The sequence below is a fragment of the Perca flavescens genome, chromosome 2, assembly GCF_004354835.1.
Source record: "Perca flavescens isolate YP-PL-M2 chromosome 2, PFLA_1.0, whole genome shotgun sequence".
NCBI classification, from domain to species: Eukaryota; Metazoa; Chordata; class Actinopteri; order Perciformes; family Percidae; genus Perca; species Perca flavescens.
This window is the reverse complement of record NC_041332.1, coordinates 17,086,749-17,215,544: the sequence shown is the minus strand read 5'-3', so window position 1 is coordinate 17,215,544 and position 128,796 is coordinate 17,086,749. Positions and strand designations below refer to the sequence as shown.

Below are 128,796 nucleotides of genomic sequence, written 5' to 3'. Positions count from 1 at the left end.
CACTGTTTAGTGGATTAATAATTTTTAATAAATCAGTTACTTAGCAGCCACAGTACTGTTTTGAATAAACTAACTGAAAACAGTGGAATTGACAAGACTATCCAGCCACAGCAATATAGCCACTAGCAGCCAGTTGTTAATCTCACTTAGTAGTTCCCACACTTTTGTCCTCATGAACATGCAGTTTGGACCAGCATGTAGTAGTGGGATTTAAGTAGTGGAAATTCAAACAAAATCCATAAATCATCTGTTTGGCAACCCGGGCCTCTGCATAGGCCAATATAGGAGCATTATTAGGGGCCCAGGTGTCTGTATCTGTAATGGGGCCTTTACATTGTCCACAGAAGATCCCTGGTGTTCCGTCAAACTCTCCGACTGTCTGGTTCAGAGAGAGTCTCTTTCCATCCTCCATGCTATCGGTGGAGAGTGTTGATTTAGCGTACTTTTTATGATCCCGTTTTGTCCAGAGCAACAAGATCTTCCATCTCCCTCAAGAAGGGGTTAGGATTAGGTGCATTTGGGTTGCTTTTCAGGTCAGACATGGTCATGGTAACGTCCCTTCAGTCTCAGCTCTGGCCCAGTATGTCCCTGTAGAGCTCTGGTACTCTATCTGGGTCTACAGGCCTTGGTAGGAAGTGAGTGAACTTCTGATGTCGCCTCGACCTCGTTCCATCACGGGATGTCCCATCTTTGTTCAGAGCAACAAAGTAATATGCACCTCTTTCTCCATGCCGGTAGATGTTGGATGAGTAGGTGTTGTACCAGTTTTCTTCAAATTGCTCCCTAAAAACGGATTCTGCCGACAGCTTCTCCTGCAGAAAGAAAGACAAGCATAGGAAAATATTATTTTAATGATGCAAAATGTTCCACTTGCTGGCAGGTTACTAATCAAATATGTTGAGAATTGGTAGGTTTACATACAGTATATCTGTGTGCAGATGGATGTGTGTGTTCAGTGTGTACTCTAATGTAATAATTTGCACACTCACCGATCCGTACAATTCTCCCTTGCTGTTCATGGCGAGGTAGAGGCCACTGTCCACCCCTCTGATGCTAACCAGTCCCACAGCTAGACTGATGAACTCCAAAATACCTGCACACACACATTACATTCACTTGTCAGACACTTTTGTTCAAAATGACTTGCAATAAGCGCATTCATTCTCATTAACACATCTGATAACACACATAAACATAAAGATTTTAAACATATTGTAATGAAATCAATATGACATTAGTCCTGCTAAGGTTTGTTCCACTGCTGCTTCAACGTTGATTGTACAATATCCGACAAGATCATGTATTTGTGAGATAATTTAGATACATAATTCAAATGGAAAATATCTGAAAAAGGGTCGACTGTGCAAATAAAATTGACCTGCACCAAAATGTACAGTAAATAACTCTATGTCCACATCAGCTGACTCTGACAAGCAAGGCTGGGTGTCTGGAATGGCCTTTGGCATGAGGTTACACCCAAGTCTCAAATGGAATAAATCAAGTGCCAGAAGTGCTACAGCCTGCAGCAGTAAAAGAAATCTCTTAGAGGTCTACTTTTGATCTGCCCTAAGCTGCAGCTGTTTATCTTGATAAGTGAAGATAAGCTGGTAAACGTAAAGAAAAGCTTTCAATCTAATCTTAAAAAGGAAATTGACGTAAAAATGTGCAAACATGAAATATTTTAATTTTAAAGCAATGCCCCATCTAAGCTTAGTTCAGTGTAGCAGCAGCTGCCCTCACAGTGGGCTACTTCATGCAGGCCACTATAGCATTTGGTAACCTGGAGTAGTGTGATTATTATCATGTCATATTAATAGTTTTCATTTAACAATCATTAACAATTAACTTTCTCCTGTTATCAACCTATCTCTCCCTCTGAGTGTGTGTGTGTGTGTGTGTGTGTGTGTGTATGTGTGTGTGTGCGTGTGTGTGCGTGTGTGTGTGTGTGTGTGTGTGTGTGTGTGTGTGTGTGTGTGTGTGTGTGTGTGTGTGTGTGTGTGTGTGTGTGCGTGTTCCAGTGCCTCCACCATAAAGGTACATGTCATTCTACTGTATACAATAGAGCCTAAAGCAGAAATTCCACATTATACTAGTAGCCTACTACTACTATAATGAATATAGGTTTATTTGTGAAGGGGTGTGTACCGAATCTGCTGTGGTCCTTCCTGGTGCCCTGCACGGTGCCGTCGGAACGGATCTCCAGGTGGAAGCCGGTCCTGCAGTAGAGCTGTCGCCGCCTCAGAATCCCCTTCAGATGGCTGAGGTCCGCCAGGCTCCGGGACAGCCTCTCCGCGGACACCAGGTGCTCCTGCTGCTGCCCCTGTCCCCCCATCATCAGTCCGGTCACCGAGTTGTAGTCCACCGCCCCGGCTGGGGTGAGAACGAAATGAGAGCCAAAGGTAGCCGGAGCAGCACCCGCGGTGCCAAAGCTGTCCAGAAATCCGTTGACGAAGCTCCCAACCTCCGTCGCTGCCCCCATCACAGATAAAACAGCCGATCCGGTTTACAGCACAGGAGATTCAAGTGATGAGCACAGTGCCTCGGTACTACGAACCAGCGAGCGAGGGTCAGTGCATGAAGCGGAGAAAAAGAAAAGTTGGACGTACGAGAGGAGAAAATCCCCAAATGAGTGCGCGTTTTGGCGCAGTCACCATGCAGCACCGTTAATTAGATTGTCATCTAATTGAGATTAAACTCCCGCGTTATCTTGATGTGTGCAGGTATCCTCGGTTGCAGAAGCCCGTGTCCCTTCTTCTCCTCCCTTCTTCTGCTATTTATCCCTCTCTCCAGTCCAGTCCGCTCCCTCTCTCTCTCCTCCTCACCTCGGGATACTCCCCTTTGCTCCGGTGCACTTCAGGGTTTCTCTCTCTCTCTCTCTCTCTCTCTCTCTCTCTCTCTCTCTCTCTCTCTCTCTCTCTCTGTCTTTCCTCAATTCACTTCAGCCTTTTACAGTATTTTTGCTGTAGCCTCCGTTCTCTCAGCTACTCCAGCATGTTGCGCAGTGAGACCAGTAGGTACACTGCACACAACATCTAGGCTATATAACACAACACTCCCTGGAGATTCACCACGAGTTGCCTTATAATGCAAATGCACCCCGATCTCCTCCCTTTATGGCTCATATCTGCTCCCCTTCATCCCTCTGCTCACCGTTCTCCTGTCTCACCTTTGATGTTCAGTTTCAGTCGAGCGCAGGGATTTTGAGAGCAAATATAAACTAATACAACATTAGCATGCCAGGCTTTCCACCCTCGCTTCCCCTTGCAGCACCACAACGGCTTCATTCAAGCTCATGTACGCAATGTCATATCATTCAGTGTTGCAGATTTAACTGTGTTAGTGTATGTTTTTAGAGGGGAGTGCGCCTCTCAGCAGCAACCTGTGCGTGAGCCATAGAGAGAGTGTGTGTATAGCCTATGTCAAACAGCATGAAAGTGATATTGCCATTAGCCTACCCTAAACGCTTTACAACCCCACGCCCCCGTTCCGAAATGACTCAGGTGCGGCGGGAGAGAGAGGAAAGCCCCCATTTGCGTAATTTTCGCACTCGACTGTTGATTTATTGCCCCCGTTTTATGTAAGCCAGCCGCACGTTTACAGCGCCCGCACAGACACAAATACACACACACACACACACACACACACAAGTACACGCACCCACACACACCTGTGCAAACGACATCACTTGAGTGTCAATCCCTTCATTGATCTTTCCACTGTGCTTTGAACAGGGTAGGAGCCCATATATCCTTAATTGTGGTCTTAAAAGACGAATCAAAGACAGAGGCTTCAAAGTGCAGGGATCTTGTAAGGGGATCAGGCAATAACAACCACAAGAGGGGAATATACCTGTTTGAACTGCAAGCTTAGATAATACCCCGACACTTGACACTTGAAGGGCTTCAAAAGCTGTTGATTATTTATGCAAATGAACTAAGTGTGTTATGCACATATTTGTATTGATCATAACTTTGGACATATTTCATTGGCCACATTTGTGTAACAACTGCAATAGTGTATTTTTCACCTTCTGTATGCAAGAACACCCTTGAATTTATTGCAGACTAAATTATTTTGTTTTCTTTATTTTATTATTTGCAGAAAAAAACATGATATTGATTAGATTGGGGGTTATTTTGTATCAGAGCAATGTAAAATGTGATCAAATGGAATGGTTATCAAATATGGGATTTTGACTTTTAGCTCCAACAAAATATTACATTTGTACCACTCTTCTTCATTCATGCGATATCATGTGTTCAGATCTGCTTCGCTTGTGGTCAAACACGTTTGATTTAGATTGTCGTTTCGTCTGAGCAGTGGTACAGGGGAACATGTTCCATCCTATATGGCATTGATTTTGGTGCAGACACGCGGTCGCGCACACAAACGTACAAGCGCACGCAGCTGCCCCCTCCCTTGGGAGTTGCGTTGATAAATGAGTTGAAGGTGCAGAGGTGTTTGTGTGGTCGCTATACGCAGGTCATTTTATACTCGTGTCGATTTCTCCAGCTTGACAGGAAGACATGTGGGCATATGTGGTTTTCAAAAAAGCTGGTGTCTATTTATATAGGCAATGTTATGTGTGGATATATGCACTGGTTGTGTGCATGGGTTTGTAAGACAGACACACTTAGTGGTGGCATGCGTCCTTCTCCCTCTTTCCCTCGCTTCATTAGTATTTATGACCAGTAAAAAAAATAATCCCTTCTTTTTAAAGGGGACAAGATCGATCGGAATCGCCGCAGGCTGATCAGATAATGACGCATTGGATATCGATCAGGCCACATGAAGATGTCAACTACAATGCCACATTTTCACGCAAGGTGCAAGTTCCCAGGGTCACATGGTTTGCTTTAAAATATATTTCTGTTGGTTTAGAGTGAAGCCAACCATAGCCACCATAGCAGTCACCGAGGAGGAGGAGGATGAGGCCCCCAGGGTCATACCCCCCCCCACACACACACACACACACAAATTACAACCTAATCGAATGCCTGGATAATGGAATAACTGAATAGGCCTAAATAGCCTAGAGGTTATTAATGTAAGTGGGTTCCAAACAAGGGTCTCGTGAACTCTTATAGGGTCCTTGAAAGCAGGATTCAGAGGCCCTTATCAAAATGTACACTGGTTTAACTTAATCTTTATTTAATCTGTATTAGAAAATGCATAACAATCGGATTTTGCTCTTACTACTTGTCCCCAGATAGGTCTGGGATTCAAAAATCAACCAAACCAAAGGTTTTTGTCCCTTATTGGACAAACTGTTATCAAATGGGGGTGTGCAGGACCTAATGTGCTTCTGCTTGGAGGAAATGCAGTACTTTTTACGCCATTACATTTATCTGACAGCCGTTATTATTATTATTATTATTATTTTGATTTGATTTTTTTACTTAGGCTATAACAGAGTAGACTTTAGGCTATTTTAAAACTGTTAGTCTATTGATATTGTTTTATAAAACAAAAGATCTGGTTACTTCTTCCACCACTGTTGATAATATGATGGTAAAATATGTCCAGTTGATTAATTACACTTTAGATATTAAGATTAAGATTTATTTATTTTGATTAGGACAATGCACATTAAACAACATTTCTGTAAATGCACCAGTGTTAGCCAGTCAGCTAATTTTCAACTGTAGTTCTAGTTGCATGCATGTCTTTATGGTGGGAAGAAACCAGAGCACCTGGAAGAAACCCACACAACATGCAAACTCCACACAGAAAGGCCTGGGATGACCTGGGCTTGAACCCAGAACCTTCTTCCTGTGAGGCAGAAGTGCTAACCACTGTGCTGCCAAATAATGTGATGAATGTATGTGTAGCCTCATGTCAGTTTATTGGTTAAATTCTACTCATGTAAACTAGGTGAATAGAGGCCACTGTTTATCTTCGACTACATTGTTGTTTATAATTGTCCGCTGTTGAAATGAATCACTCACTCTCACTCAGTGAAGCATCAATTCCTCACCACTGGCACTTTGCTCCCTTATTGGACAAACTGTTATCAAATGAGGGTGTGCAGGGCTTAATGTGTTTCTGCTTGGAGCTCTGTAGCCTAAATAGGCTACTTGAAATCAGAGTTGTAGTCAAGAACTTAATCAACTCCAAGTCAAGTCCTAAGACCAGGTCCAGTCAGGTCTGAGTCCAGACTAAGCCAAGACAGAGTCCTGTTCAACACCATAATAGGCAACAGTGTCCAATTCTAATATGGGAATTAAGGAGTCACAGGGATGGACAGAAATATTTGATTTATAAACAAGATTGTTCTATCGTTTAACAACAAACTAATCAATGCTTAGAATTAAGGTTTGAGGTTTCTACAGGTACGTTAACTGAAATCGCTCAAAAGTATGCAACTTTTCTGCATTAAAATATCTAAAAACAGCTAGACCTATGTTTTTGATGAGTTTTGTACATTACATTATCCCAACAACGTTCCAACTAGCTTGCATGATAGGAAAATCTGCAATAATATTGTTCAATACTGTGATGATGATATGACTTGCGACAAATAACCAAATATTGAAGTGTGCATGTTTACTATTTCCTATCTCAGCCTGGTTGTATTTAAATTTAGAACCTGATTATAATTGAATGATTTAAATATAGCTAGGCATCGCCATCAGTCAAACAATTAGGGAGCCTATTGTTTTAATAGGCTGATAATCTTGTTTGGACTGTGACCAAATTAAAAATCAAAGGAACAAATGAAGGGCTTAATAGCTATATTCAACCATTTAAAGGGTTTATGTGTACCAAGAGGGTTTGATAGTCATTGTTTGATCTGTTTTCAACTTTTGGCTAAATGGGACTCATATGGTTATAGTGATCCACCGTGCTTCATGTGTGAACAGGTGACAGGCCCATCTATAAGACTTCTCCCCTTTATTCTCTCAGCATCAAAGTCATAAGAAAAGCCCCATCAGGTTAACATTAGTCTACATGTAAAAACTTAAATGAAGAGTTCATCTTTGATATTCGTTTGATATCTGCTCTCCATTGGCTCCTTTGATCCTGAACTTCCCACTGGAAATTTGATACCACACTGACCATCAATGGAAAGTGAAGATTGACTAATGTTGACATTATTAGTCACTTATAATTTCCCCAATGCAAACCGAGATGGTTGATAATAGATTTACTTAGGCTAAATGGAAATGCAGCACTTTTATTCCATTACATTTCTGACAGCCGTTATTATATTATTATTATTATTATTATTATTATTATTATTATTATCTTTTACTTAGGCTATAACAGAGTAGGCTATAGGCTATTTTAAAACTGTGAGTCTATTGATATTGTTTTATAAAACAAAAGGTCTGGTTACTTCTTCCACCACTGTTGATAATATTACGGTAAAATAAACTAAAAAAGTAAACTGGGTGAATAGAGGCCGCTGTTTATCTTCGACTACATTCTTGTTTATAATTGTCCGCGGTTGAAATTAATCACTCAGTGAAGCATCAATTCCTCACCACTGGCACTTTGCTCTCAGCCTCAGCATCAACAGTGCCCGCACATCTCGCGATAATTTTGTGCTGCCCGCAAAGTTATAATCACGGCAGCACAGCTCAGCAGCAGCGGCAGCAGCAGCAGCTACAACAGCAGTAATGGCCGCTTTCCGCAGAGTGGCAGCGCTGGCCGGTAAGCTAAACCTCTTGTCGTCGGCGAGAAACGAGCTCGTCGGTGGTCAAACGGCCAGTGGAGGAAGAACACGGAGGTGTCTCGCTGTCGGGATGTGTCTTGCAACGGGAGGCGCCGTGGCGCTTTACTTCTACAACGATATGACGAGCGGCAGAGGCAGGAAGAGGATGGGGAGTCACAGCATCAACGGTTTGCTACCGTCCATCCCGACTGTTGAAGCCAAGGAGAAGGTATGGAGGCTGACTTCAACTGGCGCTGCGGTTTGTGACGGTAACAAGGCTTTAAGTGACACGTAGCGACACTGTTCTCACTGTTGACATAGGGGCCTCGGTGTGCAGGACTGTGGAGTTGATTAAAAACGACAGTCCACTAGAGAAAAGTAATCTCCTTCCACTAAAATTAAACCACATCGGCCCAGTTAGACGGGTCTACTTGTGTTTTGTAGCCATGGTGTGGGAGGCAGTTTATATGATTTCCTCTCGGGCGGATAAACTGTGTCATTCATTCCCAGCACGCCCAGTGGAAACTGTTTGCTCACTGTCTGGCTGCAGGACCGTGTGCGCGCGCAGATGCAGGAATGGCGCTCTCCGCTCGAGCTGGTGCTGAAATGACAGCCCGTTGAGGATGTTACTGTCAGTCAGGCAGCTGTTTCAACTGCTCAACAGCAACATTTGAAATTCAAGAGTAGGCTAACACGTTGTTAACACTTAACATACAGCTAGATACTATTTAAATTAACCAGTTTCCAGTGGTGGAGAAGTACTCAGATCCTTCAGATCCTTTAAAGGTTAAGTAATTTCCTCTGAAATGTAGAGGGGTAGATATGTAAAGTAGCATAAAGTGGTTTACGTAGGTGGTATAGTCTACTCAAGTAATGAGTATAAGAGTACAGTGCTTAAACATTGTGTTTAAGGACAGTACTTGAGTACATTTACTGTACCTAGTTTGAATACTGCCATTATCTAATGGCAGTAGATGGCATTAGTTCCTAGTGGAGCTGAAACAATTAGTTTATTGACAAAAAAATAATTGGCAACATTTTGATAATTGATCGTAGATAATTGATTTCAAGCAAAAACGCTAAATTTTTGCTCTTTGGACTGTTGGTTGGACAAAAAAATATATTTGAAGATGTAACCTTAGGCCTAAGAAATATGCTCATTTTATAGGCAAAACGAATTGTTAGGCCTATAAAATGTAAAAAAAAAAAAAAAAAAAAAAAAGTTCCCAGATATCTGTAAATCTGCATACTACTTTTATGCATGTATGCATAATGTGCCATGTGTCCATGCATATATTTCTGTTGAGTGTGCATATGCACTAGGGTTGGGTATTGTTACCGGTGCTAAAAGAATACTTTTAAAACGGTGCCGGTGCCTAAACGGTGCCTGCTCCGGTGCCTGCTCCGGTGCCTGCTCCGGTGCCTGAACCGGTGCCTGAACCGGTGCCTGAACCGGTGCCTGAACCGGTGCCTGAAAAAAAATATATATAATATATTTATAATGTATGTAATATAAAATATAAAAAAAGGAGCACAAAACGACAGTTGGCAGCATTAAAGAACGGCTTGTTTATTGCTAAGGCCATATGGTCAAAATGAAATGATTAATTAATAATGTAATAACAATAACTTATAACAATGACTTATTTCACCAGTAAATTGCTGGTAAACGACAAAAACAAGCACCAGATGGGAAAAGGGTATTTTACAATAACTTTAAATGCACCACGAGCTACCTGTTTTAAGTGAACGTCTGTGTTGTTTTTCCGACAACGGCAGCTGCGGAGCAGACTGTTACGTCCCGGTGTTGGAATCCTCTACAGGGAAATACAGTCACACTTTACACCGTTTAACGTTAGCTGTCAGCATTTTAACCATTGTGTTTAATCCAGTTACTAGCTAACAGTAACTTGCAGCGATGTTTCTAAAAAAAAAGAAAAGAAAGTCAGGCACCAAAATAAGGCACCAAAATTTTCGTTCTCATTCAGTCTTGTTACTACCGTTTACGTCGGAACCGCGTTTCTGTACCCAACCCTAATATGCACACCTAACTTTTACTTATTTTCTGGATAAGTAGAGTCATTTAAAGTTGTAGTTGTTACTAGGAATGCGCCATTGCTGATTACATAACGCCGTTTTGTGGTCCCTCAATTAAAGTACTGTAGAGCATCACACCACTGACATGACAAGTACCTTCTAAAATGTACCACGGATCCTCTAGTAGTTTATAAATGACACAAGCCAGAGACAACAGAATATCCATCATATTCAGAAAAATATAAGATCACTAACTTAACAGCGACACTGGATATTAGGCATCTAACTTATATTTAACATGCATATCAGCTGCTTTATGATCAGTAGGTATGTCCTGATCAAGTTATTTTGAGTCTGGTCTGATGCTTGTATGACGGAAATGAGCTCATTTAAGCTACAACTTGAAAATGAGAGAAAAATATAGAACTTAATTTCCGAAGATATGCAATCCTGATTAAATAATTATGTATCTGGCACATTGAAATAACAGCAGTTTTTGTAGGCCTACTGAAATGAACTGATACCAGTGGTTTGTTGGAGGATAGTAAATCAATCTAAAATGTGCTAAAAATGACCATCGATCATGTAAAGTATGCAGGTTGTAAGTGTAAGGTTAGATCTTTTAAACAGCCAGGGATAAAAGAGTTGTCTGTTGGGACACTGGGATGAAGGAGGGGTAGCTGGTTTAGAAGCAGGATAACTTATGAAAAGACATGCAGGAGACCTGACTGAGGAACAATTTGGCTAGATAGCCTAACTTACACACGATACCTCCAGTGGGAAATGGGAAACACAACCATCTGCAACACTTCTGGAGAAAGGAGAGTGAAGCAGAAGAAAAAGAGAGTGAGACACTGCTGGCAAAACTTGTAGCATTAATCTTAAAATATTTTAGAGGAAAGTTCAGCAGAGTTGTTGTATCACAACGGAGAAAACTGCTGCTTCCATTTTGTATTTGTATGATGCCTAGCAAATAAAAAAAATAAAAATAGATCACAGTGTTATCAATTTCTGACACCACAGACTCAAGAGCTGGTTGATATCTGCTGGGACCTTTGCTCGATTGTACTTTAATTTCACTAAACTGAATAATTAAACTTGATCTCAGGAGGGAACACGGGAGGGTTAGCACAGTTTAACTCTGAGAAAACTGAGGAAAAGATGGACTTAAAGCTGCAGCTGTGAATGGAGAACACTGGGTTGCCTGAGGGGAAAACACCGGAAGCATCTGCTATGCAGTCAGGAGAACAAGACTGGGCAACAGGAACGGGTTTAGTAGTGGCTACATGACAGTATAACTACACAGTGTACCACAGTGAACGTCATTTCAAATCACTGCCATTTAATTATATTGTTTCCAAGGAGCTGACATTGCTTTTTACATCATGTTGTGCAGCATGGCATGTGAACCTAGCTGCCTTTGCAAAACTTTATAAACTTCATTCATTAGTGAGAGTCAAAGCCATGGGCGTCTGTGCTCTTACACTTGATTACAGTGCATTCCCATGAAGCCGAGCACTCATCTCCTATTCATGCCTTCAAAAGCCCCCTTGGGGAAAACAGCATCAAAGCTTTATGAATGAATATGCGTGCTCATTAGCATGTTAGCTGAGCTGAGCAGGAACCTCAGTGCGCTGGGGCCTCCGGCCAAACAGGTTTAAATTTGGAAACCTCTCCGCTAATTACACAGCTTCATGCAGCACAATCTGTTGGCGTAGCAGCTCTCCTACACTGCAGCTAATCAAGTTGAATCCCTGGCCTCTTACAGAGAGAGAGATGCTAATCAAGTAGAAAGTAGTGACAGCGTAGTTGTGTGTGTGTGTGTGTGTGTGTGTGTGTGTGTGTGTGTGTGTGTGTGTGTGTGTGTGTGTGTGTGTGTGTGTGTGTGTGTGTGTGTGTGCCCCTGTTCTCCTTTTATTGTACTGCGCCAGAGGTGCTGACTGTTTATAATCACAGAGCGCTAAATGGAGAGAGTTGATGCCAGGAATAGATGGAACTCCTCGTTATATACGCTCAAAAGCAGTTTAGATTTGGGTGTCTTTGTGAGAAGCCAGAGAGTTTTCTCTTCACAGATGGGGAAGTCACATTCAAACTATAATCATTGCAGCACATTAAACACCTATGGGGATTATTTAAATTTGCTGGTTAAATTGTAGAAGTACATTTTTACATGTACCTTTTATTATAGCCTGCACTTTTCACATAATATGACATTATGACCACCACACACATATAATTAACTTAATTTGATGTTAATATTGTCAGTAATGTAATATTAATAAAATAACTGAAGTGTACTCCTTTGATTGCATTGTCTCCTGCTCCCCAGCCTTGCTAATAACTGTTTTGTTGCTGTAATTTTGTAATCTCTTTTGAGATGCCCACCGCCTTAAAATCTTTTGATTAGAAGGAATATCTTAAAACTAACACAGTTATACTTTTGTTTTGTTGTTTTTATGTCCGCAGGCACGTCTGTTTGACTTTGAGGATGGAGACGTGTACATGTCGTCCCATGAGCATCGCTTCCGCATGTTTAGCTCTGTAGAGTATGATGGGCAGCTGTACATGACTCCACAGAACTTCATCGAGTCGGTCACCATGAACGAACCTAGAAGTATGTTTCACTGACTCACAATTGAGCTTTTACACTTAGGTTCAAAACTCTTGGTCTGGGACAGAATATAATGAAATGAATGGGGTTCGTATCCAGACTTGAGGCCTGTTTGTATATTGTGTAGAGACCATGCTTTCCTTCCTGGCCCAAAGTATCTCTGAACTTCAGTTAAAAAAAGTCTCAAGAGTGCTAGAAAGGCATTTCTGCCTTTATTGGATAGGAAAGCAGAGAGATATGAAAGGGGATAGAGAGGGGGGAAGAAATTCACAGGTCAGGTTCAAACCCTGGACGTTCTGCATCGAGGAATAAACCTCTGCATATCTGCACCCGCTCTACCAACTGAGCTAACCGGCTACTCGAGATTGTTACTTTGAGAGAAATTACATATTCTATTTGCATCCAAGCCATTTTAATTTGATGAAGCTATACAGTTATTTTTATGACTGTGTCCCATTTGCACCTGGCATTAACATGTGGATTATATATGGACTGTATCCAGATTTTGATGGATTACATTTATGTGACATCATGCATTAAATGTATCTTTCCCAAACAGTACAGTTCCATCCTGCTATTTTAGCATCTTACAATATACATGTATGTGCTGGTCAGATCCAAATATTAAAGTTAAGTTATAATTCTGTAGTTTCCATATTTGTAGCCTTACTATTTTATTATAAATGTTTCTATATGTGCTTTTTGATAACGAACTGAATTTGAATGTGTTTTTTTGTTTTTGGATGATCATTTCTGATCTAAAATTGATGTCCCAAAATGGTTGTCAGTGCCAGGTGTAAAAATATCCTTTTTAATATTTTTTTACTGAAACCAAGTTTTAAAACACTTTCAACACATCTGCGCTGTTTCTGTCAGCCTGCTGCCAGTTGTAACAGATTAGCCCTGGCCAGCCAGCCTCAAAGCAGATGGCTTTACAGCTATTGTTTAGTCTGAGGTTAATGTTAGTCAGACACACACACACACACACACACACACACACACACACACACACACACACACACACACACACACACACTTCACTTGTCCACATTCCAGTTGCTCACATATACCCTTCCTCTTAACCAGTTAAATATCTAAACCAGACGCTTAACTTGTGTTTTACTTTGTGACAACTGGTTTAAAAATGCCCTTCAAAGACGAGGTTATCACAAACACCCGTCCAAAAGAACCATTCCTTTCTTCAGCGGGCATGTGATTGTATTGCGTGCAAACTGTGCACCTGTATGTGTGTGTTTATATCTACGCTGGCTCACTGACATACGATACAGCCACACATACCCTCTTAGCCGCCAACATCCTCTAATGCCTCCTTTGATGTTGAATTAGATGAACTTTGTTGTATAAAACAGAACAAAAGTAGCATGTGCTTTTACGGGGACATTCCACATACTACAAAGACAAGCACGGGGCACTTTAGACGGTACAAATGGGCCTGTGATGATGACAGTGTATATACAATGAGTGTGTGTGTGTGTGTGTGCGTGTGTGTGTGTGTGTGTGTGTGTGTGTGTGTGTGTGTGTGTGTGTGTGTGTGTGTGTGTGTGTGTGTGTGTGTGTGTGTGTCTGTGTGTGTGTTGTGACTGTACCCAGCACATTAAGACCCATTTCTAGATCATACAGATGCTATCTAACCAAGCCCACCCAAACTTTCTTCTCCTCTTTCCTTCTTCTTCTCTCCTCTTTTGTCTCGTTCTCTGGCAGACAAGAGGCCCTGGAGGTCCCTGGCCAAACAGGTGGGAGACACACTCTTAATGCGTCTTTCTTTTGCTGTTGCAGGCATCTGTTGCATGTTACATCTGTTGCAGACTCTGCCAAGTTAAAATCCTGATTTTACCGGGATTGTTGAAGAGATTATTTGTGTAAACGTAAAGGTTCTACATGTATAGTAGCATTCGTGCATGATAACACATCATTATTGATTTCATTGTCACTACATGTAAAGAAAAAAACAGGTGAATGAAGCCTTTAGTGACCTAAACTGCATGTTACACTGGATGCTGTGCCAGCCTGAAAAAAAAACAAAAAAACAGAACAAATATATATAATGTGCAGCCTCTGATCCATTCATTCAACACAAATCAGGTGCTTTGCTTCCCTGCCTTCCCTGCGCATTACCTCCACCAGTTGTTTATTAGTTGAAAGCGTGGCTTACGTGCAGTAAACATTTGCATTACTGCTCTGTACAGGAAGGTGTATTGTGTCATTCACATGGTCATTCTAGTACAGCACGGGATACAAGCAAAAAGGAAACCTGCTAATTATACATTCCTCCATAGTGCCAACAGAGGTCAAAAACTCCACAGGTTACTTATTTACAGCCAATGGACACTTGTTTTCAAATGGTTCTTTGCTTCCTTTTTACTTGATTTCAAGAAAATAGCATTTTAGATACAATACTAGAATAACATGTCAAGATGGATAGTTTTGTTGTGAATCCTTTCCCTCTTTCCGTGGCATGATACCTTCCCTCTCTGTTTCTGTCTATGTTAATGTCATAGTTTGAATTTTAAAGGTTAAGGTTTGTAGTTATATGGTGTATGTCAGGCAACTCACTTGTAAATTGTGTGTTTTTGTGCGCTTGTCAGGAGCTGGAAAAGGTTTTGTCAGAAACTCCCCCAGTATGGAGAGGATCCTCCAAACTGTTCCGCAACCTGAGAGAACGAGGTCGGAGAAGATACACGCACACGCACACACACACGCACGCACGCACGCACGCACGCACGCACGCACGCACGCACGCACGCACACACACACACACACACACACACACTACTAAATAACACAATTCAATTGTTATCAAATAAGATAATAACAAGGTCAGAGGATGTCATTGGATTAGGATTTGGAGTTTTGTTTCACCATTACAGTTTCATTTGCTTTATAGATATACTCAATATACAAATTTCACTGTAAGTTATGTACAGCCAAAATTTTCTGTTGATATGAGGAGTCAGTGATAAACAGTTTTTTTTACATTTTACAGCATTTTTGCAGCTCTTTAGTGCACTTGCTTGTCTGTATGAATACCAGGTTTACCTGCTGATGTGTGACTAAATAGGACTTGTGAGCTTGTGTGTGTGTGTGTGTGTGTGTGTGTGTGTGTGTGTGTGTGTGTGTGTGTGTCAGTCAGTCACTGTAGGTGTCTCTAATCCGGGGTCGAAGCCATGCTGTCCTTCCTCAAACAACCTGCTGAAAAAAACTAAAAATAACCCCCCCGCTCCTTCTCCTCCTATCCTCCCCCTGTCCTCTCCACTTCACTGTTCCTTTCCTACACACACACACACACACACACACACACACACACACACACACACACACACACACACACACACACACACACACACACACACACATTCAGAGTTGCTAAATATAACATACACTCTCTTTCTCTGTCATGATAATGTTTTACACCTTGTAACTAATGTGTTATGGTTACGCTCTAGGGACCAGTATCCAGGATCATTGGCCTCATCCTTTTTTGAATCAGAGAGATAGAGAGAGAAAAAGCAAATACCAAAAAACGAAATGAAAAAGGACATAGAGAGAGAGAGAGAGAGAGAGAGAGAGAGAGAGAGAGAGAGAGAGAGAGAGAGAGAGAGAGAGAGAGAGAGAGAGGGATAGGGAGAGGGAGAGAGAGTGTGGGGAGACGTAGAGAAATCGAAGAAGTAGCTGGAGTGTAAAGGAACAAATATTACAGAAAAACAGACTAGTAGAGTGACGAATGAAAGAGCACGAGAGGAAAGAGACATTGTAGTTATATACAGTGCATGTCTATTCAAATTGCTGGTGGCATATTACACACACACACACACACACACACACACACACACAGTATACCTCCCTACTTATTTGTTTTTATTACCTCTAAACCACTGATTTGTTTATCAGTGTGTGTGTGTGTGTGCGTGCGTGTGAGCTGATGTCAGAACATGCTCTCCTCTTCATGCCATGATGAGCAAGACAGCGAGACAGTTAAAATCCTTGGGATGGCTTTGGATTTCTGAGAATGACATAGCTATGTGTCAGACAAAGGAATGCATAGTGTTGCCTGAACATTGTTGAGTGTGTTTTTTTTGGGGGGAGGGGGGGCTATACAACGTGTCAGTATTGGTTGGCCTTGTGTTACACAATAACCTGGCACAGTACTTTGGTTTAGAAACATCCAATGTGTTGAGTTCACGGTTAGGTGATTATTTGTATACCATAGCATTCTGGGCATTTACATGACAGAATACAGCTCATAGTAAATGTAAATCCATTTTGTCAGCCATCAATCATATCAGTTGTATGAATGTACCTATAATGAGTTTATGTTTTACTGGTGTTAAAAGCATTATCTATAACTAGATCAGCCCCATATATTTTCTTCTTAAGAAAACTTTATCTTAGTCAGAAACAGTTATGGATATAGGGCCATAAAGCCATTGAGAAATTGTGATATTGGCTTATACAAATAAACCTGACTTTTTATTTTTGACATACTATCATCTTATAATTATATCCATTTCTAGATAAACATAACATTTTAAAATGTAGCGACACAAGCAAATATAAATAAATTGCTATAATAGATACATATGTAAAAAGCAAACATAGTAGTATGAAACTAAATTAAATTTTGTTTAGACTGATCATTGACTTTGTTGGAAAGTTTTTTCTCCTGATGATAATTACTACCTGGGAATTAATGTTTACCCACCCTTTTAATCAGTAGCATATCACAAAGGGTGTGAGTATAAACATGCAGAATGCCTTTTAGAAACTTGAGTAGTTTCAGAGTATATCTCCTGGTTTTTACACAGCTCAGGCTACATGGGGGAAAAGATAATTCAGTTCCAAACCAGCTCCTCTACACAAAGCAGTCAGGCATCAGGAAAACACAAGGCTTACACTGGTTTTAGCTGGTGTCATGTTCACCTACACACACGTACACACACATACATGGGAAAGCAGTCTCCCGTAACACTCAAGCGAGTCACCCTGAACTATCTGGGCGATCAGACAGAAAGCAAAAAAGACGGAGAGAGAGAGAGAGAGAGAGAGAGAGAAGAGAGAGAGAGAGAGAGACAAGACGGAGCTACAAAGATTTCTAAATGGGCCTGAGGCAAGAAAGGATCACCTCCTAAAACATTTTTCACTTGCTTATCCAAACACAGACTTTATACACATGCACACACCCCTACCAGCCAGTGTCTTTACTTTGGACACTTGGGGTGTAGAAAAAGAAATGGTGTGTGGCCCAATGGCTTTTGGCAGCTAAAGCTCCAGAAGACACATTTTAAGATGCTATCTTCATCAAAGGAAGGATTATGTGTGTGTGTGTGTGTGTGTGTGTGTGTGTGAGTGTGTGTGTGTGTGTGTGTGTGTGTGTGTGTGTGTGTGTGTGTGTGTGTGTGTGTGTTGAATGTGACCTTTTCTTTAACTCTCTGTCTTGGTCTCTTTACTAGGCATCATCTCATACACAGAGTACCTGTTCCTGCTCTGCATCCTGACAAGTGAGTCAATTGAGTCTCTCTACACATTCTCCTTCATCTCATTTTCTCCTTATTTATTAAATCTTTCTCTCACTTTACTGTAGCAGTATGCTGTGCTTGTTTTTGGGAGAAGGTTAGCTAAGGTACATGCTATGAATTATACTCAGGCCCACCCGGAATTTAACAAGAGGCTATTATAACACAAATCTGGTGGTTTTCCCCTTTCCCTTGGGGTAAGACAAGAAATTGAGAAAGAGACAGAGAAAAGAAGAAAAATACCTCTACTTATAACCTTTCAAAACTTAAATATAGACAGGAATGTGAGGCTTATTCCTTGAAAAAAGAAACTGCACTTGTTACTCTCTGAGAATAGCAATTTACTGCACTATATACTGCCCATTAAACCTTCCAAATTGTTAAATATGTATGCTGTTCTTCCCCTCAAAGTCAGGAATTAAAGGCTTTTTCTCTTCTGTAAATGATCAATCACCAAACCAGTGTCAATGTTTAATGTTCTTATCTAATTGAATAAAATAAAAATTGCAGCAACATTTCTTCCTAGAGAAAGTTCCAGGGATTGCCTAGTGTAGCTTAGTGTGTAATGAGAGAGCTGCCATTAATCATGACCACATTAATCAGGAAAGGGTTTGTGTCATTGCTGTTTGATTGCATTTAATCAATGTTAATTGGAACTTCAGATGGGAAGATACAGTAAGGGTTCATTTGTAGTAACTGAAATTACTTTACATTGTTACTTTTATCCAAAGTGACTTACAATTGCTATATATCAGAAGTGTCATCACACACATTTAGAAGTTAGTGGGAATTGAACCCAGGTCTCTCACACCAAAGGTATGTGCCATATTCACTGCGCCATCACCACCTACTTGGGTTGAAGGACCAGCAAAGGCTAAAGTAGAAAACAATTCTTGGTTTGTTCAAAAATGTCTTCAGATTTTTTTCTGGTTAATCTGTAGCAAACATATGCATGCTGGTATTTCTAGAATAAAGACATAAAGTGACCTAAACTTTATCTGATTTGGTAGACTTGATCTCTAAGAAACGGCAAGAGTGAAAAAGTCAGATGTTAACTGTAACTCATAGTCCTTATAGATTTATCCACCTGCCCCATCTCCCTCCTGTCTAGCATATATGCCACTTGCTAATTGTATATGCTATTCCTGGATTTAGAATTGCCTTTAACACACACACACACGCACACACACTCACCCTATGTGCTCTCCTCTCTGTTCTCCAGAGCCCCATGCTGGCTTCAAGATTGCTTTCAATATGTTTGATGCAGACGGCAACCAGATGGTGGACAAGAGGGAGTTCTTGGTGGTGAGTCTCTGATACTGAGAGAAAATCCATCCCATGACCGTTATTATTAACATCACGTAGGGCTGGGTGATAGAGAGAAAATCAGATATCACAATATTCTTGACCAAATACCTCGATACTGATATTGCGGCGATATTCTAGGGTTGACAATTGGTGCTTTAACAAAATATCTTCACACTTAGATTTTAGATAAATAATCATCAGTAATGTGGACATAATGTCTTAAGAGGGGGAAAAGGCAAATAATAAAACAGCTAAAACAGTCTGGTAAGTTCAGAAAAGTGCATCACTTTAATGTAATGCAGCCTTTAAAACCAGTAAAAGACAACACTTATGTCATATCACAATATTACGATATCCAAAATCTAAGACGATATCTAATCTCATATCACGATATTGATATGATATCGATATATTGCCCAGCCCTAACATCATGTTTTTCTCCCATCGCAAAAGGTCAAGGCTAGGATATTAAAGGTGTTGACAGTCAGAGTGAAGTGACTATCAGTGAAACAGGGATGGACGATTAGAAAGTTGTGTTTAATGTACCTTAAATCCCACTGCCTTAAGCTGAAGCTGCTTTTTTGTTACATTTAAAAGCTGATTTTCTGTTTACTTTTTCTAAAGACAGCATATGAAACATATGAGTAGCCTAACTGTAATAGCATTTCTTTAGATTAAAAAGCTATAAGGGCTACATGTGTCTTGCTTCCCTTGTGGGATGGGACCAACAGATTTTTAATTGAAAACACTGTTGCAGGCAGGAAGTGATCAGAATCCCTGTGGAGACTGATGGGAGTGGGATGGTGTACCAGCGGGAGGAGGTGGTAATGGTTGAAGATCCTGTGGGAGGGAGTGGGCAGGTGCGGGACTGAAAAAAAAAAAACATTCACACATTAAAATTCCAGCAATAGGCTCTGATTTTCAGACTTTGCCTAAAAATTACATCTGTAATCAAATGAAGGGAATATTAATTCAAATAAACCCATAAAGGACGACATCAGGCCCTTTTGTGATCACCACTTGTGAAATATTCCTGGAGATATCCCTTTATAATTGATACTGCAGTGTTTGATGTAATGTTGTAGGTAACACTTTTCATTATTAATTCAAATTAATAATACAAATTGATTCGTTAAAAATAGTTTAGTGAATAGACTAAAAGTTGCTGTTAATGATGTTTTCCTGGGCCAGTAGATGGAAAGCAAAATACAAAGCTATGACCACTTACTCTCCCAATTAAGAAAAAATATCCATACTTATACAGCTGCAGTTTTCTGCCCAATGTGATTCAGCTTTGACTTACCTTATTATTTGTGTGACCACAAGTCCCTCCAGAAGCCAAACTAGAAAACCAAGACTCTCTTAATCGTGTTGTCAAAAGGCCAATTCTTGAATCACATCATAGGCCAGCATGAAAAAGTGTGCGACTTTTGTGAACTCAGTGAATGTTACATACATATGAACATTTAAGCTTCAGAGTTTTAAATCTGGCTTTGAACCAGATCCTCCCTCCTTCTCTCATTACAGCTTCAGGAGATCTTCCGGAAGAAAAATGAGAAGAAAGGGAGAAAAGGAGATGCTGAGAAGTCGGCACAGTTGGTAAGAAAGTTGGTAACGTGGGACGAGGGTGTGTTTGTCTGTGGGAAGAGAGGCACATTTGTAATGATAATAAGATTCTTTCACTAATCACCCTTACTACAGCCAACAGTGAAAACAACCATTAATTATTTATGGAGTAATGCTGCTATTATCAGTGGGGTCAACTTGAAATAAAATGTCCTGGAGGTTAATGTAACAGTAAAAAAACAAACATTACTGTAAAGTTACTTCCTTTTGAAAATGGCATTTTAATACATCCATGAGAATACATCCATGAGTATTTTAATACATCCATGAGTGTAGAATGGATGACACAACACGATGAATGCTGTGTCAAACTGTGGATGTATGGAAAATGACATATCACCATCCAAGTTAATTATCATCTGTATTTAAGCAAGTACTAAAGTTAGCTAAACCCTTCATGTAACCATGATTGCATGCTGCCTTATAGAAAAAGTTTTTGACAATATGGTATCTCTTCTGTTTTTACTGTGTACTGTGTAATTGGATACACTCTTAAAAGACTTTGTCCTTTTTCAACACTTCTTTGGTTTAACTTTTGGTCACCTTGCTTTACTACACTGAATTACGCTTTTTATGTTTATATCTGCAGGCTTGATTGGCTAATTGTAAAGTAGGTTTAAACTTAATAAAATATAAAGCCTGCATGTGGTATTAGAGCCAAATAATAAATTGGTCAGACTGGGTGAGTTTGAGTTTCTTACAGATATATCGCTGGTGGCATATATGTCGGCTAATGTCAAGACATGTCAGCACGGAAATGCCAAAGATTTGTAGAGGTAAAACTGTGATGTGATTACAAACAGTTTATTTTTCACATATAAACTGGCAATTGTGGTCACAATTCTTTAAAAAAACAAATTAAAGGGAGCATTGTCAGGAATGTTTGTTGATGTTATGTGTTATGTAAAAATATGACTATGGACAGATATATAATATTTAAACTAACAGATGTAAAATCAAAAATGAAATCACAGATGTGTTGTAAATGACATCCCCCTGCGGAGCGTATCCACAACCTCTCTGCATGTACTAACATGTCTTCTCTCTTCCTCCCTCCTCCTCTCTGACTGCATGCTCTGTCCTCTTTCTCTTCCTTGTGTCTCTCTCTGTGTGTTAGAGTATGCAGCTCTATGGATATCAGGTTGCCCCCATGAACAGCGTATGTATCTAAAACTGTAACCCCTTAGTCTGCTTTCTGCTCTTCTTTAAATGGTTAAAGAAATTGATATAAGGATGAACAGAGGAGCAGAGCGCTAGCCGTTTCTGTCAGCTGGTTACTACATGCTACATGGTTTTATTTGAAAAAGAAAGTAGTATATTATCAAAACTACAATGGGGACTTAAACATGGATATGATAAAAGGTTAAGCATTCATGGTAGACAGATTTTTTACGAACAATATTGCAGAATATCTAGAACCTCTGAAAATCTGTCATTATTTTTTTTTTAGAAAGCTTTTTTACCCTTATTTTTGTGGTAATATTTCTTAATTGACAGAATATTTTGAGGTAAGTTTGTATTTCTCAATAATGGGAAATATGATTAAATGAATAGTTTTCTGAAACATTTTCAAATACATTTATTGGATGTCGGACAGGGATAATTCAGCATATAATAGGTTCATATAAGAGGTTCACGTAATAGGTGAGTTTTACTGACAGTTTCTCTAAATAATGAATCTCATGATCCAACACCAGTTTCACAACCTGCTGGGTATCAAATCATTTAAAATTCACTCTGTTTTGTTCGGACTATTTTACTTAATTCTGGGGACTCTGGCAGGTTTGTTGGGTGCAAATGTCAATTATACTGGGATCCTTAGAGGACTCTGTCTAATGCCTCTGTCACCCACTTTTGTGTCCTGACCTGCTCTTTGAAAAAGTCTTAACCCTGAGCCAGTCCACCTGATCCTCTGTTGTCAGTAAAACATACAGAGTAGACTCCTTGAAAGGATGAATGGATAGGAAGAATAAGTGGGATAGAGAGAGACTTCCTTCAAGACATAGTGTCCATCTGTCAGGTCAGCTGGGTGATTGATCGAGGGATGATGGCAGAGGGTAGGATGAATGGAGAGAGGGATGGCAGCAGAGGAGTAATATATTTAAGGGGTCAGGAGAGATGAACTCTTACAAAAAGAGAGTGATGTGATTTAGAATGACTTGAGGCCCTCTAAAGCTCTAAACACGATCAGACACTGTCCATTTTAGACTGTTTTTCGACACGTGCTGTTTGTCTGGCGGTGTGTGTTCCTGTTGGGGTTTTTGTTAACTCACAGAGAGAGCAGGATATTTTTATTGAAGGAGGTCTGGGCTACATACAAAAAGTTGCTTCTATTTTGTGAGCACATTCACACTTACATAAAGAAAGCAAACAGGTTAAATGTGTATCTGCTGAGTGGTATGGCATCCAAAATTAAACATATTACTTTAAAACAGAAATTCGATCGAGAGAAAGATTTACCTTTTGCATATTATTAAGACTATCTTGTTAAATTTCGAACAAAGAAAAGAAAGAAAAAACTCCATTACAGATGAACTTATTGATCCAAAATCACCATAACAATAATGAAATGTTGACACTGCAATAGTGTGCACATTGCAATAGGTCATTTTTTGCCCCTAATTTCCACTTAAGATACAATGATAACCACTTTAGAAGTTTGCCTACCTTGAGTGGTAATACATATTTACTAATTGAGATGGAGTACAGTGCAGCAAAGGAGGATGGAGGCTCAAGGAGGATGTGTACCAGCCAGTAGTCTCTGTTCAGACTATGTTCGTTCTTTATTTCTTTCTCTGTCTCTCCCTCTCTCAGACGCACACACACACACACACACACACACACACACACACACACACACACACACACACACACACACACACACACACACACACTCCTTGTCCTGTCAGTGTTGTGATGGATAGCTGCATTATCACTGTGAAGTTAAGAGCGGTGCAGGGTCATGTTAAAATGGCTGCTGCTGCGTTCTCCCTGGAGAGACAGACGAGGTGGGTGGTCAGGTTGTCTTTTAAAAAGGCAGCATACACTCTTAACAGAAGCAGCTCTTTTTTGTGGCGTTGGACAACTTTATGTTCAGCTGGTTCACGATCATAGGAAATATAGGAAAACATGCTTTTAGGTGAAAGAATTGTGAGTTAGCTTCAGAGCTTTTACGCTTATTATTTTTTAAATTTTGCATGTGTTTGTTGTTGATTCAGCACAAAGGCAAAGTAACGATGATAGCTTGGGTAATTTAGATATAAAGGTCTTACAGAAGATTGCTCATAGATAGCTTTTATTGTTACGTTAACCAAGAGTCAGTTAACCATGTGTGTTTTTTCTGACCCTTCTTCTCTTCATTCCTATTTAGTTTGACACTAATGGGTTTTTATGTTTTGTGCTTACAGTGGATGGGGTGAATTTATAGTTGAATCAAACATTACAAATGGATATTACTACTATCATTGAATTGATGACAGAACATGAATTCTAAACATTTAAATTTTCTTTCTTCCTCCCCACTTGTATTAGCCATTTTTTTCTAATAAACAGCATTTCATCAATGTAGGGTTAGCAAATAATTTAGAGTGCCTACAATTTACAATATGCTCTATCCATTTTGGCAAAACAGAATGGATGGAGTTTTCCATATTAGGCAGTTCATTGAGCGCAAGATCAGAATTATCTTGATCAAGTATTTACTATTTATTGAAGGTTCAGTTGGTATGTTTTATAAAAAATAAGTTTTTGCTATATTTGCTGAAACTGTCACTATACAACACTATAACAAGTTTCCACCGTGCTCGAAGGAAAACAACCTCTCAGAGCTGAGGAGTTGCTAACTCACTGTCAATGACTGCTCGTAAGCTGCGGTCAAACTGTTAACAACTGTTACTGCATTGCCTATTTCTCGCCTCTAATGTTTTCGGCAATATATTTCAGTGTACATTTTAGCTGTAAAATGAGAATGTTTGTGACCAAGTTGAGCTCCAACCAAGCACCATCCACTGGCTGCTGGAGCAAACATTCTAATTTTAACACTAAAAAGTACAAAATATGTTTCTGAAAACATCTGAGGCAAGAAATAGGCAATGCAGTAACAGAATCTTGATTTATATGTAATCAGCGCTGTCTAGTTTTACAGTTTGATTGCAGTTCACAAGCTGTCATTGACACTGCTTAAGAGACTCCTCGGCTCTGTTTTTCTCATGCCATTCGGAGCCCTAGGAGGAGGCAGGGAAATTTGATTTTTTTTCACAGATCACACATGATCTGATTCATGTAGTACTGTCAGGATATAGTGACAGTTAAAGCAAATATGCATTCATGAATATGCAGTGCATGTACTGTATATGTAACGTAGTGATGCACTTCATGAATCTGTTTGTATATATTAAGATTTGATAGAGTGAATATTGGAAGCTGAAGTTTATTTCCTGAAGCGGTTGAGTTGTAGGTGAACTGACCCTGGCCCTGCTTGACCGCTCCTACAGGTGCTAAAAAAAGAGAGTCAGGAGTTTGTGGCGCGGAGTTACTGGGACGTTCTGAGGCGAAGCGCCAGTCAAGTCCTCTTTTCTGACCTGGCGGAGGTACACAGACCCAACTGTTCTCTGTCATCCCTCTATTATCATCCTTCACTCTTCAGTTTCCTGTAGTTAATGTTGATCCTCCAACTGGCCCCATAGATCCACAATAATGTAGCTGCATCAAGCTTGGCCAGAATAAGACCAGAAATGTTTACCCTTCAAAATAAAAGCATTGAAGGCCTTAATCTTTAACTTCTGGAGCAATCATGCTACTCAACGGTGATGTGGACCAATTTTTTTTTTAAATACTTTTCATGGCTAAAAGAGAAGAAAACAAAAATATTTGTCAATGTTCACTTGTTGTAAAAAGGTTATTATCACCCTAACACTTTTATTCTGGTTTGGCTTGATACTGATCATTTACATAAACTGACTTGTAATCTTTGTTTCTACCTTTCTTTCTTAAACATTACTTTATATATAATTTAGATTACTCTGTATCTGCCATAATTCTATCTCACTATTTTACAAACCTAAGTAGGGTACAGAAACTACTACAGTCATTTTCTTGGCATAACTTGAGACTCCTCCAAATGTTTTAAGTGTTTTCCCCATTTCATCGAATCACTCCCCCTGCATTCCTGTTGAACACATATGGCAAGAATTTCTTAATAGTAGATCTTGTTGATTATTGTTTCTATGGATTTGTACCTATTGTATTGGTTTGACAGTATTGATCTAATAATAGTAGTTAGTTAGATAAAAGATATTGTAATGTGCGTATTCTGGTAACCTGTTCTGTTTCTCACCTGCTGTCTGTCACTTGGTCTCTGCGTTATGCCTCTGTATTTGTATCTGTGCCTTGTTATCTGTGCTGTGTTGTGGCTAGTGTCATAGCTTTGGTGTCAAATCATTCTCAGTTTAAACCACAACATATTTAATCACACCGGTATAATGATAAGAAGGCTTACTGCAGAGCACATACAACAACCCTGATCATTATTGCACCACACACTTATACTGAATCATATAGAATTTATGAGTAGGATTGAGTAGTCTGTTGCTTCAGTGCTACTTCAGCAATTCAAACCAAATGGTGACCTGAACTACCTATGGCTAGCAGGCTATTGATACATTCAAACAACCTTCAAGCTTCTACCTCCAAGTTTAGCCATATTTAATGTTATTTATCCCATCATTCAAGTAATTTTGAAAAAAAACAAGACAGGAGTCTACAGCTAAAACAATGTCAAACAATGTCAAAAATCTGGGGATCACCAAAGCCAGTAAGATTCATCCTCTGGGGAACATGACTATCTATACAGTATAACTGCAATCCATCTGATATTTGTTGAGATATTTTTAGTCTGGACCAAGGTGGTGAACCAACAGACCGACATTGCCATCTCTAGAGTCTCGTCACTAGTGTTGCTAAAAATCTGTTAAACACAAACAGACAAACAGGATGCAAAGCAAAACATGTTTGCAACATTTGTGTCTATCTGCAGAATTTCTCATTTTGGCAAGCCAATGGCTTCTTAATGGGCAACTCAAATTGTCTTTCCGAAACGTCTAACACAAGGGGAAGCTGCTGGTAATGATTACTAACAGCTAACAATGCTAGCAAGCTAAATGACTAATGACAGGCTGTGTGCTGTGGTGGTAGCGGAAGCTGAGGTGGAGATAATGACAGTGGAGCATAATGGGGCTGACCTTGTATTTACACCGAGCAGCCTTTCATCTGGCGGGATGTCAGACGGACAAAACAGACGAATCAGATGGGGTGGGGGGAGGGAATTAAAAAAAGGCAAACCGGCACATTAAAAGCGTAAGGGATTAACAAATATTAAATTAAATAAATTTAAAAAAAAGTAAAACATGGGGACACAGATACAAGAAAAAAGGGTAAATTAAAGGGATATAAAACGCGTGTAACTAATCTTTACGAACACCAGATCAGATAAGGAAAAACCTGAGGGTCAAGAAAAAAAAGGACAGAGATAAAATCAGAGAGACAACAAACAGGTGAGAGAGGCTCAAAGAAGATGATACAGGTCAGTAGAGAGAACAAATGTTCAGGAACAAAGTGGGTGGGGAGAATAGAAGTTCGGGAAACACATTTAGGGGAAAAGAAAGAAGCAGGTTGTATTTAGAGAAAGATGTGTTTACTCAACAGATTAGTCACCATTATACCGCTTTGCTTTTGTCTGGAGAAGGAGGGACTGACTGACAGGCTGAGAAGGAGGGAGGGAATGAAAGAACGAAGCAGCTATATGGTTGTCAGGTGAAGGAGGTACTGACGGGTAGTATAAGGAGAAAGGAAATCAGAGCAGGGTCAGGATAAGAGGGAAAGAAGTGATAAGAGAGGGAAAGAAAGAGAAGATGAAAGATAAAAATAAGAAGGGGGGGCAGGTTGTATGGAGGGTTAGATGTTTTTACCCTTGAAAGGTGTGACTGACTGACCAACAATGAGCTCTTCCTCCATGCTATTACTCACAGATAGGGAGGGTGAGGAATACCATTTAGTGTTTACATCAGTAATTACTGTTTTTACCTTCAGCTTCCTGATCAAAGTCTGTTGAAGCTCACACACACACACACACACACAAACTCACACAGATGGACAAATAGACACATGCATACACCAGGTGTTGGCTAATGACTTGTGGGCGTGGTAACCATTACGTCTTCATGGGGATGATGAGCTCACAATGGTGCTGCCACACTTCCAGGAATGATACGCTTGTTATGATCAGTTTGGCATTACGTCTTACCCGAGGTCTGACTGATAACGTATGCGTTGGAAAAATAGGTTGATTTATTTTTTTTAACATTCTGACCTACATTATCCATTGACTTTGAATTTAACAAAAAGGAGACAAAACAGCACAATGAGAAGTGTTATAGTCACTTTAACAATGGATCAAATGACTATTTGTAGTGGGAAAGGTTTGATGGACCTGGACGCAGCAATGACGGCTCTGTAAAATAGTCTTGGGAAGGAACTTATTTTGATGGAACAAAAAAGCAAAAGAAAACACCACATAGAATATTAAATGAAGTTAACTGATCACACAATACAGTAACGTGAACTATTTAAGTTAGCTGGATGCATGGTTAAACGTAATTGGCTCTTAACAGTGCATCACCGTGTGTACTTTGTCCATAGCAATCCCGCACCAATCGATCCCAAAACGTCCCAGTTGGATAGTAAATGGCGTAAACTTTGTATTCTTTGTAAAGCTTTACAATCCTTCTTCGAAAGAACCAAGCAGGCCTGCCTTATTTCACGATCCAAATTTTCTTAAAAACTTGCCATTTTGAGCGTGTACCGTGCTAGCTCAAAGGTTGTTGATGTTGTTTCCCGTAGCAAAGGGATTTTGAGAACGGCAACATACAGAGAGCAGAAGCAAAAGGGCAAAGCCTGACATTGCGTCGCATGTCAGGCTTTATCCTCGAAATGAACTTCCATTGATCCAGACTACTTCAACAGTGATGAGACAATGATCAGATTCATTGTGAATTCCTTAATCCCATGTATCCATTTAGAAAAGGAGGAGTCTATCTGTCTCTTGTTCTAGCGTTCCTAACACTGCAAGAGCAAAACAAACACCTTAAAATTATGGAAAGAAAATCAGGGATATGGTGAAAGGAGAGAAGAGAGGCAGAGACACACCACCTGGATGCTGTATAGATGTATGAGCAGCTAATGTGTCATAAAAACATCATAATGCGTCAGTTATAACATAAAAGAGCAAAAGCATTTTTGTCCTGTTTGTCCGTAATCAGAGGCTTAATGAAAAGACCCTCAAATAAGTGAGACACAGAAAACAAGACACTGATATTTTCCTTGCCACTGTCGCACTGCTTGCTCTTGAGGGAATTACTGTAATTGTTGGAATTGTTGGGGCTTTGTAAATTATAGAGTGTGGTCTGGACCTACTCTATCTGTAAAGTGTCTCGAGATAACTCTTGTTATGATTTGATACTATAAATAAAATTGAATTGAAAATTGAATTGAATTGATATGACAAGTCTGTAATTGTTTCAGTTTGTCTGTGTTTATATGAAGGAAGTCTTCCTAATCAAATACTGAAGGACCATACCGCAAAGTGAATCGGAAACAGACTGAATGTTGGGAATCACACTAATGCTGGTGGTTCTAAAACAGGGTTTACTTTTAATGTCTGTTTCCCAGAAGACATTTTATCCTGTTAGTTACCAATATGAATCTATTCAATCAGCCAGTGGGATTTACTACGAGGCATTTTGTTTGGGATTTGGTTGGTGCCTTAATCTATTACATCTCACTGTAGAGAATATTACTAGTGTGCATTGGTGGCCATAAGTACCCAAAACTGAGACTGCTTTGAATGCTTACATAATGGGCTTTTGCCAGTGGAGTTTTTAGTTTACTAATCATCTATCCCAGTTGTTCCTAACCTTCAACAATTTTACTGCACAGTATTATCTCGTCTGGCCTCTAAAAAGTATCCACATGAAACAATCTAAAAATAAATATCACAGTTAGCATGAAATCCACACAGGGCTTAGAAATACTGTATGTCCGGAGTTGTGTGTCTGTTCAATTACATTCAATTGTATTTATTGTGTCAAATCATAACAGAAGTTATCTCAGCACACTTCACAGATAGAGTAGCTCTAAACCACACTATAATTTACAAGAGACCCAACAATTCTCCCCCAAAAGCAAGCGTGTGTTTAAGGTTTACAACAAAAGGAACCACTGACCTATCACATACTTTACATTTTATAAAACTAATGGCAGCTTAACACAACCAGTAACTTTTGATATCCGTTTCACCGTTTTAATAGAAAAATATTCTCTTGATTTCCTTGAAATGTAACTTGAACGCAGTATTCACTTCGGTCTCACCCTGATCTATATGCTTAGTGTTCTCTCAATCATTATCCCTGCTCCTCAGTTAAAGTCATTTGCTTGTTTTTGATAGAATTAATAGACAGTTTATGTCACAACACAACAACTACAACATCTGCCAAAGACATGAATCTGTGTAGTTTGCCTTTTGTAAACCTGTGTCATGTTGTTTGACATTTTTCTTCTCGTCCCACGTCGGATTATAGGATTTTACTCTCGAGGTAGAACCACAAATGGCATCGTGGCAGTGATGATGATAATTATGTTGATGATGGAAATGGCATAAATGCTCTTCCTCTTTAGAAGGACATGAGATTCCACCCAATCTTATGTCTGCATATACCTCAGCATGGCCGTGGATTGGACACGGGTGGTTGGCTGGGTTGGGCATGGCAGGGAGAGAGAAAAAAGATGGGCATTTAACATCCTCTCTGCACTGACGCTGGCTGAGTCTTTTCTGGAACTGCTCAAAAGCACAGTCACCTTTTTCTGTATGTTAGGTAGCATAAACATAGGCAAACAGTGAAATACATACTCAGGCACTGTTTTCTTAAAGGCTCATTAATCCTACTTATGCCACCTTGCTTTTGTAAGGGATTTAGAAAATGTGAAACAACAGATTACAGCATGACAACAAACACAACAAACATCCTAAAGCCTGTTGAATGGGTTTCAAATGACCAAGATCTTTCAGTAAACACACACTTGCCAACTGGGGAGGGAACCCAGAGGGGCTATAAAGGATATAAAAAAGGGGCCAGAAAAAAAAGAAATAAACAACGCAAAGTTGCAAATATGACACTATGATTCTCATCCATTGACGGAAAAAGGTGGAATCGGCTCATGTTTTCTGCATTTGTGCTTATGTGGGTTTCTTTCTGTGTTGCTGTTGTTTGTGATCCGAGGTTGTGTATGGGTGTTTCAATGTGGCATTTGCATTTGAAGTGCATGGGGATGTGGTTGCTTTAATGTGTCTATGTTTGGCAGCTTAGTGTTGTGTATTTGTCTGGCTCCACCTTAGTTGTTCTTCCACATGTCTTCTTTCCCGCTTCTTTCTTCCTCTCGCCTCTTGTTGGCTATACTCCCCCACTTTGTCCTCCTTCACCCTACAATCTCGCTGACCCCCATGATCAATGAATATTTGCACCACTCTGTTTTTCATTGTTGTTTTGCATCTTTTGTGTTCTGCTACCTGAGCACTTGTTGTGTCTTCACCAGACCAGTTAGTGGTCTGTGTTTCATGCTGCAACAGCAACATTAATCACCAGTCTAGGCAGCATGGGAAAATATAGCTCCATACCTCTCATTTTATTTCCTTACTTTGCCTTCAAAAAACAATGATAAGGATGATATTGATTGTTAGAAATAAAATGGACCGAAACCTTTCGGCCCATTTTACCTCATTACCCCAGTTTTTTTTTTTTCTGCACATCCTTTATCGTACTGAAAGCTTTGAAAGTGATGTTAACATGTTTGCAACATGTTAAATTGTGCCATCGTGGAGGCAATGCACTGAACCCGCCTGTTATCAAAGTCATACTTATCCCATTGAAGAGGTTTGACTTAAACATTGTTGCTGCCTAGACTGGTATGTTTGGTGTCATGATGGTGGCTGACTGTTTTTTCTGAGCTGATTTGTTGCTCATCCGGCGCACGTTCTGCACAAGTGCAGCGGAAACCTGCTTCCTGCTAGCCTGGCACAACGGTTGCCATGTTGTATTGATTATGGACTCGTCCCGCCAACTACTTCTCCCACAATCACAACGCTTGGCGTTATTGATTCGTCACTCATTGATCCTCTCTCTTGCTCTTCCCTCTCTGATGATTCATAGCGAGCAGATGAGAGTATCACGATTGACACCACCCTGTTGGTCCATTTCTTTGGGAAGAAAGGGAAGGCAGAGCTCACATTTGATGACTTCTACAGGTACTAAAACATATACAGTAGACACGTAACGTAGTACAGCTTAAAATGTTATGTTAAATTAACCAAATCACAAAAGAGTAACATGCTTCTCTTGATTAATCTTTGATTTATAGATTTATTCTCCTTTCCCATTCCTTGCTGTTTCACAGGTTTATGGATAACCTTCAAACAGAGGTGCTGGAAATTGAGTTTCTGACCTACTCTAAAGGGATGACCACCATCAGTGAGGAAGACTTTGCCAAAATCCTGCTTCGCTTCACCAATGTGGAGAACATCAGTGCCTACCTGGAGAATGTCCGCCAGTGTATACCTGACGAGAAGGTACAGTACATACACGCACACATGTATGCACAAGCTGCGAAAAGACTGAAAATACACAAAACCTCTACATATCCCAGTTCATTTGAGTTCACGTTGACTGCATCTGTACTAGGTCATTTCTTTGTGTTTCTGCTGGTTTGGATAATGTTGGATAACGTTGCTGTTAGTCCGCTATACTAGACACCTATCCCTAGCCAACAACAACAAAAACATTACCCGAGATTAGTAACAGAAGTCGTAGACCTGTCATAGAGTCGTGGTCTATATAGCTTTAATAGCTGTCAAAATTAACATGACAATATATGCTGTGGTTTTAAAATGTTGATGAAAACCATCCATTGCATTAATTATGTTTCCTAGCTCATTGTACTAGGCTCCCATAAGGATGTCAAAGTGATAACCAGTTTACAGTAAAAAGGGTCCATCTCTGTAGTATGGACCTCAACTTTAGCTTTAGTAAATCAAAGTAAACATGTGTAATCGAAAAAATACAAGTGAGCTGCAGAATAACCAAAAGGCTCAGTCCGTATGGAGTTGGGTCCGGGAAACGGAGGGTCGCAGTCCCCATACGGACCAAAGTACGAAGTATGGACGGGTAGCTGGCGAGATGCCAGTTCACCTCCTGGGCACTGCCAAGGTGCTCTTGAGCAAAGCACTGAAACCCCCACCCTTCCCGCCCCACAACTGCTCAGGGAGCCTGTCCAGCAGTTGCAGCCTCCTCATTCAGACATCTCTCCATTTGTGCATGTATAGAAGTGTCAAATTGTAATTTCCCCACTGGGGATCGATAAAAAAGTATAAATTATTATTAAATGGTGGTGCTGCAAATGTTTACACCGTTTTGACCAGTATTTCTTAAGATAATACCAGATATCTTTCTTTTTACCATTCTTTATCTGTCGAATTTCTTCTCCCTGCTGTATGGTGCTCCCGCCTTCCAGCCATCTAGAGCGTCCGTAATTTCCCACCACTGTCTATGCCTGAGGCTGTTGTGGCTCTCCACACTTCAGCGCTCCACTGCCTCACTTGACCACACACATACATGTGAATGTCTATCTATCTATCTATCTATCTATCTATCTATCTATCTATCTATCTATCTATCTATCTATCTATCTATCTATCTATCTTTACATTTGCTTGTAGTTCTTATGCAATCCAACTCTATTTCTGTCCCTCCCTTCTTTCCTTTCCATGCTGTGGAAGAAGCAGGAGGTTGGTCTCTGCTTCGTACAATACACAGCCTGCAGTTACAATCTGTCAGTTTATCCTGCTATTTAGTTACTTCTTTGTTTCTCCATATAAGGGAAGATACACGGCTTGTGTTCTTCTATTTATTTGTGTATTTTAATCTGCATCTTTTAATGTCAACCTGAAAGGACTGCATTTCCTTATTTGTTTCAATTAACGCAGTTTTTTTTTTATGTATACTGTTTGTTATTAATCTAGCCGCCATAAATTTGATCTTGTTTCGCAGCAAAGAGCATGGGGTTCGGTTACGGCTACTTGTTGAATGGCTTCAGCATTATTACTGTAATGTATGCAACTACTTTAGGGTTATGAAACACTGCAAGAAGGTTTGGAAATGTCCATATCATGCACACACAATCCTGGCATTAATGACCTTTTATGTCATTAACAGGACTATTTCATGAAATCTCTGTTATTGGTTGATAGTGTGAGTTATGGTCAGCTGTTTTCTTTTATTTTGGTTAAGTAATGTTTCAGACAACAGAGTGAATGTGCCTAATTGAATGCTGTATGCACGTCTGTCAAAGTCCCTTTGGATGGCAGTCTGTGCTGAAACACTCATTACTCTCATTTTCAAGCTTCTTTTTTTTCTCTCCAGAAAACGACATTTTCATCAATATTTCATCAATACTTCTCCCTGAAGTCATTTTCCGGGCTGGTTCACATGTTTCTATTTTTCTGGTATTTCAGGGAATCACCTTTGATGAGTTCAGATCATTCTTCCAGTTTCTCAACAACCTTGAGGACTTTGCCATTGCCATGCAGATGTACAATTTTGCTTCTCGCTCCATTGGACAAGGTAGGAAGAGAACAGTGGCAGCTGTGGCTACAGGCACCAGGGTCTCTGCTTACACACACAGGTGGTGTGTTTTTTTCTTCTAGCTTGGTGTACAAAAAGTGGCCAAAATGATCAGAATTGTTTTTTACTCTCTCTCCTTCCAGATGAGTTCGCACGAGCGGTGTATGTGGCCACTGGGCTGAAGCTGACACGTCACCTTGTACACACAATCTTCAAGATCTTTGACGTGGATCATGATGACCAGCTCTCCTACAAGGAGTTCATTGGAATAATGAAGGATCGGCTGCACAGGGGAGGCAGGGTGAGGAACTCTGTGTGAAAGAAACAGAAAGAGTTGAGGAAAAAGTGCTCTCAGGCTTTATCTCATCAGGCTATCTGTGGTTCAAATAACACGACTCCACTTTAAAGAGACTAAGAGGAGATAAAATGACAGCCAGTCATGGCAAGAAGGACATGAAGACGAGTGAGATTTTTTTGATCCCCGCACAGAAGCTAGGGGTCAAAGTCTGCTAGAGCAGTCCTACATGGAGATGATTGAGATTTACTGTATTAACTTAGAGTAAGCTGTCAAAATGCTGAAACAAACAATATCTGTTTGAGTATACGCTGTATTTAGAATATTTTACTGCTTTACCTTTCTGTCAGACAGGTCTCTCCTTTGACACTACATTTTCTTAACTGTAAAACTTCCATATCCCTACCCAGAAGCGCAACTGTACAACGCATTGTATTACCATAGACGCCGCAGATCAGCGGTTTGGGTCAGACTTTCAGCGGGTTATGGAAGAGACAACAAATACAAGAAAAGAAAAAAAAACGCAAACAAAATGCTGATCACTGTGGAGACAAGAGGATACCTTTTGTGAGCCAGAGTAAAGGCTATATAACAAGAACTTCAGAGGGATATAGTGCGGGTGGGGTGAAAAGGAAAGGGTAAAGCGGTGAAAATATAGCATACACTTAAACTGATATTAACTGATAGGTCACAATACTACATGCAGTGAGCACTCCTGATACAGCGGACAGTGGAGTATTTTATTCTGAGGAATTTGTTTGGAACAGAAGAGGAAGGAGCAAACAAATAACAACTGAGTCTTTTCCAAACATTATTTGGACAGGAGTGAATAATTTGAACAGGGGAAACCACAGCATGAATGCAGCAATCTTACAGTTGTTTTTGTAAAAAGGGGCTTTGTTGGTGCGAACCCAGGTGTTCCCGTTGAAAAATAGTCTCTATAAAAACTGGACCGCCTGCTGTTGAAAAGGTTGTTTCCATTCATTGTAAAGGGGTTTTAAAACAACAAAGGCTATTATCGCCCTTCTGCCTTTGCAAACGAACTCAAGTAATTACAGGAAATGAATAATGTGGCCAAAATGGAGTCACAACAAAAAAGGAATTTGAAAATACCATAGGTAACACGTACTCTGGCATCTGCAAATATTAAACTGCATAGAATAAGATCCATACAATACATTAAGGTTATGAGCATTCATTAAACATAGGCTGATAAAAGATGTAACATTTCAATTAAACAGGGATTCAGAGACATCTTACAGTAATATTGACATGGTTGGGTGTTTTTTCTTAGGGTTAAATCTTGGCCATTTAGGGTGACAGCTTCTAGGAAGAAGCTGGTAACAACATCGATGAATTTACTTGAAATGATGAAAAACTCCAACTGAACTGGAAATCACCTTGAGCGACTATATAGTGTTGTTCCCACGGAGGGACACTCCCCTCTAGTGGTGCATTGTGTATCATACTACCGCCCAGAGCCTCATTTACAACAGAAGAGAAACACATACTGTACATAAGATGTCAGGTTGTTACAAGCTTACAGTTTGCCTAATATGCCACAAACATCACTAACATTGCACACTAGTGATACCTTACACCTTACATGTGTATGACCTTATGGGCTTCTTTGGATGCTATCTCTGACTCACAGTCTTGGCTTATTAACAGTGTTCTCTCTTTATCTCCCTCTCCCTTTGCTTTGCTTGCATCCTTAATCTCCTCTCTTTCTGCCACACTCATCTGTGCGCCCATCATTCCAACCTCTCTGTAACGACACCCCCTCTCTCTCTTTATTTCTTCCTTTCCTCCTCTCCCTGTGATTTCCCTTCTTTTTCCTTTCCTCTTTTTCATGATGTCTATCCACTGACCTCTCAGGGCTATAAATCTCTGGAGCGCGCCACGTCTTTTAAATCCTGTCTGAAGAGGGAGCTGGCAGGCAGATAAGTACCACCAACAACAGAATGTTGGTTCATGATGTTCATTGTTTTCATCATTTTATTTTTTTAAATTTCATATCTTGAGCTGTCATTTTTTGAAAACATTTTAATCACATATCAGGAAGTAACAACAGCCTCAGCCACAATAAAACTCCTCACTTTTCCTCTCTGACTTTCAACCATTTGACCTGGATATGACTTATATCAATAGCAATATTACCAATATGACTATAAACTTCACTAATATCTCTCACCCACCCGGTAAACCTTAATCTTGACTCAGTGCCTTGTCCTACTGCATTAAAGCATGGGTACAGTTAAGTTAGGTCAGGTGGTAACCGTAAAATGACCTGTTACATGCTAAATGGCTTTTTCACTTTGATAGCTAAATGTCTCAATAATTACCTACACTTTGTTAAGAAATACATGCCATGTCTAGATTTGTTCATCACATTGTACATTCAATTCAATTTTCAATTCAATTTTATTTATAGTATCAAATCATAACAAAAGTTATCTCAAGACACTTTACAGATAGAGTAGGTCTAGACCACACTCTATAAATTCCAAAACCCCAACAATTACAGTAATTCCCTCAAGAGCAAGCATTAGCAGTGGCTATTGCGACAGTGGCAAGAAAAAACTCCCTTTTAGGAAGAAACCTCGGCAGACCCAGACTCTTGGTAGGCGGTGTCTGACGGGCCGGTTGGGGGTGTGATGAACAGTGGTGATAATAGTCACATTAGAAGTCACAGTGACTTCGAAGGTTATCGTGGAAGTTCATGTCTAGCTAGATTAGTAACAAGCATTTCTGGGACAGGATGCATACAAAAGTAACAAGTAGAGATGAGAGAGCAGCTCAGTGTGTCTTAGGGAGGAACAGCCTCCCCGGCAGTCTAGAATTGTAATAGCATAACTTAAGAGAGGCAGGTTAAAGAGAGGTGCCTGGTCGGGCTAGAACTCTCCCCAACCGGATCGGGCTGTACTGGCCTGCCTCCCTCTACTCTCGCTAGATTATTAATTATACAGTATATAAAACTGATGACTACGAGGAGAAGCAGGTGGGCCGGGTTAGGCAGACGCTGCAACTCCTCACTCCTTAACTATAAGCTTTATCGAAGAGAAGAGTTTTCAGTTTACTCTTAAATGTGGTGACGATGTCTGCTCCTCGAACCCAGACTGGGAGCTGGTTCCACAATACTGGAGCCTGATAGCTGAAGGCCCTGGCCCCCAGTCTACTTCCAGAGACTCTAGGAACCATAAGTAGCCCCGCATTCCGGGAGCGCAGTGCTCTAGTGGGACAATAAGGTACTATGAGCTCTTCTAAGTATGATGGTGCTTGACCATTTAGAGCTTTGTAAGTCAGGAGGAGGATTTTAAATTCTATCCTATATTTCACTGGAAGCCAATGCAGAGAAGCTAATACAGGAGAAATATGATCTCTTCTCTTAGTTCTCGTCAGAACACGTGCTGCAGCATTCTGAATCAGTTGGAGAGTCTTAAGGGACTAATTTGGGCAACCTGATAATAAGGAATTGCAGTAATCTAGTCTAGAAGTAACGAATGCATGGACTAGTTTTTCAGCATCGTTTTGAGACAGGATATTCCTTATTTTGGCAATGTTACGAAGATGGAAAAAGGCTATTCTTGAGGTTTGTTTTAAGTGGGCGTTGAAGGATATATCCTGATCAAAAATAACTCCTAGATTTCTGACAGCAGTGTTACATTCACGGTAAACATTACTTGTACTTCCTGTAAACAGGCAAAACTTTTCAAGGTGTGCCACTATGTGTACAGAGTTGCAACAGTGGGTTCCTCAATGTCTTCATTTTGGAGAATCCATCATGTCTGGACAGCTCAAAATGATGCAAAGTATTGTTGGGCTTTTGAAAATGTTTTCCCATCACTTCAGCACTTTTAGTCCATCAAATAGGATGAGATACAAATATAGACCCCTGAATTTCTGTCTCCTTGTGACTGGAATATTTTCTTTTCACTATAGCTCTGCTGTAGTATAACTCACAGTTAAAAGAACTGACTTCTGGCTACCAGCATGACTCTGCCTCCCTTTCCTCTGTGGTTACCAGGTGAAGGGCCGACACCACACCTCCTTCTCCGCCTGTGTTCGCTCTGGGGCCAGAAGACAAGTGCACCAGCTCTGGAAGAGGTACACAGAGAAGCCGTAGAAGAGGAGGGAGAAAGAAGGCAGAAAATAAACATGAAGGAAAAAGTGTGAGGACGGCATAAAGTAAAACTTGAGCTCTGACTTTTATAGCCAGTGGCGTGGGTTAACATTGTGTTTTTAAGGGCAGATCTCCATTCAACTTCCAAAAGCAACTACAATAACTACAAGCATGCCTGCACACAGCTGACTGACACTCTGTATCACTGTATGATGATAATGAGCAACACATCTCCTGTTTTGGTCCTGTTTTCCCAGTTGTCTTGATCTGATGCCAAAGTACATTGCGATTTACAGTGTACATAAAGAAGATTAGACTATGACTTTAATCTCCAAGCATGGCACCTCCTCAACAGTCAGTGGAACTGCAACTAATGATTATTTCTATTTTGGATAAATCTACCTTTTTTAAAAGCTATAAAAACATTTTATAACAATAGTATATAGCTATAACTAAGCAAGTTACAGCATGTTTAAAGTTCTACCAGCCAAATTATATTTTCACTTAATGAACAACATTTTTCCATTACTAATTAAAACTATATATATACACACACAGTATATATGCCTTTTTAGGTAAGAATAATTAGCTGAACTGCTGCACTACAAACTGTAACAACTTAAAGAGCACAACAGTATTTAAAAAACTTGTTTGATAATGATAACGTTATCCATGTACAATGAATAACTGTAATGTTAGTTAATATATAACATAAGACTGAAATCGTGGGAATGAATGAACGTGTTGTTAATATGTATTGTCTTCACCTCTGTTTAATTATCTGTCTTTTTTACCTTACATTTTGTTTGATCTCTCTAGCTAGTTGATGTGATGCTTTGCACTAAGAGAGTATATAAACACTACTGCTACAGCAAGGATGCTATATTATCCTAATATAACTACAGCACCGATTTATTTGACCTAAATTTGACATTGAATGGGATTTTGTAATCTAGTAATTGTATTGTAATTTCAATATTTGACATGTCTTGAACCTATTTTGTGTCTTAGTTGCATGTATGATGGCAATATATATGTATATACTGTATATGATATAGATGTCCACATAGGTGCCTTCTTTGCATTCCCTTTGTCATCCGAAAAATTTCACATTTTCAGCAAATAATTTAGCACTATGGAGCTTTTAACAGTAACAGAACTGCAAAACATGTGCATTCATTGCATTATATGTAGGTATAGCATACTATCTGTGATTCATCACCCAATATCTAATGTTGTAATATATTATAAATCATTTAATACGATTTTTGAATGTCTTGGTGTGGTATATGGAATATATTTTGAATATATCGAAATTAAGGAACTCTAGACATGAAGAAAATGTAAAGTTATTCCTCATAATGTAAATTATTCTCATCATGTTGCAATAATTAATGTATTTGTCACCTCAGTGGACCTGTGGATTAATGTTCATGCATGAATAAACTATTTTAAGAATACATGTATGCGAAATCTGTGGTATTCACTGAGCATGCGCAACGAAACGCAACCACTTTTTAATTGAAGAAAACGGACATGCTACCCCTGATTTTTGCGTTAAAACGGAAACATTCATGGGAGATAAAACATGTATGCTGCAGCCTCACAACTGCGAACTACATCGGAAAGTTGGATGTTACAATGCCACTAGGCGTCAAGAAAAGGTTAGTTGACACAGATCGAGGAGGTTGTGGGACATTTGAAGCACTGAGGGTGAAAATGCTAACTAAGTTGGCTAACGTTAGAGGTTAATGCATTATGTAGGCTACAGACCACAGACTGTATACCGTATTCATATTAATACAGACATTACTGTAAATAGGGGGGGCTGTCAGTCCTTTACTAACGTGACGGTTGCCTTCTTCCCATGTTATTGTGTTTGCTTAATTAATCTATTAATTTTATCTGTAGTTTATCGAACGTTACGTTAGAAGCGAAAGAAATTAACGTAATCTCACCTGGCCTCGGTATTTAACGTGACACCTGTGGTAAATAATAATGAGCTTTTCTAGAAAGTTCGAAATGTGTTGTTAGTTGTCATAATTTATAACCTTTACAACTTAATAACGTCCTGTCCATCTTGGTGATAGTGTATTTTCCTTATGCAGTCTATAATATTTTCCAATGTTTCTAACAGTTTTGGGTAAATTAAGTTATTACGTTACCTAATGAAATGCTGCCCTCATATGCCGCAGGAAAGCAACTGCTGGTTAAACAGGAAAAAAACAGGAGCGGTATGTTACGGTAAAAAAATGAATGCAGGGTGTGCACGGCTTTTCGACACAATGTCGCTTTTAGCTGTTGTAGACCCGTTTTATTTTGGCTGTTGTCAACATTTACATTTTTATAAATTGACGCATCTGCAACCCCTGGAAAGGAAGTGGATCTGGCGTAGCGGTTGTAAGCGGAACTCTATTTCTTTGCCAGATTTCTGTCAGGAACATTACAAACAACGCACCGTTTTGCTTGTCGGCTATTTCGTGTAAACCCAAACTTCACTACTTTTAATACGTTAAGCGTCGTCTCTGTCGTCCTGTTGTTTATTCTCCAAACAGCCCGGTCAGTTGTAAAGTTTTTTTACCTCGTACATTTCTTTAATAAATCAACAAATATAGAAAATGCACGGACGTCTGTGACTCAATTCGCAAAGCATTGTGGGTTTTATTGAATTGGACTTTACCATTAAATCAACAGCTTTATTAACAGTTACATTTTATTGACATGTTTTTTGTTACGGTTATACTTTGTTTACTACTCAACAGCCGGTCGTTTTGGTCCTGTGTGACGGCAAGGACGAAACATGAGTGAGAATGATCGTCCTGTGAATGACTTAGTTTTTTCAGCCGTAGAATTGATAAGACTATACTTTCAGGGATCATTTCTATAGTTCTTGACTTGAGAAATGTGTTTCTAAAGTGTTTGGTCTCGCTACCCACGATGATGAGTCGTGATATTCCTTTCTGAGCGTGAAGCGGATAGAGAGTAATGATTCAGTTCATATGCTCTTAATCATTGATGATCGTTCTTTGCTTCTATATGGAGCATTGAGGAAGGGAATATGATCAGAGTGGTAGGCCTATATGTTATAAAACCAAATATTTAGATTAAACTTTAAATTATATATAATTTTCAGAGAATTGTACTTTATATGATAATCAAACCAAAGGCTACATTATCACTTCTACTACTAACTCAACTAGCTGCTGCTGAATGTGAGTTTTGATTTTGATATTACTCAAGGCAGTACTGCACTCTGCACCCACTTGGCCACTTACAGCCTTTTACATGTGTGTGTGTATATATATATATATATATATATATATATATATATATATATATATATATATATATATTGTATTTCTCGTTTGTGTGTGTATGTGTATATATATATATTGTATTTCTCTACTGTCATATTTTTAGTTTAATTGGGTGGTTTTATTGCCTGTATCAGGACCTGTGTTCTCCATTTAGTTCCCTTTCATGTATGACATGTTCTGTAATTACAATAAATATCCTTATCCTTATTTTACAGTGTCATCCGAAAAATTTCACATTTTCAGCAAATAATTTAGCACTATGGAGCTTTTAACAGTAACAGAACTGCAAAACATGTGCATTCATTGCATTATATGTAGGTATAGCATACTATCTGTGATTCATCACCCAATATCTAATGTTGTAATATATTATAAATCATTTAATACGATTTTTGAATGTCTTGGTGTGGTATATGGAATATATTTTGAATATATCGAAATTAAGGAACTCTAGACATGAAGAAAATGTAAAGTTATTCCTCATAATGTAAATTATTCTCATCATGTTGCAATAATTAATGTATTTGTCACCTCAGTGGACCTGTGGATTAATGTTCATGCATGAATAAACTATTTTAAGAATACATGTATGCGAAATCTGTGGTATTCACTGAGCATGCGCAACGAAACGCAACCACTTTTGTACTGCACTTTGCACCCACTTGGCCACTTACAGCCTTTTACATGTGTGTGTATATATATAATATATATATATATATATATATATATATATATATATATATATATATATAAAATAAAATATAAATTTGTCTTTCGTCTCAAGACGTACACTGTTTCACATAAATACAAAACACAGCATTTAAGACCAAACAACAAAACCATATCAGACATTATTTTACAGTGTCTTAAATGTAAACTGGGACTTCACATGTAATGCAGCCTGTCTGATTTCTTTCAGTCAGTGAGAGAGATTAGCCTTTTGTGTTGCCAGTATTTACAACTTTGACAAAATTTAGTCAGTGTAACTTTTTTTTACTAACTTAATTACTTTTTCTACTTACTAACTTACTTACTTATTACTTACTGAATACCTTTCATACAAGCGTTTTCTTTACCCCAGTACTGCCTCTCTACCCCGTCTGTGCACTCCCAGCATAACAGCTGTGCTTTCAGAGTCATGCTGATTGGCTGCGCTGTGCTGGCTCATTTACATAATGACACATGACTGGACGAGACGCAGCAAGTGGAGGAGCTTGTTGATGGCAGGGAGGAACCATGAGTGAGAATAATCGTCCTGTGAATGGCCTGTTTTTTTCACCCAAACATTTGTTAAGACTATACTTTCAGGGATCATTTCTATAGTTCTTGACTTGAGAAATGTGTTTCTAAAGTGTTTGGTCTCGCTAGCTACGATGATGAGTCGTGATATTCTTTTCTGAGCGTGAAGTGGATAGAGAGTAATGATTCAGTTCATATGCTCTCTGTCATTGATGACCGTTCTTTGCTTTTTAATGGAGCATTGAGGAAGGGAATATGATCAGAGTGGTAGTCGTAATTTGTTACAAAACTAAATATCTAGATTTAACTCTAGTTATATGTTCTTTAGATAATGTATTACATTATAATCAAACCAAAGTCAACATTATCACTTCTACTACTATCAATTCAACCAGGTGCTGCTAAATTTGATATTACTCAAGTCAGTACTGCGCTTTGCACCCACTTGGCCACTTACAGCCTTTTAAATATATATATATATATATATATATATATATATATATATATATATATATATATATATATATATATATATATATATATTGTATTTCTCTACTGTCATATTTTTAATTTAAGTTTTAGTTTAATTGGGTGGATTTATTACCTGCACCAGGACCTGTGTTCTCCATTTAGTTCCCTTTCATGTATGACATGTTCTGTAATTACAATAAATATCCTTATCCTTATTTTACAGTGTCTTAAATGTAAACTGGGACTTCACATGTAATGCGGCCTGTCTAACTTCTTTCAGTCAGTGAGAGAGATTAGCCTTTTGTGTTGCCAGTATTTACAACTTTGACAAAATTTAGTCAGTGTAACTTTTTTTACTAACTTAATTACTTTTTCTACTTACTAACTTACTTACTTATTACTTACTGAATACCTTTCATACAAGCGTTTTCTTTACCCCAGCACTGCCTCTCTACCCCGTCTGTGCACTCCCAGCATAACAGCTGTGCTGTAAGAGTCATGCAGTGATTGGCTGAGCTGTGCTGGCTCATTTACATAATGACACATGACTGGACGAGACGCAGCAAGTGGAGGAGCTTGTTGATGGCAGGGAGGAACCATGAGTGAGAATAATCGTCCTGTGAATGGCCTCTTTTTTTCACTCATACTTCTATTAAGACTATACTTTCAGGGATCATTTCTATAGTTCTTGACTTGAGAAATGTGTTTCCAAAGTGTTTGGTCTCGCTAACTACGATGATGAGTCGTGATATTCTTTTCTGAGCGTGAAGTGGATAGAGACTAATGATTCAGTTCATATGCTCTCTGTCATTGATGACCGTTCTTTGCTTCTTCATGGAGCATTGAGGAAGGGAATATGATCAGAGTGGTTGCTGGTATGTTTAATGTAAGTTAAACTTGAACTAAATAGAGAAAGAGATTTTATGCTCACAGGCAAATTCGTTAGCCTCCTGAGAACATCCTGATCTCCCGAGCTCCAGTTTTCTACTTGCAGATCAGTCTGGCATCTTGAGGTAGAGAAAATTTGGAGCTGTTTGCCGAGCGACCAACCAATCAGTGTTGGTTTTGAGGCGGGTTTAGGTGTGACGCAACGAGAAGAGATTGTAATAGCCGGGACACACTTAGCTGATTGTCAGCCGTTAGACAGTCTGGTGAGGTCAATGACGCAAATCTGTTTGGTGTGTCCCGTGCCGTCGTCAGTCTGGGGGGCTGTCGGCGTTCATTTTGGCCGACCTGACTTGTTCAGTCGCCCGCAGGGCAGTCGGGACTCACCCGGAAATGGGGAGCGGAATGAGGTGACTAGAGTCTCTCAAAATCTGACGAAAATCTTTTAAACTGACCTTTATTGAGCTGAAATGATGACAGATTCAGCAACTGCACGGCCTATTTCTTGCTTAAACTATTTTCAGAAACATGTTTCAGTGAACTATTTTAGTACAATATGAGATCGTATTCTGAACGGCTGCCATGACAGTCTGGCTTTGAATTTCCGGAGAAAACAAACCCAAGTGACGCGTTCGTCCAATCGGCTGCCGATTTTCATTTCCTGGGCAACAATACAGATTAGCGCCGCCTGCTGTTACGGAGATGTATTGAGTCTTGTGTAAGCAGTTTTAGTCTAAACAACATGGCAGCTTCCACGGATGAGATGAGCGTAGCTATCACGCAAGTTTTATCCAAATTAGAAAGTATTCCTTCATTGAAAGAAGAGCAAAAAACGGCACTGGAGGCTTTTCTGGGAGGAAAAGATGTTTTTGCTCTTCTCCTGACTGGTTTTGGCAAGAGTTTGATCTGATTGGTTGATTTGGCCTGTCATGTGTCATTATGTAAATGAGCCTACACCAACATAGATGGTCATAGACAGATGGTTTATCCAATCAGCTAACCAGTATTTTCGCCCCTTCCCAAAAGTTCTATAACGGAAAGTTTCCAGATGGATATGCCGAGCAAATGCGAAGCAATCCATCTGGCGGAGTCAGGTTACAAATTAATTTGCAAAAGGATCAAATTATTGAGGCTTTATTTACCCACAATGCCACCTGTTGGTCAAAGAGTGTAAAACAGGCAGATATATTACAGATGATCTATGTGATACACTGTATCAGAGGCTACGTTCACACACCGCAAGTCTTAAAAGACAATTCCGGCACAAAATGAACCTAGGGGTTAATAACATATGTGTACCGAGTCGAACGTTCTCTGGGATCTGTTCATGCTAATCAAATGAGTCTCTAGCTTGAAACAAGCTAGCGCAAACTGGTGGTTAGCTCCTAATGCTAGCTTTCGGGCACATGGTAAATCGCTATTTTATACCACTAACAAGGCTCAAAATAGCACCTTCAATGGTAGCATAATGAGAGTCCCTACATGTAAACTGAAGCATTGAGAACTTTGTAAGTGTACAGACAGTTTATTAAAAAGATAGATTATGAAGACTGTAGCGATCATGTTTACATGCGGGCGCCATCTTGGAAAACAGTCATGAGCAGTCGAACGACGAACGCCGTGCAACCCAGTAATCAGTAACATGTCTCAAGCACAGCATTCGTGATCGGATTTGGGCCACTTTTGCCTGCAGTCTGAATGTAGGCCTAGTTTTTGACTGTATTCTGCACTAGTAAAGACTTAGAAATAACGATGAAGAAAAACTAAATTTCCACATAATACATTTATAAGAATATAGTGTGTATTTTCTGGTGATATGATATTAACATAACTGTATAATAAACGGATTTCCTTGAGAGTAATGTGGCTGTAAAATGTGTTTTAAAAAAATCTTTGGTCGTAATATAGTAATAAGAGGGGCAATATTAGTATTCTAAAATTATTTAGAAGAATTTAAAGAAAGAATTTAAATGGGCAGTGAATGTGCTCATGTAGATCATGGGTGTATAATAAAACTGTGTAGATTGGTACTAGTTCCTAAACCAGTGATGTGTTACGGACGCGCTTCACAGAAAACTTTTGGGATTTCTCGACACGTGTTCTGAAGTCTCGGTACAGAATGTAACATCACTAAAGTTTTACAGTGTCTTAATTGTAAACTGGTCCTTTGCAGCCTGGCTGAGTTCTTCCAGTCAGTAAGATAAATTAGTAGTGATGGGGAAAGTTGTTCTTTACAGTGTACTGAATCACTAGGATCAGTTCACTGAAAAGATTTGTTCAAAAGATGAGTTCACCAAATCATTCAGAGCTTGACCGGAGCTCTGACTGTAGTAGTCCCACTCACTAAACTGAAACACGCCTTAACGTTCAGTTCAGCTCCTTACTGACCATTAAATTAACAGTTTAGACTTAAATTTTATTGACATGGTTTTTGTTACGGTTATACTTTGTTTACTACCCAACAGCCGGTCGTTTTGGTCCTGTGTGGCGGCAAGGACGAACCATGAGTGAGAATGATCGTCCTGTGAATGACTTGGTTTTTTCAGCCGTTGACCTCTTAAGACTATACTTTCAGGGATGGTTTCTATAGTTCTTGGCTTGAGAAATGTGTTTCTAAAGTGTATGGTCATGCTGTCCATGATGATGAGTCGTGCTATTCTTTTCTGAGGGTGAAGCGGATAGAGTGTAATGATTTACTTTATATGCTCTCTATGATATGCCTTTCCGTGAACCATCACCTTATCGTGGTGGAGAGGTTTGTGTGTCTCTGTGAACCTGAGGGCTGTGTTGTCTGGAGCTTTGTGCTCCTGGTAGGGTCTCCCAAGGCAAAGTGGTCTCAGGTGAGGGGCCAGACAAAGAATGGTTCAAAAACCCGAATGCAAAAGCTAAGCAGAGATGGAGTGACCCTGCCCGGAGGAAGCCCGGGGCCCCCGTCTGGAGCCAGGCCCAGACGGCGGGCTCATCGGCGAGCGCCTGGTGGCCGGATTTGCCACGGAGCCCGGCCGGGCACAGCCCGAACAAGCTACGTGGCAACTCCCTCTCCATCCCATGGGCCCACCACCTGTGGGAGGAACCGTTGGGGTCGGGTGCGATGCCACATGGGTGGCAGTGAAGGTCAGGGGCCTCGACGGACCAGACCCGGGCGGCAGACGCTGGCTCTGGGGACGTGGAACGTCACCTCTCTGTGGGGGAAGGAGCCGGAACTGGTGCGGGAGGTGGAGCGCTACCGGTTAGATCTGGTGGGGCTTACCTCTTGGTTCTGGAACCATACTCCTGGATAGGGGGTGGACTCTTTTCTTCTCCGGAGTTGCCCAGGGTGTGAGGCGCCGGGCGGGTGTGGGGATACTCACAAGCCCCCGGCTGAGCGCCGCTGTGTTGGAGTTTACCCGGTGGACGAGAGGGTCGCCTCCCCACGCCTGCGGGTTGTGGGGGGGAAAACTCTGACTGTTGTTTGTGCATATGCACCAAACAGGAGTTCGGAGTATTCGGCCTTCTTGGAGACCTTGACTGGAGTCCTGCATGGGGCTCCAGTGGGGGACTCCATTGTTCTGCTGGGGGACTTCAACGCACACGTGGGCAATGATGGAGACACCTGGAGAGGCGTGATTGGGAGGAACGGCCTCCTGATCTAAACCAGAGTGGGTGTTTGTTGTTGGACTTCTGTGCTAGTCATGGATTGTCTATAACGAACACCATGTTCGAACATAGGGATGCTCATAAGTGTACCTGGTACCAGAGCACCCTAGGCCGAAGGTCAATGATCGATTTCATAATCGTTTCATCTGATCTGAGGCCGTATGTTTTGGACACTCGGGTGAAGAGAGGGGCAGAACTGTCAACCGATCACCATCTGGTGATGAGTTGGGTCAGAGGGTGGGGGAAGACTCTGGACAGACCTGGTAAGCCCAAACGTGTAGTGCGGGTAAATTGGGAACGTCTGGAGGAGGCCCCTGTCCAACAGACTTTCAACTCACACCTCCGGGCGGAGCTTTTCGTGCATCCCTGTGGAGGCTGGGGGCATTGAACCCGAGTGGACAATGTTCAAAGTTTCCATTGCTGAAGCTGCGGCAAGGAGCTGTGGTCTTAGGGTCTTAGGTGCCTCAAGGGGCGGTAACCCACGAACACCGTGGTGGACACCGGTGGTCAGGGAAGCCGTCCGACTGAAGAAGGAGTCTTTCCGGGATATGTTATCCCGGAGGACTCGGAGGCAGTTGCAGGGTACCGGCGGGACCGAAGGGCTGCAGCCTCTGCCGTGAAAGAGGCAAAGCAGCGGGTGTGGGCGAAGTTTGGAGAAGACATGGAGAAGGACTTTCGGTCGGCACCAAAGTGCTTCTGGAAAACTGTTCGCCACCTCAGGAGGGGGGGGGGAACCATCCAAGCTGTGTACAGTAAGGATGGGACACTGTTGACCTCAACTGAGGAGGTAATAGGGCGGTGGAAGGAGCACTTTGAGGAACTCCTGAATCCGACTAATACTATGTTAGAGGCAGAGCTGGAGGATAATGGGGGATTGTCGTCGATTTCCCAGGCGGAAGTCACTGATGTAGTCAAACAACTACACAGTGGCAAAGCCCCGGGGATTGATGAGATCCGTCCAGAAATGCTCAAGGCTCTGGGTGTGGAGGGGCTGTCCTGGTTGACACGCCTTTTCAACATTGCGTGGAAGTCTGGGACGGTGCCAAAGGAGTGGCAGACTGGGGTGGTGGTTCCCCTTTTTAAAAAGGGAGACCAGAGGGTGTGTGCCAATTATAGGGGTATCACACTTCTCAGCCTCCCTGGTAAAGTCTACTCCAAGGTGCTGGAAAGGAGGGTTCGGCCAATAGTCGAACCTCGGGTTGAGGAGGAACAATGCGGATTCCGTCCTGGTCGTGGAACAACGGACCAGCTCTTCACTCTCGCAAGGATCCTGGAGGGAGCCTGGGAGTATGCCCAACCGGTCTACATGTGTTTTGTGGATTTGGAGAAGGCGTATGACCGGGTCCCCGGGAGATACTGTGGGAGGTGCTGCGGGAGTATGGGGTGAGGGGGTCTCTTCTCAGGGCCATCCAATCTCTGTACAACCAAAGCGAGAGCTGTGTCCGGGTTCTCGGTAGTAAGTCGGACTCGTTTCAGGTGAGGGTTGGCCTCCGCCAGGGCTGCGCTTTGTCACCAATCCTGTTTGTAGTATTTATGGACAGGATATCGAGGCGTAGTCGGGGTGGGGAGGGGTTGCAGTTTGGTGGGCTGGGGATCTCATCGCTGCTCTTTGCAGATGATGTGGTCCTGATGGCATCATCGGCCTGCGACCTTCAGCACTCACTGGATCGGTTCGCAACCGAGTGTGAAGCGGTTGGGATGAGGATCAGCACCTCTAAATCTGAGGCCATGGTTCTCAGCAGGAAACCGATGGAATGCCTTCTCCAGGTAGGGAATGAGTCCTTACCCCAAGTGAAGGAGTTCAAGTACCTTGGGGTTGTGTTCGCGAGTGAGGGGACAATGGAGCGGGAGATTGGTCGGAGAATCGGGCAGCGGGTGCGGTATTGCATTCAATCTATCGCACCGTTGTGACGAAAAAGAGAGCTTAGCCAGAAGGCAAAGCTCTCGATCTACCGGTCAGTTTTTGTTCCTACCCTCACCTATGGTCATGAAGGCTGGGTCATGACCGAAAGAACGAGATCCAGGGTACAAGCGGCTGAAATGGGTTTCCTCAGGAGGGTGGCTGGCGTCTCCCTTAGAGATAGGGTGAGAAGCTCAGTCATCCGTGAGGAGCTCGGAGAGAGCCGCTGCTCGCTGCGTCGAAAGGAGCCAGTTGAGGTGGTTCGGGCATCTGGTAAGGATGCCCCTGGGCGCCCCCTAGGGAGGTGTTCCAGGCACGCCCAGCTGGGAGGAGGCCTCGGGAAGACCCAGGACTAGGTGGAGGGATTATATCTCCAACCTGGCCTGGGAACGCCGATCCCCCCAGTCGGAGCTGGTTAATGTTGCTCGGGAAAGGGAAGTTTGGGGTCCCCTGCTGGAGCTGCTCCCCCCGCGACCCGACACCGGATAAGCGGACGAAGATGGATGGATGGCTCTCTGTCATTGATGATTGTTCTTTGCTTCTTTATGGAGCAGTGAGGAAGGGAATATAATTGGAGTGGTAGTCCTAATGTCTGTAAGAAAAACATCTAGTTAAAAACATTACAATATAATTATTTTCTTTTTGAGAATAGTAGTATTTGTTAGAAAATGGTTATCAGACCATAGGCTACATTATCACTTCTACTACTATCAACTGAACCAGCTGCTGCTAAATATGAATTTCATTTTTGATATTACTCAGGGCAGTACTGCGCTTTGCACCAACTTGGCCACTTACAGCCTTTTAAATGTATATGTGTATATATTTTTTATTTATTTCTCTACTGTCATGTTTTTAATTGTGTTTAGTTGTGTGTGTTTATTACTTGCACCAGGATCTGTCTCCACTAATCTCCATTTAGTTCCCTTTCATGCATGACATGTTCTGTAATTACAATAAATATCTTTCTTCTTAGTTTACAGTGTCTTAAATGTAAACTGGGACTTTACATGTAATGCAGCTTGTCTGACTTTCAGTCAGTGAGAGAGATTAGCCTTTTGTGTTGCCAGTATTTACAACTTTGACAAAATTTAGTCAGTGTAACTTGTGTAACTTTTTTTACTAACTTACTTACTTATTACTTACTAAATACCTTTCATACAAGCGTTTCTTTACCCCAGCACTGCCTCTCTACCCCGTCTGTGCACTCCCAGCATAACAGCTGTGCTGTAAGAGTAATGCAGTGATTGGCTGAGCTGTGCTGGCTCATTTACATAATGACACATGACTGGACGAGACGCAGCAAGTGGAGGAGCTTGTTGATGGCAGGGAGGAACCATGAGTGAGAATAATCGTCCTGTGAATGGCCTCTTTTTTTCACTCATACTTCTATTAAGACTATACTTTCAGGGATCATTTCTATAGTTCTTGACTTGAAAAATGTGTTTCAAAAGTGTTTGGTCTCGCTAACTACGATGATGAGTCGTGATATTCTTTTCTGAGCGTGAAGTGGATAGAGAGTAATGATTCAGTTCATATGCTCTCTGTCATTGATGACCGTTCTTTGCTTCTCGATGGAGCATTGAGGAAGGGAATATGATCAGAGTGGTTGCTGGTATGTTTAATGCAAGTTAAACATATACACAGTCGAAGGAATTGACATATCTCATTGCTCTGGACCGAAGCCAGTAAAGTATAATAGAAGCACTTTTCCGGTGAGCGTTACTGTGCAACCTCCAACTGAGCTTTCTGACGTGAGCAACCTGTCTGAAAGTTGTATGTTTTCTGGTAGCTGTGCCAAGAGAAATCTCAATCATTCCGAATCGAGCGTAGGTATATGTAAGGCACAGGCTAATTATTGCTAACTAAAATGCTAGTTAACATTAGAAATTAAACTTAAAGGGATACTTCACAGAGGCAATGGACTACAGCCAGTAGTAGGAGCTACTTCCGCATGTTTTCAACCCGCCCATAGGGGGTTGGACTGTCGTCATTACACGAAAATTGCCGAAGCAAAACGAGGGTCAGCCATCTTGAAGCTACGCTAAACTGGTTTCTCAGCAGAAAACTTTTACAACAATTATGTGCATTCAAACTACCGCACATGTGTACCACCAGGATACATTGGTACAGATGGACAATATGCAGGACACTTAATTACAGACGGAATACTTAACACACTACGCGAGCTTCGCCTGCTACAGAAACAAGCACCTCAGCCTGCGGTGTCACCCGATATAAATAGCCGGGGAAAGGGACCTCGACAGTGGTGCAGAAGTTCGAGGCGAGCTAGGTGGAAATCTAGCTAGCTGGCCACCTGTTCCACCCATCCTGCTTTCAAGTGTCCGCTCATTAGACAACAAACTGGACTACATCCAACTTCAACAAAACTCCCAACGCAAGTTCAAAGACTGCTGTGTTTTTGTTGTTGTGGAAACATGGCTGAACAACAGTGTACCGGACTATCTAGCTACCAGGCCGGCTGCTCTGTCGCCGGGTAAGACTAGTGGAGGTGGGCTGTGTTAACATGGACTTGTGCAGAAATGGGGTGATTTGTATCTAACTAACTGCTAACTGCTGGTGTAGTTTGTGACTGTTAAATGCCAAGCATTACACTGTGTTTATACTCTGTGTTTACGAGCACCAAGCTCTAATGCTAGTATGCGTTAGCTGAACTTTACGGAGCCTATTAAGTGTGTGCACTAGCCAGAGATGGGGACTTGAGTCTGAGACTTGGACTCGAGTCCCACTTAAGTCGCACAAACAGCTGACTTCAGACTTGACTCGGACTCGACCTAAAAGACTTCAGACTTGACTTGCGACTCGTCCCAAAAGACTTCAGACTCAAGCTTCGACACTCGTCAACAACCTGTTTTCATGCAATTATTGCTTTTTAAATCTAAATGTGTTCATGTATTTCTATTTTCTTTTATTGCCGCATATTGGGGAAACGTATGTCGAGCTGTAGCCTATGTCCTTTGCCATAATGTGCAACGTAACACATGCATTCACCTAAAGGATTATTAGGAACACCATACTAATACTGTGTTTGACCCTGTTTTGATCCTATCAATATGAGCCAACATTTCTAAAGAATGCTTCCAGCACCTTGTTGAATCAATGACACAAAGAATTAAGGCAGTTCTGAAGGCAAAAGGGATCCCCCACACCATTACACCACCACCACCAGCCTGCCCAGTAGTAACAAGGTATGACGGATCCATGTTCTCATTCTGTTTACGCCAAATTCTGACTCTACCATCTGAATGTTTCAACAGAAATCGTGACTCATCAGAACAGGCAACATTTTTCCAGTCTTCAACTGTCCAATTTTGGTGAACTTGTACAAAATGTAGCCTCATTTTCCTATTTTTTGTGGAGATGAGTGGTACCCGGTGGGGTCTTCCACTGGTGTAGCCCATCCGCCTCAAGGTTGTGAATGTTGTGGCTTCACAAATGCTTTGCTGGGTACCTCGGTTGTAACAAGTGGTTATTGAGTCAAAGTTGATCCTCTATCAGCTTGAATCACTCGGCCCATTCTCCTCTGACCTCTAGCATCAACGAGGCATTTTTGCCCCCCCAGGACTGCAGCATACTGGATGTTTTTACTTTTTCAGACCATTCTTTGTAAATCCTAGAAATTATTGTCCGTGAAAATCCCAGTAACTGAGCAGATTGTGAAACCAGCCAATACTCAAAGTTGCTTAGATCACCTCTTTCCCATTCTGACTTTCAGTTTGGAGTTCAGGAGATTGCCTAGACCTGAGGCCTGTACTACGAAGCAGGATTTGGCATTAGCGAGCTAACTTCAGGTTCAACCCAGGATTTTCTGTATCACGAAGGTGGATCACTTGTTATAAGGGTTCAATCGCCATGGTAACTCATGCTGAACGCCTAACCTGGTTGGGAGCAGGTTAAGTTGGAGATTAGAGATCAGCCGGTGTTAAAGCACTGCCTACTGACCAATCAATACTCGATTGATAACGGCGTCACCGTTCTTAGAAGATCAGAGACCTGTACTACGAAGCAAGATCAACATGGCCTGGATTTCTTTCAGTAATCCGGCTTCACTAATCCTAACAACTGCGGTCCCGGATAACCGGTGTCACGAAGGTGGTTATAAACTAGTTCAATCAACCCAGGGTTTTCCAATCTAGAGACGGGCGTGTTCATGGTTTGCACACCACGACCAATCGCAAACATCTACCAGAGCTGCATGTTATATATAAGAAGAGCAAATTATAATTCTATAATTTCTAAAAATGATGAAGAAGTGATATTCCCTTCTGAGCGTGAAGCTGATTGAGAGTAATAATTCAATTCATATGCTTTCTGTCATTGATGATCATGCTTTTTTTTATGGAGCATTGATGAAGAGAATATGATCAGAGTGGTAGTCATAATTTCTGTTTCTGGAAAAAACAATATCTAGTTAAAACATTTAATTATATTCTTTCAGAGAATAATAGTATTTGTTTATAAATGGTTATCAAACCATAGGCTACATTATTACTTGTACTGATATCAACTGAACCAGCAGCTGCTAAATATTAATTTCGTTTTTGATATTACTCAGGACAGTACTGCACTTTGTGCCCGCTTGGCCACTTACAGCCTTTTAAATGTATATGTGTATATATTTTTTTATTTCTCTACTGTTTTTTATTGTGTTTAATTGTGTGTGTTTATTACCTGCACCATGACCTGTCTCCACTAATCTCCATTTAGTTCCCTTTCATGTGTGCTTAACATGCTCCAAAAGTGCTTAACATGCTCCAAAAGCAACGAAACAATAAACACAAACAAGGCACAATGTACAATACAAAATAACTGACAGTAGAAAAAGAATAAGGTCAATAATGTGAAGATATCAAAGCTCAACTAGAATTGAAAGCCAATGAATAATAGTGGGTCTTAAGCATGGACTTGAACCTTTCAATGGTCCGAGCTGTTCTTACATGACTAGGTAAACTATCGAGTGTGAAGCTGATAGTGAGTAATGATTCAGTTCATATGCTCTCTGTCATTGATGATCATTCTTTGCTTTTTTTATGAAACATTGAGGAAGGGAATATGGTCAGAGTCATAGTAGCAGATATGGGGAAAACTAATAAGAGTGGATATAATAAAAAATTGTGTTAAATGTTCTGTTTCTAAAGTTATAGCCAATCTTGAAATATTTGCCTTGTCGGTGGTGGACAAGGTTACTCAAGAGGGATCTATCAACTTCGAGGATCAATATCTACTTTCCTGACTTTGTAACATCTTATTTCTTTAGTAAAAATGTAAATGGAGTTCAGCCTTAATTCATTTTTATGTACACCTTTGCTTTTCCTACTGTGACATGTCAAAATGTCAAAACGTGTATTGTTTGAACGTCCATCTCTACATATACATGTTACTCTCACACTCTCTCTCAGGTGTTTTCACTTGACTAATCAGACTGTGTGGCCATTACAGGCTGTGCTTGATTGGCATGTATTCATTTATGTTTTTTACACTTTACTCAGGTGTGGAGGTTGAAACAGTGGCTAAAGTCTAAATGCAGCAGGTTCAACCATCCTTTGGTCTGTGAATGAAGAGCTTAGTCGTTCAACTCGAGAAATGTTAAGAACCAGTTTGAATGCAACAAAATGAATGGAGCATTTATTGTAGAAAATAAGTAGGAAACAGAATTATTGAGACAAACAGTGAATGAAAATCTAATATAATCTACACATTGGTCTTCTTAAAAATCTAATAGATTTTCTCACCTCAAAGTCATCTGAGGCACATAATGATTAGCTTCTGTACCTCTAGACCCTGAGTGACAATCACTCTGCAGTGAATGAGATGCAGTTTTCACCCACGCTCAACCCAAGACTATACTTTCAGGGATCATTTCTATAGTTTTTGATTTGAGAAATGTATTTCTAAAGTGTTTGGTCTTGCTGACCATGATGATGAGTCTTGATATTCCTTTCAGAGCATGAAGCTGATAGAGAGTAATGATTCACTTAATCTGCTCTCTGTTGTTGATGATTGTTCTTTGCTTCTTTATGAAGCATTGAGGAAAGGAATATGATCAGAGTGGTAGTCACATGTATGTGGAAAACTAATACTAGTGAATATAATACAAAATGTCATGCTTTCTGTTTAATCTAAGTCACTGCCAATTTTGCAGTATTTGGCTTGTTGGTGGTGGACATGGCTACTCGAGAGATATCTACCAACCTTAAGCATCAGCACTAGGGTTGGGTGATATGGAGAAAATCAAATATCACGATATTTTTGACCAAATATCTCTATTGATACAGCAACGATATTGTAGTGTTCACTATTAGTGCGTTTACAAAATATTTAAACAATGAGATTTTTGATAAATAATCATCAGTAATGTAGATATAATGACTAAGTGGGTAAAGGCAAATAGTAGAACAGTTACAACAGTCTGGTCATTTCAGAAAATGACATAACTTTACCGTAATGCAGCCTTTAAAACCAGGAAAAGACAACACTTATGCCATATTACGATAATCCAAAATCTAAATCAATATCTAGTCTGTGTAGTATTTATAATCTTTGAACAAAATTAATTTTCTTTACTTTACTCACTTTCCTACTTTCATACAAGTGTTTCCAGTGTTTATCTCTGTATCACAGCTGTGCTGTCAGAGTCACGCAGTGTTTAGCTGTGCTATGTTATTCACAAAAACACACATGACTGGACGTAACACAGCAACTGGACAAGATTATTAATGGCAGAGAGGAACCCTCAGTGACAGTAAGCACACAGTGAATGAGATGCAGTTTTCAATCTACACATTGGTTTTCTTCAAAATCTAATAGATTTTCTCACCTCAGAATCATCTAAGGTATGTAATGATTAGCTTCTGTACCTCTAGACCTTGAGTGACAATCACTCTGCAGCAAATGAGATGAAGTTCTCACTCTCAGTTGAACCAAGGCTATACTTTCAGGGATCATTTCAATAGTTTCTGACTTGAGAAATGTGTTTCTGAAGTGTTTGGTCTTGCTAACTATGATGATGAGTTGTGATATTCCTTTCTGAGTGTGAAGCTGATAGAGTAATGATTCCCTTAATGTACTCTCTGTCATTGATGATCATTCTTTGCTTCTTTATGAAGCATTGATGAAGGGAATGTGGTCAGAGTGGTAGTAGCATCTATGTGGAAAATTAATATGAGTGAATATAATAAAAAATGATGTCAAGTTTTGTTTTTAACCCAAGTTACTGCCAATCTTGAAATATTTGGCTTGTTGGTGGTGGACAAGGTTACTTGAGAGAGATCTACCAACCACAAGGATCAGCACTAAGGCTCGGCGATATGGAGAAAATCAAATATCACGATATTTTTGACCAAATACCTCGATATCGCAACGATATTGTAGTGTTGACTATTGGTGCGTTTACAAAATATTTACACAATGAGATTTTTGATAAATAATCATCAGTAATGTAGATGTAATGACTAAGTGGGTAAAGGCAAACAGTAGAACAGTTGGTAATTTCAGAAAATGACATAATTTTACTGTAATGCAGCCTTTAATACCAAGAAAAGACAACACTTATGCCATATTACGATATCCAAAATCTAAATCAATATCTAGTCTCATATCTCAATTTCGATATAATATCAATATATTGCCCAGCTCTAATCAGCACCTACTTTCCTGACTTTTTAATGTCTTATTTCTTTAGTAAAAATGGTACCGCTGCACCTCTACAGTGGCATTTGCAGTGGCGCTTTTCACCTTCCCGGTCTCCGAAACATGTTGGTCCAGCAAATCCCATAGGCCAGTTCCTGAATAGTGACAAAAAACAATGCATTAGGCTACAAAAATACAATATAAACATGACAATATTGACCATAGATTCATACCTGGGGATTCAGCAGGCTCTTGTGCTGCTGGGTCAGGTGGAGTGCCGCTGTCTCTTAAAAGAGAAGAACATTCTGCTGTGAGCCTTCTCACAGCATTCCCTGAATTGCAAAACCCCATTGTTTTGAATCGTGGATCCAGGAGAGTGGCCAGGGAGTGTTGACTGGCTGTGTCGTAGTGACTCAATCTCTCAGTCATGAGCCACGTGAGGTTGTTGCAGGGCTGCTTAGCCATCTCACCATTCACTTCCCACTGTTTAGAACTTATGGCATGCCTCAGCATTCACACAAGGGGAACAATTTTGGAGCCAGAGACAGTTTTTTTCAGCTGACAGCTCCACTGTTGCCTATTTTAGGGGAGACAATGCTCCAAAGAATTCAGCTATGCTTTGGTATTCAGCAGAGGTCGGAGCTGCCAAATTGGTGCACAGTGACACCACTGCAGCACTGACTGGTTCCCTTTGCTCATACAGCCTAGCCATCATGTCATATGTACTGTTCCAGCGTGTCTCCGCTTTCTGCACAAGCTTGTGAGTAGGTATCCCCATCTGCTGCTGGATGCTGAGGAGCTGCTCTCTGGCAACGGTGTTCATCCCTAAATAGGCCTCAATTTTCCTTGCCTTGCCCCTTATTTCTTCCAGACCCGGTGTCTGGTCGATGGCTTTCTTCACAACCAGGTTTAAAGCATAGGCAATACAAATGCTGTGTCTGACTTGTAAAATAGTCCCACATGCTATGCTCATGTTTGCGGCTCCATCAGTCACAAGGTATCTCACCTTTCCCTTAATCCCCCACTCCATGACAGAATTCTTTGTATCAGCTATGTTGGCTGCTGTTTCCAAGATAAGCAATACAATAACATAGTCTATTGCCAACCTTATTGGGCAAAATCAAATCAAAGTGTTCCCACATCTCTGAACACCCTCTCTTCGCAACAGGTTCCATGTCTAATCCTTGCTAAACTCTATTAACGCTATACACTTTCTACTCGCTATAAATTCTCTTTTATAAACTGTCTACTCACTATGAATTTACCTGCAATAAACTGTCTACTCGCTGTAAGTTACTGTCTGCTCATTATAAACTTGCCAGCAATAAACTGTCAACTCGCTATAAACTTTCTACTGGCTATACACTTTCTATGAACTCTCTACTCGCTATAATACTCGCTACAATAATCTCTCCATTAACTAACTCTCCTGACTCTGTTGACTCCTACTGCAACAACCCACAAATACGTGCCTTGTGTCGCACTATTTTTAAAGCTTTGAATTCAACTTCGAAGCAGTCACGTAGATTTTATACGTAGATTTCAATAGATTTTCTCACCTCAGAGTCATCTGAGGCAAGTAATGATTAGCTTCTGTACCTCTAGACCCTGAGTGACAATCACTCTGCAGTGAATGAGATGCAGTTTTCACCCTCAGTCAAACCAAGACTATACTTTCAGGGATCATTTCTATAGTTTCTGACTTGAGAAATGTGTTTCTAAAGTGTTTGGTCTTGCAAACCATGATGATGAGTTGTGATATTCATTTCAGAGCATGAAAGTGCAGTGAGTAATGATTCAGTTCATATGCTCTCTGTCATTGATGATTGTTCTTTGCTTCTTTATGAAGCATTGAGGAAGGGAATATGATCAGAGTGGTAGCAGTCCTATGTGGAAAACTAAGCTCATTGAAGACAATACAAAATAATACTAAACATTCTATTTAAATTGTTATTTCTAAATTTGCAATGTGACATCATGACTTTGCATAAACATACACACTACTTTCTAAAACCAAGTGGCGTGTTGTCCGTACATATTTTGAGCTATCCGTGTGTATGTCTACGCCGTATTGAGAATGAGGACATACATCATGGTAGCTTGCTGTCACGTGACGATTTGGGAGGTGTTTGAGCCCGCCCACCATTTTGTGATCTAAGCTATCGGTTGCCAGGGTCAACAGCGTAAGAGTGACACAGAGACCGCACAGGAAAGACGGCTTGCGAATTAGCACCACGGCGAATGGGTTGGGTTTAGGAAAAGAAGAAACAACGGTTGGGTTTAGGCAACGTGATCGCTGGTCTTCTGGGTGAAAGTCCTGTGTTGTTTGTTTGATTTCTCAACTTTTAGGATGAGCAGCTATTTCCAGACTTTGCAATATCCTTTTTTGTTCTTTAAAAGTTATAGAAAATAAGAATGATAATAATAAAGAACTGGTACTTTACTAAATATTTAATATGGGTACTACTTGTGTATTTTGTAGACATAATTAAATACAACCATAGTGTTATAGTCCTGGAAGTTATGCCTTTAATCAATCTGCTAAGGATCTATAATGTAGAAGATACCCTGTGGAGTGTTTGGCCTGTTGTAGTGTTGTGGATCTGTTTTTATACATGTGCCAATGGTTTCACACTATTCCACTGATCTACAGGTGGCAATAATGCACCAAGAAATGCAGCAATTCTCCAACACAGGCAGGGAAGAAGACTGCTAGCAAGTACACATTGATGTAAACAATTCCGGATTTCTAATTACTGGTTTTGAAAAGGAAAGAGGATGAGGAAGGATGTGCAAAGTACAAATACTTTGTTACCTTACTTAAGTAGACATTTTGGGTATCTATACTTTACTGGAGTAATTATTTTACAGCAGACTTTTTACTTCTACTCCTTACATTTTCACGCAATTATCTGTACTTTCTACTCCTTACATTTAAAAAAAAAAAATAGCCTCATTACTCCTATATAGACAACCAGGGTAATTGTTACTAAGCCTGCCCTGGGTAAACCAATTTTCTTGTACAGTTTTGTTATCTTACATTTGTTGCCCTCACAGATTCCTGCAGTTAAACTTGGATGTACATTTGCATTCTAATAAAGGCTATTGATAACATGCCTCTGAAGTTTGACTTTTTGCACCATTACAATACTTATAGGCAACTAGTCATATCTTTCGCTCCATGAAACACACGTTAAGGCTCAGTAGTACACATATATGGTTCTTTAATGTATTTGCATTGTACAAAAATGCGTTAGTTTTCAATGGGCATAAATGCAGCTGAAACAGGTGCATCCCAAATTTTTCCAACATTAACATTTTAATATAACATTATAGTCATTATGGCCTTTAGAAAATGTTTTTTTGTGGAGGTGGGGTAGTGCACTATAGGCCCATGTGGGGCGGCCAAAGCTTTTGTCCTTAATGGCATTTTTTTCCCCTTACATTACTTTTACTTTTATACTTTAAGTAGTTTTGAAACCAGTACACTTTTACTTGAGTAAAAAGCTTGAGTTGATACTTCAACTTACAGAAGTCGTTTTAAACCCTAGTATCTATACTTCTACCTGAGTAATGAATGTGAATACTTTTGACACCTCTCTCCATAAATCAATCTTATTGGTCACATTAAAATCGTGTGAGGTACAATTTGAGTGACATGAACGATCAGCTCCTTCAACTGTGCATGATTCATTATAAAGGTAGAGGTGGGTTTTTGAAAAATAAAAAAAATACTTTTTTGAAAAGGCTGTTCTTTTCGATTTGCATCGATCACATACCATTCATTTAAAATTCCTATTCCTAGCATCCTATTATTCCCAATGATTATTCCTAAGAAATCATTTTGTTTAGCTTTAAATAATTTTTATTGTGAAAAACAATATAAAAACAGGAAGTTGCGCTTTACGTACATTGCTGCGTGACGTAATACGTAAATAAGTTCAAGCTTGTGCTGCTTACTCTCGAGGTTGTTTTCCTTTAGCTATAATTATCTCTCGTCTCAGAAATATTAATGACAGAGCTACAATTACATACACAATCTTGGTAGATAAAACGGAGTTAACATTTTATTCGACACATAAGGATATGCTATCTGACTTTGGAACGTAAATACAAAGTCAAAACCGTGTGGACAACAAACCGACTCGTTGTCAACCAGCTAAACCGGAGTCATCACCACAAATCTCCACTCCGTGTTCATTCTCACTTTCTCTTCCATTTCGTCTGTAGTCGGCCTTTACATTCTGTCACCAAGTTCAGTCCGTGGTTTCGCCAGGAGAGGATGAACTGGCTTTTCCCCCTGTCCAAAGGCTCCGGATCTCTCCCTCTGAACAGCCTACAGCAACAAAGACAGCGGCAGATCGAGTCACTCAAAGCCGCTCATCCCAGGTAAAATGAACGGTAACCGGTCACATAAAACCGGACCCAGGTGCTGCTGATTACCGGTAGCTTGTTAAATATAACACTAGCTTTTCAAAGGAGACTATGGTCCATGTAGCTAATGTTTCCTCTCCATTTTGCTAACGATTTCTGATTAAAAAAAAAACAACATGTTGACTGTTAACACATACAGCTGATGTTTACTTAGCATGGCTAGCCACAAGGCTCACAGTTGAGCCAGAGGAAGAACGTTAGGCTAACAAACAGTATAGCGTGTATAGCCTCGTTTTTCACACACAGTTGTCCCTGCGATTCTGTAAATCTGTCAAAATTATACACACTATTTACGTGGAGCCACAACCACTGCTTTGGCATGCCCCAGTGTGTTCGTTGAGCAGCTAATGTTTGCTAACCTTTTCTCATAGCTAACTAGCTGGATGTGATTCGCCAGGGCGCTGTGTTAGCTGGCTAGCTCAGTGGTGTCCGGGGTTCTTGAGGGGGTTCCAGAGAGTCCCCAGCACAAAGGGGATTCATTTATTCATACTATAATTCATCAATTTTTAAAGCAAACATGTATCAGATGGGGGCCCCTGGGACCAAATCTTATCAACTGTGGGGTTTGTGGTCTAATTTGTGTCAGTTTAGGGATCCTTGACGTGAAAAATGTTTGGGAACCACTGGGCTAGCTAATCGAGTCAGCTATTGACAGTTAGTCTATTTTAAGGTATGATGACACGAGTTGTAGCTGGCTGGTCCTGTCCTGTGATCATTCCAGTGTTTGCCATAACAACGTGTCACGCATGTAGTTTTAGGAGGAGCTAGCTAATTAGACTTGGCGATTAAAGTATTAGCCTTTGTTTACTAAGGAGCTCTGTCATATCAGTGTCAACATCCCAGCATAAACTGTTCTCTTGGTTCATCTCTTTGTGTGTGTGTGTGTGTGTGTGTGTGTGTGTGTGTGTGTGTGTGTGTGTGTGTGTGTGTGTGTGTGTGTGTGAGTGTGTGAGTGAGTGAGTGAGTGTGTGAATTACATTACACTACGGATTTGAAGTTCATGGGATTGCAGAGGCCACAAAGGCTAATGTGCTGTGGTGAAGTCTGTTTGTGTCATGGCAATGATGTTAATGAATAAATGGATGTGAAAAGAGAATTCATACTCTTGATAGACTATACTGGAATGGGTGAAAGGCCAGGGCTTCTTGACATGCAGCTCTCTTTTGCTTTTGTAGGGATAATGATTTCTTATACTGTGAAAGGTATGGATTATTTAAAAATCTGATATTACTTCTGGGGCCAATAACAATAATAGCCATTTCATTTTTTGCAATAGACAACACATTTTTGAAGTGATGACTGCAGAAAAAACTAAAGCAATACAGTTATTACAAACAATAATAGTAGGCGACGGTCACTGGTGGAACATAGCCATGCGGTGGTAATGCAATGAGACAAATATATACTGGGATCAGCATTATAACACATTTGCCTTTACACTTTATTGTTTGCTATGAGGTACAGTTATTGGGTGAGGAAAGGCATTATAATCTCTCTCTCTAAACCAGCAGAAGGTTCATAAACATTTATTGAAGATAGATGTTCAATACGTTGAAATGTGCTGATCATTACTGATTATATGTTTGTGTTTCTCAACAGCCTCGCAGAGATCCAGAAAGATGTGGAGTACAGAATACCATTCACAGTCAACAACTCCACCATTAGTGTTAACATGTGAGTACATCTTTGCCTATACAGTCAGATCACATATTTTATAACTTGTTATATATCCTGTTTCTGGGATTCTTGAAAGCTGAATCTCTTTTCTTTCCTCTAGTCTGTTGCCTCCTCAGTTCCCCCAGGAGAAGCCGGTGGTTAGTGTCTACCCCCCTGTTGGTCATCATTTAGTCGACGGCAATAATGGCACCATTATCACTAGCCCTCTCATTACTAATGTAAGTAGTTACTATGCTTCCTTGTCTAGATTTAAAAACTGTGTGCTGTCTCAGCACAGAGCCCATCAATACTGCATCCTCAGTCCAAATTCTCTATTAGGATTTTGAAATAAAACATTGTTTGTTTTTGACATTTCTTGTCATCGTAATGCAGGTTTCTGATCATCTTTGTCGGTCGAAACAAGAAAGTCTTATTTACATTTACAAATACATAAACAGCATACTCAAAAAACCTGATCATAATGGATAGGGGTGACCCTGAATAGTATAATAGATGCTTTGATCGAAGGAGCCTGAATTGACTGCTAATCTCACAGTCGAAGCTTCGCAGAGGCATTGTGAAACGAGGATCGTGCCATTTTGGCTATATCGGGGTGCTCAATGTCTGATTTTACATAGAACTACCTGTTTTCTCCAAATAAGTTAATATACAGCCCATGATATAAATATCAACATATAATTCTGTAAATAAAAATTTGCAAAGAAAGAAGCTTTTAATAAATCTTTTTAAAGTGCGTGAATAAATCCAACCGCCCCATGACAGATTTAAGTTTCACTTTCCGTGATTGATGGAGGAGAATCTTGGCGGCAGGGATTTCAATCTTGAACTGAAAATGTCTGGGAAAAGAAAATGTAAATTGTGGGTGCACTTTGATATAGTAAAAGATGATCCAAAGTGAGATGCAAGTTGTGTGCCATCGCCCGTGATCCAGTGCGCAACCTCCAAACATGGGTTTTCCAGCCTTCTGCGGATTTTTCTCAATAGCCTGTAGCAACATCAACTTGCTTTTTCTTTTTCATGGTTCTCTCCTTGCAACTTTCTTCTCAAATAAGAAAATCCACTTCTTTTATTTAACTTTTTTGCTAGTTCGTACTTTAGTTTATGATCTCACTTTCCTTAAAGTATTTTACTTGTTGTGTATGTTGTAGTTTGGGATGCACTCCGATCTGGGTAAGGTCATTCAGAGTCTGTTGGACGAGTTCTGGAAAAGTCCTCCTGCCTTGATGTCAACCGGCCCTGCTGGCTTTCCATAGTGAGTTTCCTCTTACATTCATGTACACATGTCCCTCAGTACTTTTCTTGGTACATTTCATAACAACAGAAAGTTTAGGAAATAATGAAGTTGAATGAAGTTTGATTAAGTCTCCTGAGGCCAGATGTATAAACTATGCATAGAGCTATGCCTATCATAAACTGTTTTTTATAAAGTTGGAATGTGCGCACCTCACACATACTTCAGACCAGGCATATGCAGGATTTAAGCTGAGATAGCTGCAGGTGAAATGATGAGGAGGAGATTGAATATAAGTTGAGAGACAGGTAACATTGTCTTTTTACGTCGTTTTCCAATTTCACTGATTGTGTAATTATTTATGTTAGTCGCCACAGTTCTGTAAAATGCCAATCCAAGGCACATTTATGAATTTCATTTTGAATGATTTATGAGTGACCCATTTCATCATTCTTTTTACTTACATTTGAGCCATTATTTGCCTGTTAGTATTCACTTAATTTGATCCTGAATTGTAAAGCACCCTGTAAAGTCTGTTTCAACATAAGAGCTATAAATAAATCCTCGATCATCCTACTGATGTGGAGTGGACACAACTATCGCTATTGTAAGGGTGTTTCTACATCCATTTAGGGCTAACTGTGGGAGTGGAAATGAGGCTCACGCACGTTCGCCTAGTTCCAAAAAGTTCCAAAAGGCATATAATTGGACTAAAAGAAGTATGCATATTTTTGTCTTTGTGTGTAGCCTACACACAGTTTTAATTGTGAATCTACACAGAGTTTTTTGCATCTGGCCCATCATTGGCCGGTGTTAGATTTGTGTCAAACTATAGTCATAAATAGCCCGGTATTGTAAAAAGACCCAGCTTGTAAAAAAAAATAAAATAAAATGTCTTACTATATTTTGAATGTGAAATAATCTCATTTCCTCCCGCATTTACCCATCAGTATGTACAAGTCGTCAGGCTTGGCTCCTTACCCCACTCAGGCTTACCACTACGGCCCTCGCCACGTGGGCCCAGGTCACACTCCGCCTCCTGGGCCAGGCCCAGCTCCAGCTCTCATGCCTCACCCAGGGGCCGATGGTGCCCATGGGCCCCCTCGAGCTCCAGCCCCATACGGAGTGATTTCTGACCTGCCACTGCCTGTTCCTACTGGAGACTCACAGGTACACTGAAAATGGATAAGTGGGTTGATATCATCCATTCTAAGCACAATTAAAAACATATAAAGGACTATGATATGAGCTATAAGTCTTTATAAAGTATATATATTTAAGTAAATATATATACATTAAGTGTTCCCTTGTAAACTGCTTGTCATGAATGAACACAGAGGAGCTTTCCACAGCTCCCGTGCTATTAAAAGCAAATCAAGCATTGACAGTTTGCAAGGTGTCAGGTTCATCAACCTATTAAAAAAATGAATGCTGAAAGCAAGAGGTAAAACAACAATGTCTCAAACATTGACACTGACAACCCAGGATTTCTCAAGCAAAGTTTTTCAGATTGGATACTTATATTCAGATATTTTCCCCTGAAACTGTTTGTGTGCATTTGTATTTATTTAGTGATTTTGCCGCTATTTACACAAACCAATTGGCCTTCGGGTTCAGACAAATCTGTCAACACTGACATAAATTCATTGAAGAACTAATTCTACTGCTGTCTGTTTCAGGCTGGACTGAACGGACACATGTACAAGATGCCTGAGATTCCTGAGTCTTTTCCTGAACTCTGTGACTTGAAGTAATGTATTCCCAAATATTGTCAACTTAAAACATCTTTGATTTAAGATATTATATAAGCAGGTTATAATATGTGTTTTAGATGAGGGAAAACGTTCTTTTGAACCTATGATTCATGTCTGTGTTCTCTTGTTCTCTTACTTACTGCTGTACATCTACCTACCTATGTCTACCACCTCTGCTGCACCCCACCCTAGTCTGGCCCAGTTGTCCAACATGTCTGAAAACGAGGATTTGTTACTGGAGTTCTTTGTGAGTTTGCCACAACTGAAACAGGTCACCAGTGATAAAGAAGAGCTGATCACCAATATAGTCGATGTGGCTAGTAAGTTCCTCTTCTGCCGCTGGACTGAAGGTCTTGATGTTTCAATCTTGAAAGAGAAGTTTAAGTTTAGTTGAGCATTACAAAGATTTGTGCATCTCTGTTTGTCACTCACAGAGAAAAATCTTCAGATGGAGCCACAGCTGGAAGGAAAAAGACAAGAAATGCTCTACAAGGTCAGCTATTACATCCAATCTCTCTCTGTCTCTCTCTCAAACAAACAGACAAACTGTGGCCGGTTAGCTCAGTTAGTAGAGTGGGTGCACATATGCAGAGGTTTATTCCTTGAAGCAGAAGGTCCAGGGTTCAAGTCCGACCTGTGACTGTTTTCCTGCATGTCTTCCCCCCTCTTTCTCCCCTTTCATATCTCAGCTTTCCTATCAAATAAAGGCAGAAATTCCCCAAAAATAATTTTAAAAAACAAATACACACATTCTTGCTATTGTCTAACATCTTATGGTGTGTGTTTTGTTGTTGACAGTATGAACAGCTGACTCAAATGAAGTCGGCCTTTGAGACAAGGATGCAGAGACAGCATGAGCTCAGTGAGGTAAGAGGCTACACTCCTCACACTAGTGGTTTAAATGATAATAGCTTTTAAGTGCAGATGCTCCTATTTGTTTTAAAGCTGCTGATGTTTTTTTTAATTTAATTTAAACCATTTTGATGACTTGAAACGGAACATTTGGGTTGTTCCCTTTTAATTGTAGGAGCACAAAGAACTCTGTTAAGTCTTTTAACTTAAGCGAAGCATAATTTAATGGCCTGTGTCGATCAGAACACTCCCCAGTTAGGAGCACATGAAAAACAACCGCTGAATAGAAACTTCAGTCCAGACTTACTAGCAACCACATGTCAACATCTGTCTCCTACTACACATAAGCACTCGTGTTTTGACGATCCTCTTCTGTTAGATGGTATTATGCTCTCCCTCTTTGCAAACCATACAGCCACATAATTGTCATGAAACTAAAGGAGGAAATATTCAAGAGTTCAAAGAAACTAACCTATACATTTTTGAACATGTCTTAAAAAACACTCCACTGAATCTTTATGTCTTTCTGTTTCTTACTTTTGTCTTTTATCCCCCCCACTAGAGTTGCAGTCTTAGTACTCTCCAGGCTCGGTTAAAAGTTGCAGCCCACCAGGCTGAGGAGGAGTCTGAGGAGACGGCTGAAAACTTCCTGGAGGGACGCACAGACATAGACGAATTCCTGACCAGCTTCATGGAGAAGAGAACGGTGAGAAGCCAGTAGTGTACTATTTGTGCAAAAAATAATCATACTATATTGTCTTTTTTTAGTCTGAATGTGATTAGAAGTGCAGTTTGAAACATTTTAAAATAAAGTTGTATTGACTGTTATTTGTGCCATTCCACAGCTTTGCCACAGCAGAAGGGCCAAAGAGGAAAAGTTGCAACAGTCCATCAACACACATGGACCGTTTCCTACCAGCCACTAGAACACAAGGTACAAACCACACATAAACAGATTACAAATCACCTGTTTCTTTTGTGGAGGGAAACTGCTGGTTCTTAGCTGTCCATTTTGCAAAAGGCGGCCCTCATGGGGGAAACCGATTTGTCGTCATCATCATCTCTTCCTTCTCCTTCTTACTTCTTACATTTATTCCTCAGGTTTGGTGTTTTCTCAGCCAACTGCTGCCAACTTAAAGGATAAAGACTTTTGAGGGGACGAAAAGCACACTGAGTCAACAATGGGCACTTTAGAGAAATAGGAAGACGCTGATTGCAATGGTGGAAGGAGCCCACTGTGCCCAGATCTGGGCTAAAAAATACTGTTGAAGTTGGATTGCGTGAGAGCAAGCTAGGTAAGCTATTGAGTTACTACAAGAGGCCAAAACTGGAAGGATTGACCCATGCCTAGCTTTTACAACTACGTTACTAAGGATTGATCACATTTTGGATCATTTCTATTGCATATGCTGTTTGTCCAGTTTTGACTTGACAGTGATGACAAAAAGTTGTGTTTCTTTCCTATATTTATGTCACGTTGCTCAATCAGAGCAACACCTGCACCTGATCAGAGTTATTAGTGACACATTTGAAAGAAAATACAAATTGTTTAGGACAGGACTCCCAATCTTACATTTTATTTCATGCGGTGAGCAAGTAAATGTCACTATAAAAGAAGTGTTAAAAAATGCTAATGTGTCTGTATTTCCCGTCTCTGAGATCATTGTCAAGTCCTTGCTTTATTATCCCAGAAAGGCCCTACCGGACAGACAGAAGACAAACATTTACACTGCAAAGCTGCTGTTTACATTGAATTGGTTGTTCTATACCAGTGGTTCCCAACCTTTTTTCCTTGGCGCCCCCCCCTACTCATGTCTAAGAAAAGCTGAGCCCCCAAAACCGAAGTTGAGGTAACTCTCGAGATAGAGCCTCTCTTTCTTTTTTGATACAGAGGAGTTATCAGCACTGTTTCTCCGGCATGTTTCATTCATAAGATTGTGATGCCGTGGCGGCAGGAAAATTGAGGATACAAGAAAATATATAGTTTTCATACAGACTTTTGTATACATTAGATATTCTAGTGTATTATAATTTGTTTAACATGTGCAAAACATTTTTTTTTTTACCTCAACCTCAAACCAGATAAAGACTCGCGCCCCCCCTGTGATCTTTGCCGCCCCCCCTGGGGGTGCCCGGACCCCAGGTTGGGAACCACTGTTCTATACTATACATACATACAGTATACTTGAAACTCGGCAGTGTCACTTCAACAAGTCAAGATAATCTATCAAGGACAGGACAGTGTTGTCAGGAGAGCTTAGAATTTAAATTGCATATGAATTTTTTTCCCATTAAGTAACGTCTTGAACACAGCCTCAATATCAGTGTGTTTGCACAAACATTAATAATTTGTTAACACCATAACCGTCTTATCTATTGTACCTCAAAATCAGAGTTAACGTAATCCAAATAACAAACCTGGTTACTGGTCAGTTTTTTTTTATTTATTTCTGCATTAGGTTTGTGGAAGGCTAATAAAATATTTCCTAGAGGTTAACAAACTATTTCAAACATTGACCAGTTTAACAAACACGTTATGTAAACCGAGGTTATCGGGGAAATCAGAATACAGTAAACCATATAAACGGTTTAATCACACTGTTACCTTCATTCTGTGCTGTTGACATCAATCAAGTTATTTGTGTACATGTAAACATACTGATTATGATGAGCACTATTATGATAACCCGACTATTTTATGACACCTTTTGAACTTTTTTGGTGAAGAGCCTCAGAAGATTTGGGATAATGTTATGTTAAATGCTGCAGTAAAACTCAATGACATTGGATACTGTATTTAAATAATGTTAATAATAGGCTATATTATAATCAAAGACTCAGACACCTTGTATTATATGTTCTTATTTAATTTGTTAGAGTAATAAAGCATTTAGAATAAATCTTGTTTGCTTTACTTGCTGTTTGACAATCACTATTAGCCCTCTGACCGTTGAACCATTCATTAAGATCATTGCACAAATACGTTAACACTGGATGCATTATCTTGATTATAACAGTAATGCATTAAGTTCAGTATGAATACTCTTAACATGCTTACCAAGACCACCCACTTCCTTGTTGATAATACATTACTGATAAAGTCAACTGTATATTAATTAAAGTCATTGATGTGTGAACGTCTCTGGAACAATACACAAGACAGCAACTGTAAGACACTGTAATGATTGCTTTTCCATGGTGAAAGAAATGTATTCTCCAAGATCACTTTTTGTTATCACCTTTCATCTAGCAAAACATACTCATAAGACATTGCTATTATGCAGCAGGATTATTTTGTGGGATTCAATTAGAAACTTAGGTGTGAAGGTGATAATGATGTGTAATAGCTCAGTGTTAAGTATTCAGAGTTAACACTGAGCTATTACACATCATTATCACCTTCACACCTAAGTTTCTAATTGTATCCCACAAAATACTCCTGCTGCATAATAGTCTTATGTTTTGCTAGATGAAAGGTGATAACAAAAAGTGATCTTATGTATGCAATGCTAACATATAACAATCACGCCGTTTCTAAACAACACCAAAGCACAAATAGTCATTTTAAAAAATATAATTCATGTAGATTGCAATGACTTTAATTAATATGCAGTTGACTTTATCAATGATGTGTTACCTACGGTAAATCTCTGCTCCATTAAATCTACTTGATACACCCACTGCTGGGTGTATCAAGGTTTGTTTTAATACAAACATGAACTGCAGAGGCACACAAGCACACTGGCTGATGGTAATTCACATGTGAGACTACAACTATGGACTACAACGATTACAACTATATATCTACGGACTACAACGCACACAACTACCGGAAGAAGAAGAAGCAGCAGCAGCAGGAGGAGGAGGAAAAAGAAGGCGCGCATTGCAGAAGCGTAACTGGTAAACTAGCTAAACTTGTTCACGGTTTATTATTTAACTCTGACTTATTCTGACTTTAGAGTCTCGTTTCTGCTAAGTATTCAATCATTTAAGCGGCCGAAAAACGTTAAGGTGAACCGTTAACCGACAAAATCTCTACTTTGGCACAGGTTAGCAAACACTTGACGGTTATGTTAATTTAACAGTTACGTGTTGTTAGCTTACTTTAGGGGTGCTGAAACACTTTTATATGGCATTGACGTTAGCTAGTTAAATTATGAATGTAACTAATAGCTAACAAAAGCCAGTTATTGCTGTATACAGTCTCAGTGATCGTTAAAAGATTGATTAAGTCGATAACGTTACAAAGTTACAACTTCAGTTAGCCACTAATCAAACGTTACTGCTTCACGGTCTTCATGACCATGGCAATTACTTCTGTTTGGTTGTTAAAGGTATAATATATAGACAGTGTCATTCAATATATATTTTTTTTTTATTAAGTATAGATTTATAAAAAAGAATCCCTCTTGTGTATGATGGTGTTTGTATCTGCAGAGACCCTGACCTCTTCTTCTTTTGGCTTTCTGGCAGACTAGAAGCCTTGCGGCAAATTGCTGCCTCTCACAGGACAGTTTAGGTAACATTCGAATGTATTGTCAATTCCAGCGGACTAGTCTCGTAGCAGAGATATAATCCATGACTGCTTCCACTATCTCCAATTGATGTTCAGGGGGATTTAGTAAGTCTCTCAATGCCCCGTTCTGTATTTCCATGTGACATAGCGCAGAGAACAACTGCTCGCTTTCATTTTTGTATTGAAGACTATCCAAAAGTACATGTTGAACAGTTTGTTGCTGTTTGCAGGTACCACAAAGTCCATCCTCATGCTTGCCCATCTTTGCTAGATCCCATGCAAGTCCTCAATGCCCGAGTCTCAGCCTTGTCATTATTACGGAGTGTCTTCTTTCTTTGCCCAAATAGCACTGCTCTGCCTGTACCCTATTTTGAATTGAAAAATAATGATGACCACCCTCCCCCACCTTTTCCTTTTCACACTTCTTTTGCCACCCTGCTGTAACATTTTTTCTTAATGACAGACCGGCATTCAGACATCCCAACACATACCCTTAAATCAATGTCTCATTTCAAAGCCATTGTAGCTGCCTTGTCTGCTCTCTCATTCCCATCTACCCCAACATGGGCAGGACCCTGACCTATGTCTGGATTCTCTATTTTCTTCTTATTTTTCTTATTGGGATGCCATGTAGGTGTGTAGTAACCCCCAGCCAATAACGACCTGCAGGTTGTGCAGCCCAATCTTATTCCCAACCGCCGCTTTGCCCCTCAGCCTCTCATACCAATGCACAAGTCTAACGGCAGGGCACGCTAAAAGACCGTAATCCGGCGAGTTTCCACAGGAGTTATGTGGCGGTGGGAGTGTCACTGAAATGGCCAATTGTGTGACGTCCTGTTTTGCTCAAGCCACATAGTTTGATAGTTTTCACCAAAAATGGTGACTCTTTGATTGGGGGGGAGGGTTGTTGTCTCTATGTGCATTGGATAATCACGTGATTGTTGGGTCTAACGGTACTTTACTTGAATATAGAGCTGGGCGATTTGTTTCCCTGAAAAAATCTGCGATTTTTTTTTAATAAAAAACTCGATTTAAGATTCGATTTCCCCCCCTTCCATTTAAAACAAAATAACTGCAAACTGTTAATATATTTTAAAAATATGTATTTATTGTATTTACTTAAAGTGCATCAACATAAACAAAATTGCAAAGGCAAACCCTTTCTCTAAGTGAAAAGTCACTGTGCAGTGTGCAACAAAGATTGTTAAACATCCAAATTATTTATACTGTATTTGGATTAAAAAAAAATCAAATAAATTGATTTTTTGAAAATATGAATCGATTTGACCTACCAACTCGATTTTTAAATCAAATCAAATTCAATACTTGAATAAGAATTTCCCAATATATTGTAAGTTTTTAAGAATGAATAAGAATCTGCATTCTGTGTGTCTAGATCAGTCCAGAGACATGGCACGACCGATGGAAGACAGCCATCGACGCTTCCTACAGACCATGATGGCCAATGGCATCGTTGATGAACAAAGTGCAAGGACGCTCTGTCAATATTGTTGTGAAACCCACAACAGTGAGTGATTTTATATAAGTATAGCCAATTAATGATGTTTTTGATCCAGGATAAGTCAAAAGTTAACCTCTGTATCAGACCAAAGGATTTATAGCACATCCTTGAATGACAAGAATAGAATTCCGCCTCTAAACAAGTCTTTTGTCTATTTTGATCATTTTTTATCTTTGAAGTTCAACTCAATATTTGCATTGCCTTTTTCATGGACCATTTTAACTGTATATAAACTTCATGAACATGTGTTGCGTTACAGTTAAATTCCAAAAAATGTTAAATTAGACAAAAACTGAAATCTCCCTAATAAAGGACTTTAAAACATGGGTTGAAATGCACAATAAATACAAAATTACAGGCAGTGGACTGTTTTCTAAACAGAAGTCACTTTTCTGCCTAAATAACTATATGAACACCTGAATCCAAAATTGGCAGGTTGTTGGGTTAACTGGTCTTTATTAGGACAGGTGAACTGAGACCGTCCCTTTTTAATATTGAACGGTGTCACCACCTTATTTGAGGCCACAGGAGAAGTTTAAACATGAGAGTTACAAAAGTCTTCTGATACTAACAAAGTTGGTCTTTATTTGTTTTGTTCTTGCAGCACAGCACACCCCCGATAAACTGGATGATTTCATTGAAACCATCAACTCAAAGCTGCAGCCCATGTTCATGCAAATTAGAAAAGGGATGTCTGAAGACAACGGTCACCAGTTCTACGCCTTGGTTAGTGGGTTTAATAGCTGTACTGGGCCCGTTTTACCTAATTAGTGACTATTTTTAAGAGAGTCATGAGTCATTTTGGTTTGTGAGTCGAGGTAGTGCGAGTGCCACTGGACTAGAACCTGTACACAGATCTGGGGATGTGAAGCACTGTGAACTGTGTCACAAAAGAAACTTCTGTTTGCCTTGCCGGACAACTAACAATAGTCTTGTTGCTACAGTGTTTGACCAATTAAGATGATTAGATCTAAAAACAAATGTCTGTCGCTTTTAAGCTCACCATTTCTATTCAAGTGACAGCTGTAATTTGGTTGTGGGATCTGTTTGAGAACTGCATTATGTGGATGTGATCATTCATCATTAATGGTTGCTCACTTAATCCAGGATCCAGGGCCACTGAATCATTTTACATAAAAACATTTATATATCTATCAGTTTGAGTAGTTGCTCAGTAAGGAATGAAAGAAATTAAAAAAATTTAAAACCTCAAGATTTATAAACCTCAGAAGAAAGCTGTCTGCATTCAAAGGGCCCTATTTTAACAATCTAAGCGCACCGTGCAGGTGCATGTCCAAAACCACTTTTGCTAGTTTGACGGTGGAAAAAAGGGTCCATGCGCGGGGCGCATAGTTCAAAAGGGTTGTACTAAGTGTTTTAGTTAATCATAGGTGTGTTTTGGGCGTAACATGCAATAAACCAATCCGTGTGTCATCTCCCATTCCCTTTTAAAAGCTAGGTGCGTTTGTACCTTGGCACATTGCTATTATGATGCAGATTTTGCACCGTAATATTTTTTATTTGTAATTTTTTGTGTGTGTGTGCCTGTCAATGGCGCGATCACGTCCCGCTGCCTCAAGATAGCAATACGCCCAGAATGCACCTGAACACACCTCCCTGTAAGACCAGCACGCCAATGGGCACACATATGGGCGCAGGTGCATTTGCGATTTAAACGACGTGGGCGCGGGATGGGAAATTGACAACTGCGTTGGTCTTAAATTAGCAAAGACACATGCGTGGGGCTTTGCGCTGCGCCGGGTGCAAGATAGGGCCCAAGGTGTGGTAAACTACTTGGAAGAATTGTTAATCACTGTTTCACTTTAATGGTGTCCAGGTGAACATGGCCGAGACTGATGTCACCAGGATGTCATCAGATTATGCTGACAATGAGCTGGAGCTGTTCAGGAAAACGGTGAGTTAAATTCACACAAGGAAATGCTTTTGTCCAAATCCTTTTTCAGCACTGCTGTTGCTACATGTATTTTTAAAAGGTGAAACTATGTAAATAATGTAAATAAAACCTGAAATATCAGTTGACTGTCAAGCCCTTTGTCTTGCCCGGTACTGCTATTTACACTGTGTGAGCTGGAAAATTACACTGAAAACCAGTACAACTTGTAATAAAGTACTACCTTTGTGTTTGGGTGGGGAAATTGATACAGCATAGTATTGCGATATTTTCCGTGGCAATACTGTATCGATACACGGACGCCAAGTATCGATCTTTTATTATATAAATTGCACATTTCAATTCAACTTTTATGGTACTAGAATGATCAAATCAATGGCATTTTCAGTCCGCTTTAAGTTGCAGTTGAGGTCAACAGGAAAAAAGGTCAATTGAAATATATCGCAGAATATCGCAATATGTTTAAAATCACTTGCTGGAATCTTCAGTCAGAAAGGGCCTGTACATAGCCTGACGTCATCATACTCAGATTCTAGTCAGAATATGAGTCTGATACTGCTCCACTGGGCTGTGATTATGGGGCGTGTTTCAACCGAACCAGGAAAGAAAATGCCTCTGCACTCAACTGGATAGACCAGTTCAGCTGGCATCCAGGCTAGCCCGTACACCTAAATCATTTAGTTTCTTTTATTCAGTTTTCAATGTCCAGTTTAGGCAGAGGGGAAAGTGCACGGATGTTTGGGCGTTGCCTAGTTCGGTGTGCAGAGTGTGTCCTGACTAACTTGAGCTGCTCTGATTCAGATGGACCTGATCGTGTGCTCTGAGAATGGCAAGGCTTCCTCCACTGATATTCTGAACAGCGCCGACACCCTGACCACCAAAAAGCTGAAGAAGAGCGAGACCGAGCACCTCTTGAACCGACTCGTGCATGACAAATGGCTCAATGAGGTAAAACACGGTGTCTACACCAGAATGTCAAAATTGTTTTAGTTATGTAGTCTCTACACCTTTTTCCACAAACTTCTAACACTTTCTGCCTGGACAGAAATCAGTTTTTTAGATCGATTTAAGCACTTTTATCGCTTTCATTTAATGTCAGTTGAGGGCACTTTTATAAAGCGATTCAACTTAGTTTGGCTATCTTTTGGTTAGCCAGCTTCACTAAGATTAATATTGGTGATGTCGATTATCAACCGGCTGTGTTAAGTAAACTGGCTCTTTGTTCTTTTATCAAAGAAAACATCAACTTAACTCCAAGTCTTCCAGAAGTCCGCTCTTCCCAGCAGCATCAGCCATAAGCCCCGCCCACCGACTCTATACACAATGTGATTGGCCTGACCAAAATTTGGTTTTTGAAGCTTGAAAGTAAACTGAGAGTGCCTAGTCCCCCCCGGCTGCCAAATAAATTTGCTGCCACTAGGGGGAGTCTAGATTTCTAGGCTAAAAGACCTGCCCCCACTGCTAAAAAAATCCTAAAGGAAACACTGTATCTTAAAGGAACACGCTGACTAATTGGGACTTTAGCTTATTCACAGTAACCCCAGAGTTAAACAAGTCCATATATACCCTTCTCATCTCCGTGCGTGCTGTAATGCTGTCTGACGGCTCCAACATTAGCTTAGCCTAGCACAGATCCTGCAGGTGAATGGTTCCAACTAGCCTACTGCTCTGAATAAGTGACAAAATAACGCCAACATGTTCCTATTTACATGTTGTGATTTGTAGAGTCACAAGGTGAACTATATTCTTAGACAGGCTTGCTGCGAGCATATCACTCCGCCCAAGTACTATATTCTTCCGCCTGAGAATATAGTTCCCAGTTTGTTTACGGATAGGTGGCTGTGTCTCATGTTATGTTGTTTTTTGTACACGCTGTGACAATCCATTCACAACATGTAAATAGGAACATGTTGGCGTTATTTTGAAACTTATTCGGAGCAGTAGGATTGCTGGAACCATTCACCTGCATCTCCTGTGCTGGCCTGATGCCGCTGGAGCCATCAGACAGCCTTACAGCACGCACGGAGATGAGAAGGGGGTTACGGTGAATAAGCTAAGTTTCCAATAAGTCGGCGTGTTCCTTTTAAGCTAGACTATCATGATTGTAGCTTTGACAGACTTGTTAATATCCCCAAAACCAGACTTTGCTGTTCGAATCATGGCAAAGTAATATATAAAATGGGTCAACACAATTTTTCATTCTACATTTGTAACATTATTTATTTTTCAAATCATTTAAAATCGCATTCACTACTAACCAGATGAAATTTGACCAGTATCTTTGCTGTAGCGTTTAAACACTTTTTTTGTTGGTTAATTTGTTGTGTGATTTATTTCTGTTCATTAATGTAGAAACGGGGTGAATACACTTTGTCCACCAGATGTATTATAGAGATGGAGCCATACATTCGCTCAATGTATCAGGACCAGGTCAAAGTGTGCCACATCTGTCGCAACATCGCTTTCCAGGTAAATACTACCTCTGTTATGTATAAACTTTATACCCTGTGACAAATACCTGCATGAAATTAATTATAATCAGTTCTCTAATTGGGAATCTCTCAATACTACTTTCAGTATATGCCTTACTGGTAAGAAATATTTCTTTATTTGAAGGCCAACTTCTATAGTTAAATGATTACACTCATAATTAGTTTCAAAGATTTACTTCACAGCAATTTTCTAATTGAAAGGAAGTGGCATTTAAAGATAGCTCTCTCTTTTTTTTTATAAATATGACCATAAAAGTACGAAATCAAATGTTTTAATGCAAAAGATAACTAACATTAGATCATTGTACTATTTGAAGCTGTCTGGAGTAAATATGATTATAGTGTAGAGAAGTCATTCACTTGGGAAGTCAAACAGACTTGCTCTTGAGTAACTACATGAATATGAATGACTGAGAATTCACTCTTTTAATAATAGGATTGTATGGATTTCTGCAGTACAAACAAACACATAACGTTCATATGTAATAATCATGTGCCTGTTAGTTCAGTTTTTACATCCTGTGTCATGTTGCGTTGTTCTTCACCTTGCATTGACATCGGTTACTTTTGTAAACGTTAATGATTTTTTTCTTTACAAAGAAAAAAAAAAGTTTGCTCACAGTATTAATCTGATTTTCTTTTTTTCAGTGCCAAATTTGTGAGAAGCCTACATGTGGTATAAAAATACACAACCCCTGTGTGGCCAGATATTTCAAAGGAAGAGCAGAGCCGAGGTGTCCAGCTTGTGATGACTTTTGGCCACATGAAATCCCTGGTAGTTTTTTGTTCATTTATAGATACTGTTTACACACATATTGGAACTGCAATCATTACATAGATGCACATTCAAAAGTCCCACATACATTTATTTAAGTGCTTCCAGATCCGTACCCAGGATGCTTTTCAAAAATCACATTTTGCACATTTTGATTTTTGGAAAGTAATTATACATTTGGAATTTTGTGGTACAGTGTACTGATCTATTGTCTAAATTGTTTATATACGATACATTAAAAGTGGCTCCACTATTTAACCATTATAAATATGTTGGCCTTTGTGTTCTTTTTGATTTTTTTGACCTTTTTAAAACCACATAGTAAATTAGACTTCATTTAGATGTATTTATAAATGGAATTAAAATGAATAGATGTATGAATGGCAAGTGACTCAAACAAGAAATCCCTCTCTGCTTGTATGTTTCACATATTATTTGTTTTGTTCGTTACAGAAGTCAGACGGCCCCGGTCTCAGTCCAAACGGTGAGGACTTCAGCATCAAATGTGTTTTTTTTTAATTTTTTTGTTAAAGTTGTTTTGTATTTTTTAACTTAACTTTGTAATAAACCAAACTGTTAATATAAATGTCTTTTATAGTTATTTTTTACTAAAATGAATGAGAATGTGTTTCACTGAAATGTCTTTTATTATGTTTATTTACACACAATCTTCAAGAAAAAAAATATGGTGCTATTTCTTTTCTTTTATTTTTTTACACAATATACCTGCATCTGAATGTTGGTTCCGTCCTTTATTCTTTCCCTGTAGTCATTTTCAGATTTCTCCCTTCTACATGCCACTTAAAGCTCAATTTTTAAGAACATAACAAAGCTTCTCAAAATGTAATGTTAAAACACTTTTTGTTTCATCCATGATAATTCTTTCTGCATCTGATAGATCAGGCCATAACCAGTGGAAACATAAATCATAGTTTTGCATTGCTGCTGAATCCATACATTTATAATTCACTCAATAATCCTGTGTTTAAATGGAATTACTGAGATAATGATTAAATACAATTTGAGACAATGCTTTCTTTATATGTTCTTTCTCCTCAACACTTGGAGCAATGGGAGGTAATGCAGTTAGGCAACCATTCATAATTGGAGGTAAAATTGTTTTATTTCTTCAAAACTTAACTATGTAGACAAAAATAACAGTTTTAGAGTCTCTGTTACTAAATATAAGATAAGATAGACTTTATTAATCCCACACTGGGGAAATTCCTGTGCTACAGCAGCTCAAAAGAAAAATGTACACACATCAGAATAACACAAATAGACATTAATTAGACATAGAAAAAATATGCATAAACTATAGGAAATGGAAAAAATAGAATATAATTAGTTGTAATAATAGTATAAAACAACCGTATTTACACAATAAATAACCTTATATAAACAGACAGTATATAAACAGATATACAGATGAGTAAGGTGTGAATTAATAGATGACATTGCACAGTTGGAGGTGACAGAGTAATAAATAGATAAATGTGCAAAAGTATACATGATGCTGCATTTGATAAATAGACTGGATGTTTTCTAAGAAATGCCTTTATGCAAAAGGTAAACCTATATAAACTATTATAGTATATTTTATATATATATATATATATATATATATAGTAAAACTATTATTTCACCAGGTCTACAACTACCAATGAACTTATAATGTAAGGCAAAAAAGAGCAGAAAAGTATAACGTTTAAGAGGATGAAACTATCAAATGTTGGATTATTGCTTCAAAAATACTTGCAGCAGATAACAAATCGTTTATGTTGTCACATGCTGCATTTGTGTTGTTTACATACACTACCATCACTTATGATCACCAGCATTTACATTTTTAGCAACACTTTCATTTACTAGATGATATAGGTTATATAAACATTGTGTAGTCACTTTAAAGTATATTTGCCTGAGAGGAGTCCTGCTCAAGTATCTTCAGGGTGACAATTAACTTGATGGCTTTTCTAAACCACGGATAGAAAAAAGCATATATGAGTGGGTTCAAACAAGAATTAAAATACAACAGCCAGGACACAATGGCCCAAGATGAAGCACTGTTTGAGATGTCCTGTCCTACGAGAGAGGGATAGTAATATGGACAGAAACTCATTAAAAACACCAGTATCACAATACCCAGAGTCCTGGCTGCTTTTCTCTCCGATTTCTTTGCAGTGACTCCAGTGACTTGCAGAGACTGCATGGCTCGAGCCTGGGACACTGCCACAATAAACACTTGCATGTACAGAACGAGGATGACTGAGCAGGGGCCGATAAATGTGATCACAAGGTCGACAGTTCCAGAGACGTAGTTAATCACCACCACACACTCCCCATAGCAAGAGTTATATCTGTTGGGCTCCCTGAGATGGTCCTTTAAGATCAGCCCGTTGTAGAGAAACGAGCAGACCCAGCACAGACACACAGACACCTCAATTCTGCTGCGAGTGATTTTGTTTGAGTACTGCAGAGGATAACAAATAGCTACAAAACGATCGATCGATATGAGCACCATGTTTCCCACAGAGGCTGAGGTGAGAGTGAAGCCGAAAATGTATGACAGAGCGCACATGAGATCACCCAGCAACCAGCAGGTTTCTATGAATCGCGCTGTTTCCACCGGCATCACCAGCAGCCCCACAAGGAGGTCTGAGATGGCCAGGGAGAGCAGGAGCAGGTTGGTGGGGGTGTGGAGCTGTCTGAAGTGGGAGATGGAGATGATGACCATCAGGTTGAGAGCTGCAGTGAGCACAGAGATGGAGGAGAGCAGCGTGTATAGGAGGACGGCCTAAGAGCGAGGACGCATTAAACCCCTGCAGGACGAGTTCAGGAGCTGAGGGTAGCAGAGCTCTTCTCCTCCCAGGCCGTCCATCATCCAATACTGGAGAGAGGCGACGATCAGAACCTGCTGAGCTCGAGCAGCGCTCTGATCTTCTGAGACATAAAGTGCAGCTCATTTGTCAGCTGTTGTCAGCCTATTCCTTGTTCCTTGAATTTCCCCTCCTCTTAATCACCTCTCCCTTGCTTATTCCTCCCTCCCTTCTTTATCCCACTGTTACATGATGCAATATATTAGTTTAATGCAACTGATGGAAAAACAAAATCTGTAAAGCTTAGGAAAGTTACATCAACCGCCTTAAAGCCTTGAGGGGATAGGTTTCATGTCAGTAATCAATAGATATGAGTCAAGCCAACAAGTTATAGTCACAGAGACTTTACAACTGTGGTTTTCTGACTTGTTCTGTTCTTTGTTAGGACATATGAGACCCGAGCACCACTTTACTGCTGTTGTGGTTGTGTGAATAAACATTTTCACAGTTTCACATACAAGCATATGCACAAGGCCATGCTGGGAAATTAGAATCCTATAGCAGTTTGGGTGGTGATGCTTATATGGTCTCTGAAGAAATCAATCTGCTTTTCCCTGTTTTATATCAATGTATTTTGAATATGTTTGGGTTTTAGACTATTCATCAGAGAAAACTGACAAAATAACGAAGGCAACTTGTGCCCTGGGAAATTGCAATGGGCACTTTTCACGATTTGAGAACATTTTATTGACTAAACAGCAAGTCACTTAATCAAAAAGATAATTTTCCACCTTATCGTGGGGGAGGGGTTTGTTCCACAAACCAATGGTTCACATTACTCCTGCTACGTCCTGTATTTTTAACAAGTCTATGCCCACCACCCGCAGGGATAGTTCATTGGGGTTTGGGTTATTAGGGCAGCTAAAGGCGGGGACCTAGATGTGTTGACCCATGGCATTGCCTGAAGAGAGGCTTGGACCTTTTCTGGAGGTGCCGAAGGTGAGAGTTGTTGGGCGGGTGTGGGGGTACTCACGAGCCCCTGGCTGAGCGATTATGAACCTGAGGTTCCTATGCACTGAAAAACAGCAGTTCAGACAGCTACCATGCAAGGCACTTGCCTAAGCATCAGGAGAAATTTGTAGTTCACTGTTTTGCTTAACGACACTTTGACATGGAGACAGGACCTTACTGTCAACTCCGCAATGAATGGATTCTACCTCCTAAGCCACAGCTGGGTTGGGCATTAACCCATCAAGGACCTCTTGGACTGGTGAGGCTCTGCTTGCTCTTACATTTGGTTGGACTAAGGGCTACTGGCAGATTCCCCTGTGGTCACAGACCAAAATTATCATCCAACTCCACGGTTTAGGACAATTTGATCTAACTTTCCTTAAAGTAGTTTGGAGCCCTAGCCTACTTCAACCACATCATTATTGTGGGCACAATACTGAAGTGCTTTAGACCGACAGGACCCAGAGCCAACCAGAAAAGGTGTGTTTTTTTCACCCCAAACGCATTTATCATCTCCAACAGAAAACACTGTTCACCAACTGCTCCAAACAGCTCTATTGTAGTCCAGCCTTTACTTCCGTTACGACCGTGCGTCACTTTGTAACACACGTTATAATGCTCACCTAGCTGCTAGCATGGCACTCCCTCATACTCTGCTTCTGACTGGCTAGTAGTCCTTACCTAGCTACTGAGCATGTGTGACTCCCAACAAAGATGGAACAGAAGTGTGATGCCTCACTCTGTAGCTAAAACAGAGAGCTCAACACACAGAGTGAAAAGGGGAGCTGCAGCAATGTGCAGTACAACAAAAATATGGTGTTTTTTTTTTAATTAAACCATGTAAACCTATTCTGCTATAACCTCTAAATACAATGATGAACCTGAAAATGAGCACTTTAAGCAAACATTAGCTGACTGCAGCATCAGATGGAACAATAGTCTTGCATTGCCAGACCTTCCTCTACCACGCTGCTGTGGAGGAGGGTCTGGCTAGTCCATACAGCATTCCGGGATGGAAGGAAAACGTGCTCTGGTTTATTGTCATTTCTTTAAACCAATCACAATCGCCTTGGGCTGTGCTAAGCACCGGGAAAAGCCGCGGTGCCGCTGCAAAATAGCCTAGGGAAGGAAGTTGTTTTGGTGGAACACATGTACGTTGAAAAGTTGTTTTAGTCGTGAAACAGAAAACTCCGATTGGACAGCTGTCTGGATTTACCTTGCAGAATCTAAGAAAGGGTTAACCATTGTCAATCATAAATCGACCAGAGTTTAAAATGCCAACATAAAGAAAGCCCAAGGCAACGGAGCAACGGTCAAGGATATATGTTGCGTTCCAGGCAACACGTAACTCGTGTTTTCACAACCTTCTACCCGTGAAAGTGCCCTGGAACGGCAGTCAAACCGGTAACTTACTACTCGTGAACTCGTAACAGATTGTTGTACTCCCAGTTACAATTGACGTCACACACACGTAAACAACAAAGGCGACCCCTGTTGATGCTGCACAGATGCCGGTGATTAACGGTGAAAAATAGAAATAAATAGGCAACGTAAAGTAATTCCGCACATTGTAATCAAAACAATACACATACGATTGTGTACTACTACAGGTTATGTTTATTAAATGAAGCCCAAAATATGTCGCCGACTAGAAATCGCTAGTAGCAGCTAGAGCTAGCTAATGTCAACATTACGTAGCCACTAGCTAATGCTAGCTAGAAGGGTTTGTGGTGACTTTGCCTGGAACGCTACCAAGTCGTGAGTAGTGACTTGAAATCGTAACTTAGGGGCTAAAAATTGTGTCTGGAACACAGCATTAGACTAATGTAACAATGGCGTTATTATGGATCCCAAGTAACTTCTAGGCAATCCCACCCTACGAAGCAGACCAATTGGTTGGGGTTAGGCATTGACCTCGAGTGATTAAGGTTAGGATAGCCGATTGGTCAGGGGATAGGACCTGAACAAATCGGGTTCCGTTACCTTGTGTAAGCATCGATGACTGGCCAATAGTGGCGTGTGAATGCTATTGAACGGTGGGTCCCTCCTAGAAGTTGCATGGGTTCCATAATCACACGTAACAATTACTTTGTCCAGTCACAGCAGCAAGTAATTAGTAATCAGGACAACTGTCTGTTTATCTGTTGGCAGATGCTGTGGCCTCAGGCCCCTGATGCTGACGTACCAGGTAGTCAGCCCAGAAAGACTGTGCCTGGACAGTAATAGTATGTGTTTGCTTCCACAGCAGGCGTTTTTAACAGATGACATTTTGACATTTCACAGTAGGAAAAGCACAGGTGTAAATACTGAAATGATTGATGGCTGAATTTCATTTGGCTTCTTTAGTGCAAGGGTCCTGTTAACAGCATGCTGACTCACTGTCACTCTGTGATGGAGCCATCGCCAATGTTCATTGGTAATCACAAACCGGTACATTTATGTTTTTATGTTTTCATGAATGTTCTTCATTTTGACCCCAGCTGAGATCATGGCTCACAGTGTAAAGGGGATATGGTTGCATCATGTGTTGATGCTAAAATGTGTTTGTTAACACCTTTGACTAGAATTGTCCTGTGGTTTACTAAGGTGTTATCAGACATTATTAAGGTGTGAACATGTCCCTCTGGTACACAACATTGCTATCAACCATAACGTTTGTTTGTTTTTGTTTTTAATGTTGAGACTAATGTATCCTCTGAGGTACTGATGAGTTAGATAAGTTTATGTGTGTAGTCCTAAATAATATCAATACAAAACCTAAATCATTCTGCAGTGTTTTCAGATAATAATTTAACAATTGGTTTAACCAATTATTTTAGAGATTCTGTTTTTTTTTCTTCATCACTTCATTAATAAGTATATTTTCAGCTTTTGCCAAAAAAATGCAGCAAATCCAGTTCAGTAGACCTTTTGTCTAGTGTTTAGGTACTCATTAACTTTTTAACACACACCTTTTTTTTAATTGTCACCTATTTTGCATGCCCAAATGGAAAACTGTTAGGCAAAAATGCATATATGTGACTCATCATTTGAAAGATAACATCTTGTTTCTGAAAAATGTGTTTGTTTAGCATGTGGCTGACACAACCTTAACCACATCAGTTCAAATATGGCTCCAAAAAGTTTGAATAACAATAACTAGTACATGCTTTAAGCCAGAACTATGCAAATCACCACATACCTTCTACATCTTGTCAACTACACCTGTATAGAATATAAAACAATATAACCTTATATGGGAGCTAAGGAGTTTTTAGTTTGTGGTCTCACTGGCTAAACTATGATGTATAAAAAAGAGGCATGGGTTAACTAGCCTACGGTGAAAATATGATATATAAAGACGCTGGTTCCCGGCGGGCACATGGGTTTTGTTGACTATACTTTTGATGCTTTTTAAATGTCCAGAGCTAAGTAAGTGAGTGTACCTATCCCATAACTGAAAGTACTCCAGTACAAATACTTCAAATTCACGGGATCAAAATTCAGCCATGATGACACTTCTGCTCAAGTTGTATTGACCTTTTCTTTTGTTTACATTCACGCTGGAAATTTAGAAAGCATGTGTTGTGACTTTCTTTTTGTAGACCACCTAAAGATGTCTGAATTTACTGTGAGTTTTGTGTTTTCAAAAAGAAGATTTAACCTGGTTTCTTAAGAATCAAAAACCTGCCGCATTTCAAAGTCCAGTGAGAAGCTGCATCAGGGGGATTCTCAAAACTTAAGCTTTTGTAAGATTTTGCTGTGCTCAACTATGTTAAACCTCTTAACAAAATTTGGGTTAAAAACCAATGAATGTATCCTTTAACAGTGCTTTCTTATCAGCATTGTTGATACCCTTTCATTCTTTTTACATCTGACAACCAAATGAACAATTGAATTTTTCACCATGTCTGGTACATTTTTTTTTTTATCTTAATCTGTTTTTGTGGCTGGGTTGCTTCAGTGGGTAGAGCACGAGCACGTGCACATGCACTGAGAGGTTTATGTCTTGATGAAGAGGTCCAGGGTTCGAATCCGACCTGTGACAATTTCCTGTGTGTCTTCCCCCTCTTTCTCACCTAGCTAGCCTGTCAAATTAAAGGTGGAAGAGCCCAAAAAATGATCTTTATCATTACTAGTGAACCAGTTGTACATTTTTACTCCCCAACTTGCACATTAAGTTTATCTATATCTATTGAAACAGTGTTGTACATTTTATTTCCAAATTGTATATTTTTTAAATATTGCTCGTGTAGTATTCAATTATTATTTCATGTATATTGTTTCCTATTATTTAATGTATACTCTGTATGTGTGCTGTGTGTCTGATATTTTGCTGCTGCAACACCGTTATTTCCCATTTTTTTGGGATCAATAAAAATCTATCTATTTATCTATCTTTAAAAAAAATCAGTTTGTGTTGTGATTATTGGCAGAGCCCTATTCATTTGGTAGCACTTCATAATTAAGAGTTTTGTTTATAACCCCTGCGTACATAATGACTTCATTTGAAATTAATGATCAGTTCATTATTACCTACATTTTTTCCTTTTTTGTTAATTCCTTGATGTAGCTTGCATCCTTTATAATGTCATCATTACTTACATATAACTTGTCTTGTCTCTTCTGTATTTTTAGATTAAAATAACTTTTGATAGAACATATGTAATTCATTAAACATTATTTTCTGTAGTGCATAGCACAACGTTTAAGAGATCCTGACAACACCTGATGTGAAATATGAAATCTTTTAACAGACACCTTTTTTAAATTTTCACCTATTTTGCATGCCCAAGTGGAAAAGTTTATAACAGAAGAACTGTAAGGCCAAAATATATGAACTCACAACTGACATGTTGATTCTGATTTATTTGTTGGTATTAAAAATCCTTTACAACACGCAAATATTTTGTTGTAACATTCATTGAACTATTAATGTATAGTTTTATTTTCACTTTAACAGTCTATAATTTGCTAATTGTTAAATGTCCAATTATCTAATGAAGAAAATACAGTCCCATGTCGGATCGTTGATGTGGTGCTGCCATCTGTTGATGATGAATACCTCTGGAGTTTGTTATGTGGCAAATCAGACACTAGATGGCTCTGTTGGTAAAGCAGTGAACGTTGATTTAAAACACTGCAATAGCTTTGACAAAGGACAAAAAGTGTTATATGAACACAATATGTGAATAGGATTTTTACAGTCATCTCATACTTAACTAACTTGATCAGTTTTATGTTTGGATAGGCTACTTTTTAGGCTTTTTTAACCTCCCTACCCATGTTCCCGTTGTATGTCACTCAGACTGCCTGAAACAATATACTGAGTGTACTGTCCTGGATACAATTAAAACAATATGGCCAGTGACCGCTGCTGACATGATGTGGTGAATTACAAAATGTACAGCAGACAGAAAGTGGAGAGCAACTCAATTGAAACTATTAGTTTTATTAAGAGGAAATATGTTATTGTCTTTTAAAAAAAAAAAAAGAAGGTTTCAATTTTATACTCAAAAAACATTGATTAATGCAAACAAATTAGGATTCTCTGATAAAGCGCAATTACTCTTTTTGTGGTGTTTTGGTTAAGCAAATAAAAGACAATAATAAATAATATTGTAAAGAGGGTTTAAAAACTCACAGTAGTAATAGACTACACAATACACATTACTTCACATGTGTTGTACTCTTCTTATTACCAGCTTATATTCCAGGCATTTTAATTATGTTCTTGCTGGTATTTACAATTTAGAGGGCTACAGAATTAGCCCTAGCCAAAATAGAAATAGCCACCTTTTTTTTCTTTTAATTTTGGTGTGGCCATAACTATAGAGCAAGGAGTGAGAAAGAAACAGAGTTACTTGGGAAAGAGACAGATGAGATACTTTTAGAAAGCATGGATAAGTTACATTCTTCAGCGGGAAGAGGGCGATGTTGTTTAGAAGATAAGTTTTCTGTTGAGGAGGGAAGACAGTTGGTGCTCCGTTGAGCCAGAGAAGAGATGATGTAAGGTTGGATGGCAGAGGAGAGCTGAGTGGCCACTACAGGGCCAGTCCTGCTGTAGATCTCTTTAAGCCAGGGGTCTTCAAAGTTTTTTAGTCCAGGGACCCCTTATCTGGAAGAGAGACCGAGTAGAGACACCCTAATGCATATATTACAATATACAACTGAGTTGCATATTGCCAAATTTATGAAAATTAATGGTCATTATCTATACATAATGTTTTAATGTTAAACATACATGTGGAAGGCAGAATGAATCTTTAAGCTTAACTGTACGGCTACCATAGTGGCTACCTTACCTATATAGGCTTATCTTCAATATGTAAAAATTATTTTTCATAAATAAGCCAATTTATCTTTGCTATATGATATGTTGGATTCATATTAATGTATATTTTCAGACATTTTTTTTTTTTTTTTTTTATATATTTTTCAAATAATTTGGCGGCCCCCATGCACTAACTCTGAGGACCCCCTAGGAGTCACGGACCGCCTGTTGAAGATCTCTGCTTCAAGCTACAGTGTCTTATATATATCAAGGTTGGAGACCTTTTACCTTAGGTTGCCTTCATTTACTGTGTAATTCACTGGCCTGTACCGATGGGGTCTACAACTATATAACTTAGTTGTTGTTTTGGTTTTTTTCATTCTTTACTGTCTCTAAGCTTTTCCTGTTCTAGATTAAGTGTTACATTATCTTCGAAGGCCATGAGCACTATAGGCATTTTGATAGCACTGAGATTACTGTCAATAAGTCAATGATTTAGCCTGTTCTTACTGAACATATGTAATCATTTGTATACAAAATCTATACAATGTTTAATATCCACATTGGTTAAGTTGAAGTTAAAAACATAAGGGTTGTCACGTTTGGATTATATGGAAAAATTATGATCTTCATACATTTTATATCAATGAAATTGAATGGCTGTGAGAAAACATTGGAGACACAAGGAAGCACTCACTATGCTTATATTGCTTATGGTGACTACTGTCTGGTCTTCTTTTTCCTTTAACCACATCGTCACCACTCTGTCTCAAATAAAACAACTCAAAAGCTTCAAATCCACAGTTAGTTAAAGTGTTGGTACCTCAAGTAGGAGCTTGTGGAGTCATTGTTGTGTTTCCAAATCTGACAGGAGGAACTTTTTGAAAGAACTATCTGTTTCTGTAGGCGATATTATCTCATGATTAAAGGAACCCATTTAAATGATTTCACCAGTTCAAATTGAGTGGAAACTTTTTTCTTTATTACTTTTTTGGTTTTCATGACATAACTCTTTTCTTGTGTCTCTCCCATGACCTTAAAATGTCAAAACTCACTTTGCCAATTGGAACCAATTTACTGCTAAATAGTTTTGGTGCTCTTGGGTAACTTTAGGAGCAGATATTTTTTCTCTTATAGTACGTCCAAGAAAAATGTTTGGGACCTCTAACTTACTAAACAAGTCCTTAAGTTACCCTTAATGGCATTGTCTGACTCAACAACAACAGATTGGTTTTAGATTGTAGGTCGATTTGTTTTTGTAATGCTTTGTATGGAACAAAAATATGACAAATGACTCAGCTGGTGTTGAGTCAGTTTTATAGTTCAAAATATAGAATAGAATAATATAGTTACTATTATCATACAAACAGAATGTTAAATGTAAAAAAATAAAAACAAATACCACATTTTTTGTGAAATCATCAAATCATCCGAATGTCTCATAGGTTCATTAACACACAAACAAACATGCCGACACATTAACACGCCTGGTTTTACCCGGTTTTCCTTCCATACACCGCAGCCTTGTTGATTCTCATTTTAATTATGTTGACCCAGACTCCGTCGCCTCTTCTTCACTGACAACAAAACCAGCGCAGGCCAGCAGTCTGCCTTTCACACTGTGAGGATGACACCTCCGTCTTCTTACAGGGGAACTAGTCGAGGATCCACTTTGATGTCACTCCCCCGCAAAGGAAAGGTCAAAATAATAAATGTAGGCCCAATTGATGGGTTGGCAGGGGGGCATGGGGGGTTCAGGGCTGATTTTTGGACGAGTGCTCCCCTAAAGGCATAATGAATTCATACAGTCAGGCACGGCCAAAGAGGAAAACAGCATGGGTCCTCTTTCCATGAAAAGGTTGATCTAAATCTGCAGACGAGCCTGGCTCCTTCTGCCCACTCATTCTCCACACACATCACTCTCGTCTCTTCTCTTCTCTTCTCTTCTCTTCTCTTCTCTTCTCTTCTCTTCTCTTCTCTTCTCTTCTCTTCTCTTCTCTTCTCTCCTATTCTCTCTCTCTCTCTAGGCTTGTTTCACACTCACATACACACATATAGGAATAAATGTTCATAAATATATCTTTCACGTCTCTTTGACACACAACTCTGCATATGCATCACCTCCTCCTCTCCTTCAGTGAGAGAGGTGAACCACATCACCATGGAACAAAAACTCCTCAGTAAGCTGCTCCACCTAACTCTTCCTCACAGCAAGACCCCATTCATTCAAGAGTCAATAATCCCAAAAATACACAAATGCTTGAATATGTCTTTGAAGATTCCTCAGGTCATCCGGGTCACAGGTTATCAGTGAGTAGGTCAAAAGCAACCGAGCTACACCAGGTCTGCTGGCCTTTGGCCTTGTCTCTATCATTGCAAACTCATGTTTTACAGCTGGAGAACTTTATTTCAAATTGTAGTAGAGATCCCAAACATTTAATAAACTGCTAAATAGGGCAAGCTGACCCAAGACATCAAGAATATTTACATTGCATCTAAAGGTGTCACCATTAAAAATTCACAACTGAAATTGGATTTGAATTTTTTTTACTCAACTGGAGCAGCTATGTGTATGCAGAATGGCCCTTTTAGAGAGTTATATCATATTATTGGAATATTATTGCTGACGCATGAATATGTACACAGAAGTGTAATGTTAATTTAAACTACTCTTTATTTAAACTGTAGCCTAAACAATGTAGTTTATATCACACTAATGTAGTTGTAACAGATATAGGCCTCCATATACAACTGGTGTATAAATGAATATAATGAATAATTAAAACACGTGTAATAATATTATATACACACATATATATATATATATATATATATATATATATATATATATATATATATATATATATATATGTCTTTATAAGAGAAGTTCTAATTATTGACAATACTAATAAACAGATCAAATATATCTGCTTACAACTACATTATAGTGTTTTATAGACCTGACCTAAATGTTTATATAGCCTACTAATAATAAATGCTAAACAGGGGACTTAAAGTGTTAACTAAAGCTGTCGAATAGGCTGTGGCAAAAGCACACAATTTCCCTCTGAAATGTAGTGTAGATAAAGATTAAATAGAAGTACTGTGAAGTAAAATAGAAATACCTCATGTCAAGCACTTGACTAAACGTAGGCAACCTAAGTTACTTTTCACCAGTGACCACCACTGACCTGACTGAGGTGAGCAGACGCAGAACCCCATAACGCTGCCTTTAGTGTGGATACATGTTTTATATGTTGATGTTGCCTTTCTTTAATTTTGTATAATGCACTATACATTTTATTCTTGTATTCTATCTGTTTTTAATTTTTTTTATTCGTTTTGAATTGCTTTTTAATGTTTTATGTAAAGTACTTTGAATTGCCCTGTTGCTGAAATGTGCTATATAAATAAAATTGCCTTGCCTTGCCTTATTTAACTTAGAGACACATTTAAAGGAAATATTGAGAAATCTAAAGGCTTCAAATGATGACCTCGGTTTGAAATTACAAAAAGTAGGCTAACATAATTAAAAAAAAAAGTAGGTCTATAGGCTACCAAATATCCCAAAGTAATTCTAAAGTAAGTTGTCCCTGTATTTTTAGTATGGGTTGACCATAGACCAGCATTACATTTGCACAATAAGATATGGCTTAGACTAGGCTACATAGGCTATAGGTTATACTCGTGTATGTTGTTTTGTTGGGCTACGTTATAATTGCGTCATTGGCTCGCACTTTATTGATTCTATAAGCCTTGTTTCCATGTGAACACATCGAACTATAAACACAATATTGCGAGAGTATTCTTTTCCGCAGTCAAATTACTATGTGGTTTATCATAGGCTAAAGTCACACACTAGACCTTAAGGCCCTGTCTTTCCGCATTGGTGACAAACACTCGGATAAACCGAGATGTGATTATTTCCCACAGGCAAAAAAAAAAATTCTGATCAGCCACAATCCCTCTGAGTCGCGTTGAGATGCGCATTCACACTGAGCTGCCAGTTTCCTCCGGAGGACGAGCAGCTCCAGGGCTGAATTACATGCGCAGTCCTGCCGTGAATCACACATCACCACGGCAACCGGCGTTCACACCGAGTCCCCGTCAGCATCAGTGGGGTCCGATCCCATCCACAGACAACAGAGCACCGAACACCACAGTGAGTTGATATCCCCCTTTTCTACATTGATGTTTTTGAGTGCGCATGCCGTTTATTTGTGTATTTTACACACGTGTTTGCGGGTAAAGAGTCTGTAGAGCCTACCGCTGCGGTAATAGGAGAGACCTTTCTTTACATGACGTGATTTAGTGATTTAACTGCAGGTGATTCATGGTTTTTCATATGCTTTTAGTGAATGAATGGAGAAGCATTACATCTTTATTCGGGTGTATGAGGCTCTATGTCTCTATGGCAGGCTGAATTGCGTTGTAATTTGCGCTATAGGCTGCCTCCACGTTACATAAACGGCTACAATTAACTACGCGCATCTAATGATCGTCCTTTTGGCTTTAGGCTACATCTGTTAGACCAAGCACGCAACTCATTAAACGTAGAAAAATGTACAGTGTGACATTTAAGATGCAAAAACAGGCTTAGTCGGCTGGAATAATATGCTATTTAATTCAGATCCTTTTTTTTTTTTTAGATAGAAATTACATAGAATTTTTTTTATCAGCCTTCTATTTAGTTCTTGTGCTGTGTTACATCTCTGCTCTCTGATTACTTGTTACACATCCTGTATATATCTTGTCGCAGCAGTATTCAGTGCAGCAAGTTCATATATGCATGACCAGTGAACCCTGAGGAACTTGAGAGGCACAGGCTAGGCATAAAGAACCCACTCTTACCTATTCATAACACAGCACGTCTTTACCTTCAGAAAGCTACGTCTTCACTGTCCTGTTAGTTTATATATATTCCAGATTGTGGCGATGGATTAATCTGCATATTCATGCCATCATTCTGATAATAATGTGCATAGTGCGTAATTAATGAATGTGCATTTAAAATGTCATTTGCAGCTCTCATTTCCTGTCATTTTAGAGTGTTTGACAGCAACACCCGGCTCATTTGTTAATCACAGATTCAGAATGATTCATCAAGTACTCACATTTCCCTCCAACACTGGGGAGGAAAAATGGTACAATGAAAAACACTGGTAGTCAGCACGACCACTTTAGCCACCCACTCACAAAGGACACCAAGTACTATGTACTGTATTTCTTGAATAATATACTTACTTAAGATCCTTCTTTTTTCTCACTTGACAAAAGCTGCTATTTAACTGCTTGAAAAAACACTATTTAGAGGCGATCACTTTGCACCATTATTCTCTGTAGATCTGGTCTGCTGTAATCTAAGTCCACAATTCAATTTGGTTTAAGGTTTCCACTTAATATAAATACAAAAATTAAATATTCCTTCTTTAGCAGCATTTATTCACAGTAGATGTGTCGGCAGCCTTAATTAATGATCCTTTATATCCCCTTTATCAAAAACACATTTTGTGTGCATAGGGGATGTCCCCTGCATCATGAAAAAAACATTGCCTCCTGGTGAGTGTATCATCATTGTGAGTCAGTGGCGTCAGTAAGGCCCGTGGGGTCCTTGGCTGAGGGAAGGTGTTGTGTTGCACTGTGTGAATGAGATAAGTAGATCCTCACCTCTTCCCTCCACATTTAGATGATCATTTGATCGAGGAGAAAAAATAGAATCCAAGCGGAAGGGCGTTCAACGCTGTGTTGGTAGCGCATTAGATTTACATGTCGGTCCTAAACATTAAAGATAAGAGTTTGGAGGAATAGCTGAGGCTGATATATATATATATATATATATATATATATATATATATATATATATATATATATATATATATATATGAGATTAATCATACACTCATGCTTATAAAACAATGTTTACTGGATTGGATAACCAGGAGGAAAGTATTTCTGCTGTATTAGGATGGTTGCAAACACAGAAGTCTGAAGACATTTTAAGATGGCGCCCCCACTTCAAGCCACATAATTATAATTCCGCTTATCTCTCAGAATTATTCAATTATTAAGGGAATACTCTGATATTTTGGGGAAATATGTTTATTTGCTGTCTTGCTGAAAGTTAGATGAGAAGATTTATTCTCATCATATCATTCTCATATCTGTAGGTAGCCGTACTGTATGAAACAACTGCAAGCAGATGGTTTAGCTTACCATAAAGACTGGAAACAGGGGGAAACAGCTAGCTTAGCTTTGTCCAAATGTAACAAAATCCATCTACCAACAAATAGTAATAGTAATACAAAATAGTAATACAAATAACTGAAGTGTAAAAAACACATGTTGTGGTTTCACGGTGGTGCTTTGAGCTAAATGCTAACATAGGCATGCTAACATACTCACAGTGACAATGCTAACCTGCTGATGTTTATAGCAGGTATAATGTTTACCATGTTCACCATGTTAGTTTAGTGTGTTAGTATGCTAATATTTTCTAATTAACACTAAGTACAACTTTGGTTTATGAGAACGCCATGAGTTCTGCAGGTAGGCCACTTAGTCATAAATCAAAATATTGGACAAATTTTGACCTGATGATCACCAAAGTAAATACATCTCATCCAAAGGGAGTCATGCATCTCTGTACCAGATTTCGTAGCTATCCATCCCATAGATGGTGAGCTATTTCAGTCTGGACCAAAGTAGTGGATCAACAGGCTGACATTGCATCTACGTACTACTTTATTGCAATATCAGAAATACTTTTTAATTCTATTATCCTTTTTGTGTGGTCTATATTACTCTTGTACCATCCTGTTTTTCCTCATCACGCAGTCATCTTCTCCAATTTCTTTTGTGTCCTGGCAGTATCCAGGATTTGAGCAACAAGCAGCGCTGTCACATTTGGTTAAAAGAACACAGTCTGAGTGAATCTGACCTGAACAGTCTGTCCCTGCTATCCAGATCTATCCAGGCCTTTTTTTTTAGACAGCCGAGCAGCTATGGTGAAGCTAGGTAGCAATCTGTCTGATAAGCTGGAGAAGCAGCCGTCTGCGGACGACGGCTTTGATAACATCCCCCTCATCACACCCCTGGAGGTCAACCAGCTCCAGCAGCCATTTGCAGACAAGGTAAGTGCGGCCTATTAGGTCAGTGTTTGTAAGTCTGTTTATGTGCCTGCCTACTTATATTAGTTTTTCTGTAAAATACTGTGTTTCTAAGTTGCACGCCGACCAAAACAAACCAGCATTACAGCATCACAGAAATAGCCAACAGATTAGTTGCTGCTGAATACATCTGGACAAACACTATTAAAATTCGTAAGGGCATACCTTCCAAACATGAGCCCCAACTCTGAGACTGCTGTATTTACCTTCTGTTACCTACCGTCCCAGGTTAAATCCTTGGCATTAACCCACGCAATGCATGCACTTCTTTGAATGAATAATGGAAGATGAAAGCCCTCACACTCAAATTTTGGTTGGATGATGCACTCAGCAGCACAGGATGTTCCACAGGCTAATTAGATGTTGCTGAAACATTAACATGAAAAACACTTTGTAGCTCCCAAATGTGTTTTTAAGGCATCAATTAGAACTGGCTGTTTTCGCAAATGATGCTTGTGTATTTTTAGACATGCAAAAGAGTATTTTCAGTGGACACAGGATCACTGAACCTGCGCTGAACACTGGGCACATCATCATCCATCCACCATAATGTAAAACCAATAACAGCTAATTAGTAGTTCTCAGTTTATATCCAGAAACGTCACAATAACAGTGCATTGTTTCTGCTGCAGGTCATTGTAAAGACATCAACACAATATCAGCTGCCGCAGAAGAAGAAGAACAAGCTGTATGTGCCCAATATCAAGAAGCTGAATATCAACTTCTACAGTGATGTTTCAGAGAAAGCCAAGGTACAGCAACCATCTGGTGTCTGGGGAATTATGTTCGGATTAAAACATAAGTCTGGCGATATTTTATGTTTTTTTTTTATTGTCAACAAATCTCATGAAAAAAAACAAAACCAACAATAGATGGATCACACTTAAGTATTAACTGTGTATCCAAACCTGTTATAGTTCATTCCTCTTTGCCATAGAGCTCCATTGTTGTCCAGAAAAGGTTAAAGCAAGATTGTACCATAAAATAATGTTTCCAAAATCGTTTCAGTGGTTCATCAACTCATAAAAGGGTGAACGGCACTCCTGCATTCGCTAAAACCGCACTATACACGTTTGCCAGATCGGGTAGCGAATCTGTAGTTCGAATGAGATCGATAACGGACAATTCGGCTTCCAACCTGTAGGGGGAACGAAGAGGAAAAGTGCTTTGGTGTTGCTTTAAAGTCCAGCTGAAATCGTATTTAGTCATCCCTTTTTGCAGTCTAAGGTACTGTCAACATGTTCTTTTAATGCATTGTTTATAGTTTTGTATTAATAAACGGAAGATAAAAGGTATTTGGGGAAATATCAGAAATACTCTTTTTCATCTCAGCTGGCTGGAAGGGCGCGTCAGTGTTAGATTGACACTAGCTGCCTGGCAGGCTGCCAGAATACTGGGAGGAAAAGTAAACAATGTAAAACCATAGCCTACATGTCATGGGGAGACGGTGTGTTGTTAGTGGTATTGAAGAGTAAGGAACACACCAGCATCTGACTTGACCGATGTGACATTTGCAGGAATGTTTACATGCTGTTTAATGTGCTGGAGCTGATTAACTATCTAATCTGCAAACTGACGTTAGCAGTGCACTGTCCCCAGTGAATGTTTGTTTGGTGGCTTGTTCAACAAGCAAAGGTGCAGAAAAAAGACCTGTGTTCATGTTTGTAGGTTTAAAGTAGAGTCTTTAACAGAAACGCTAACATGGGTTGTTGTTAAGAGTCTGTGGCTCAGTGTGACCATCTGCCCTGTCTATGATAGAACGCTGACGTTACTGCTTTATGCAAAATTTAATTTGCAGTATGGAAATAAGGTCTCCATCTAGACAATTTAATTTCAGTTGGACTTATAAACACAACAATGAGCCAAACAATTGCACTGACTGATATGTTCCGTATTGCCATAATGACACTCACACACTGGAGTCAATCCCACATGCACTGTCCCGCTGTCATGAATAATCACTAGAGCACCAAATCTGTATTAATCCGTTGAGTAACATAGTCCCCAACAGATACACTGCATTTTCCTGTTTGACTAACGATTGCTAAATACTACAGTGCCCAGCTGTTTTACGAAAATATTTTGCCTTTTTTAAAGTGAAATTTTTAAGTTAGTTTATTTACCTGTCTTCAGTAGACCAATGGGATTGGGGCTGAGTGCCACAGACAGGGTTGGGAAGCCAGTACAAAAATATATTACCAGCTTTACTCTTTCAGTATTGATGACACTTAAGTGGTGTATGTATATGTGTGTGTGTGTGTGTGTGTGTGTGTGTGTGTGTGTGTGTGTGTGTGTGTGTGTGTGTGTGCGTGTGTTGCTCAGATCACAGGTCTGATCCTCATTACATTGGCCTTCCTGACCAGCCTGCTCCTCCTGTTGATGTACAAAGCCATGTGGTATGACCAACTTACCTGCCCAGAGGGTTTTATCCTTAAGGTATGCAGCATAAACACACACAAACCTACACACACATAGACGAGCTCACATACACAGTCCAAGCCATTAAAACGCTGCTTAGCGTATGTCCTTTTTTTGATTTCATGTTCACTATCCTTGCAGAAAATGAGTGTGCATTAACACACATGCAGTGCACTTGTGTCCACGCACGCACACACACACACACACACACACACACACACACACACACACACACACACACACACACACACACACACACACACACACACACACTGTGGATCTACATGATTTAGGGAGAGAAAGAAATCTAAATGGCCATCATATTCCTGCAATAAAGCAGAGACCAGCAGAATCAGCTCATATAATAGACTCAACCTCAACTTTCTCATTTCATTATCCAGGTTAAAATAGTCTGTGCGACACCCACTCAAAGGGTACTTACACAGTCTACAATGCAGCTGGTGCTTTGTTTCTCGACACACACTCACATCAATCACTTGGGGAGGACTCTCTGAAAACTGGAGCTGGAAACTCAAACTCATTATCTCCCAATGACACCTTGGAGGCATCGTGTAGTGAGCCTGTGCTGCCAGGCATGTTAGTTCAAGAGTCTTGCAGAAGAAAATGAGAGTGTGGGAGAGACGGAGGGAGAAGGAGGGAGAGGGAGCTACCGACCCAGCTTTCTGCTCAGGCAGAGATCGGGACGCCCGCCTGTGAATCAGAGGGGTCTTTAATTAGAGCTGAGCGTGACTGAACTGTGATTAAAGGCTTAACAGTGAGGGGGGAAGCGAAGGGGGGGGTTTGGACCTTCCGGCAAGGCTTTTGAAGTTTATGTTACAGTTGCTTTCAGCATTTTTTCCTGCTAAAGCGTTGTTGGAGACATAAAAAGAGATGTGAGGATGGAGGGAGGCGTCGTCACTGCTGTGCTTTTGAGAGGTTCAAATCCTCTCTGTGAGGGAAGGTCAGGTAGTGGATCCTCGGAAGGGAAACACTCGTGAGGTCAACACAACTCAGTGGGCTCTTTCCAAAACATAACATTACCAGGATGGACGCTCAGTTTCTTTGATTTCATTTGCCCACATTGTAGACACTCACCTTCCTCAAAAACAAGCAAATGTGAGTTTAAAGATGTTGCACAGGATGCTTTTTCCTTAAGTGAAGGCTTTTTCTAAATGGACGTCATTGGGAGAAAGAAGAAACGCTTTTACAGGAGGTATTTAAACTCCCCTGGTCTGATTTGTAGAAACATTTGTGGTGCGTACTAATGAAGAAAAACTCACTTTGCACTGTGATGCTAACATTTGTTGTCACTTGTTTCCCCACAGCGCATCTTACACTTTTTAGTCAACAGTTTCTTTTGATAAAGATGGCTTTTACAACGTTTTTTACCGATAAAGGTTTTCTGAATGTTTCCTTGCACTGTGATGCCTCCCTAAGCTTTCCAAACCTTGCATTATGTTCCGATTTATTCTGAGCTTGAAAGTTCATTCTTGGCTTTATAAAAAGGTTTTTAGACAGACAATCTTAACACAAGGTCCACAATGAGCTAATTTTATCTGCTAATTTCATCTGCTGTGGTATTGTTGGCAGCCCCAGAAAAAAAGCTAGTGGGTGGACATTGAGTGAAGATTATTTTATCTAATCTTTTAATTTTTGTTGGCTCTTCTGCCTTGATGATTGCCAGGGCTTGGATGACATTGTGTCTGTTAAAGTGTCTTTGTGATGTGGCAGTATATGGTAGTTATTGTAATGTGCTTGTTGTAATAGTCTTTGTTGTGATGTAATGACACATCTACTTGACCAACCACAATGGTCAACACTGTTGGCAGCCCCTGAAAGTACTTGGATTTAGTGTCACCTCTGAAAGTTTATTGGTGTTTTAAGCTCCCAATGTCTCCTTCCAGGCAGCGCTGCCTGGAAGGCACTAGGATTAGGCAATGGTTAGGGTTAGGGTTAAGGTTATGGTTAGGGTTAGGGACATTGAAGTCAATGGTCGTAGCGCTGCCTGGAAGGCACTAGGATTAGGCAATGGTTATGGTTATGGTTATGGTTATGGTTATGGTTATGGTTATTGGTTATGGTTATGGTTAGGGTTAGGGTTATGGTTAGGGTTAGGTGCCTTGACGTCAATGGTCGCAGCGCTGCCTAGAAGGAGACGTTGGGGGCTTAAAACACCATCGAGCCCTCTGAAATGCTTCTCCAGCTCAAATGTAGTTTCAGGATCTTCTCCCCCGAGTGCAAAAAGACAACAGAACCTGTACCTCATTTCCATAACTTACTTTGGCTTTTTGTTTCTACCATAACAATTATGTTACACCAGAACACATTCTAACATGACTATAGACCTGAGACCTTGATGAATGAACAAATCCCCAAAATGTATTCATGTGCAGCATTTACATATTGATATATATGTATATGTACTTATAAAAGTTGTCCTAGATGAGTTTGTCAATCATTATTATTACAAATAATCATACAGTAAATGAATTAGAACAAGTAAACCTGTTGGGAGGAACTTACGTTATTACAGTAATGTCACCTAGATTGAAACAAACTAAGATATGTTTGTCTTTCTGTTGTAACAGCAGAAGCACTGCACCCCAGCAGCTCTGGAGATGTACTACACAGAGCAGCAGCAGCAGCAGCAGGGGGTTCCGGGCGTCCGCGACGGGGCCAACACCGGGCTGTACGCCGCCCTCAGCCACCTTAACCAGGTCAAGAGGACTGGGCCGGAGCTGCCATTGCCATGGTTACCAGTCATCAGTGCTCTGAAGGAGGCAGAGGTGGCCAAACAAGGAAGCGAGCCTCTGCCAGGAGGACTGGAGGGAGAGGAGTGAAGGGGCTGATAGAAACACAGGTGTTAAAGGTGGAAATGATGATGGGGAGGCAGCGTAGATTATTGTGTCTTTCTTCCCTCGTACAGTCTATCGAATCGCTTGTTTATACTGGTGCTCCAAATCCTTAAAGGTGTATCTACTACACATTTAAATCAGCTATGTAAACCACATGTATTTAAGATGCTAATACCCAACTGTGTGTGTGTGTGTGTGTGTGTGTGTGTGAGAGTGTGTGTGTGTGAGAGAGAGAGAGAGAGAGAGAGAGAGAGAGAGAGAGAGAGAGAGAGTGTTGTTGTGGTTAGAGGCAGGAATGTTATAAAAGTGTTGGAGAATGTGCCTGACTTTTACAGTGTTACTGAGGTATGAGTAATCTCCGCCATCTGCATTCAGTGTGTGTGTGTATGTACTGTACACTGCGGCTGCTCACATAGGCCTACATTTGTATGCATATTTGCGTTCATGTGTGTGTGTGTGTGTGTATGTGTGTGTGTGTGTGTGCGTGTGTATGCATACACTGTATGATTTGCATACTTGTCTGAGAAAGTTGGAGGTGAGAGAAGAGAAGCGAGGTGAGAGAGCTCAGAGTGAGAACTGAAGATAACAAGTTTTTAATGAGACTATACTGCAAGTTTCTCCTCATCACTCCGTCTCGTTATCGCCCCGTCTATTCATTTAGTTTCAGAGGTGGAATGTACGAAATCATCAGTGAATGTGCTCACTCTTTAAACATTAAGACAAGGAACTATAATTGACCATTTCCATTTTTTGTCAATTCTTCCTTATTATCCGGAGACTGTTAATTGCAGTTAGAGTCAGAGGAAAGTGTGTTTAAAGAGGCTCACACAGTGGCTTTGGACTATTAAAAATCTAAAACTACAACCTCTTTGTCAGTATGGATAATTGTGTGTAGAATTCATTGCCAAAAAGTCAATTTAGTCTGTTTTAAATTAAATCTTAAAACACAATAAAGTGTGCAACAAGTAAATGGGCCTTAAATCGTTCTGAAGCCACTCTTCATTTTGAAGACTCTTATTATGTTACATGATGATGTGAGCTACTTGCAGTAATTATAAAAAAAAACTTGAGAGCTTTTAATGTATTACTTAAAAACAATCTAAATTTCAATAATGCTGTATGTTCATGTATGTAAGATGATTTTAAAACTAATAATAATGTAATAATGTATTAGTTTTGTTGCTAAATTTTGCTTTTGATTAATGTTGCTGTAAGTATTCTGTAATGCCACTGTAAATGAACATGTACAGTATAACTACAGGGTTGTCTCATCATGATCCTTACATGAATGTATGAAGTAATTGCTCTAATCATGCAGTAGATGTAATTAGTGCTTATAATGTACTACCTAAAAGCTTCTATTGCCTACACATGTTTCTATTTATTTTATTAACAGACGATTTACGTGTATGTTGTTTTGGTGTCTTTTCAACGGTAAAGTTGTGTTTGAAAATCTTGCTTTAAGAGCTCTTTCACAATCCAGTGTTCATCCATTTTTAAGGGAAAAACTATGTGAAACAAATATTGTTTTTCTTCAACCGTCATCAGAAATAGATCAAAATTATTTGGCAAATCTTGTAATTTGTCCTTTTGACCTATATTTTCTCTTTGTCACTATTTCAAATGGTGGATATCTCATTTTGAAACAAAACTGTTCATGCGAGTGGGACGAATGTGAGATCACAGCACAGCTTGTCCTTTGGGGGTTCAAGTGCCAAACGTTTACATCAGACCCATCTGCTCTGATGACACTGTCTGAACAGAAATAAATGACTCAAGTGTGGAGTTGTCTCATTGACAAGAGACCCTGGTGATTTAGACTCATCGCCTCTAATGACCTGAATTAATGATTCGTCGAGACTGAATATTGGTGGTTTATTTAACAGAAACCATTCATTAGGTGTTTTTTAGCCTACAGGAACTAACTGAGCTTTGTATTTAGAGCACCATAAAGGTCGCTAAGTACACACTGTAAGCCCATCAAATGTTTGTTTTTTTATCTGAAATCGTAATATATAAAGTAACTAGTAACTTTTCAGAGAAATGCTGTGTTAAAAAATCTATACAGTCTATGCAGTCGATAATTATAACCTATGTTACATAAAAACAGACCACGAGATACTATCTTGGTGAAAAATAATGTAATGGTGAGGTATTTGTGAACTGGGTTGGTGAGTTGGGCTACTAAAACTTTCTTCATGAGTCAGTCCTCATTAACTCCAAATCAGTTGCTGAGCTGCACAAAACTAATTCATTATTACTAACAAAAGTAATCATTAATCACTCATAATTACCTAAATTAATTACTTTTTTTCTGCCCTGCCAAGTAAAGTGATATGTCATACTGAGAAGGTACTCTCCATTACTCCAAAACAAGAGACAGCAGGATTCTTTATCAGTTAGTTCCTGATTTGTCCCTTGATCGTTTATGTACCGTATTGTTGACTGTTACCCTTATAACAATGACAGGGGCTGTTCTGCAAAGAGATACATTTTACTTTTGATACTTAAAGCACATTTTTCTTATAAAACTTGCATACTTTATTTAGGCAAACATTATAATGTAGGTCTCACCTCTACATGCAGTACATTGGTACTCTTAGATTAACATTGGCTATTCAGAGTCTGGTTTGAAGAAGAAGAAAAAAATATCTAATCCTAAATAACCAGCAGAAGACAAATGTATAGCGCCTTTTACACACTGTTGCTCAAATATGATCAGTATGCATAGAATTCAAAATATGATTCCTTCCTCCTCAAACTTTACTTTAGCTATGCAAAGCCAAGCCACATCCTCTCTCTCTCTCTCTCTCTCTCTCTCTCTCTCTCTCTCTCTCTCTCTCTCTGGGTTTACTGCTGTGAGCCTGTCTGCATCTCATTTACACTCACATATTTTCACACATCGCTCTAAACCCAGGGATGTGTGGCTTGAGGGGGTGTGTGTGTGATGTCTTTTTAGAAGTGTGTGTGTGACTATGAAATCATTAACCTAGAGTTATGTGTGTGTTATGTAAAGTTTATAGTGTGAGCGTCTTTGTGTTTCACGTGCGCATCTTTGTGCTTCTGTGTCTGTTAGAGTGTGTGTGTGTGTGTGTGTGTGTGTGTGTGTGTGTGTGTGTGTGTGTGTGTGTGTGAGAGCCCATGCTTAGCTTGTTAATTAAATCTACATTACGCCCTGTTTAGCCTGTAGGGTCTTTTTTCTCCCCACTGTTACTAGGTGACATACTTAAGTTGCTGTTGGCCCAGGGCATGGAACTAAATAAAGTGCTAAAAAATATTTATTAGGGCATTTACAGATCCCATGCTTGGTCAAAGCATAGCATGTTGTGCCAAAAAGGCTTAGATTCAGGGCCGGGGGAAAATCACGTACAATCAGCCGCATAGTTACGCAAAGGCCGCCAAGCCCCATTTTCCTGCTTTATTGCATCAACAGATCTGAACAGTAAAATAGCAGGTTGGCTCTTTAATTTGTTCTGACCGTTCGGAGTCCCCCCTTCCCCCTTGAAGACTGTGAGGGAGGGCTGTGCCAAGAGTCATTTAGCCTTTAACATCCCAGTAGAATCAAGTTCCTCTGGGCCCTGATGTCACTGAAATGTTGGGATGAACAAAGCTTTGTGGTGATTTTAGTATGGTCTTCCTCCTTTTCTGTTTTCCTGTGTATCTGAAGCTGATCAGACAGGAGGCGTTATGATGCAGCTCCCTCTTTAGCAGAGTCAGCATTTCCACAAAATGGAATATACAATAAAAAAAGATGGGTAGGTGTGAATAAAAGGCAGAAGATGGAGATGAAAACAAAGAGGAAGGTGGGATAGAGAGCATATTTATGAAACTGCTAAAAGTGAAAAATGTGGAACTTAAGTTAAAGTAAAAAGCATTCACTTTTACTCCTGCTCACTACCTTATTTTGGGAAATATGTTTATTTGCTTTCCAGCAGAGTGTTGGATGAGAAGACTGATACCACTCTAATGTGTATGTTAAATATTAACCTAAAGCCAGCAGCTGGTTAGCTTAGCTTAGCAAAACGATTTGAAACAGGGAGAAACAGGTAGCCTAGCCCCTGGACTATTTCAGATTCAGATCTGATATAAAGTGAATAAGCATATTTCCCCCAAATTATTAAAATGTTTTTAATTATATCTTAATTTTCTGTCGTCAATCAGAGCTACTTTCTGCTTATTGTACCTTAGGTCTACCTTTATTTCCTGCTCCAGCTTTTTTTAAGGCAATTTCCAATTATTTCATCCTTCATTCATATAAACTGTATATAAATTATAAATATATTAGAACATTGTTCACATGAATAATATGAACACTTTTTCATTTAAATTTGACAAAAACACATAGCCTACCACTAAGTAAAATGTATTTATTTTAAAGTTTCCCTCTAGACACGTTTTAAAGTATGTAAATATACTCAGCAATGATTAATATTTAATTTCACATGATTTTATACATTAAAAGTATAAAAATACTCAAAAAGCGCTGAAAGCCTATCTACTCTTTTTCAGTTATAGAGAAATTCTGGATCCGGCCTTGTGCCCGGCCCACCACCACTGTTGCGCTAAGTTGACCGGTGAAAGAGCAGCGTGCATCAAGATGGCTTTAAGCATCAGAGAGATTCAGCCATACATATTTTACCCTCACGCCATGTTCAGACTAGTCTGGCTATCACCAGACCAAGCTCAATCTTTTGAGACTGGACATTAGTCTGGGGAGTCTGCTCTGTATTTTCTACTGTACACGAGGCGTGATCAACGGGCATAGTTCAAATGACTCTTCAAAACACAAAGCTGCTTGGTCGCTTCTCTATCGTCATCGTGTTAAACCTGCCAATAGTACGCCAGGTGGATAAGCCAGTTTTTGATTGGCAAAATTGTAACGGAAGCAGGATAGATAAATGTACTAGGTTTCCAGCCTGAGCTGCAGGGCGAAATCAAATCACCGGCAGATCGGGCTGGGTTTACCCAGTCTATGTTCAGACAGGACGCTGAAGCTTCCTTTTGGCGCCAATGTTATCCAATTGGGCTGTTCAGACAGGACGCTAGACGATAGTTTTGGCGTCCTGAACACGCGTCAGTCAGACCCAGACTCTGTCAAGCTTGTTAGCTTGTATCTGGCAGTGGCTGACAGCGTTTGTAGATGTGAAACATGCAAAAATATCTGCTACAATGTTGCAGTATGTTCACATTGTCACACCAGCAAGTTGATTTCTGTGTGAATCAGTTTTTTGTCATTACTACACTGCAGTGAAAGACGGAAATGCTCAGCAATGGCGTTGACTGCTCTTATTTTGGTCATATGTCTTGTAGCATATAAAAAACAGCATATGTAGGCCTACATGTTAAGGATAAAAACTTGGTTGTCATTGTAATGGGTCTTTAAAAGAATGAACAATTTGGCAGATGTAAGATTAATCCTTGTTTCTGATTGGCTGTCCCTACTCAGAGCATAATGTGGTTAATAAAGCTAAGTTGGAGAGCTAAGTTGGCTCTTTAGAGCATTCTTAAGTGTAATAAAATGTTATTAAAGAGTAAGTTTGATAAATGAGAGTGAGGAAGAGAAAAGGAGACAGCAGAGAGATGGAAGGAAAAGCAGAAGAAAAGATGAAGAAGAGAGAAAGAGCAGATGACAGGCGGCCAGGCCTGGGAAGAGAAGGCGGGGGGTGAGGGTTTGGGTAGAAGAAGAGGAGGCGGTGGAGGCCAAGAGGCATGGAGGTGGTGGAGGAGGAGGGTGAATCCAGGCTGACCCCTGTGTCTGTGTGTGTTGTTGTGTGTCTCAGTGGGTTTCCTCTGCCCTGGCGCCAGCTGGAAATGCCTCCACTAAGCAGAGGCAGTACACACATCGTCCTCCATTCACCCCCATTCAGCCCCCTTTGATGAGAGTAACACTATACATGCCCAGCGCGCCTCACAGATCCTATCAAACTGCTGTTTAAAGGGCGGGAGCGAGAGACGGGGCAGCTGATCATAACTTATCGAGTGTTCGGATGCACTGTCATCCAATTTCGTTGCCCTGCGGAACAAATAAAAGGGAGGACAATTGAGGAGGTTTTGTAATTGGAGTGATGTTGTTGCTACAGTGGTGGTGGAGGTTTCATGAGGTACGCTGCCACCTAGGGGTCATCTCCCATGGTTGCAGGGAGGAATGTGGTCTCATCTCTGCTTATTTTAAAACCACTAGTTTGATGAACAGAATTTAAGGGGATTGTTTTCTTAAAGGCATTAAAGTCACTAAAAAGCTGATTTGAAGACATCATAATACCCTTCTTTTTTCACTTTACAAGGGAATTATACCTTGTTGACCATACCTTGAGTACCTGCTGTCGGATTAGTCACAGTTGCTCTTTAAAGTTGATCCTCGTGATGGTCTTTTTAGAATCACTCAACAGCCATGAAATTAGTCATTAGTTTGTTATCCTGCCGTGATGTTGCCCTCATGCAACAAAAACCTCGGCAGTAAACAATTATCCGACCGACACAGCGAGGTAAAGGCCCAAATCTGCAGCCCAGACATTCCGTGAGGAAGAAAAACAACCGGCTTTGCTTAGCTTAGCTTTAGTTTGCTTTGTTCTGGCCATTACAAAGCCGAAATATTGTCATTACTCATAGACCAAATCATTTTACGACATCCTGCAATTAAACTTTAAGCTAATAGGTTAATGAGACAAATGGAGTTTGAATACTGGAAGTTGGTTTCTATTAGGGACGGTAACGCAGGGAGAAGTGCACTGTTGCATGCACTGCACACACACTGTTTTCCTTCCCCCTTTCTTTCTTTCTCTCTCTCTCTCTCTTTTTACACACACACACACACACACACACACACACACACACACACACACACACACACACAGACACACACACAGACAAACACAAACAGACGAACAGACTGGTTTGATTTAGGTTTGCGGTCCCCTCCCGGTGCAGCCTCAGACAGGCAGAGAGGACCAGAGCGCAGTGAACTCCAGTTCAGCCTGAGCCTGGCTGTCTCTGCTAAGCTTCAAGTTGAAACCCTCCAAATTGGGTTTAATCTGTGTTTTGCTTTGCCAATTATCGACCCGCAGAGCTGCATGTCAAATAGGGATGAATGAGCTTTAGATGGGCCTGGTTGAGAGGAAGGTCACGGTGTGATTAATAGTGATCTGTTGAATCCGTGACTCGGCCGGCTAAGACGTAGCACAGGATGAGTTACCAGAAAATCTGCAGGAAAAATGCGGAGCATGACACAGCAGAAATGCAGTTTGAAACAAATTGTAAAACTTAATGTCAAACTGTTACTAAAACCAAAGTGGGTTTACCATACAGTACATTTGTTTTTCAATCAGCATGATTTCTAAATGTATCCAGACAAGTGGTCTGGTCTCTGTGTCATGTAATACCAATGCTGTGGTATCAGTAGTTTTATAAAGATGAATATACTGTCTGTGAGCCTACTGTTCTTTTTAATCACTGGTAATTATACCCTTTGAAGTGTCCATGTGCTTAACTTGTAGAAAAGGTCACATTCTGATTTATGTTTTCCAAATTTCACTTAAAGGGGCACGCCACTGATTTTACAGTTTACTCATCATGAGGAATTAGCCTGTAAAAACTCTTTCCTTCTCTGAAGCGAGCTCCTAGTCTGAATAAATAACCTTTATTGTGTTGTCAAAGTTATCTTGGTTTGGAATTTTTTATCAGAAAGCCCACGTTACAAAAACTGGCATCGGTTCATCGCCCAAGGCTGCGCCCCCCTTTGGGGAATAGAAACACATTTATGTGGAGAGAAACAGGAAAATGCAGGAAAAGCTGTTGTGAATTGGTCTAACGGAGACATTCACGCGTTGACGTTTTGCAAAGTAACCTAATGTGCTGATGTGTGCAAGGGTGGTGGCATCTAATGGAGCATGCTATTAAGTTGCATTATGGGAAATGTAAATTCCCACATACTACAGACTAAAGTCAGGATATCTCAGCCTCTGCTGCTTTGATTTTGACCACTCTTTTTAAAAACATGTCTCCTGTGAGTCCCTCAAGTTTATCAAAGTGCAATCAAGTGGACTGTCCCTTTAAATCAACTACTGAAGACATACAGTACTGTTTTTTGTTACTTGGATTACTGGGAATAAAACTAATGAGGGCTGCAACCAATGATTGTTATTTTTATTAACGATTAATACGTTGATTATTTTGGTCAACAACATGACAAATCATAGTGACAAATGCCATCAATGTCTTGCTTTATTCCACCAAGATATGTAGTTTACGATTACATGAAACAAAAAAAGTAACAAATACTTACAAATGTGGAACTTTATTTATGGAATTTTTGGCAGTTTTGCTTTGAAAATTGACTTCAACGATCACTTATCAAAGTATTTGCCCATTAATTTACTGATGATCTACTACTACTCTACTATCGACTAATCGTTTCAGCTCTATGACTTATAATTTTTATTTATTTAAGCTGTCAATATTGATACTTTTGTGTTTAAAAGTAATCATGAAATCACTCTCACTTGATGTAGCGGTCTGTCTCTTTCTTTACTTCAGGATGTCCTCACTGCTCTGTCTTTATCTTTTTCTGGGTGTCCTCGTCTCTCTCTCTGCTGGTGTCATTGTTAAAGCACAAAGCATATTTGGGATTCCGTCATTTAATTAAAGGATCACAATGTTCATATTGAATTACTCATTTTACTTCACTGTTACCAGACTGTACTAAAAAAAGAGCAGAAACACAGGAAATTAGTTGATCACAGTTGATCTACATTCTTGCTAACTTTCCTCTGCTCTCTCTTCACCAAGGTGCTTCATCTGCATGTTCCTCCACATTGCTCACCTGTAAATTATAATACAAAAAAAATCTAAATCACTTCCTGTGTTGATTAATAATACATTTGTCTCCTTCCCAATATTTATTCAAGCGTTAAACACTTCTACTCTAAATGCATTTCACAAACTGACTATGAACTTACTCTGAGCCTGTGTTAGCCAACCAATCATGACAAAACTGAATGAAGACTAATCAACATCATTTTAAAAATGAGTCAAGTCACATTTCCTTGCTTTTTCTTTACGACCATATATCTGACAAGTCTGCCAGGCCCAGGCCAGCAAACGGGTTTGGCGAAAGATTTTGGGACCCATGACAAGATCCTACAACCCCCAACAAGTTTCTAATCCTTGACATGTTCCAGGTACCCCGACCAGCATCTGGGCTTCCCAAAAAAGGCTTTAGCATAGACTTCTATTCCAGTAAGTCAGTTCAGACAAGACAAAAATACATCTGTAAAATCAAGGCTCAATGTTCATTTATTGCCATTGTACATCACAGGGTTTAATATCTTTTATCTACTTCCCAAACGTCCTTGTTGGAGCATTATCTGTAGGTACGCCTTGTATTACAGCTTTTTTGTGATTGTTCATTTAGTTAACTTTAGTTTTCTATGATCAGCTTACTGCTAACCAGGCTAGCCACTATACTGTCTGAAGCTAATGTGTTGCTAATTCTGAGTAACTGTTGAATCCATATAGATACACTTTATTTTTATGGTTGAATCACTGTTTGAATATATTTGACTCTTTTTACCTTTCATCTTGTTCACCAGATTCATTACTGTTTGTTACGTTACGTATGTGGTGGAGTGTGCGTTTCTGGAAAAAGATTAATTGAAAAAATATGTTAAAATTTGAGCTCAAAACCAAAAACAAATACACCCCTCCCATCAGTGCTCCTTCACTGCCACCGTCTTTCTCTTTATACATCAACAGCCTTTCACCTGTTCTGTGCACGAGCACAAACAGAATAGTGTTTTGTGGCTAGGTCCGAGCCACTTTGTTTGTTTCCACTTGCAGAGCCAGGGCTCTGTATGAACACCAGAACGGACAGGTAGCGGACCGTGAGGAGATATTCACCAAATTTCCGCACTGTTACGTAAATTAACCTAATTTTCACACATGTTTTGTGGCGGTGAGAGCTCGTGGCCATTTCATGTATTTCTGTGAAATCAGGCTCTCCTGGGACTTCATGTGATTTTTCACTGGTGATACATTGTTTCTTCCTGGCATGAAACAAATGTAACTAATTTGACAGCTTGTCCGCACTTTTGTAAATCCAATTTTCTTGTTACTGTATTACCCAATAAGCTATTTGTAATCACTGTCATTGAGTTATGTCCAGTACTGCTTTCACAGTTTCAAAATTGCCTCCGGTCAAAACCTCAAAGGCAATCGGCTGTCTTTAACCTTTATTGGAAATGCGTTAATGCAGAAGAAAGAGCCCACATATTCTACATGTTATTACCACAACGAGCCTGACATGAAGGTTTTTTTTCCTGTCTGCAGCTTGTGTTTATAGTAGTTCCAACATTAGCAGGTGGGTCCACTTCACTACACTCAGTTTCAGAGGTGGCTACACCACGAATAAGCCTACCTCAACACACCATCGGTTGCATGTCTGCTCTAACAGTGTCATTATCATGTAAGATCTCAGTTAACAGCCAGCACAGACTTTTTCATGATTAACATTGATTGCCACTGCTGACAGATTCACCATAATCCCTCAGTGGGGCGACTCACTCACACAACTGGGCCGACTGTCAGCAAACCCCACTGAGATTCTGTTAAAGCTGACACAGAGTGGCTCAGCAGCAGCAGTGCACAAGATAACGCTGGCTTTCTGTTATTAGGCAACTATAATTTCACCACTGGATCTTCTTGCACATGATATATTATTAAAGTCATTCTCTTTTATTAAGGGAATAAAAAATGTCACTGTCAATTTGAGGTGGTATTCCACGTCTCTGTGTCTGGTTACATGGTGTAGCATGGAAGCAAAATGTGATACAATAAACTCTTGTAAAGAAGTTATTGGTATTTATGAGATTATCTCTTGAGCAACATTCTCAGCAACACACAAGGATGGTTATTGTAAGAATCCCCAGTAAAATTGACTATTGAAAATAAAAATGTCATGTCATGTGCTCATTGCCTTACAGTGGCCTAATTCTTGACATGTTTTCACCCCTCACCTCATTTGACAGTGGTCATAACTACAGAGAAAACAAAGAAATACTTTCAAGAAAACACAATAAATTTGGAAACGATGATGAACAACTGTCAACAAATAATGACAGTCGCTATTAAAAACCGAAGCGACCCTCTTGCCACAAGCCTCTCTCTGGGGGAAGAGGGAAGCCAAGAATAAATTGCCTGTCTGTAGTCATTTGAATGCAACATTTAGCTGTGATTTATGTGAAGGCAGAAAAGCATTATGAGAAAACATTTTCCAAGTGCAACAGCTTGCAGCAATTTACATTATATGGGGGGAAAACCGCTGAAACAAATATTTGACTGGCCTCCATAATGAAATGGATATATTTATACACATTGAATTGAGTCAAAGGCTCTGTAACGAACTCATGGCTTTACCAAAGGACTTCTCTGTGTTCTTGTAGTAAACATTTTCCTGATGCTACAGGGGCCTCGAATGAAAGTTATTAGAGCCATAATTCTCCCAGCGGGCTAAGAGATACAAAGATAATCCACACGAAGGGGGAAAAGATACGGTACACTAGAGGGAAATCAATGCTGTGTTTGTAACAGTGAGAGAAATTCAGAGATTCACTAATTAAATCTTTAAAAAAAGCATTTTCTGCAGAAAATGCAGTGTGAATGCTGACAGCTGAAATTCATTTTTAGAGCATTGCTAGAAATGCAGAAATGCTAAATGAATTGCTTGAAAAATCTTGAAGCATAAAGTCAGTGCACTGCAGAAGTCAGCACTCAAACCCTTGTCCCTGAAGTTCCTACAAGGTGTGCGGACATGTGTCATGCACTGTTTGTTACCATTCTGCCACTCAGCATCTTGGCAGAGTTGAAATCCACTGCACCACTCATCACCAGTCATTGTAAACCATGATTGTTGCATGGGTCCACACCAGCCGTGGCCCTTTAGGATAGTGATGGGAGCTGCACTGCTAATTTAGTGGCTGGAGGATCCTAGGTTTATCTGTGAAATAATCACTGGAATAATTATAGTGTAAGATTTGGATCACATTCAAACTTAGCAGTATATAATATGAAAAAAAATATTTCAGCTCTGTTCAAAAACTTTATGTGTTCGTCATTGTGCTTTCTTACTAGTGTGGTGACTGTGTAACACTTTAATGTCCCACATTTTTCTTTTCTGCAAAACAAAATTGCTGTTTGATGTTAAATACATTTACAGCATATTTCCCATAATAGAAACATTACATGCAAGTTTTACTTTGCAACATCTAGAATTCAACAAAAATTAACAATTTCTCCTAAAAATCATATAAAGTGTATTCCTGTTAGTGTGGAGAACGCTTTGAACAATAGTAATAATCAAATCTTCTTTTTTGTTTCTGGCGAACATTGTCTGAGGATGTTGGGAATGCATCATGACCTCAGTGTTTCTAGTGTTCCTCAGTGCTGCTGCACTGTTTGCTAAAATGTTAGTTAAAAAGTATAGTTAAACTCACAGTGTGAGTCATCTTAAGACATCTGTATCTTTAAATGATAAGCCGATGAATTACAGACAGGTTGAAATGTGTTTGTCTGTACAGCTATCTTGTCCCTGTTCAGCACATAATGTAGCATAAATAAAGCCATACACACACACACAAACACCCACATTTGTAAGAACGCATGCAGAACTCCAACACTCTTAATGCACAGGCAAGAAGACATGGACACAGCACTCTAATTAATATGTCACAGAGAAAATATTTTAATGACTTACAAATGGGGGTGACTGCACACAGCACAGTGCTCTGTTCCATTTATTTACAGTGAGGCTGAGACTTACTGGCATGAGGCAGCACATACAGCAAATTCTTAGACATCTAAATTAGAGGGGGCCCAGAGTGTCGTGGCTTCAGATACATGTGTGTAACCCCTGTGGTCTCTAAGCCCCCTCCTTCAAATTTGCATCTTCCCTAATCAGTGCCAAATGGAGATTTTTTTTCCCTCTTCCCCAGCTTGGGCGATACAGCGAGCGAGAGAGGAAGGAAGTCATTGTTTTCAATGAGAGCCTTCCATTTTTATTTTTTATGGCCGCGTCACATTCAGTCCCCCCTCCCCCCCACATAAACGCAGCAACTTACAATTACCAACGCTTTCATGTGTCCCAGTCAGTGGTTGTGGGGAAAGAGGGCCAATTGCTTATAATTAAGAGGCATTTGTTTGGGAGCTGCGGGGTGCTAAATTCTTCATACACATGGCATTTTTTTTTTTTTTGTCATATTAGCAACACTGCAGGACAAAATCTCCAGTGCAAATGCAGTACATAAACATAGCTCAAGGGCTATGTTTACTTTTCTTCTTCTTCTTCTGAGACATCTATGTGATTATGAATGTGATTACAACGAGTAGAATAGAGGAATGTGATTTAAAAATAAAATCGTTAACAACATTTTTTTCCTATTTGGGGAAAAACAAGCTGTCAGATGTGCTGTTTAAAGTAAACATGTTGGATAGAAGGCCATTAGTGCACGTTTAATCTAATTTGCACCTAATTCCACAGTAAAAGATGTCCACCCTTCACAGAGCATATGCTAGTGATTATTAATTCGTCTTTTGCCTGCATTTTAGGTAATAAGAGAGTGAACCAGTAAAATTGCGAGTCCTCATACCCAAGGCAAATGCCTACAATTAAAGTTTACTATGTGTTTGTTTTTCAATAGCTTTTTTAACGTTCGGCTGATGCAACAACTTGGCAGACACAGGTTCAGAGCAGCTAGAGTTCCTCCTGCAAGATAAATAGAGCTACAGCCAGTCTGAATGATGAGGGAGAAAGTAGTTAAAGGACGATGACACTGCGAACGTCCTCCTCACTGAGTCTGTAAACCTGTCAAGGTGAGCAAGAGGAGGGAAGCAAGTTTGCAATTGGAACAAGGAGCTTAATATGTAAAAAAAAAAAACAATACAACAAAAAAATACAATTTAGTACTCACAAACAAATAAAAAACAAGTTGCCAGGGAAAATGTATACCCAACAGTACCATACAAATTGTATACTGTATTTGTAGTGTTTTCTACATATGTTTTAAGTATTGCATGGTTTTATGTACGATGTGTTAAATGATGTACCGTCCATCCTGTTGCACTTTGAGTTCCTGTAATTTGTTTTGTAATGACGATAAAGTGACAAAAACTCAATCATTTCAAATGTAAACTAAATGTTGCACTTTTAAACAGAGCATGACTACATTATCTCATATAGTGCTAAAATTAAATTATGACAATTTCAAAGGGTAAATATAAAATCAAGTGGAAATTATTTATATAATAGTTTTATATAAGTTTGCTTAAAGGATAAATCTGGTGTTATTCAATATTTTCCTTATTGGATAGACAATAACATATTACTGCTCAGTTGTCATAGAGCTCCATCGTTGTTCAAAAACATACAGAAATGATGAGCCATACTGCTGCATTGCCTGACATGTTCCTTCATTACAATGAACACACACCCTGTAGTTTCTTTTTCCTCAATCCCACATACACCGCTCTGCTGACAAATTGTAAATACTCACAATGTGTATTAATCCGCAGCTGAAATAAGTTTCCAACAAACATACTAATTCCTCCTTTTTAAGTAATGTTTGCTAAAAACTGCAATGAGAGCCACAAAAAAATAAGACTTGATGGATCCTGCTGATTCTGTTTTTTATTAACCAAATCTTTTGGATTATCATCTCAAACACTAAACCTGCGTGCGCTGTATAAACTTGTTACCCTGTTGAGAAGTGTCCTGCTGCAAACAGTAAACCTATTGCTGCTGCTGCTGCTGTCTCAACATGGTCGACGGTACAAACAGGGGTCACCTTTTCTCTGCTCATCTCTGCGAGGCGGCACAGTCATTCAGCTGATTGACAGAGAAGACATCTAATTGTGTGTGTGTGTGTGTGTGTGTGTGTGTGTGTGTGTGTGTGTGTGTGTGTGGGGGGGGGGGGGGGTTACTACCATAGCACTGTCATTTGGCCCTGCTGACATGGCAGAAAACCGTCTGGGTCTCAGAGTCAGCTGGCACCAGAGCTAATGGGCCTGGCCTGTGTGCGTGTGTGTGTGTGTGTGTGTGTGTGTGTGTGTGTGTGTGTGTGTGTGTGTGTGTGTGTGTGTGTGTGAGTGTGGATGCACTAATGGTTTTATGGCATGCATGTCTATTCAAATGAATCGGTGTGTGTGCATACAGATACACATTAAAGGTCTTGTGCGTGCGTGTGTGTGTGTGTGCTAGTCCCTCCCCAGCTCCCCAGCTCTGCTCTCCATCCACAATGAGCCGTGCTCTGAAACATGGAGCCGCGTGATGACAGGCCGATAGGCATGGGACAATGCGCTGTAATTTGTGAGGGGCCATGCCGCGAGAGGAATGATGGGTAATTAAGAGGAAGACACTGAGAGACATGGCGGGGGCTTGGTGACAGGCGACAGGCCATTGGCTGTGTGTACCGACAAGCCAACAAACCCTTCTCTGGTTCTCCCATAACAGACTGGCCCCCTGCTCTGTTTCACACACACTCACACACACACACACACACACACACACACACACACACACACACACACACACACACACACACACACACACACACACACACACACACACACACATTCTCTCTCTTTCTTTCTCTCTTGCCCTGCTGCCCAACTACATACCACATACTGATAATTGTGTTCTATGCGTGTTGTGTTTTCACTCAGGAAATATGGAAAAAGTCGAGACATGTTAAGGCTGCTAAAGGAGTAAATCTAGTTTATCACAACTTGGGTCTTATTATATTTTCATAGCTTTGGTCTTCAGTTATGATAAGATTGTGCACACAACATCATGGTGGCATTGCTATATTTGAATGAAAAAAAGAAATTTTAGTGCACCTGAAATGTCACTTATTATCCCTCTCTAACAACTCTAATATATGTTTCCAACAGACAGATTGAGTCTTCCATTTTCCACTTTCCCATTCTTTTACAGTAAATAAATTTAGCTAACCTTGGACTTTGTTAAAAAAATGTCTGATTGTCTGTCTGTGTGCATTCACATCTGACTTCTTTTTAGCATTGCCATCACTTTCACAGATCTTAGCAATGAACTCTGTGAGTGCAATGGTATTATTAGCAATGGTAAATGATGGCTAAATCAATGAAAATAAGTTGTAATAAACTGGGAGTATACTTCAATATGCCAAATGTCATGTACAATTGAATGCTTCTTAAAAAATCCTGTCAGTGGTTAGTTTAGGCACAGCACTAATGCCTTCTAATGCAACAACCCAATTAATCTAAACTTTGCAAAGGTTATATAGTTCAGTTTTTGTTGAAACAGTTTTAGAGAAAGAGGTGTTGGTTCAACTGTAAGGTCATTTTGGAGGATTTAATTTGTGGTGTTGTTGAGATATATTGTGTTAAACTCTGAGGTGTTTCTAATATTTAGTCTACTCCACTTGAAAGTAGCTGTGTCTAGCTAAAACGGGACTGTAAATATGAGTACATAAGTGTATTCATAATATTGAACTGGGACCCAGTTTCTCTCTCTCTCTCTCTCTCTCTCTCTCTCTCTCTCTCTCTCTCTGTCTGTAGGTAGGACAAAACCAAACGGAGGTCTCTGTAGAGGCCTGAAGGAAGGACGGAGGAGGCACTGATGTGTTACAACAAATGATAAGAAGTCACATGCTCCCGGTGCTGTTAGGTTAACATGAAATACACTCCATCTTATTACCAGATCTGCTATCTGCAGGTACGACAGTGACGTGTGTACAAGCTCACCCATCGGTGTTGAACAATTGCCGTCTGCCAGATGGCAACAAGTAACACCTGCAAATGTGAAGAAATCCTATGTGTGTACATATTTATGCATGTTGATATGTGAACACGCTGAACACATACAAGTGTCATGAGCATGTAAGACATGAGCATGGAAAATGGAAAAAAATCTGGAAAAATCAATCCTGAAACAACACATCATTAGAAATGACGAAAAAAAAACATTTTCTTTGGATGAAAAAAAGTAATTGCCGTACTGATGAAAGATAAGTTAAAAATAATGCTTTTTCCTTTAATTATCTACAGCAATGTAGACATCATCATGTTGCTTCCACCCTTCACCTTCAAGCAGACAGCACAGAGACAAATTCTTCATGACAGTAGAATAAAGCAGAGGGGTTGATTGTCCTGGGAGAAACACGCAGTCCTCTTCAGAATATTCACATAAAGGTGTAGTTGTTGAAAATACTTGCTGATTAGAATTCTAGAAATGTACTCAAAATGTGTGCAACATATTTAGTAAGTTATTTGGTACATTTACCAGAATTCCTTTTAACTAAGTGAGAAAGTGCCTGCTTTTGTTTTGAGCTGTTTTTAAAAAAATTTTATGAAGGGAGCTTGTTTACATGTAATAAAAAAACAAAAACAAGACTTGGACCACTTCATAAAAATACAACACACATTGAATGATGGACTGTTGCAGCTAAGTCAGGAAGTCAATATATCCTCTTTAATAATGGATTTCTGCCTTTTATATTGTTGGAGCAAAAGGGTGAGTTCTTCTGTTCTGGACAAACAACATCATTGCATCATCTCCATTAGGTCAGTTTAGGAAAAATACAACAAACAGTCAAGGTATAACACTTTTAGCTGTTTTTACTGTAACAGCGGCGCGGCGATTTAAGTTGCATTCTTTCTTTGAAGGCAAAATCCAAGGTCAACATGATGTATTTATACCTTCTGTTTTTTATCTTAAAGCATTTACATAGCATATATCACAAGAATGTGGCTCTCGCACAAAAAGCAGTGGTTGAAATCCAATACGTATGAAAAGAGGCATTTAGCCTTCCAGAAAATCTCAAACATTTTCTCTTTCCTTTGCATTTCTTCTCTTCCTCTGCAAACCTTTTCATCTTATGGAGGTTTCACCGCATTACTACAGGGACCTTAAACCGCAGGACCAAATCCTCAAGGTACACAGTACGTAGGCTCCGTTCCCACAGACCTCAAAAACCCATATCAGCCCATGTCTGCACATCCCTCCCTTACATCTCCATCGCAGCCTGTAAATCACCAAAGCTCACTGCCGGCCCCATTGAATAAACGTGCTGGAGTTGCTGACTAATCGATAGCGTTACAATCTCATCTGGTTCATAGTGGCTCTAAATTGAAAACACCGGGGGAGGAAGACAGGGGGCTGTCGGTAGTAAAGACAGGGAGGAGAGAGACAGAGCACAGGGGGATGTTGGGAGGAGACAGGGAGGTAGGGTATAAGGAGGAGGAAAAGGAGGAGGACAGAGAGAAGAGGGGGTAAATAGGATACTGATAGGAGAAAGGGAGGCAAGGCTGCTGAGGAGGAAGTTCAAGGAGAAACACAGAGATAGAGTAAAACAGTATAAGAGAGGGAGATGGCTGTACAGAGAGGAGAGGAGGGAGGAGAGGAGGGGGGAGAGGAGGTGCAGTATCAGCGAGATAGAGCAGGAGAAGCATCTGAGTCGTTTTCACAAATATCTCTGTCCACACGGAAAAAGTCTCTTCATCTCCATCTTCTTTAAGTCATCAAACAACAAAACTGTACATCACAGCCAAGATCTGCTGATTACTCGGCTGAGTCTCAGCTGGTTAAACCTTCACTCTGTCCCCTCCTGCTATGTGTGATTGACCTCCAGAACATTTCAGAAGCGTTTTTCTGATTTGCGTTACAGACACTCAAAGACTTTTTCACTTAAATTATAGACATGTTTCTTTTTCTTGGGAGGAAAGTCTTTGATCATTGCCATCCAACATGAAACATATGAGCATTTTCTGACCAGACAGGACAACATCGTTGCCTATATTGATCCAGTCTTGGATGCCAGGGGTTTAAGGCTCTGACCATTAACCACAATGTCCTTGGTTAGAGTACATCCGGAGAACTTTGGATGCCATCTCTCTCTCTCTCTCTCTCTCTCTCTCTCTCTCTCTCTCCTCATTTCCTGCCGGCTCCCTACTGTTGACTAATGAACACATTGAAAAAAATGTATCCTCTCTGGAGACTATTTTTGTGAAGCTCCATTTTCTTTTGAGGAAAAAACCTGGGCATAATGTGGACTGAGGGCAAAAACAGAGAGAAAAAGATGCACTTGCAAAGTGTGGGCGTACTCTTAGATATAGACAAGGGAGAGAAAGAGATAGAGAGGCAGAGGGCTCAATGGGGAGAGGGAGAGAGGGGGGCTGTCTTTGATCTCAGTGCATGTCTGCCATGCTGTTTTCCTTCAAGGCTTCCTGGTAAGTTTCAGTAGACACCAGCGGGTCCACTCTCAGGGATCGGACGCTAATGGATCAGTTAAAGGGGCCTATGCTTTATGGCCGGGCTAAGTGTTATCATCTGGGGTTAAAGACACTGACCATGGAGCAAACTCCTGCCAGATAGCAGCTCCTCTGGGGGATTACAGTAGACTCTTTGCCAAAGTAAGGAGGCAATTGAGGGAAAGTGGGGCTCATTCTTTGTTTTGTTTTGGTTCATTTATCTCACTTAGATCTCTTTTTTTCTATCTCATTTTTTTCTCTTTCTCTCTTTCCACTTTTCTCTTGTTCTCTCTACAGACACACATCAGGGAATACCTCTCTAAAGCTTCCTGAACGCTGTTTGAAACCATTTGTCAGTTGCGCAAGACAGAAAGCTGACGATGGATTCCAGAGGTTGGGGTGACCCCTTTCATACAGCAGTTTATCCGTGGGACCTGTCAGGGTCAACTGCTTCAAATACGACGCAGGGCCCGTCAGATAAGGATCACAGAGACAGAGACATGCCTCCTAAAGTGATCATTCTCCGTCTGTGTTTTTGTTTAACGAGCGGGCCGAGGGCTGGATTGACAGCTCATAGGCTCGCTCTAATTGAATGTGATAGATTCAGTCATTAAGTTAATTGGCAGCTGGTTTTGATCAGGACCTGTCACACTCACTCAGAGATTTTATGGCATAATTTTTGTAGTCAATTGGGGAAGTGAATACCAGGTCTGTGAGCGCGCACTGGACCTTTCAGTTGTGGCTTTTCATCACGTCATGTTAACAGCATGTGTTGTGCCAATGTGTCGCTACTTGTGCAAAGGCAACATGGATCAGTGAGCCAGGTACAGCCTATTTACAGTTTTTGTTGTTCCGCAAATCTAGTCCATAATTATAATTAATTTTTTAAAGTACAAGTAAAGTAAAATGTCATTAAACCTTAATGGTACAATATGTAACATTTCTGCTTTAAAATGTCTAAAAATGACCATACCTATGTTATATATTTTTATGAGTTGTGTTCTTACACTATCCCAAATGTTTCCACCAAATGTCAAACCCAGAGAAATCGGTTATTTTATTTTCAGACACGGCACGTTTCCTTTAGTCTCCGTAGCGCTACCGGTGTATGTGCCGAAAATCTCCTCCCTGCCGAATTTCGCCCCCCTTCGCGTTTAGCTGTCTTTACGTTTAGCTAAATTAACCCGACAAAAGGTGGGTTAAGCACCAAAACGAAAAGTTAAGATTACTGAAAAGTGAAGGGGAGATAATTCCGGGCGGCTGGGAGATGTTCTGCTGCTGCACAACAGGCATCGAACGTCCTGGCTCGCTATCGCAGAGATTTCCCCAACAATCCCCACCCACACCCGTCTCTCAGCCTCATTTAGTAGCTAGCTAGCGTTACAACAAACCCCGTCCGCCCCGGTGTTGAAACCATCCAAAAGGTGACATTGATATGTGAAATACTTTGTGTTTTAGCTACTGGCTACTGTTAGCTTCCTGGCTCACTAGCTAACTGGTCAGCAACAAATAAAAATCTAATCAAGAAAAACGTAATTATGTTGGGGAAACTGCAGCTATTTTATTACAATAACATGAATAAACGTTACTAAACGTAACGTGAATAAACTTGAACGGGTAAACTCGTCCGTGAACTGAAGCATTCTAACGATTCTAACCGGCAGCGAAGGTGTTTAACACTAAAAACTCCCATAATTCCATGCAACTTCCCAACATCATCAAAAGTCCAGTTTTACCGTCCATTGTTTTGGTTGATAGACCCCTAACGGCAGAAAGTTACATATTGTACGTTTAAGTCTTGCTTTTATTTTAATACAAAACTTACTGAATTCCACGCAGCAACATGCTCTTAAAAGATAAATGTGGTAATATTTCTCCTGTTGTCAAAAAGATTCCATAAAAACAACATAAACAATGAACTGATGTCACTAACTAGCAAGTTGCACCTGCAGAAAAAGCCTGGTACATCTCATTCCTCTGCGCTATAGACATTTGTTGTTGTCTAAAACTATTAAAATCAGGTTAATGAGGCACACTGTTACACTGGGTGACATCTTCCCTCATTATGATGAACATGGGGACTGTAGTTAATTTTGACTCAATCCCACATACGGCCTCCTGCTGCTGGAGATATGTGTCACAGCTAAAAACAGTCTCAGACAAACATACTATTTCCTAATGTTTGAGTAACTTTTGATAACAACTGCAGCGTCCAGCTGTTTGAGGAAATTACTGAGTCTATTATTTTTTTTAAGTGAAACTATATACTTGTGACCCATTTTTAAAGATGTTTGTCTTCAGTAGGAACAAATAGGGGTTGGGGCTAAGTGCCAGGGACAGGGAAAGAAAGAAATAATTGAGAGATGCATGTGCATGTTGATCTTTTAATGGCATTTGTTGACAATAACAAAAATATTAAATATCCTTTATTAAAGCCGTATCCTTTAATAAAGGAGCACAACAGTGTCACGTCTTTAAAAATGGGTCTTATGTGTCTGTATTGCTGCGATATGATTCAAAGGGGTAAACAAACTAAGTAGATGCTTTCAAAACAATAATAATAGGTTAAATTTCAAGGGCTGCCTAAACCAAATTACAAAAAAAAAAAAAATGTTTTCTGACTATCCTACACAGACTTCATTGTAACGATGTTACAACTGAAACTGTGTTCTACAGAAAACAAATATATTTGTTGACAGCAAATACTATAGCTTATAGGTTACGTATCACTAGAGGTAAGTGATAGAAATATGTAAATTTCTCAATTTGGGTGTACCAGCCCTTTTAAGGTATAAGGTAAAGCAACTTATTACTTGTTAAGGTCTCTTTCCCAAACACTAGCGTCAGTTAAAATACACGGCAAATTCCAAAAACACACACAAAACATCCTTACACTGACTTTATTCTTAACCACTGATTCTTGATTTGTCAAACTGTCAATCAAGAACTATTGCTGCCTAAACTTGAAAAAGTCCATGCTACACACCAAAACATCTCAGTCAAGTAGAAGAGAGGACCTGTCGTAAAATAGGCAATAACACGTGTTTCAAATTGGCCATTGGTTATAGATTGGTTTACAAGGCTGGCTGGTTATCGGCCCAGTGGCATTTCCTCGTGTTGATAAAGCACCAGGGAGTTGTGGGTCAATTAGTTTGCCACAGCAGAAATTCCTGCAGACAGCCAATTAAAACTCTTGGCCTGTAGTCATGAAGCACGCTCTTCCTGTTGACGGCTCACGCAGTTATTCTGAGCCCCCGGCAGCTCCCCGCTCCTGCCGGTGTAAAATCGTATTCTAAGGCCAGTGCTATTAAGAGAGCGCTTTAGGAGATCTCCATGGTTAGCTGAAACGACTTTGAAAAAAAGCTAAAGCATGTGTGTTTGCGGGTTATTCGGTGCAACGCGGTGATTGAGTTCCTTATTTTCTGCTTTTAAGTCACTAGAAAGCGTACGCAAAAAGATAAACACAACAAATAAAGAAATAAACAAAATCAAAAAGGGTTAAAACAAGTTCATCTGTTCAAAGGAGCAGTCAATGCTCAGGGATGATTGGAGTGTATAGGCCAAAGTGGTGCAGTGTGTAGACAAAAGTAGACAGGAGATGATTGCAGGGAATCAATTTTCCATTCTGCTCGGTCTGTCTTCGTCACAATAGCCTCCGAGAGCAAACCTATCCTCTGCAGCAAGGAGGATCAACTTTTATCTTTTTGCTTTTGCCTCTGAGTAAAAAACAAACAAAAAAGGGCTTACTGTCACAAGCTTTTATTTTGAAGTCTTTTGTTCACGTACAGGCTGCAAATTGATGTTTTTGTGATGTGACACAAACGGTGCATAACAGTAAACACTGGGCCATTATGGGATGTCAGAGGAGAGGATTCTTTGTGAGGGCAGCAGCTGAGTCATAAGCTGACTGTGTGTGTGTGTGTGTGTGTGTGTGTGTGTGTGTGTGTGTGTGTGTGTGTGTGTGTGTGTGTGTGTGTGTGTGTGTGTGTGTGTGTGTGTGTGTGTGTGTCCAATAAAGACAGATATCCCCCCACACGCGTACCTGTACACTTTTTATTTTGTGGTCAGTTGTTTAATCAAAATAGAATCAATTTTGCAGAAAGTGTAAAATTTCAAAGATGAACCATATCATTTGATCACATTCAGTCACACACTTAAGACTTGTCTGCCTGTGTGCCAGGGGCCTCAAATAAAACAGAGTCCGTTCATGGGATCACTGTCATCCTCGCGGCAACGAATACATACACAACCACTTATGATCACTTATAACAAGTCTATAGACACAGCGGAGGTCAGATGATCCACGCCGACAGGCACATAGAGCGGCACCCCGGGAGAATCCCCCTTTAAAGCCCAATTATCCCATGGAGCCGGTGTCGTTTCAAAAGGCCAACAGTAGAAAATGTCGGCCCCTGATAAGGGACACATGTGTTCCATCACACTTAATTGAAGCAGGGTTTCCTGAAAAAGAAACAACCCTGGAGCAATATGACAAAACAAACAGATTTAAGGACATAACAACTGTATTTGTAATAGGAACGTTTTTCATGGTGCGTTGAAATTGCTTTTCGTGGGGCATATTTCTTTTAGAGAAAGTAATAGTTCAGCACAGCATGGTGAATGTGTTTCTGAGTATTTCTTCTTTCTTACTGGACATCATTCTGTCTTGGAGAGCACACCATGACGATAGGTTTCCAAACCTTCCCGAAATTTGATTACAGTTCTGCAAAAACCTCAAACAATGCCGTGGCAGGCATGTCACTTACGGTCACAAGCCAAAGTCCTTCTCTGTTTTTTCTTTGTTTTATTTATTTCTTCTCTTCTCTTCTCATTCTTTTCATCTTTGTGATCTGAAGTTCAGAATAAAGACATAGGTCATGTGTTTTAACAGGAAACACACAGAACAAATTTACAGTGAAAATAAAAAGCTGCATAGGGGGAAAAGATAAATCTTAAATTTTTGTGCAACATAAACAAAAAAGCAGCATAAAGTGACATTCATTTTGGGAAGAGTTAGTCAAATCCCTGTTCAGAATTACATCATCTTTTGTGTTTGGATGCACACATAAAAGTTTGCCTTTTAAATAATTTTAAAGACTGAAAAGGATAAAAAGAAGGCAGAAAAACATAAGGTCAATGCTGATGCAGTTATTCTCAGTTTTCTCAAGGAGCCTTCAGTATCCCAGTCTATTCCCAGGATCCGTAGGATGTATTTAGCATTTACAATTTCTCATTTACGGGGATATTATTACCTCTCTGGCACTGAGCCCTGTTTTTGGAATCTCTCCCTTTAATGTTAAATCATGTGGACATTAAAGTCTTTCCTTGACTTACAAGACATGACATCTCTGGAAACATACAACCCAGGTCAAAGATGGAGCTCGTTAAAGGATTGCACACGACCACAAATTTACAGAGAGAAAAGGGGATAAAGAGAAAAAAATGTTTAGTTAACTCAGACTTCAGTCGTCGGCGAAGCTCGGCTTTGTAACTGGCCGCTGGAGATGAGAGACAAAGACAGTTTTGTGCAGACTACTCAATAAGGCTCCCTTGTCGTATTCAGTTTATCACAGGAAAATTGTGTTTGTTATCGACATTGGCTTTTAACAAGCACCACAAGCACGGAGAGGATATGACTGTAAGGAGATAAAACCTCAGAATAACGCACACTGTACTTTTCTCCCTCTGATGTTAAATTAAGACCACGTTTTTTTTAAAGGTCAGATATGATTAAAAGCTGGTGCAGCTATTTGATCACAAACTGTTTCCCCCTGTTTTCAGTGGCACCTAAGTGATGCAATATTGGCTCGTTTCTCATTTCTTTATCAAGCAAATCATTCCTTCTTCCTCATGACTTAGGTATTCATACTTCACCTTTAATCATTGCTAAACAAACTAATCCAAAACACACTTGATACACATCATTCAGCCAATGATTGTCACCTACAGAGTACAAAGAAATCTTAAATTGACTTGTTTAGTCTTCACAGCGTCCACAGCCAACAGTCAGCCAGGCATAACTACAGCTAACTATTTGTCTCATTAACTGCAGTTTGTATCCCATTAAACCAAGCCAGGGTGACACTTAAAGACCCCACAGGTGAGCAAATTACAGAGTTTATATTGTGATCTTTAATTTCTAATCTTTACTAGCAGCTTCAGAATTGGAAAAGGTATTTTAAAGTCTTATTTTTCCGTAGGTGTAGGAATCCAATAGCAGGCTAAAGCTCCGCGAGACGAGTTTACACATCCCATAACGGCTCAATAATCTCATTTGTTTCATTTGAAGCACTTTTTTTCCTTTCTTTTCTCTGCTAAATTGCCCAACATCATGATGCAATTTGGGTATTTAATCACCGTTTTAGCAGTTACAGCGCGGCTGTCCGATTTCCTGCAACAAAAGTGTGTAGCGCCATTAGCGCGAGTAATTCCACACAGCAGGCCTCCAGTTGTGCATGTGATCGGACGAGAAGAAAACAACAAGTTTCACAATGGAAAACCTGAGCTAATGTCCTTGATTGTCCCACCTTGTTGCGGTTGTACTCTGGGGCAATTACATTCTGTAGACATTATGGGGGAGAAGTACCCACAGATGGGATATAATCCCTCGGCTCTGTTGTTCTGTGCAGTGTGTGTGCGTTTGTCCAAGCTCACACTGGATTTCAGGTGTGTTTAAAGTTATACCATCTCAAATGGAATACTGCAATGTGCGACAGTCCCATAAGATTTCCCCAAATGGTTCTGGAGGAGTGCTGGAAAGTTATTGCAAGGTCAGCAGTGAGTCATGGAGCTGATGGCAGACCGCTGGGGAGTGTGGTGCAACGCTGGGATAGTTTGCTACTGTGTCATCGTTACATTAAGGGATGTCAAGGTCTGGCTTTTTAAGTGTTTCCACAAAGGATCCCCTCTTCTCTCTGCGCTGGCCTGCACAAGTCATTTTGTGGACAACCACGCACCTACAGTAAAGTGTATTTTTACATATACCCAGGGCCATATGTCTGACAACATGGAGGCTAACCTCACCGTTTTGGCTCGCGTCACCTTTCAGTCCAACGTAGAAGTCAAACAAGCAAAGCCACGCAGCAGGTCAGATATTGAAAATTGTACATGTATAGAGTGAAAAGCAAAACAGAGAGAATTCTCATCCTGTTTTAAACTTTGTCTTATAAACGTAGCCGGGGCTGGGGTGATATCTGATAAAATAGATCAAAATTACATTATTGGCTTTTATAGCCCACTGAAAACATAGCCCAAAGGTATGCTATTTGGCAGAGAGCAGCTCGTAATATGTCTAAGAATTGTTACCATCTGGCTTGACTGCAGGGAATGCTTCTCTCTTAAAAACCTCAAAGTCAAAATGATACAAGTAAAACGCAGCATTCATAACCAGGTTGGCTTTTTATGGACGCCTGTCCACATCGATTTGGCTCCACAGTGTCTTGAAGATAACTCATGCTATTTAGAAGAAATCTTTTTTTCCTTCTAAAAGTGGGTTTCACCAAATCTCTCTGACGCTTCTGCATCTGAATACAGTATTATATTTAAAGCCTGATATTTCATGCCTTAAAGAAGAGTTTTCTTTGTGAAATGTGAAAACAGGTATCAGTTTGCCTGGTTAGTTTCATCAATACAAACTCCCAGAAATACAAACATACAATATGCAATCCCTCTGTCTGGACTAGAAAATGTTAACCCCTGACATTTTAACCCCTTTTTTCTGAGCTACACCCTTCTAATCGCACTCCTGTACACAGTTTCAGCCCTCATTACCTTATTATGAGATTACAATGTCAATGTGCTCAGAATTGTGACAATTACAGTAAG

At 39.8% G+C, this 128,796-nt stretch overlaps 6 protein-coding genes, 1 long non-coding RNA gene, 8 other non-coding genes and 2 pseudogenes across 23 annotated transcripts; 14 read left to right on the top strand and 3 right to left on the bottom strand.

Moving 5' to 3' along the window:
* Window positions 1–232: 232 nt before the first annotated feature.
* LOC114545548 (fibroblast growth factor 20) lies at window positions 233–2,791 on the bottom strand. The gene is made up of 3 exons (XM_028563912.1): window positions 2,146–2,791; window positions 990–1,093; window positions 233–812 (listed from the first exon to the last, which is right to left on the bottom strand). The coding sequence occupies exons 1-3, from the start codon at window positions 2,477–2,479 to the stop codon at window positions 567–569; spliced, it is 684 nt and encodes a 227-aa protein (XP_028419713.1). The 5' UTR covers window positions 2,480–2,791; the 3' UTR covers window positions 233–566.
* A 4,794-nt stretch (window positions 2,792–7,585) lies between these two features.
* On the top strand, window positions 7,586–40,326 carry micu3a (mitochondrial calcium uptake family, member 3a). Of its 6 annotated transcripts, none has more exons than XM_028567133.1 (14): window positions 7,586–7,886; window positions 12,161–12,308; window positions 14,028–14,059; window positions 14,912–14,990; window positions 17,774–17,821; window positions 19,059–19,141; window positions 20,672–20,743; window positions 21,888–21,929; window positions 25,264–25,359; window positions 32,029–32,123; window positions 32,273–32,444; window positions 34,386–34,494; window positions 34,638–34,795; window positions 38,817–40,326. In XM_028567133.1, the coding sequence occupies exons 1-14, from the start codon at window positions 7,623–7,625 to the stop codon at window positions 38,913–38,915; spliced, it is 1,497 nt and encodes a 498-aa protein (XP_028422934.1). In that variant the 5' UTR covers window positions 7,586–7,622; the 3' UTR covers window positions 38,916–40,326. The 6 variants fall into 6 exon arrangements, with proteins under 6 accessions (XP_028422934.1, XP_028422943.1, XP_028422952.1 ...); XM_028567142.1 differs by lacking the exon at window positions 38,817–40,326 and adding an exon at window positions 36,668–37,199; XM_028567151.1 differs by lacking the exon at window positions 21,888–21,929.
* On the bottom strand, window positions 33,950–41,262 carry LOC114547782 (uncharacterized). The gene is made up of 3 exons (XR_003691268.1): window positions 41,078–41,262; window positions 38,753–38,887; window positions 33,950–34,805 (listed from the first exon to the last, which is right to left on the bottom strand). It is a non-coding gene; the product is annotated as an uncharacterized LOC114547782 (long non-coding RNA).
* Window positions 41,263–41,768: 506 nt separating this feature from the next.
* LOC114549000 (small nucleolar RNA U3) lies at window positions 41,769–41,984 on the top strand. Its single transcript, XR_003691482.1, has one exon. It is a non-coding gene; the product is annotated as a small nucleolar RNA U3 (small nucleolar RNA).
* A 1,537-nt stretch (window positions 41,985–43,521) lies between these two features.
* LOC114549097 (small nucleolar RNA U3) lies at window positions 43,522–43,737 on the top strand. Its single transcript, XR_003691510.1, has one exon. It is a non-coding gene; the product is annotated as a small nucleolar RNA U3 (small nucleolar RNA).
* Window positions 43,738–44,593: 856 nt separating this feature from the next.
* On the top strand, window positions 44,594–44,809 carry LOC114549112 (small nucleolar RNA U3). Its single transcript, XR_003691514.1, has one exon. It is a non-coding gene; the product is annotated as a small nucleolar RNA U3 (small nucleolar RNA).
* A 2,574-nt stretch (window positions 44,810–47,383) lies between these two features.
* Window positions 47,384–47,598, top strand: LOC114548965 (small nucleolar RNA U3). The gene has a single exon (XR_003691477.1). It is a non-coding gene; the product is annotated as a small nucleolar RNA U3 (small nucleolar RNA).
* A 4,156-nt stretch (window positions 47,599–51,754) lies between these two features.
* LOC114549047 (small nucleolar RNA U3) lies at window positions 51,755–51,970 on the top strand. Its single transcript, XR_003691497.1, has one exon. It is a non-coding gene; the product is annotated as a small nucleolar RNA U3 (small nucleolar RNA).
* A 2,652-nt stretch (window positions 51,971–54,622) lies between these two features.
* Window positions 54,623–54,752, top strand: LOC114548972 (uncharacterized; annotated as a pseudogene).
* Window positions 54,753–55,318: 566 nt separating this feature from the next.
* LOC114548978 (uncharacterized) lies at window positions 55,319–55,442 on the top strand (annotated as a pseudogene).
* A 776-nt stretch (window positions 55,443–56,218) lies between these two features.
* On the top strand, window positions 56,219–56,434 carry LOC114548958 (small nucleolar RNA U3). The gene has a single exon (XR_003691474.1). It is a non-coding gene; the product is annotated as a small nucleolar RNA U3 (small nucleolar RNA).
* An 869-nt stretch (window positions 56,435–57,303) lies between these two features.
* LOC114548961 (small nucleolar RNA U3) lies at window positions 57,304–57,517 on the top strand. The gene has a single exon (XR_003691475.1). It is a non-coding gene; the product is annotated as a small nucleolar RNA U3 (small nucleolar RNA).
* A 2,157-nt stretch (window positions 57,518–59,674) lies between these two features.
* LOC114548952 (small nucleolar RNA U3) lies at window positions 59,675–59,889 on the top strand. Its single transcript, XR_003691473.1, has one exon. It is a non-coding gene; the product is annotated as a small nucleolar RNA U3 (small nucleolar RNA).
* Window positions 59,890–61,943: 2,054 nt separating this feature from the next.
* vps37a (VPS37A subunit of ESCRT-I) lies at window positions 61,944–69,787 on the top strand. Its single transcript, XM_028597608.1, has 12 exons — window positions 61,944–62,399; window positions 64,044–64,118; window positions 64,222–64,339; window positions 65,270–65,373; window positions 66,303–66,522; window positions 67,032–67,102; window positions 67,299–67,426; window positions 67,541–67,599; window positions 67,905–67,973; window positions 68,521–68,664; window positions 68,804–68,892; window positions 69,060–69,787. Exons 1-11 carry the CDS (start codon window positions 62,293–62,295, stop codon window positions 68,882–68,884), a joined length of 1,176 nt encoding a protein of 391 aa, XP_028453409.1. The 5' UTR covers window positions 61,944–62,292; the 3' UTR covers window positions 68,885–68,892; window positions 69,060–69,787.
* A 1,919-nt stretch (window positions 69,788–71,706) lies between these two features.
* On the top strand, window positions 71,707–79,761 carry nsmce1 (NSE1 component of SMC5/6 complex). 2 transcript variants are annotated; one of them, XM_028599156.1, is made up of 8 exons: window positions 71,707–71,858; window positions 73,871–74,002; window positions 74,601–74,722; window positions 75,834–75,911; window positions 76,710–76,856; window positions 78,261–78,377; window positions 79,049–79,175; window positions 79,629–79,761. In XM_028599156.1, the coding sequence occupies exons 1-8, from the start codon at window positions 71,735–71,737 to the stop codon at window positions 79,661–79,663; spliced, it is 882 nt and encodes a 293-aa protein (XP_028454957.1). In that variant the 5' UTR covers window positions 71,707–71,734; the 3' UTR covers window positions 79,664–79,761. The 2 variants fall into 2 exon arrangements, with proteins under 2 accessions (XP_028454957.1, XP_028454962.1); XM_028599161.1 differs by lacking the exon at window positions 71,707–71,858 and adding an exon at window positions 71,870–72,007.
* Window positions 79,762–81,081: 1,320 nt separating this feature from the next.
* Window positions 81,082–82,056, bottom strand: LOC114562446 (trace amine-associated receptor 13c-like). Its single transcript, XM_028588824.1, is given in 1 exon segment — window positions 81,082–82,056. A coding segment is annotated over 1 exon segment (975 nt).
* Window positions 82,057–93,163: 11,107 nt separating this feature from the next.
* Window positions 93,164–102,096, top strand: caly (calcyon neuron-specific vesicular protein). 3 transcript variants are annotated; one of them, XM_028566179.1, is made up of 5 exons: window positions 93,164–93,420; window positions 96,222–96,388; window positions 97,057–97,176; window positions 98,747–98,860; window positions 101,431–102,096. In XM_028566179.1, exons 2-5 carry the CDS (start codon window positions 96,260–96,262, stop codon window positions 101,680–101,682), a joined length of 615 nt encoding a protein of 204 aa, XP_028421980.1. In that variant the 5' UTR covers window positions 93,164–93,420; window positions 96,222–96,259; the 3' UTR covers window positions 101,683–102,096. The 3 variants fall into 3 exon arrangements, with proteins under 3 accessions (XP_028421980.1, XP_028421995.1, XP_028421988.1); XM_028566194.1 differs by having other exon boundaries at window positions 96,126–96,388; window positions 101,434–102,096; XM_028566187.1 differs by having other exon boundaries at window positions 96,126–96,388.
* The last annotated feature ends 26,700 nt before the right edge of the window (window positions 102,097–128,796 follow it).

Excerpts from the sequence above, each read along its gene's own strand:
- LOC114545548 (XM_028563912.1), bottom strand. The coding sequence starts at position 2,479 with ATGGGGGCAGCGACGGAGGTTGGGAGCTTCGTCAACGGATTTCTGGAC. Across the intron at positions 1,094-2,145 it reads GAAGGACCACAGCAGATTCG|GTATTTTGGAGTTCATCAGT; the intron begins GTACACACCCCT and ends GTGTGTGTGCAG. Across the intron at positions 813-989 it reads AGGGAGAATTGTACGGATCG|GAGAAGCTGTCGGCAGAATC; the intron begins GTGAGTGTGCAA and ends TTCTTTCTGCAG.
- micu3a (XM_028567133.1), top strand. The coding sequence starts at position 7,623 with ATGGCCGCTTTCCGCAGAGTGGCAGCGCTGGCCGGTAAGCTAAACCTC. Across the intron at positions 19,142-20,671 it reads ACAAGAGGGAGTTCTTGGTG|CTTCAGGAGATCTTCCGGAA; the intron begins GTGAGTCTCTGA and ends CTCTCATTACAG. Across the intron at positions 21,930-25,263 it reads AGGTTGCCCCCATGAACAGC|GTGCTAAAAAAAGAGAGTCA; the intron begins GTATGTATCTAA and ends CCGCTCCTACAG.
- vps37a (XM_028597608.1), top strand. The coding sequence starts at position 62,293 with ATGAACTGGCTTTTCCCCCTGTCCAAAGGCTCCGGATCTCTCCCTCTG. Across the intron at positions 65,374-66,302 it reads GGCCCTGCTGGCTTTCCATA|TATGTACAAGTCGTCAGGCT; the intron begins GTGAGTTTCCTC and ends TTTACCCATCAG. Across the intron at positions 67,427-67,540 it reads CAATATAGTCGATGTGGCTA|AGAAAAATCTTCAGATGGAG; the intron begins GTAAGTTCCTCT and ends TGTCACTCACAG.
- nsmce1 (XM_028599156.1), top strand. The coding sequence starts at position 71,735 with ATGGACTACAACGATTACAACTATATATCTACGGACTACAACGCACAC. Across the intron at positions 74,003-74,600 it reads TTGTTGTGAAACCCACAACA|CACAGCACACCCCCGATAAA; the intron begins GTGAGTGATTTT and ends TTGTTCTTGCAG. Across the intron at positions 74,723-75,833 it reads GTCACCAGTTCTACGCCTTG|GTGAACATGGCCGAGACTGA; the intron begins GTTAGTGGGTTT and ends AATGGTGTCCAG.
- caly (XM_028566179.1), top strand. The coding sequence starts at position 96,260 with ATGGTGAAGCTAGGTAGCAATCTGTCTGATAAGCTGGAGAAGCAGCCG. Across the intron at positions 96,389-97,056 it reads AGCAGCCATTTGCAGACAAG|GTCATTGTAAAGACATCAAC; the intron begins GTAAGTGCGGCC and ends TTTCTGCTGCAG. Across the intron at positions 97,177-98,746 it reads ATGTTTCAGAGAAAGCCAAG|ATCACAGGTCTGATCCTCAT; the intron begins GTACAGCAACCA and ends TGTGTTGCTCAG.